At 43.5% G+C, this 144179-nt stretch overlaps 1 protein-coding gene and 1 long non-coding RNA gene across 2 annotated transcripts; one reads left to right on the top strand and one right to left on the bottom strand.

Moving 5' to 3' along the window:
- Positions 1 to 20075: 20075 nt before the first annotated feature.
- LOC118888705 lies at positions 20076 to 30744 on the top strand. Its single transcript, XR_005018349.1, has 4 exons — positions 20076 to 20531; positions 24807 to 24910; positions 28227 to 28273; positions 28732 to 30744. It is a non-coding gene; the product is annotated as an uncharacterized LOC118888705 (long non-coding RNA).
- Positions 30745 to 46883: 16139 nt separating this feature from the next.
- On the bottom strand, positions 46884 to 113555 carry MSN (moesin). The gene is made up of 13 exons (XM_036839566.1): positions 113355 to 113555; positions 71873 to 71956; positions 62728 to 62823; positions 61308 to 61582; positions 59879 to 59962; positions 59053 to 59199; positions 57647 to 57743; positions 55741 to 55904; positions 53149 to 53279; positions 52728 to 52888; positions 51396 to 51488; positions 49900 to 50124; positions 46884 to 49058 (listed from the first exon to the last, which is right to left on the bottom strand). The coding sequence occupies exons 1-13, from the start codon at positions 113364 to 113366 to the stop codon at positions 48894 to 48896; spliced, it is 1734 nt and encodes a 577-aa protein (XP_036695461.1). The 5' UTR covers positions 113367 to 113555; the 3' UTR covers positions 46884 to 48893.
- Positions 113556 to 144179: the final 30624 nt, after the last annotated feature.

Raw genomic sequence — 144179 nt, 5'->3', positions numbered from 1 at the left:
CATCCTGGAACAACCTGGGCTTCAGTGCTTCTCAGCAGTAGGCCAAAACAAGCTCCAGGACACCATGGGTTCCTCCACCAGCCATGTCAGGATCTGGCCTCACCCACCAGTAGGACAACACCAGCCTCAGGACCCCCTCCCAGGCCACTGTCCCACCCATCAGCAGGTGGGCATTAGCTCTGGGATCCACGGTCCTGCAGGCAGGAACTGCAGGGCTTAGTTCAACCCATCAGTGGGGCAGCACTACCCCCAGGTGGTCTCCTGCCCTGACCCTGCAACTTACAGACTAGTACCAGAACCAAGACTCCCATGGCCAGCTGTGCCAGGACACACTTCTGCCCACTAAGCGCAGGCAGCCTCTGCACAAGGCAAAGCCTGGCAACCAACTGAAAAGGGGACCAATCATGCCTACCAGTGTACCCACAGTACTCTGCCAACCACAAAAGAAGGACACATACAGCCCATATAGAGGATACCCCTAAAGCATATAGCTCTGGTGACCAGAGGGGAGTATGATACTAGATCCCATAGCATGTCACCTACATAAGGTCACTTCTCTAAGATTGGGAAACATAACCAACCTACCAAATACATAGAAATAAAAACAGTGAATTAGGCAAAATGCGGTAACAGAGGAATATGTTCAAAATGAAGGAACAACATAAAACCCCAGAAGAAGAACTAAGTCTGGTGATGGACAATCTACCTAAAAAAAGAGTTCAAGGTAATGATCATAGAGATGTTCAAAGAGGGATGCAGCAAAAGCAGTTCTAAGAGGGAAGTTTATAGGAATATAATCTTACAACAAGAAACCAGAAAAATCTTAAGTAAAAAACCTAAGCTTACACGTAAAGCAATTAGAGAAAGAAGAAGAAGAACAACAACAACAACAAAAAACCCAAAGTTAGCAAAAGGAAAGAAATCATAAAGATCAGATCAGAAATAAATGAAAAAGAAATGAAGGAAACAATAGAAAAGACCAATAAAACTAAATGCGGGTCTTTGAGAAGATAAACAATATTGATAAACCATTAGCCAGACTCATCAGGAAAAAAGGGGAGAAGATTCAAATCAACAGAATTAGAAATGAAAAAGGAGAAGTAAAAACTGACACTGCAGAAATACAAAGGATCATGAGAGACTACTACAAGCAACTATATGCCAATAAAATGGAAAACCTGGAAGAAATGGACAAATTCATAGAAAAGTACAACCTTCTAAGACTGAACCAGGAAGAAAGAGAAAATATGAACAGACCAATCACAAGCACTAAAATTGAAACTGTGATTAAAAATCTTCCAACAAGCAAAAGCCCAGGACAGATGGCTTCACAGGTGAAATCTATCAAACATTTAGAGAAGAGCTAACACCTATCCTTCTCAGACTCTTCCAAAATATAGCAGAGTGAGGAACACTTCCAAACTCGTTCTATGAGGCCACCATCACCCTGATACCAAAACCAAATAAAGATGTCACAAAAAAATAAAACTTCAGGCCAATATCACTGATGAACATAGATGCAAAAATCCTCAACAAAATACTAGCAAACAGAATCCAACAGCACATTAAAAGGATCATACACCATGATCAAGTGGGCTTTATCCCCGGAATGCAAGGATTCTTCAATATACACAAATCAATATGAACAAACTGAAGGATAAAAACTATATGATAATCTCAATAGATGCAGAAAAAGCTTACAACAAAATTCAACACCCACTTATGATTAAAAAAAAAATCTCCAGAAAGGAGGCATAGAGGGAACCTACCTCAACATAATGAAGGCCATACATGACAAACCCACAGCCAACATCATTCTCAATGGTGAAAAACTGAAAGCATTTCCTCTAAGATCAGGAACAAGACAAGGGTGCCCACTCTCACCACTATTACTCAACAGTTTTGGAAGTTTTAGCCACAGAAATCAGAGAAGAAAAATAAATAAAAGGAATCCAAATCGGAAAACAAGAAGTAAAACTGTCACTGTTTGCAGATGACATGACACTATACATAGAGAATCCTAAAGATGTTACCAGAAAACTACTAGAGCTAATTAATGAATCTGGTAAAGTAGCAGGATACAAAATTAATGCACAGAAGTCTCTTGCATTCCTATACATTAACAATGAAAAATCTGAAAAAGAAATTAAGGAAACATTCCCATTTACCATTGCAACAAAAAGAATAAAATACCTGAGAATAAACCTACCTAAAGAGACAAAAGACCTGTATGCAGAAAACTATAAGACACTGATGAAAGAAATTAAAGAGGATACAAACAGATGGAGAGATATACCATGTTCTTGGATTGGAAGAATCAACATTGTGAAAATGACTATACTACCCAAAGCAATCTACAGATTCGATGCAATCCCTATCAAACTACCAATGGCATTTTTCACAGAACTAGAAAAAAAATTTCATAATTTGTATGGAAACACAAAAGACCCTGAATAGCCAAAGCAATCTTGAAAAAGAAAAACGGAGCTGGAGGAATCAGGCTCCCTGACTTCAGATGATACTACAATGCTACAGTAAACAAGACAGTATGGTACTGGCACAAAAACAGAAATATAGATCAGTGAAACAGGATAGAAAGCCCAGAGATAAACCTACACACATATGGTCAACTTATCTTTGAGAAAGAAGGCAAGAATATACAATGGAGAAAAGACAGCCTCTTCAAAAAGTGGTACTGGGAAAACTGGACAGCTACATGTAAAAGAATGAAATTAAAACACTTCTTGACACCATACAAAAAAACACAGTCAAAATGGATTAAAGACCTAAATGTAAGGCCAGACACTATAAAACTCTTAGAGGAAAACATAGGCAGAACCCTGTATGACATAAATTACAGGCAAGATCCTTTTTTCCCCTAGAGTAATGGAAATAAAAACAAAAATAAACAAATGGGACCTAATGAAACTTAAAACCTTTTGCACAGCAAAGGAAACCATAAACAAGACAAAAAGACAACCCTCAGAGTGGGAGAAAATATTTGCAAATGAAGTAACTGACAAAAGATTAATCTCCAAAATATACAAGCAGCTCATGCAGCTCAATATAAAAAAAAAAGAGAGAAACAACCCAATCTAAAATGGGAAGAAAATCTAAATAGACATTTCTCCAAAGAAGATATACAGATAGCCAAAAAACGCTTGAAAAGATGCTCAACATCACTAATCAATCACTGGAGAAATGTAAATCAAAACCACAATGAGTTATCACCTCACACCAGTCAGAATGGCCATCATCAAATATCTACAAACAATAAATGCTGTAGAGAGTGTGGAGAAAAGGGAACGCTCTTGAACTATTGATGGGTATGTTAATTGATACAGCCACTATGGAGAACAGTCTGGAGGTTCCTTAAAAATCTAAAAATAGAACTGCCATATGACCCAGCAATCCCACTACTGGGCATGTACCCTGAGAAAGCCATAATTCAAGAAGAGTCATGTACCATAATGTTCATTGCAGCTCTATTTACAATACCCAGGACATGGAAGCAACCTAAATGCCCATCAATAGATGAATGGATAAAGAAGATGTGGCATATATATATATACAATGGAATAATTCTCAGCCATAAAAGAAGCAAAATTGAGTTATTTGTAGTGAGGTGAATGGACCTAGAGTCTGTCATATAGAATGAAGTAAGTCAGAAAACGAAAAACAAATACCGTATGCTAACACATATATATGGAAACTTAAAAAAAAAGGGTTCTCATGAACCTAGTGGCTGGACAGGAATAAAGATGCAGATGGAGAGAATAGACTTGAGGAAATGGGGTAAGGTTGGGGACGGGGAAGCTGGGACAAAGTGAGAGAGTAGCACTCACATATGTATACTACCAAATGTAAAATAGATAGCTAGTGGGAAGCAGCTACATAGCACAGGGAGATCAGCTTGGTTCTTTGTGACCACTTAGAGGGGTGGGATAGGGAGGGTGGGAGGGAGGCTGAAGAGGGAGGAGATATGGGGATATATGTATTCATATAGCTGATTCACTTTGTTATACAGCAGAAACTAACCCAACATTGTAAAGCAATTTTACTCCAGTAAAGTTGTGTAAAAAAAATAAAAAATAGCATTCAAAGAACTCAGGACAAGATTTAATGAACAGTGAGAAGTTAGAAGCTTTTAACAAAGAGTTAGAAAATATACAGAAGAACCAAACAAAGATGAATACAATAATTGAAATGAACAATACACTAGAAGGAATCAACAGTAGATTAAATGATGCAGAGGAATGGATCAGCATGCTAGAAGACAGAGTAGGGAAAATCACTGAAACTGAACAGAAAAAAGAAAACATAAGAATTGAAAGAAATGAGGACAGTTTAAGAGACCTCTGAGACAACATAAAGCGTACTAATATTCACATTATAGGGGCATCAGAAGGAGAAGAGAGAAAGGAAAAGGCAGAGAACATATTTGAAGATATAATAGCTGAAAACTTCCTTATCTGGGGGAACAACAACAATATCCAGGTCCAGGAAGCAAAGAATCCCGAACAGGATGAACCCAAAGATATCCACACAAAGACATTTTGTAAATAAAATGGCAAAAATGAAGGATAAAGACAGCAAGAGAAAAGCAACTCGTTACATACAAGGAATTCCCTTATGGAAAGCAGCAGACATTTCAGCAGAAACTTTGCAGGCCAGAAGGGAGTGGCATGATACATTCAAAATGATGAAAGGTAAAAAACCCCTACAAACAAGAATACTCTGCCCAACAAGGCTCTCATTCAGATTTGAAGGAGAAATAAAGAGTTTTACAGATAATCAAAAGTTAATGAGTTCAATAGCACTAAAATTGGCTTTACCATAAATGTTAAAGTGATTTCTCTAAGTGGAAAAGAAAAGACTACAACTAGATATATGATAATTATGACGAAAAATCTCACTGGTTAAGATAAATATTCAGAAAAAGTAGATTAACCCTTATAAAGCTAATGGGGGATTCCCTGGTGGCACAGTGGTTAAGAATCCGCCTGCCAATGCAGGGGACACAAGTTTGAGCCCTGGTCCAGGAGGATACCACATGCCACAAAGCAACTAAGCCCATGCATCACAACTACTGAGCCTGTGCTCTAGAGCCCGTGAGCCACAACTACTGAAGCCCGCACACCTAGAGCCCATGCTCCACAACAAGAGAAGCCACCACAATGAGAAGCCTGTGCACTGCAACAAAGAGTAGCCCCCACTCGCCACTACTAGAGAAAGCCCGTGCACAGCAACAAAGACTGAACACAGCCAAAAATAAATAAAATAAAATAAATAATTTTTTTAATAGAATAAAGCTAATAGGAAGGTTAAAAGGCAAAAGTAGTAAAATCAACTATATCCACAATAACTAGTTAAGGGATACACAAAAGAAAAAGATGTAACATATTATATCAAAAATTAAATGCAGGGGGGATAAAAATGCAGGGTTGTTAGAATGTGTGTGAAAGTAAGAAATCATCAACTTAAAATAATCATATATATATTCATATATAGTCATTATAGTTATACATAAACCTCATGGCAACAACAAACATGTATCTATAATAGATACACACAAAAAAGAAAGGAATCCCAACATAACACTAAAGATGTTCACCAAAATCACAAGGGAAGAAAGCAAAGGAAGAAGAAAGGAACAAAAAAGAACTACCAAAAAGCCCCCAAACAATTAATAAAATGGCAATAAATATATACCTATCAATAATTACTTAAAATGTAAATGGAATATGCTACTGAATAACCAATGGATCACTGTAGAAATTAAAGAGCAAATCAAAAAATACCTGGAGGCAAATAAAAATGGAAACACAGCAATCCAAATTCTATGGGACACAGCAAGAGCAGTACAAAAAGGAAAGTTTAGAGCAATACAAGCCTACATCAGGAAACAAGAAATATCTCAAATAAGTAATCTAACCTTACACCTGAAGGACTAGAAAAAGAAGAAAAAACAAAACCCAAATTTAGTAGAAAGAAATAAATAATAAAAACCAGAGCAGAAATAAATGAAATAGAGGATAAAAAATATATACAAAAGATCAATGTCATTAAAAGATGGTTCTAAGAAAAGATAAACAAATTTGAAAAATCTCTAGCCAGTATCTTCAAGAAAAAATGAGAGAGAGGCCAAATGAATAAAATCAGAAATGAAAAAGAGAAGTTACAACTGACACCACAGAAATACACAGTATCATAAGAGATTGCAACAAACATTTGTATACTAATAAAATGTACAACCTAGGAGAAATGGATAAATTCCTAGAAATATACAATCTCCCAAGGCTAAATCAAGATGAAATAAAAAACATGACCAGACTGAATACCAGTAATAAAATTGAATTAGTAATAAAAAAAAAATCCAAAAAACAAAGTCCAGGACCAGATCGTTTCACAGGTGAATTCTACCAAACACTTAAAGAAGAGTTAACACCTATCCTTCTCAAACCATTTCAAAAATTTAAAGTGAAAGGATTGCTTTTGAACTCATTGTAAAAGGCCAGAATCACCCTAATACTAAAACCATACACAGCACCAAGTCAAAAAAAAAAGGATAGTACTAAAATACTTGATAGAAATAGCATATACTTTAGGACTGGATGATTAAAGTATTCTAAAATCCTTTTATTGTTTAGGAGGAAGGTCAAAACATGAGCTAAAATTAGAATTTTGTTAGTTAAGTATGCATGTTAATACAACTAGAGTAAACACTAAAAGACTAAACAGAGCATATAACTTCCAAATGATAGAAGGAGAAAAATATAGAGTAAGGAGGAAAAGCTCTGATCATTCCAAAATATGGTAAAAACTTAGAGGGAAAAGGGGGGAAATAGAATACATGGGACAAATAATAAGTGCATACAAATAAACAAAAATTATCAGCAATCACAAAAAATTTACTATGTTAAATGACAGAGGTCATCAGAATATTTTTTAAATCCTGCTGTAAACAGTTCAAAAGAGATACACCTAAAACAGAATGGCACAGCAAGTGTGAATGTCAAAGTATGGAAAAATATATAACAGGCAAATACTAATAATGGAAAAAAGGTTGCTGTGGCTATGTTAATATCAGTCAAAATAGACCGTGAAGCAAAAAGCATTAGTAAAGATAAAGGTGGTCACTATACAGTGACAAAATGATCAATTAATCACTAAGATATAACAAATATAAATTTATATGTATCTAACAATTTAAGCTCAAAATTTATAAAGAAATAAAATAACAGCACAATAAGGAGAAACAGACACCTTATACCATCACCATGGGAAGTTTAACACATCTTTCTCAGTATTGATCAAGCGGACAGAGTCAGTAAAGTTATAGAAGACCTGAACAAAATAACAATCAAATTTGAACTGCTGGAGTTCAAAAAACTATATACAGAATTTCATACCCAGAATTTGGAGGATACATATTATTTTTAAGCATGCATGAACATTTGTGAAAATTGACCATGTGCTAGGCCGTAAGACTAACCTTAACAAATTTCAAACGATTGGCATCCTACAGCTCAAAAAAATGCAATCAATTTAGAAAACACTTATAAAAAGGTAATTAAAGATATATTTAGAAAAACACCCTACTAAACAACTCATGAATCAAAGAAGAAATCAATGGAAAATTTGAAAATACTTAGAACTGAAAAATAATGAAGATACTACATAGAAAAACTAAAGTGGTACTTGTAAGAACATATTTACCTATGAATATTTATATTAGAAAAGAAGAAAGGCTCAAAATTAATAATTTAAGCACTCAAGAATTTAGAAAAGGAAAAGTTGAATGAACCCAAAGAGAGTAGAAAGTAGGGATAACATGCATGTAATTTGATAAAGTATTGTCAGATTTTCCTTCAGTTTACACTCCCATCAGTAGTGCCTGAGTATTCCTATTTCCCATATGCTCATCAATACTTGATATTTTCCTCCTTACTAATTTTGTCACTTTTATCTGTATAAAGTGGCCGTTCATTATTTTATCTTTTCTCCAGATAAATTGAATATATATTCATATACTAATGAGCCGTTCAGGTTTGTCTTTTTGTGAATTATTTTATTCTATAATTTTCCATTTTTGCTCTTGGATTTTGAGAGATATTCAAGAGTTAGAACCACATGACTGATGACTGGATGTGGGACATTAGATAGAGGGAAGAGTCAGGGATAAGGATATCAATTTGGATTTCTCTAAGTTATCACTTCTCACCAAACAGCCCTGGTTCTAAAACCCTCCATGGATTATGATATCCAGCTCCTTCATAAATTGACTTTTTGTCTTCTGAAAAATTTCTGTCAATATTCTCCTAAAAGAGTTAGTACCAGAGCTGGACGAAGCCTTCTAGGTCACCTTCTCATTACAGACTTCTATAAATTCAGATTTGATATAGCCATACCATTAATTGTGCATTAATGAAGCAATTAGAACCCACCAGTACAATGATGAAATGACAGAACTTTCTGTATTTGGGGGTCTATAGTGTTCCTCTTTCCACCTTCCCTCACTACTTAAAACATATAGCCTCCTTAGCAGCTGTCCACTAATTCCACAGATTTTCCTGAAGCATATGGTCTGGATTAGGAGTAGAACACAGACAAGTGAGACCAGAGAATGGGTTATATTTCCCTAGGAAGCAGGTAGATCCCAACAGACAGAATTTGGTTCCCCAAACACAGACTGCTCTTCTTCTCTCCATTCATCTATTTCAAAGATGTTTGCCATCAGTCATAATGCACTGCCGCATATAAAGACCATTCCTCTTCCTTGGGATGAAAGTCAAATTATATGCTCTACCCATGGTGGGTCAAAAGAATCCTTCAAGGCAGACATCATAAAGTAGTAATTATGAGCATAGGTTCTGAAGTCAGACAGACATCTGTATTTGAATTTTGTTTCCACAACTCGCTGTCTGTGAAATCTTGGGCAAATTGTTTAACCTGTCTGAGCCTGTTTCCTCATCTGGGGAATAGCACATATCTCTCTGGAATGTTGTGAAGGTTAAGTGAGATAATGTGTGTACTAGGACCTTTGAACATAGTCCTTCATGAACGTTAATAGCTGTATACTATTGTTATTCAGTGATATAACAGTGCATGAGCATAAAGCAGAAGTAAATTCGATACTAAACATAATGAAGTGAAAAGAACACTGGTCTGGAGTTAGCAGAAGAAACTCCAATTATTAGCCAGATCCACTCATGCTGGTACAAATTTTTCAGACTAGATGAATCAAAAAATGCCCAGGTTATAATCTGTTCCCCCTAATCCTAGAAAAGAAGATCCTATCTCCCATTAATCTGCCCCTGGCTGCCTTGTCCTGGCCTGGGTTCTACCTGCCATCTATCTGAGCAGGTACCTCTATCTGACAAGGCCCAGGGAAGCTCATAAATAAGATCCTAGATTTTTAACATACTAATTACTTTTTATTTGGAAATAATTTCAAATGTATGAAAAGTTGCAAGAATAAGAATAGTACATGATATGTCAATTATTTCTCAATTAAATTGGAAAAAAGAACAATAATACATAGGATACCCCTGTACCCTCTAGACTTTTTCATACTGAAATGTTTGTTTCTGTTATCACAGTGTGGAGTTTATTCCTCCTGACTATTGCCACCTCCCTCTTCTCCACATAAAGAGTAACAGAGGAAGAAAGGGCAACCAAGAGGTATTCCCCAAGTGACAATGGGAAGTCCAACCCTGGGAAGTTGCCCAGAAAACTCCACTATCTTTCATTTTATTTAATGTAGTTTTTTAATAGGAAAAAACAAATTTTTATTTCTGTTACATTATGGACATTTTTATTCCTCAGGAGCTACCAGGGTCCCAAAGGGATCCAAGGAGATAGAAGAGTTACCCAAAGCAACCGATCCCCTCATTGGTTGCCAAGGAAACATCCTCTGTTGATAAAGGTCTCATGCAGTATCAACTTCATAGTTGAAGGAAGAGGGCCTTGCACAAAGCTGGCAGCTAGTCCCTAGGAGGCCAGGACTACTGGGGCTCAGGCCACAGTAACCATACTTTTTCCAGTTTCAGAGAAAAAAAAGGAATAAATAGCCAATTTTTCTCAGAAAGACAGAAAGACACCATGACTTTGGACACTTTGAGGCTCCTCCAGGCTAATTAGAGAGTCTTACCACATGATTGCTGCCCTTTCATTACCTGATTCACTCTCGCTACTCAATTCATAAGGCTTGGCTCCTGCTCTCAAAAGACTCTTAGAGCATAACTAGGTGCCATTTTGGGAACTGAACTTAATTTCAGAGAGGCACCATTGGCTTGTGGGAAGAATAGTTAACTATAGGAGTCAGTCATCTCAACTCTGATTTTGACAATTTGTAAGACTCTTGGTCCAGACTCTCTTTGAACCTGAGTCTTTCCATCTGACAAATGAGAGGAGAGAGAATTGAACCGGGCGATCCCTGAAGTCCCTTTGAACTCTGATGCTTTCTGAGTCAATACTGTCTCATTATTACTCCTCCACCCTGAGGTTAGCTTTGGTGTTCTAATAGCAATAAGAAAGGAGAACACCAAACCAGCCCCTCCCTCACATCGACAGTGTGGACATTTTCATCTCTGATATGCATCCCTATCCTTCAAACAAGTTGACATGCTGTTATTTGTATGGTCCATGGTGAATGAGAAGAGCAAAGGTAAATGACCCACAGAGGAGTTGAATTGGGCCTGTTGGCTTCAATAATGAGGTGTGCTAATTAACTGAGCTAATCTGCTATACACTAATAAAGCAGCTTAATGGCCTTATCTGAGCTTCCCAAGGGAAGATACCAGGAACAAAGAAGTTCCAAAATAGTTATTTTTCCCCTGAAAAAGGAAGGGTGGAAGGAAGGAAACTAGCACTTCATAAAAACCTATTATGTCAGCCCCTGTGTTTATTATACACCTTTTCATGCATTACCTCATTCTGCTATGAGGGGGGTTACAGATACATATTTGTCACCTTATTGACCTCCAACTTTGACTCCTCTTTAACCTTGTCATCCCCTGTGTGTCACTCTTCCTTGAAGAGGATGATTTACAAAGAAGAGGACCATTATTCGGCAAATGACTTAAGAGTAGCTGCTCCTGCTGGAATCTTTGTTATCATATTTAATCTTCTTATCAGCTTCATGAGGTCCTGATCTCTTGCCCCCAGGTAAGACAGATGATGAAATGTATGTTCCACAAACTGAAATGGCTTACCCAAGGACACACACTAGCAAGTGTCAGATTTGGAATTGGAACCTAAGACTCTGATACCATGTCCAGTCTTATCTATACTGTTCCTTATAGGTGTTACTTAGATCCCTCCATTCTTGGGGACTAGGAATAACAGACAGGGGTAAGCCTCAGGAACACGGAATGGGCAGCCCAGCAAAATTGGGAGCTCTGTTTCCCAGAAGATGCTTCAGATTGGGAGAGCCTCCCACGTTTACAGGCTGAAAAAAGTACCAAAATCAGCAAAGTAGCTTAGAGACCTGCTGAATTAATATTTCCATTTAAAGAAAACCACACTGTGAGACTAGTGAGACATCAGTACAGTCTGAGTTAGCTCTAGTCCACTCCGTCAGTCATCCCAATTTCTGTGTCATTAAAATGTTCTTGACTTCTCTGGCCCTTGCCTACTTCTTCTTGGAAGAGAAAGGAAACCAAGAAGTTCCCTGGAGCCCTCCAACCTGCCTCAGACTCCATGAGACAAAGTCCAGCTCCTGGGCCTTTGGCCAGTGGTATCTCAGTTTCATGAACTTACCCACAACAAAAAGCAAAAGGAAAGAGTGGGAAGGGCCCAGTAAGGTGGCAAGAGCTAAATTGTTTTTCCTCAAAATGAAATAAACTCATGGCAAAACAGGGCCCTCAGCAATTTTTTCCTCTGGCCCTGGTCAACTCATCTGACATAAGCCATAAAGCCTTCACTGACAAAGTCATGAACTACACAAACTTAATGCCTTCCATATGCACAGGCTTCCTACCTGGTACTAAATCTTATACCAGGTACAGTCAGAAACCTTATTGCATTAACTCTTCCAAACAACCCTAGAGAATGAGGGTAATAATAACTAATGTTCAATGAGTATTTGCTATGTTTCTAGCTCTGTTCTCTAAGCTTGGCATATATTAACTCATTTACTCCTCACAACAACAAATCTATGAGGAAAGTTCTACCATATTTCATCAAATTTTAGATGCACTTTAAAAAATTAATGTCAATAAAATTTGGATGTATTCAATATCTTGTTTCTTTAACATCTTGCTCTTCATCACAACACTCATCACAAATTATACATTTGCTTCTGATTACATCTCTCACTGAACTGTGAGCTTTTTGAGGGCAGAACACTTTGACATTTTTTGACCTTCTTTACTATCTTATCCCCAGCACTCAGCACAGAGCATAGTGCATAGTAAGTGCTCAGAAAATATTGAATAAATCAATCAAACCACTAAAAAGTAGACATTTCAAAATAGAAAAGTGACTGGAATCATGTAAACTACCCCTTTGCTTCTATGCAAAAATATTTGCAAAATTGACCCACATTAATAAAGCTTTCATGACATAAGTCACAGCAAGATCCTTTTTGACCACCCCCTAAAGAAATGGAAATAAAAACAAAAATAAACAACTGGGACCTAATGAAACTTAAAAGCTTTTGCACAGCAAAGGAAACCATAAACAAGACAAAAAGACAACACTCAGAATGGGAGAAAATATTTGCAATAGAAGCAACTGACAAAGGATCAATCTCCAAAATTTACAAGCAGCTCAGGCAACTCGATATCAAAAAAAAAAAAAACCCAATCCAAAAATGGGCAGAATACCTAAATAGACATTTCTCTAAAGAAGATATACAGATTGCCAACAAACACATGAAAGGATGCTCAACATCACTAATCATTAGAGAAATGAAAATCAAAACTACAATGAGATATCACCTCACACCAGTCAGAATGGCCATCATCAAAAAATCTACAAACAATAAATGCTGAAGAGGGTGTGGAGAAAAGGGAACCCTCTTGCACTCTTGGTGGGAATGTAAATTGATACAGCCACTATGGAGAACAGTATGGAGGTTCCTTAAAAAACTACAAATAGAACTACCATACGACCCAGCAAACCCACTACTGGGCATACACCCTGAGAAAACTATGATTCAAAAAGAGTCATGTACCACAATGTTCATTGCAGCTCTATTTACAATACCCAGGACATGGAAGCAACCTAAGTGTCCATTGACAAATGAATGGATAAAGAAGACGTGGCACATATATACAATGGAATATTACTCAGCCATAAAAAGAAACGAAATTGAGTTATTTGTAGTGAGATGGATGCGCCTAGAGTCTGTCATACAGAGTGAAGTAAGTCAGAAAGAGAAAAACAAATACCGTATGCTAGCACATATATATGGCATCTAAAAAAAAAAAATACAGTCATGAAGAACCTAGAGGCGATTGATTCAAGATGGTGGAGTAGAAGGATGTGCTCTCACTCCCTGTTGTGAGAACACTGGAATCACAACTAACTGCTGAACAATCATTGACAGGAAGACACTGGAACTTAACAAAAAAGATACCCCACATCCAAAGACAAAGGAGAAGCCACAATGAGACGGTAGGAGGGGCACAATCACGATAAAATCAAATCCCATAACTGTTGGGTGGGAGACCCACAAACTGGAGAACGTTTATACCATAGTAGTCCACCCACTGGAGTGAAAGTTCTGAGCCCCACGTCAGGCTTCCAACCTGGGGGTCCGGCAATGGGAGGAGGAATTCCTAGAGAATCAGACTTTGAAGGCTAGTGATATTTGATTGCAGGACTTTGACAGGACTGGGGGAAACAGAGACTCCACTCTTGGAGGGCACACAAAAACTAGTGTGGGCATCAGGACCCAGGAGAAGGAGCAGGGACCCCATAGAGACTGAACCAGACCTACCTCCTAGTGTTGGGTGTCTCCTGAAGAGGCGGGGGGTGTCTCTGTCTCACCGTGAGGACAAGGCAAGTGGCAGCAGAAGTTCTGGGAAGTACTCCTTGGCATGAGCCCTCCCAGAGTCTGCCATTAGCCCCACCAAAGAGCCTGGGTAGGCTCCAGTGCTGGGTGACCTCAGGCCAAACAACCAACAGGGAGGGGACCCAGCCTCACCCATCAGCAGGCAAGCAGGTTAAAGTTTTACTGAGCTCTGCCCACCAGAGCAACAGCCAACTCTACCCACCACCAGTCACTCCCATCAAGAAACTTGCACAAGCCTCTTAGGTAGCCTCATCCACCAGAGGGCAGACAGCAGAAGCAAGAGGAACTAGAATCCTGCAGCCTGTGGAACAGAAACCATGTTCATAGAAACATAGGCAAGATGAAAAGGCAGAGGGCTATGTAACAGATGAAGGAACAAGATAAAACCCCAGAAAAACAACTAAATGAAGTGGAGATAAGCAACCTTCCAGGAAAAGAATTCAGAATAATGATAGTGAAGATGATCCAGGACCTTGGAAAAAGAATGGAGGCAAATATCGAGAAGATGCAAGGAATGTTTAACAAAGATCTAGGAGAATTAAAGCACAAACAAACAGAGATGAACAATACAATAACTGAAATGAAAACTACACTAGAAGGAATCAATAGCAGAATAACTGAGGCAGAAGAGCTGATAAGTGACCTGGAAGACAGAATGGTGGAATTCACTGCTGCAGAACAGAATAAAGAAAAAAGAATGAAAAGAAATGAAGACAGCTGAAGAGACCTCTGGGACAACATTAAACGCACCAATGTTCGCATTATAGGGGTCCCAGAAGGAGAAGAGAGAGAGAAAGGACCAGAGAAAATATTTGAAGAGATTATACTCGAAAACTTCCCTAACATGGGAAGGGAAATAGCCACCCAAGTCCAGGAAGCGCAGAGAGTCCCATACAGGATAAACCCAAGGAGAAACACACCGAGACACATAGTAATCAAAGTGGCAAAAATTAAAGACAAAGAAAAATTACTGAAAGCAGCAAAGGAAAAACGACAAATAACATACAAGGGAACTCCCATAAGGTTAACAGCTGATTTCTCAGCACAAACTCTACAAGCCAGAAGGGAGTGGCATGATATACTTAAAGTGATGAAAGGGAAGAACCGACAACCAAGATTACTCTACCCAGCAAGGATCTCATTCAGAGTTGATGGAGAAATCAAAAGCTTTACAGACAAGCAAAAGCTAAGAGAATTCAGCACCACCAAACCAACTCTACAACAAATGCTAAAGGAACTTCTCTAAGTGGGAAACACAAGAGAAGAAAAGGACCTACAAAAACAAACCCAAAACAATTAAGAAAATGGTCATAGGAACATACATATCGATAATTACCTTAAACGTGAATGGATTAAATGCCCCAACCAAAAGACATAGACTGGCTGAATGGATACAAAAACAAGACCCATATATGTGCTGTCTACAAGAGACCCACTTCAGACCTAGGGACACATACAAACTGAACATGAGGGGATGGAAAAGGTATTCCATGCAAACGGAAATCAAAAGAAAGCTGGAATAGCAATACTCATATCAGATAAAATAGACTTTGAAATAAAGAATGTTACAAGAGACAAGGAAGGACTCTACATAATGATCAAGGGATCAATCCAAGAAGAAGATATAACAATTATAAATATAAATGCACCCAACATAGGTGCACCTCAACACATAAGGCAACTGCTAACAGCTATAAAAGAGGAAATTGACAGTAGCAAAATAACAGTGGGGGACTTTAGCACCTCACTTACACCAATGGACAGATCATCCAAAATGAAAATAAATAAGGAAACAGAAGCTTTAAATGACACAATAGACCAGATAGATTTAATTGATATTTATAGGACATTCCTTCCAAAACCGCAGTTTACACTTTCTTCTCAAGTGTGCATGGAACCTTCTCCAGGATAGATCACATCTTGGGTCACAAATCAAGCCTCAGTAAATTGAAAAAATTGAAATCATATCAAGCATCTTTTCTGACCACAACGCTATGAGATTAGAAATGAAGTACAGGGAAAGAAACGTAAAAAACAAAAACACATGGAGGCTAAACAATACATTACTTAATAACCAAGAGATCATTGAAGAAATCAAAGAAGAAATCAAAAAATACCTAGAAACTAATGAAAATGAAAACACAACAACCCAAAATCTATGGGATGCAGCAAAAGCAGTTCTAAGAGGAAGTTTATAGCTATAGAAGCCTACCTCAAGAAAAAAGAAAAATCTCAAATAAACAATGTAACCTTACACCTAAAGGAACTAGAGGAAGAACAAACAAAACCCAAAGTTAGCAGAAGGAAAGAAACTATAACGATCAGCGCAGAAATAAATGAAATAGAAACAAGGAAAACAACAGCAAAGATCAATAAAACTAAAAGCTGGTTCTTTGAGAAGATAAACAAAATTGATAAACCATTAGCCAGACTCATCAATAAAAAGAGGGAGAGGGCTCAAGTCAATAAAATTAAAAATGAAAAAGGAGAAGTTACAACAGACACCACAGAAATACAAAGCATCCTAAGAGATTACTACAAGCAACTCTATGCCAATAAAATGGAGAGCCTGGAAGAAATGGACAAATTCTTAGAAAGGTATAACCTCCCAAGACTAAACCAGGAAGAAATAGAAAATATGAACAGACCAATCACAAGTAATGAAATTGAAACTGTGATTGAAAATCTTCCAACAAATCTAAGAAAAAAAAAATAAAGGTCATGAAGTACCTAGGGGTAAGACGGGAATAAAGACACAGACCTACTAGAGCATGGACTTGAGGATATGGGGAGGGGGAAGGGTAAGCTGTGACAAAGTGAGAGAGTGGCATGGACATATATACACTACCAAATGTAAAATAGATAGCTAGTGGGAAGCAGCCGCATAGCACAGGCAGATCAGCTAGGTGGTTTGTGACCACCTAGATAGGTGGGATAGGGAGGGTGGGAGGGAGGGAGATGCAAAAGGGAAGAGATATGGGAACATATGTATATGTATAGCTGATTCACTTTGTTATAAAGCAGAAACTAACACACCATTGTAAAGCAATTTTACTCCAATAAAGATGTTAAAAAAAAAACAACTAAAAATAGAACTACCATATGACCCAGCAATCCCACTGCTGGGCATATACCCAGAGAAAACTATAATTCAAAAAGACACATGCACCTCAATGTTCATTGCACCACTATTTACAATAGCCAGGTCATGGAAGCAACCTAAATGTCCATTGACAGGTGAATGAATAAAGAAGATGTGGTACATATATACAATGGAATATTACTCAGCCATAAAAAGGAACGAGACTGGGTCATTTGTCACACAGTGCCAGTGTCAGAGCTTCCATAATTTCTATTTCAGTGCTCTTTCTACCATACCATTCTCTTTCAGAACCTGCTGAAGAAGAATAATGGCTGCAATTTATGGAGCACTTATTCTTTACCAATCTCTGAGCCAAGCAATTTATGTTTATTAGTTGAATTGAGAAGATGGTTGGTGGTATACACAGAATGAATTGAAGAAAAGATTGAGGGTGGAGGGCATCAGATAGAAGGCTATTGAAATAGGTTAGTTTGAATAAAACTCATACTAGGAAACTGGTGGTGGAAATGGAAAGGAAAGGAGAAGTGGGAGATACTTCCATTGGATTAGCTGGAAACAGCAGGATCCCAAGGACACTGGACACATGAGTTTTGATGTAGGAAAAGATAATCAAATGTGTCCTCTAAAGAAAGGTGCTGTCCAGATTGCTATCCAGCATCTGTGAAGCTAGCTAGTTTCTAGAAGAATCCCAGCCTATATATATATATATATCCCATATTCCTGTCTACTCCTCCCTCAATATGGAACTTCTCTCAAATGTGGCTATCCATTGGTAGCTCCAAATGCATCCATGTGCTTGCCATAAATCCTGCTCCACAGCCCCTCAAAATTCCATTAGCTTTCATTTGTGCAATGGGCACATCTGGGCAAAAGAGGAATTGGCAGGATCTCCTGCAGAATTTTGGTTCTGCATAATCTAAGTGAGGATGTTCCCTAGCATGTCCAGCTCCATCCTATCTTCTAAATACACACTTATACCCACAGCTCAAATTTAGCATGTTTAAAACCTGCCCTTGATTCAACCTCCTTGATTTTCTAGGTTCTATAGACAGTCTCTCCATTCTCCCATCCCTGCGAGTTAAGTCCTGGGATATCCCAGACTTCCTCCTCTCTCTGACCTCCCACATGAAATCAATCACAGAGCCCTAACAATTCTCCCACTGCAGCAAAGCTGACATCAGTGTGGGCCTTTTCTTCTGCACTGCCCAAATTAAAGCTCTCATTACCACTGATACAGATTATTGTAATATGTGTTATTCCTGCCTCCTCTTTCTTACTCCTGTGATATATACTGCACCAAACACCCACCTATTTACTGAGGTCTTATGATGGCCTCTACACTGAACTAGTTGTGGAGATACAGATAATAACAACATTGCCCTTAAGAACCTCACCATCTGGTTAAGGAATACAGGTGAAAAATCAATGCAAAAATATCTTTGCAAGTATTACATTGGAAGCATGAATGAAAATGCTATAGAAACTTTTGTGCTTGTTGGGTGAAAATATTTGAAAGGACAGCTTCACGGAGGGGGTGACACTTGAGTATGATCTTAAAGGTTAAATAGTCAACCTGGTGGAAAAGCAGGAGAAAAGCACTGTAAGCAGAGGAAGGACATGCATGATGATATAAGGTGGTTACACCAGGACTGTTGAACAGTCTGAATGGTTAAAACACAGAAGAAAACCAGTAAGGCAGGGGATAGGGCTCAGCCAAACCAGGCAGAAACCCATGCCCCTTTTGTAGGAAGTGGGGGTGGGGAGAAGACTGTACAGCTATCTCAGAAAGGATTCAGACTGGGCAGGGGAGCTGTCCAAATGAGGGCTTGTTTCTTGGCAACAGTATGATAGCCCAATAACTGTGTCCAGGGGTCTGTCAGAGCAAGACTATCATTCAGGAGCCAGCTCCTTCTGGCCCCACTTGAGCAGTCAGCCTAGCTCATGTGCCTTGCACTTTTCCCTAGGGGTACAGTCAGGGTTGGCTCCAGTCCTCGTCCCACCAAGCTCTACCCATCAGCTACCTCTGCCTACCTCCCCATCAGTATCTCCAGAACCTCCTCATCTCCACCCTGTGCTTCCCTGAAATTGCTTGTGCTTTTCCCAAGGAAACATCTGGTCCCTACACATTCTTTTCCAGGCCACATCAACATTTGGCACTGTACATATCCAGAGCCCCCCCAGATTCTTTGCTTTTACTCTCTCATCCCCAAATACTCTATTTTGGCTGAAGCCCCTCAGCCTTGCTGGCTCATACTCTAAGTGTGTGTGTGTGTGTGTATGTGTGTGTGTGTGGTGTGCTACTTCCACTAGCTCCCTCAGAACAAGGGAGGGAAGCACTCACCACAAGGTCTTGAAGATTGGAAAGATCCAGTGAGAGCAGGATTGAGCTCTAAACCCAAATCATTTCTTCTTGCCCTTTCCTATGTCCTTGGGGTATAATTCCTGTCACTACAAATTAGCCAGACATTCTCCCAAACATTCTCCTATGCCTTCATCTCTCAGTGCCCCCCTCCTTTCATTCCCCACTCCCTTCAGAATCACTCAGCTAGAGGTCTTTTCTTGCCTTGTACTTTCCTCTCTGCTCAGGATACCCAACCCCTGTCTTCCCTGGGGCACCTTAGCCCCTGCCTCTCTCTACAGTGGCCCCAATCCTGCCCTCTCTTTCCTGGCCTCCCGAAGCATAGGGGAGACATGGTCCGCTATACCCCCAGCCCCTTACTCTGAAGCCCTATTCTTATGGAGTCTTCTACAGCCCCCGCCCCAAACACTGCGCTGTGAGATCTGCACCAGATTCCCTCCCCTCCCCTTCGCAGCTCTCCAGTAGCCCCTCCCCAGGGCGGTCTTAAGGTCAGAGGCTCTTTCCAGCTCAATTCCGTCCAATCCGTCCCAGTCCAGTCCAACCCGCCCCCAGCCCCCGCCAGATGACTCACGTACGTATTTAACAAGCGAGGAGGGTGATCGGCGGCTGGCAGGCTACAGGGAGGTTCGGAAACCCTCCGGTGGGAACCAGGAGTTTCTGGTCAAAGGCTGTTCCGCGCCTTCAGGGTCAGTCCTCGCTGCATCCCTGTTCACCTTCTTCTCTCTCGGTCTCCAGGCACTTAGGGCAGCCTCACTCGCTAGCCCGCTGGGCGCCGCCACGGGTCTGGGGCACCAGGGCGGGGACGGGGAGAAGACAGCCGATTGTTGAAGAGAGCTTTACTCCTGCGGCAACCCCGCCACCATCCCGGCTACTGCTGCTGGTCCATGACAGCGCTGAGGGCTTCTGACAGGCTACCACTGCGACCTCGCGGAGCATGTCTCCCCTATCCTTTGGGTGAAATGCTGGACAAGCCCCGCCGATCGCTCTCCACTAGCCAGATCTGGCCAACTTCAGTGCCTGGCCCCCGTAAAGAAGATCAGAGCAAGGTATGTAGTTGGGGCAGCGGGGAAGGAACAGGAGGCAGTTGTGCTCTACAACGTGGCCAGCCTCCGCACGAGAAGAAGCACGTGGGAATACGAGTGGGGGGAATCAGGGCTGAGGGAGAGTCCTCCAACACCGACTCCACCTCCCGTAGCTTCAAAGCCCCCGTCAACACCCTGATCTCCCACCCCAAACTTGAAAGTATATATATGACCTCACTTCCGAGGTGCGAAAACCACTTCCTTCTTCCCTGACGTGCCTGGAGTGCGAGCTGGAGAGTCAGATCCTAGAGTGCCAGGGGCTCTGCAGGGCTGGGTTCTTCCCAGTCAGAGAAATGTAGCATAGGCAGAGGCAAGCCCCCTCCCCAGACTGGGCATGATGATTCCCCACTCCCACTCAGCATTCAGAGGGAGTGGGAGTTCCACTTTGCTCCATCCAGCCCCAGAAGCTTTTCTCCACTAAGCCACAGTTTATTCATCGGTTAAATGAGGCTACCGAAGTCCACTCAGAGGGCTGCTGTGAAGATTACTGGAGGTAATGTATGTGCACAGCTCTTGATACACAGGGGTCACTCACTTTTACTTTTCTTTGCTCTTGACCCTACAACCTTTGAATGATAGAAACCTGGAGCATTTCCTATGGGGTGATATTCTTGACCTCGCAGGCACAAATCATGCTGAATTAGCTACCTCAGGGACAGAGGCTCAAGAGACAAGTAGGGGTGGGCAGGAAAAGTCCAGAAGAAACGAGGAACCTGCTAATGAAAGGAGAAACTCTGGTGACTAAAGAATCCCAAGGAGAGGAAGAGCCCTGGGAAGTAGGAGGAGATGCCAGCAGGGAAGTAGAATCTGAGAAAGAGGTAGAGTCCCAGGGATTTGAACAGGGTCGCCCCAGGAGAAAAATTAAACCCCCAAAATAAAAAAGATTGAAGCCTCGGATTTAGAAAGGATACTGAAGAAAAAAAGGTGGTGCCACAGAGACATGGGGGACAGTGAATCCCATGAGACCTAGAAACCCAGGAGAAGAAGAAGATTGCAGAAAAGTGGTGGAGTCCCAAGGATGCCCAAAGGAAATAACAGGCTAGAGATGGGACTGCAGAAAATGAGTGGGGTCCCAGTGGTACAAGGAAGAGTCTCTAAAAAACAGTACTCCGGAAAAGGGGTGGAATCAGGAGGAGGGAGAGAAGGTTTCCTGAGAGAGATAAAAACTGCCCTGCCGGGCTTCCCTGGTGGCGCAGTGGTTGGGAGTCCGCCTGCCAATGCAGGGGACGTGGGTTCGAGCCCCGGTTGGGGAGGGTCCCACGTGCCGTGGAGCAACTAGGCCCGTGCACTACGGCCGCTGAGCCTGCGGGCCACAACTGCTGAGCCTTAGTGCCACAACTACTGAGCCCGTGTGCCACAACTACTGAAGCCCACGCTCCTAGAGCCAGTGCTCTGCAACAGGAGGGGCTGCCGCGGTGAGAAGCCTGTGCACCACAGCAAAGAGTGGCCCCCGCTCACCACAACTAGAGAAGGCCTGGGCAAGGCGGTGGGGACCCAAGGCAGCCGAAAATAAAAATAAATTAAAAAAAAAAAAAAAACTGCCCTGTAGTGCCAGGGATTTAGGGAGAAGAAAACAGAAAAAAGATAAGAGATGCAAGCATAGGGGGTCCCCAGGAAAGGTAAGATTCCAGAAAAAATGGTGAAGCCCCAGGGAAAGATGGAATGGGGGCCTAAATAAAATTTGGACCCAAAGAGGGGTAGGACTCTATATCTAAAGGGAGGGTATTTTAGAAATGAGATAGAACCTTTCAAAAGACTGGCCTGTATATTGGAGGGACATCAGAAAAGGGAAATAGGTCCAGGGATTTGGGGTAGTGATACCAGAAGAAAGAATGAAGAAAAGGGGTAGAATTGCAGAGATGCAGGAAAGGCACACCAGAAAAGTGGTATAGCCCTAAGATGTGGGGAGACCCTGAGAAATAAAAGGCCCCTAAAGGGAGTACAGCTTCAGAGATGTAAGGATGAGTCCCCAGGAGAGACATAAGACACTCCCTCAAAAAAGGCAAGGCCCAGAGACATAGAGAGTAAACCAAAGGAGAAAGTTAGGACTCTATGAAAAAGAAAGATGACTTCTAACAAATATGGGGTTTATTTTGGGGATGAAGAGAATGTTCTCCAACTAATTATTATGGTGATGGTTACACAATTCCGTGACTATAATAAAAAGTATTGAAGTGTACACTTTAAATGGTTGAATTATATGGTACCTGAATATCTATCTATTTAGATATATCTAGATATATAGATAGATAGATAGAGGGAGAGAGAGAGAAGGAAGGAAGGAGGAAAGGAAAGAAAGTAGGGAGGGAAGGAGAAAGGAAAGCTGACTTGCCGATATAGGAAGGAGAGCCCCAGAGAGAATTTGGACTCCCAAATGGATGGCCCTAGATATAGAGTGAGGAGACACCAGGAGCGATAGAGGACCCCAGAAAAAAGGTACCCTGCAAAATTGGTGGCATGCAAAAAAGGGGTAACTCCAGTAATTTGGGACAAGTAAGTTGAAGAAGAGACTTCAGAAAAGGGGTAAAGTCACAAAGATGTAAGGAGGGGCTTCTAGGCAAGAAATAAAACTGCCTAAGATGGGGGAGTCCCAGGGCTGCAAGGAGGGGACCCTAAGAGAGAGAGAATTTGCAATCCAAGTTGAAACCCCAGTGATTTGGGAATGGAACTCCAGGGGAGAGGCTGAACCCCAGAGACTTGAAGACCATGATTCTAAGATAGTTAAAGAACTTCAGAAAATGGCCACAGCATCAGAGATTGGTTAAATGTATTGTTAAAAAGGTGGGGGGGGTGGTAAGCCAAATAAAAGAGACTCAGGACAAGAAGGAGTACCTCATAAAATTTTAGACTATCAGGGATTTCAGGGAGTTGGGGAAGAAAAAATTTCAAGAAAGAGATCGATACCCAGAAAAAAGGCGAATCCCTGGGAGAGAAGAGCAATTCAGCAAGCCAGGTAAACACCCAGAATTTAAGGATGAAGACCCCAGGAGAACAGCGTGATCAATGAAGAAGGGGCTTTGGGGAAAGAGTTTTATCCCAGAAGAGGGCTGAAACCCCAGCCCGGTCACTATCTTTTACTTTTTTGTCCCCCCAGCCAGCTGGGCTGAGATGACTGTGGTTTAAAACTGTGATAGGTTAAGGAGATCCTCAAGGAGGGGATTGGACTAGGCCACAACCCCCAGCTTCAGGGTCTTAATTAAAACATTCCCTGCCCCTACCTCCTTTCTTTCCTTACCTCTGGCACCCATCCTGGCCTTAATCTTAAAGGGCTTATTGACCATTATATTTTAAGTGATATTTGAACAGAGGGGCCTTCTTGTCTTTTTCAGATTTCAGCTGCTTACCTACTTGCCTGAGGTTTTTTCCCCCCTCTTCTCATTTAATGCTCATTTTATTTCTGTTTTAGCTATTTCATTAATATATCATTATTATTATCATTACAATCACTGTTGTCAGAATAAAGCTAAAATATAAACCTACTAAGGAGAAGTGACATCATGTAATAAGACAAAGTCAAAAACACTGTATTACCTAGTTCTGTATTGAACTTGGGAGTGCTGGAGTAATTCACTTTTCCCAGCTGAGCCTCAGTTTCTTCATCTGAAATTCTCTATGTGATTCTGTGATTCTATAAACCAATTTCTGGACAGCACATTTACTAATCTACCTCAGGGTAGTCAGTTAAGGGAGTTGAGGCAATGGCTGGCACTCAGGGCAACCTATTCCCCCTAGTAGAGTCTCAAGAGCTCTCCAGGTAATCTCACTGCCAAATTATTCTAGTGGTCCTGGCTGGGCTACCAGGGGATCCTGGGAATCCAATTTTTGGTGCAGGTGCAGGAAGATTCTACTTCCATATCGGGCTTGGTGGTCTGACAATCACTGATGCTTCTACCCTGTCAGTGAGTGAGACAAGAGACTGATTGCTTATGCCTGCTGATCACCACTCAGAAGAAAGATTATTAGACTCTAAGGGGGCTGGGGCACCCTGTTATCTCCAATCCTGAGCTCATACCCAAGTGCCTTTAGGTGGGGCACCAGGAGAATCCCAAATGTCTTCAATCAACATATCAAGAAAAGATATCTGAAGGATTATACTGCTCCCACAGAGTGCAATGCCCTCTCAGTTGCTCCCATCCCACAGGAATCCTAATTTATTAAATCAGTCGGCTCAGTCTGAATTGTTTCCAGAGAATGCTGGTTAAATTCCTTTTCTCCTTGTTCTCTCTCTGCCCTACCCAGAACCTCTGCATTTGTTGGTAGCTGCCAAAGAGTAAGAACCTCTGTGGGGTACTGCATTGCTGCTGCTGCCACAAACCCAAGGAGAAAGACCCAGAAAGACCAAGGTTTGTTGATGGATTTTATTGGGGACCTAAAAGTCTAGGAATTATGTGGGTAATATTTTAAAACTAGCACTACTATTAAGCTTATGATAAGTACCCTGTGTCAATTATGAATATGCCGAGCTTGACTGGTCCCTGGGCATACTCTTTAGCCACTAATAACCAAGTATGCACACCCTGTCCCATGAACGTAACCTCTATGTCTTCTCAGCTCTAACCAGGGTCAAACACAAATGCCCTGTGTCCCAGGTATCTTTCTCCTTCCCATCCCCTCAGCTGAAATGAAGGGTGCCTGCTCTACCCAAAGATCCATGGGAGGGGAAAAAATAAACCATTCCTCTGCCCACCTTTCCCTCCCAAGGAAAACACTCCTAGGATAGAGCATACCCAGCCTTCCTGACTGGAAAGAATAATTAATATTTAGTCTTAAACCTCCCCTTACCTCATCCCCCTACCCACCTTACATTTAGCTAAAGTGAGTCCAGATACAACACTTTCATGTATGTCGAAGCTAGAAGGGAACCAGACTGTCCTCTTCACTTTACAGGTGGTAAACTGAGACCCAGAAAGAAGAGATTTTCTCAGTAACACTGTTAGTGGCAGAATAGGATATAAAACCTGCATTACCATTTCCCTCTCAGCACCACCCCTCCCACCCACTCTCACACACAACTCTGAGGCTTCTTCAGAACTGGACCTATGCATTTACAATGAAATGCTAGCCATCTAGTGTATTTCCCTTCCCAGGTGGATTATCCCGGAAAAGAGGACCTCAGGGCAGATTTACCCTTAACCAAATGAATGTCCTACCAGATACCTTCTAAAGTATCTGGTATCTGGTATCAATAATAGACTGAGAGAGATTGGAGTGGAGCAGGCTAGGAGGGGACCCAAGGAGAAGGAACGTGGACAATGTCTTCACTTTGACTTAGATTTATAAAGCCCACTCAGCTCATGCATGACCCCTCTCCATCACAGGCAGTTAACCCTGCACCCCCTACCCCACTCCCTTGCTAAACTGTTCTCCTGAAGCCAGCCCTAAGACAGGTATCTCAGACAGGAGTGAAAAGATAAAAGGCCAAGGTAAACACTCATACTGTTTTATTCCTTACCTACCACTCAGTGGCCCTAGACCAACCTTGGTTATCTGAAGTTTTGTTATGGGAAGTGGAGTTTTCAAGAAGCCCCCATATTATTACTTACCTTGGGCTCTGGACTGCATTTTTTTAATCCCTGAAAACCAATTCCTTTGCCTCTGGTATTATGATACCATGGGCTGCCCACATAGACTTCTTCATCAGATAAGGCTTAGTAGCTAGACAAAGAAATGAGCAATGAAGCTTTGAAATTTCTGGGGTTTTTTTAAGGGAAGAGAGGTGGTATGTGTGGAGGGGATCTATTTATAGATATTGGCTTTTCAAAGACTCCTCTAGGCCCAGAATTCTGGTCCATTTTACACGTCATCTTGGCAATCATCTACCCTGGGAACAGGAATAAGGGGATGAATACTTACTTTTCTTACTATAGTGTGACTTCTATGTAAATTATGTGAGTGAGTGGTGTTGTGTGTGTTCATGATTATATTTGTGAGTATGGTCGTTTGCACAGGTCAGTTTTACAAGTTTGTGTGTTCATATTTCAGCTAAAATTAATACAGTTAATATTGCTGGTTAACTTTGGCATGAATGAAAACAAACTTCCAAGCACTAAAATTATATGGAACAAAATCCATATATTCTAATTTCCCTAAATACTACAGAAGAGGCCTGTGTGCACATCAGTCTTGGCAGACACACACACACATCACTGGAGAGGATTATCCTTGTAGGGACACTATTGCTGTTTACTTGGCTCTTAGAGTAGAAACAAATTCTAATTTTAGAGACTATATCATTGAAAATGCCTGGGGCCGACTGGAAGCCTAGGAAGCTTAGTTCTTGCTTTGGTTCTTAGAAAAACTCACTATGTGACCTTGGGCAGGTCTCTTCAACTCTCCAGGTCTGTTTTCCTCAACTGTAAACTTGGGCTGATGACATTAGCCTTCCTTTTCTAACAGTTTTGGAAGTTGAGGAGGCAAAGTACCCAACACAATGCCTGACAGAGAGTAGGGCCTCACTAAATAGCAAAGGGCAAAGGCTATACTCTCTACTTCCTCCGCGTCCCTGTCCAGCTTTTTCCCTGGATGGGGGCCAACTCCTTGGCTTCAGGGAAGCATTTCTCAAAGTGATCAGGGTGAATGGTAGGTAAGTAGACTGCTTAGTAAAATCATTTTGAGCCCAGAAAGCCCTATCTTCACCAAGTTTAGAGCAGGAAGTACTGGCATCAGCCCATTTGCGCTTGGACCTCTGCCCAAGCGCAATGGAGTGGTGTTATTCCTTTCTGCTTGCTTCCTTATGGTGGTGAGGGCCCTTCTTCAGGACTATCCCTCCAGAACTTCTATTCCCTCCACCTTCTTCCAACCCTACCCATTCACCTGCTCACAGATTTTTTCTTTTTTTTTGGAGGCGTTGCAGCATCATGTGGGATCTTAGTTCCCCGACCAGGGATCAAACTCGCGCCCCCTGCATTGGAAGTGTGGAGTCTTAACCACTGGACCGCCAGGGAAGTCCCTCATAGATTTTTTAAAGTCATTTCACTGGATGTACAAAAGGGCCAATAGTAAACCCTCCATGGGAGTGGTCACTGCCCCTTTTCAGTTTCAGGGTTGCCAAGTAAGGTACTGTGACCTAAAAAATTATCCTCCTGGATACTGTTGCTATCTTAATCTTATGAGTCCTAGACACTTCAATGGAAATGACCTTGTTATGGGAGAAAAGAGCATGGCTATGCCCTTAGGCAGATTGCTTCTCCTCTCTCCCTTACTTTATTCATCTGCAAAATGGGGCTGATCAGTCCCACCTTGATTGTCTTACAAGGTCTCACAAGGATCCAACAAGACAAAGCATGGTCTTTGTGAACCAAAAAACACAGGCCAAATAATGTGGATACCAAAAAAACCAACCAAACAAACAAACAAAAAAACACCAGGCCAAATATCCATCAAATATTTATTCTCAAGTCTAAGAAATAAAAATAAATCAATACAAATGAGAGGCAGGGCTATGGACAAGGGCATAATTCAAATATAAATTTAGCCCAAGTACCATTTCTGTTGCCACTAAGAATAGCAAGAGGAGAGATGGAACAGAGGGATGGAAGTATGGATAGCAGTAGAAGATGTCTAACTTTCTCCCCTTAGTTTGATCACCACCTGAAGTTCAGCCACCTGCCCTGTTCTGCATATTTTGAATTTTCATTTTTGGTTTTCTTTTCTTTTCAGGTGATTTCCACATGGGAGATATGGGGACTAAGACAGTAGGGTAAGAGGTAAGGGTAGCTAGGGCAAGGCCCTAACAGATAGTGGGCAGTTCCTTTTTTCAACCCCAGTGTAAGGGCTGGCCCCCTTACATTTCTGGAGGAGACTTCTTTTGTGGTACAAGTGGTTTGAGGGCCTGCAACATTGCTAGCCCAGAATCATTCTGGCCTCTGACTCTGTGCCCATGGACAAGAGACTCCAAAATCACCCTCTTTGTCCAGGCCACAAAGCTGGAAGCTGGCCACACAGGCTGCTTGGCTGCTGTCTGTTTTGGCAAAAGCCATCCTACCTCCAGCAAGAAAGACCTAGATCCAGATGACTCCCCAGGGACCATGAGGCATTTGGGGGTAGTGAGGTAAAGGTACAGGTTGGAGAGACCCAGCGTTCTTTCTAGGGACATAGAACAGCTGGGGGTGGTTGTGAACCAGTTTGCCTCTAAGTCTGTCTAAAATTTCCCCATTCCCTTTAGGAGAAACACTGTCTCCTCCTTAGGGATAGATCTGAGAGCCAGCCAATGAGACTGAAAGGATCCATGAGATGCAAGTCCAATCCTCTCTGAGATGCTGCTCACAAGCCAAGTGACCAGAGTCCAGAGTCCACAGCTGGGTCCTGGGCTCCTTCAAACTACCTCACAGGGTTGTTGTGAGGATGTCACGAGATCATGTGCCCAACACAGTAAAGAGCTCGATAAATGTCTCTTGAACAGATCCATACATGTGATGGTGCTTTGCAAACTATAAAGCTCCATACCAAATGGTAGAGAGAGTCAGGACACTGTTTTGCAGTCACATAAAGGAAGTGATTTTTGCCACTCATTCTCACCCCTCACTTAAGACTGGGGCATGGGAAGGAAATGGAGAGGAGGGAGAAGTTTGAAATAGGAAATAAAGGAATAAGAGAACAACAAATAAAAGAAGAACCTAAAGGCAGATTATTCTCCAGGGACCAACTTGTATTTGAGAGTGGCAATGAGGATACAGACAGGAGGGACTTAGAACTCTTTCTAGGGACAGAAGAACAGAGTTCAAATGGATCTTAGATATTTACTTCAAGGCCCCAGCTCCTGTTTGCAACAACTCCAATGATGGGTAACTGTTTTCTCCCTGAGGCAGCTGGTTCTAATTATAACCAGTTCTAATGGTTAGAAAGTACTTCCTTGTATTAAGATGTTTCCTGCAGCTTTAAATTCTATCCCTTGGTGCCATATAGAAAAAAGCTAATGCCTTGACATCATGTGAGCATTCAATAAGTGTCTGTTGACTGACATATGGGCAGGTGCTAGGGAGGAGTAGATGATCTCCTTTTGTGTCTTCAGGAGCCAGTCAGCACAGCCTTATATTTTACTGAAGGTTCAATAAATATGTGTTGAATAAATGAATGAATGACCATCCCAGGGTAGGCATGACTGCTACAATCTCTTGAGTTGAAATGGTCCATTAAAAGTCATCCAAATCTATCAACCTACCTCTCAAAGAACTCTAAGCCATCCCATAAGATTCTGAGTCTTCAAAATAAGCACCTGGCTGTTCAGTGACTTTGGGCCAAACTGCAATCTTACAGTGAGAAAACTAATCTCTTATTGATCTACCCTCACCCTCTTCCACATCCCAAGGCTGATGGAAGGCAACATCTTAAGTGGAAAATGACTCTCAAAGCTAATGTGTGACAAATGCTCAAATAGAGGGTGCTATGGGAGCACAGGTGCAGGAGTACTTGAGTCCACCTGGCTAGGAGGGGCTGTGTGAGGACATTCTAGAGCTGAGTCTTGAAAGATAAAGAAGCTGCATGTATAAATGAGGTGGGAGGAGGGGGCAGGTAGCTCAGATAGAGGGAACTTCATGGAGTCCTGAACATGCATTCATGGGAAATAGCAGGAGTTTGCAAAATGGCTAAGGCTTCCTAAATGGGGTCCTGAAATTTGGATGGAGGGGTGGTGAGAGAGCAAATAACAACTTCTAATTCAATTTGATTCTGGAGGTGACCCAGAGTTTGGCAAGAAGCCGGGCCGTGATTAAATAATCACCATAGCTACTATGATCAGCACTGTTCATCTTCACCGCTCTCATCTCATGTGTCACCACTGGCATCATCACCGTTGTCAGGACTTTCATCGCTGCTACCCGAAGTGTCAACATAATTGTTACCATTCCAGCCCACTAGCATTCCAACTATTACTTCACCCATGCTCTTCACCACTGACATCCACCATCACTCTTGTCATGGCCCTCTGAGCCAGTGTTTCTCATATACTCCAGGAAGTTGGGGGGAATATTCTGTCCTTCTGGGGTGTGCTAGGGATGCAACCCAAAACAGCTAACTACAAGCCAAATTTTCTTTGAAATGTTATGTTGTGTATCAAATATTTATGCAAGTTTTGTTTTCTTTGATATAGCCATGTTTGTTTTAAGATAAAAGCAACACTATTTAAATTGTTTGCTCCCCCTCCCCCCGCCAAATCTATAAGTAAAACTGATGTTGCATGAAGGTGTTTTGTGTTTACTCTGCCACTTTGTGTATCCTTCGGTGCCTGAACTATTTCCTTGCTTCCATCCCATCATTTTCTGTCCCTGATTTTCAGAGGCAACAGAGCATAACAGTTAAGAGTATGCGTCCTGATGTCAAATAGCTTGGGTTTGAATCATATTATACTGTGGTATGTCCTTGGAAAAATTACGTAGCCTCTGTCATTCTGTTTTCACATCTCTAAAACAGAAGTAATAATGGTACTTACCCATAGGAATATTGTGTTTTCGCAATGAGTTAGTGCATGTAAAGTGCTTAACACAGTGCCTGGCACATAATCTGTGTCCAATAAATTTATTATACCATGGTTGAATCAATTCAGTCTTTACAGAGCACATACTCTATGGCAGACATAGTGATAGGCTATGCTGTTGGGGGAGAAAGAGTGGAGTCAGATATGGGACTAATCTTTAAATTGCTCACACTTGGTGGGGTAGGACATGAAGTGAGGAGTATGAAATAAAATGTATTTAATCAATACCATAAGAAAGAAAAAATCAAATTGTGCCATGGAAAATTTAGCATTTAATAAGGATCTTGAAAGATAGGTAGAATAAAGACACACAGAAATGTACCAGATTGAAGGAATCCCACGGGTGAAAGGGTAGAAATGGGAAAATAGAAGACACAATGAAGAAACGAGTGTTGCAGTTTGATTGGAACATGGGATTTTTGGAATAGGGAAATATAACATTGACCTGTGAAACAAAGACCTATATGTAGAAAAGAAATTACTGGAAAGAGAATCCAGCAATGTATTTACCTTGATTGTGTTTGAGAACTGGTATACTAAGTAATTTCCTTCTTTTTTGTATTTTTCAAAATAAGCATGCATCATTTTTATACCAAAGAAACAAAAAAGTTATATTTTATTTTTTCTTGAGGGAAGATGAATTGTGTCAGTTTATCCAGGTGGACTTGAAAGGACCTATAGGTTAGTATAGTGGAGGCCTGGGGTCTCCTAACCACCAACCCCCCAATTCTGCCACTGTGTGACTTTGGATAAATCTGTTTCAGTTGCCATATCTGTAAATTCATTAATTGATTTTAAAAATATTTACTGAACACCTACTATGAGCCAAGTTCTAGGTGCTGGGGATATAGCAGCAAACCAAACAGAGAAAAATTCCTGCTCTGTTTATTCTAAGCTTTAAAATAAAAGTCTTCTTATTTTCATCATGTGAAATCTTCAAAAGTATCCCCTACTTCCTCAGATTACATAAGGCCTTTTGGCACGCTTTATTCTCCATAGGCCCTATTGAGGAACCTACGTGTTGGTCCCTATGCCTCTCTGCAGACACCTAAACATTCCTATTAACACCTCCTCAGCTGCTCACACCTTCAGTGATACCACCTGTTTGTTCAGTGACTTTGGGCCACATCTTCAATGATTCTTTCTTCCCTCTAAGGTCACTTTCTAAACCAACCAACAAATATACCTTCATTTCCACAACTCCCAAGAGATCAGGCCATGGGAAAGAGGGTCCGAGGTCTACCTTCACCTACCATGGGCAAATGCCCCATTGTCCTTGGTGCCCTGTTCCAAATTCAGCTTGGTACTATTCAGCAGACTTAGGTGAACACCTGTGCCAGGCATGGTGTTGGACTGCCTGGTAAAATCTTTGCAAAGAGATAGAGTTTTAGATGGGCAGCTCTGCATTCTCTAGAGATCCCCAAGTTTCAGAGAAACAGGCTAATAACAAAGTATGTCTCTCTTTTCTTAAGGAGCCTCTGAAAGAAAGGCCTTGGTCCTAGTCTTAATTCTGTCACTGTTTCCTTACTTCAGAATGGGAAGTGCTGATGAGGGGCAGTATCTCATTTAAGGATAGGTTTCCTGGAAATATTCCAGGGTGCAAAGACTGAAGGTGGCCAGAGAACTCTAAGTCTACAGGGAGCATTCCTAGACTGGTATCTCCAAACCTAGAGCAGAGCTCAGTAGCCTTAAAACCCTATGATAATCTCAGATTCACCGTTATAGGGATGGTGGGTGATAGGGAGGGGTGTGGTCAGAGAAAGAACTATAGATGTAGCCCAATGTAGGGTTCTCCCTGCTATCAATGAGCACAATGCCCTAAGCCTAAGTGGCTTACTGAGAACAAGGAACTAATCATATCAACATTCAGCCAAGGTTTGCTTCCTTTCTCCCACATCATGCCCTTTCTTAGCCCTTTCTATAAGAATCTAGGACCAAGGCCAGTCCTACTTCCCTACACTCCACTCCAGCTACTTGACCTTTCTGTGATTCAGTGTCCTTAGCTGCAAAATGGAAATAATAATAATACAACTTCACAGGGCTGAGGAGAGGGTGACATGAGTTAATCTAAGTAAGTGCCTAGTGCATTTACTAGTGCATTATTACTATCATCAATATTATAACAAGTGGTATTTAAGGAGTCCAAGCTAAGTTTTGAGACTCAAGGGGTATCTGAGGATGGAATGTTACTTTAAGGAAGGTATACCCCTCAACCCAGGAGAAAGAGAAATTTTTCCAAGCCTTAGGAATGGCAAAATATCATCCCACAAGAAAAAATTCAATAGCCTCTTTTTGGAGTGTCTACCACCTTTCCTCAGGAGCAAATGACCCATACCTGCCTAGAAAGGGGAGGAGAGCAAAACGAAAATATCAAAACAAAACACAAAACAAAACAAACAAAAAAACGCCAGACTTGACCCTGATGCCACCCCTGATAAGGTGGGACCCTAATCTCTTTGGGCTTCAGTTTCCTCAGCTACCATATAGAATAATGATACTAACTGTATTGGGTTGTGGAGACTATCATGGCTATAATAGAGGTGAAAACAGTTTTCAACTATAATACATGCTCCAAACATAAGGTCTTAATGGGGACAGAAACTAACTGCTCCTGCCACAAGAAGAATTTAAGCCGTACTTAAGGAAGAACTTCCTGGTAACTCAGGGTTTTCTATTATTGCAATGGGTTAGGGAGAGGGAAAAAGAAAGAGACAGTGACATCCTGTATAATCAGAAGCCATCTGCTCTGCCTGGCTTGGCACTAGTATAATCTTTTCTCCCAACGGGAGAAAGGTCTAATTTCTGATGATCCCTTCCTCACTGAAGATCCCAGCTCTCTTTGGTTGCTGGACAGCCTAACACTGTGAGTATCATACCCAGCTTCTGTTTGCATTCAGTTTCCCCCTTTCCTTCCTTCCTATCTTCCATCTTCCTTCTTTCTTTCCTTCCTTCCATCTTTCTTCCTTTCTCCTTCCCTCTCTCCCTTCCTTTCTTTGTAAAAATTATTCCCTGACATACATCAACTACTGCAGTCCCCTGGGGGGAACTGTAATTGCCAATCACCTGTTCTCTTCCTTAGCCCCTCCTTCCTGCCCTGTCCCAACACTCCTTCCACAACCCTTCATCCCATTATCTAGGTCCCCGTCTTGGGAAGATGAATTAAACTGTGGTGGTAGTATCAGATTTGAAGTTTTACTGAATCTACCCAGGGGATAGGCGAACATCACTCTCAGCCCTCTAGCTCCAAACAGCTTGCTTGGGCTTCAGTAAGGCTGAAATTCTCAAATTTCAAAGGGCAAAGGGAGGAAAGTTGGGAATTTGAGTGTGAGAGGGACTAGGAAGGTGTGGGACTTTAGTGGCCATCACCATTAATGGTTTTTAATGGACATTCACCATCCTGTGTGTTTTAGGGAAGGGAAAGGGGACCAAAAAGAGTAATAATAATGCTTTTTGAGCACCTACTATATACTGGGTATTTCGTGTGGTTAGGATTATTATTGGTCCTCCATCTTACAGAGAAGGAAATGGAGGTTCTGAGAGATGAAGTAACCTCTCCAAGAGTACACAGTTAGTAGGTACAAGTGCTGGAATTGATACCCAGAACTGCCTGATTTTTCCAGCCCAAACAGGCAATGGTCAATTAGAAACTGGCATAAAAAGTGGACGCTCTGACCACTAGATGCAAGTATTTTTTTTTGGAGTATAGTTGATTTACAATGTTGTGTTAGTTTCTGGTGTAATTAAAGTGATTTAGTTACATATATATGTATACATATATATCTGTATACATATGTGTATATATATATATATATATTCTTTTTCATATTCATTTCCATTATAGTTTATTACAAGATATTTAATATAGTTCCCTGTGCTATACAGTAGGACCTTGTTGTTTATCTATTTTATATATAGTAGTTTTTATCTGCTAATCTCAAACTCCCAATTTATCCCTCCCCCACACTCTTTCCCCCTTGGTGCACCATAAATTTGTTTTCTGTGTCTGTGAGTCTGTTTCTATTTTGCAACTAAGTTCATTTGTATCATATTTTAGATTCCACATATAAGTGATATCACATGGTATTTGTCTTTCTCTGTCTGACTTACTTCACCAGCATGACGATCTCTAGGTCCTTCCATGTTGCAGCAAATGGCATTATTCCTTTTTTTGTTTATGGCTGAGTAGTATTCCATTTTGTGTGTTTGTGTGTGTGTGTGTGTATTATATATATATATCACATCTTCTTTATCCATTCATCTGCTGATGGACATTTAAGTTGCTTCCATGTCTTGGCTTTTGTAAATTGTGCTGCTATGAATATTGAGGTACATGTATCCTTTTGAATTAGAGTTTTCTCTGGATATATGCCCAGGAGTGGGATTGCTGGATCAAGGCAACTTTTCAGTGTTTTAAGGAACCTCCATACTGTTTTCCATAGTGGATGCACCAATTTACATTCCCACCAACAGTGTAGGAGGGCTCCCTTTTCTCCACACCCCCTCCAGAATTTATTATTTGTAGACTTTTTAATGATGGCCATTCTGACTGGTGTGAAGTGATACCTCATTGTAGTTTTGATTTTCGTTTCTCTAATAATTAGCGATGTTGAGTAGAAATAAGTAATTTAGGATGTGACTTTGGTCAAGTCACTTCTCCTCTCAGCTTCATCTTCCTCATCTGTATAATGGGGGTTGAGTTGGGTTGGGTTGGGGAAACTGGAAGCAAAGGTGTTGGACCACATGATATCAAAGATCTTGTAGACCACTGACATTTTCTACGTCTCAGGTGTTATGAATATATTCCTCATGGTCATGCTCCTTTGGGATGCTTGGTATTGAATGAGATAGGTAATAAAAAAGGTCATCTGCCAGAAAGACAGATGATTTCTTTCCCTCCAGACATACAGGCTGAGAGCAGGGCATCAGTGAGACCAGAGAGTGGATACGGGGCTCTGGGCTAGGTGCTGACTGGGGAACTGCACAATTTGGGACATAGATCACGGGGCAGACAACTTGTGTACATTTTCCCTATCAAAACGTCTTCTTTTAGGCATCATTTCCAAAACTTATCTAATACTTGCAATCACTTGGAGTGGGAGTTCTTTCAATTACAAATTGCCAGGCATCTCCCTTGAATATTCTGAACCAACATATTTGGGGTGGGATTGATTCCTCCAAAGTTGGATGGTCCCTCATATGTGGCACAGACCTTTTTCCAAAGGGTCCTCAGCTGAGACTAACATCCATCAAAAGTGATAGTAACAAATCCTAAAGAATAGAAAGGAAATAAGTACAGAAATCATGAATAGGAAATAAACAGCCAAGCTTCTTAAGTATAGTATACATTGATTGATTTGCGCATATTAAAGAATCCTTGCATCCCTCAGATAGTTCCCAGCTGATCATGGTGTATAATCCTTTTAATATGTTGTTGGATTTGGTTTGCTAGGATTTTTGCATCAATGTTCATCAGTGATATTGGCGTGTAATTTTCTTTTTTTGTGATATCTTTGGTTTTGGTATCAGGGTGATGGTGGCCTTGTATAATGACCTTGGGAGTGTTCCTTACTCTGCAATTTTTTAGAAGACTTTCAGAAGGATTCGGGTTAACCCTACTCTAAATGTTTGGTAGAATTCAACTGTGAAGCCATCTGGTCCTGGACTTTTGTTTGTTGGAAGATTTTTAATCACAGTTTCAATTTCAGTATATGTGATTGGTGTGTTCATATATTCAGTTTCTTCCTAGTTCAGTCTTGGAAGGTAGGACCTTTCTAATAATTTGTCCTTTCTTCTATGTTGTCCATTTTATTGTCATACAGTTGCTTGTAGTAGTCTCTCATGATCCTTTGTATTTCTGTGGTGACAGTTGTAACTTCTCCTTTTTCATTTCTAATTTTATTCATTTGAGTCCTCTCCCTTTTTTTCTTGATGAGTCTAGCTAAGGCTTATCAATTTTATTTATCATCACAAAGAACCACCTTTTAGTCATTGATCTTTGCTACTGTTTTCTTCATCTCTGTTTTGTTTATTTCTGCTCTGATCTTGATGATGTTTTTCTTCTACTAACTTTAGGTTTTGCTTGTTCTTCTTTCTCCAGTTGCTCTAGGTGTAAGGTTAACTTGTTTATTTTAGATTTTTCTTATTTCCTGAGGTAAGACTGTACTGCTATAAACTTCCCTCTTAGAACTGCTTTTGCTGTTACCCATACATTTTCATTCGTTGTGTTTTGGTTGTCATTTGTCTCTGGGTATTGTTTTTATTTCCTCTTTGATTCCTTCAGTGACCCATTAGTTGTTCAGTAACATATTATTTAGCCTCCATGTGTTTGTGTTTTTTACAATGTTTTTCCCTGTAATTGATTTCTAATCTCATAACATTGTAGTCAGAAAAGATGCTTGATATGATTTCAATTTTTTTAAATTTACTGAGACTCGATTTGTTACCCAATATGTGATCTATCCTGAAGAATGTTCTGTGTGCACTTGAGATGAAAGTGTATTCTGTGCTTTCGATGGAATGTGCTATAAATAGCAATTAAGTCTATCTGGTCTAATATGTCATTTAAGGCTTGTGTTTCCTCTTTAATTTTCAGTCTGGATGATCTGTCCATTTGTGTCAGTGGGGTGTTAAATTCCCCCACTATTATTGTGTTACTTTTGATTTCCCCTTTTATGGCTGTTAGCATTTGCCTTATATATTGAGGTGCTCCCATGTTGTGTACATATATATTTACAATTGTTATATCTTCTTCTTGGATTGACCCCTTGACCATTATGTAGTGTCCTTCCTTGTCTCTTGTAACAGTCTTTATTTTAAAGTTTATTTTGTCTAATATAAGTATTGCTACTCCAGCTTTCTTTTGACTTCTATTTGCATGGAATATCTTTTTTCATCCACTCACTTTCAGTCTGTATGTGTCCCTAGGTCTGATGCGGGTCTCTTGTAGACAGCATATATATGGGTCTTGTTTTTGTATCCATTCAACTAGTCTGTGTCTTTTGTTTGGAGCATTTAATCCATTTACATTTAAGGTAATTATCAATATGTATGTTCCTATTTCCATTTTCTAATTGTTTTGGCTTTGTTTTTGTAGGTCTTTTTTCTTCTCTTCCTCTTTTGTTCTCTTCTCTTGTGGTTTGACGACCATCTTTTTGTATTTGGGTTGCTTTTCCTTTTTTGTGTGTGTATCTATTGTAGTTTTTGGGTTGCATTTCCCATGAAGTTTTGATATAGCAGTCTATACATATACAAGGTTGTTTTAAGTTGCTGGTCTCTTAATTTCAAATGCAATTCCCATTTTCTGCATTTGTACTCACCTCTTCTCATGGTTGCTCATTTTGATATCATATTTGTGTATGGATGATTTCCTGCTTTTACTGTATGTTTGCTTTTACCAGTGAGCTTTCCCATTTGTGATTTTCTCATTTATAGTTGTGGCCTTTTTTTTTCCCCTTGCTAGAGAGGTTCCTTTAGCATTTGTTGTAAAGCTGGATTGGATGTGCAGAATTCTCTTAGCTTTTTTTTGTCTGTAAAGCTTTTGACTTCTCCATCGAATCTGATTGAGAGCCTTGCTGGGTAGAGTATTCTTGGTTGTACATTTTTCTCTTCCATCACTTTAAACATATCATGCCACTCCCTTCTGGTCTGCAGAGTTTCTGCTGAAAAATCAGCTGATAGCCTTATGGAGATTCCCTTATATTGTGTTTGTTGCTTTTCCCTTGTTGCTTTTAATATTTTTTCTTTGTATTTAATTTTTGTTTGTTTGATTAATATGTGTCTCAGCATGTTCCTCCTTGGGTTTATCCTGTATGGGACTCTCTGGGTTTCCTGGATCTGGGTGACTATTTCCATATTAGGGAAGTTTTAGACTACAATCTCTTCAAATATTTTCTCAGACACTTTCTCTTTCTCTTCTTCTGGGATCTCTATAATTCGAATGTTGGTGCGTTAAATGTTGTCCCAGAGGTCTCTGAGACTGTGCTCATTTCTTTTCATTCTTTTTTTTTTATTCTCTTCTGTGGCAGTGATTTCCACCATTCCATCTTCCAGCTCACTTATCTGTTCTTCTGCCTCAGTTATTCTGCTATTGATTCCTTCTAGTTTATTTTTCATTTCAGTTATTTTATTGTTCATCTCTGTTTGTTTGTTCTTCTAGGTCTTTGTTAAACATTTCTTGTATTATCTTCTTAATCTGTGCCTCCATTCTTTTTCTGAGATCTTGTATCATCTTTACTATCATTACTCTGAATTATTTTTCAGGTAGTTTGCCTATCTCCTCTTCATTTAGTTGTTCTTGTAGGTTTTTATCTTGCTCTTTCATCTGCAACATATTTCTCTGTCTTCTCATTTTGTCTAGCTTACTGTGTTTGTGGTCTCCTTTCCACAGGCTGCAGAATTGTAGTTCCTCTTTCTTCTGTCGTCTGCCCCCTGGTGGGTGAGATTTGTCTAGGGGCTTATGCAGGCTTCCTGGTGGGAGGGTCTGGTGCCTCCCCTCCTGTGAGTGGAGCTGGGTCTTGTCCCTGTGGTTGGCAGGGCAATGTCAAGTGTTGTGTTTTGGGGTGTCTGTGAGCTTAGTACAACTTTAGGCAACCTGTCTGCTGATGGGTGGGGCTGTGTTTCTGTCTTGCTGGTTGTTTGGCCTGAGACGTTCCACCACTGGAGCCTGCTGTCTGTTGTGTGGGGCCAGCTCTTGGTGTAGAGCTGGGTACCTCAGGGAGAGCTCACAGTGATTAATATTGCCTGGGGCCTCCACTACCTATCCCCTTGCCACCACAGTGAGCTACATCTAACCCCACCTCTCCAGGAGATGCTCCAAGACCCCTAGGTAGGTCTAGACCTGTGTTCCTATGGAAGTGCTGCTTTTTGCTGGGTTTCACTGTACGTGAAGCCTTGTGTGTGCTCTCCAAGAGGAAATGTCGCTGTGTAGCCTGCATATGCATGGGGTTAATTTTTTTTTTTTTTGTTCAAGGGCTCCTGTTAGTATGGATGACTGCCACCTCTTTCCTCAGTGTATGCTGGTCATTATTCCCTTGATAGGGTGTTTGACTGGTGTCTTGGTGACCAGAGCCTGCCCTGGATATTGAGCGGGGCCTCCCCTTTGCTGTGTGGTTGTCACTGCCCTGTCAGGGACAGTGTCTGCTCCTTAGTTTTTGGAGTAGTGGCCCCCAGTTCTGTTTCTTTACTGTATTTCTGATCTGCATTGCAAGGTAGGTGGGATTGGAGCACCCCCACTGGGAGAGAAGGCACTGAGAATTCTTCCTGTGGAGCTGTTCAACTGTGCATGTGCTCTGTTGTGTCCCCTTTCACCCATTGTGCTGGCTCACAAAGTACACTGTTGTCCGGACTGGTCTCAGTCCTTTCACCATAGGTATGTTGGCAATTGGCTCTGGTGTCTCTCAGGCACTCTTTCACCAGGCCACCAGTGCAGAATCACTGTGGTCAGGTCCCAGGACTTCAGTAATCATGTACCTGGACCTGCTATGGGAGCTATAGAAGTAGCTCAGATTCTGGCCTGGCCCAACCCCCATGTGTACATGCCCACAAATCCCACATCTGCTAAAGCCAGACCCATCTCAGCTGCAGGAGCACTTGTCTGTTCGGATGTTGTGCAGGTGCTGAATTTAGGAAGCCTTTAGCAGAGTTATAACTCCACCATTCACACTGGTGGGAGGAGAGATTTCAGCTCTCCTTCCTTAGTCACACCACCCCTGGGACTCAGCTGTGGTTTCAGTCTCACCTCTGCATGTGAGCCACCCACTGGCATCTGCTCCAAAGTCTTCCAGAGCACACAAGCCTGTCAGGTGGGAGGGAGCTGCGAAGGCGATGGGGCAAGCGGGCTGCCCAGGAAGGAGGGAGCAGAGGCAGAAATCGGGGCTAGCATGTTGCCCAGGTGGGGAGGGGCAGAGGAGGCGATGGCTGCGGTTGGTCGTGTAAGCCTACTCCGGCGGGACCCCTCCCTAGTGCCCATGGAGGCAGGGGTCGGCACCTGAGGGCAGAAGCTGCAATGGTGGCCCCACCCTTTGCACCTCACACAACAATGGTGCTTTGCTTCTATGGTGGTCTGGGCTTCCTCCATGAGCACTCCTGTTTGCAGATTTCCTTACTCCCATCCCCTCAGGCTGTCTCTTCACAGCCAACAGCAGTCCCCTCCCCACGTCTCCAAACCCCACGTTCCAGCACCCATCCCCCTTGTGCACTGGCAGACACCCATCTCAGCCTGAGCTGTGCAGAGCTGTGGCACAGACCATCTGTGTAGGTCTCACTCTGTCCTGCCTGCCACATACCGGTTGCTGTGCTCTCCTCCAAGCCCCCGAAGCTCCCCTTCTGTCCCAGCTGATCTCCTCACCAGTGAGGGGCCTTCCCCAGATGCGGAAACCTCTCCTCTTCTTTAGCTCTCCCCCAACCAGGGGTGCAGGTCCCGTCCCACTTCCTTTCCTCTTCCTTTTCCCTTCTTCTTTCTTTTGGCCTACCTGGTTATGTGGGGATATTTCTTGTCCTTTTAGGTGTCTGAGGTCCTCTGTTAGTGTTCAGCAGGTGCTCTGTGAGAATAGTTCCATTTGTAGATTTATTCTTGCGGCATTTGTGGGAAGAGATGAACTCCATATCCTCCTACTCCTCCACCATCTTGACCTCCCTCTTTGCCATTTTAATTACAATGTGTCTTGGTGTTGTCCTCTTTGGGTTGATCCTGTTTGGGACTCTGTGCTTTCTAGACCTGGGTGCCTGTTTCCTTTCCCAAGTTAGGTATGTTTTCAGCTATTATGTCTCCAATATGTTCCCTGTACATCTCTCTCTCTCTCTCTCTCTCTCTCTCTGTCTCTGTCTCTCTCTCTCTCTCTCTCTCTCTCTCCTCCTTCTGCGACCCCTATAATGCAAAAATTAGTATGCTTGATTTTGTCCTTGAGGTGTCTTAAACTATCCTAATTTTTTTTAATTCATTTTTCTTTTTTCTGTTCAGCTTTGGTAATTTCAACTACTTTGCCTTCCAGTTTGCTGATTCATTCTTCTGTATCCTCTAATCTACTGTTGATTCATTCTAGTGTAATTTTTATTTCAATTATTGTATTCTTCAGCTATGTTTGGTTCATTCTCTGTATTTTCTATTTGTTAAGATTCTCTGTCTGTTCATTCATTCTTCTCCCAAGTTCATTAAGCATTTATGATTGTTACCTTGAACTCCTTTTTGGGTAGGTTATTTATCTCCATTTATTTTCTTTTTCTGAGATTATGTCTTGTTCTTTCATTTGGAACATAGTACTCTGTCTCTTCATTTTGCCTAATTTTCTCTGTTTATTTCTATGTATTAGGTAGGTCTGTTACATATTCTGATCTTGGAGAAGTGGCCTTATGTAGGAGACATCCTATGAGGCCCAGAAGCATACTCTCCTCTGGTCACCAGAGCTATATGCTCTAGTGGTAACTTCCATGTTGGTTGCATGGGCCCTTCTCTGTGGCAAGGCTTACTACTGTGGTTGTGCTGGTAGGTGAAGATGGCCACCAGCCCAGTTGACTGCCAGGCCCTGTCTCATGTGATGGTCACTGGCCCACTGGCTCACTGGCAGGCAGGGCTGGTCCTGGTGCAGCTGGCTGCAGGGCCCAGGGGGCTCAGGGTTGGTGCTGGCCCACTGGTGGTGAGTAAGCCTCCGGCACTTGTAGGTTAGAGAGAGGACTCCAAAATAGTGCTTGCCAGCATGAGTGTCCTCACAGTAAAATGAGTTCCCCAAAATGGCTACCGCCAGCATCTCCATCCCCAGGGAGATTCTCAATTGCTGTCTCTCTCTCTGGGAGGCTCTCTAAGATCATCAGTGTGTCTGACCCAGGCTCCTTTCAAATTACTGCCTCTGCACTAGGGCTTGGAGCATGTAAAATTGTTAATAGCAGAGTCTCTGTTTCCTCTGGCTCTCCGATATGTAAGCCCTGCTGGCCTCAGAAGGCAGAGGAGGCGATGGCTGCGGTTAGTCGTGTAAGCCTACTCCGGCGGGACCCCTCCCTAGTGCCCATGGAGGCAGGGGAGGCTGCCTCTGTTCTGAAGGTTTGCTTTCCTGGGGCAAGACTCCTGGGCTGGGAAGCCTGATGTGGGGTTCAGACCCCTTGCTCCTTGGGGAGAACTATGCAATTGTCATTATCTTCCCATTTGTGGGTTGCACACCTGGAGGTGTGGGTCTTGACTATACCATGTCCCTGCCCCTCCCACTCATCTTGTTTTGGTTCCTTTTAAAAATCTTTAGTTGTGGAAAATCTTTTCTGCTAGTCTTCAGATCATTCTCATAGATAGTTGCTCTGTAAATAGTTTTGATTTTGGTGTGTCCATTGGAGGAGGTGAGCTCAGGGTCTTTCTAATCCACCATCTTGGCCACACCTTCTATAGCTGTTTAATTTCTCTGTGCCTTAGTTTCCTTCCTCATCTATAATGAGGTAATAAAAGTATTTACCTCATGGGAGCATAATGAGTATGATTTAATATATAGAGAGAGCTTAGAACAGTATCTGTCATATAAGAAGTCATATGTTTTATTTATTGTAGGTGTGTATGTGTTGGGAGTTGGGGACTAATTTAGATAGGGTAGGAAAGGAAGGACTCCATGAATTGGGACCTGAACAATTAGGAGCCAGCCATTGGAAGAGCATTGCAGATAGTGGGACAGTTAAAGGCCTTGATACTAGAATGAGCTTAGAATATAAAAGGAACAAAAATAAGGACCAGGACCAACCTGGTAGGAGAATCTGAGCAAAGAAGATGAGAAGGGTATAGGGGTTTCTAGCAGGTGGCTGGCAGCAGAGGGTAGAAAGGTAGACAGGAGATCTAGTGAGGAAGCCATGACAATCGTGCCAGCACCAGAGGAGGAGTAAGGAGATGCGGCATTAAAAGTTATTTAGGGAGCAGGATTAAAGGCAGGAGGGCTGGGAACAGGGACATGGTAAGACGAGAGGGAATTGTCAAGGAAAATATCCAGGTTCTTATTTTGGAAAAATGAGTAGATAGTGGTGCCACCAAGTGAGAGGGGAACAGATGAGGATAAGCAGAGTAGAGTGACAATATAGAGAATATATTTGCTTATTAGACATTCTGAATTTGAGGCTCCAAGAAATATTTAAATCTTGTCTCTGTCACTCCAAGCTGTGTGACCTTTGACAATTTATTTATCCTCTCTGTGCCTTAGTTTCCTCATCTGTAATAATTGGCCTTGACTCAGAGATGTGAAAATAACATGAAGAACTATAAAGCACATTGAAGAGTGTCCGACATACAGTAAGTGCTTAGTAAACATTAATTATAATTACAATTATTATTACAAAGCCATGAGCAAATCTGAGATGTTGAGAGGCTGGGAAGGATCTACTATGTCTAGAATGTAAAGTGCTGGGGGGAGATAGATGATGATGAATAGTGGAAGAAAAGACAAGTCAAATTCTGAAGAGTCATGAATGCTCCCTAAGCTAAGCAAGGTAATGGATGTTCTCAAAGAGCAACAGGCTTGGAGCCCTCCATTTCAGCTCTAGAAAAGGATCTAGAAGTAGTGTAGCCTATTTCCTTAAGATCTTGACTAAAGGCTTCAAGAAACATCACCTATGCACAGATATGTAAATGTGGGATGGGGAGATATCTTTAGGAAGAGGATTGGAAACAAAGCAGGTAAGACAAGTAAGGGTGCCCCATGGTAGACTGTGTACAGGTCTGGGGCAGATACAGGAGATAGTTCAAGGCTAAGTCCTGCTATTGGGACTGTGGACAAGTACCTTTGATCCTTGAGCTTCAGTTTCCCACTCTATAGAATGGGGAGAAAGGATTAGATCCAGGAATCTCTCTGGTCCCTTCCTGATCAGATATTATAATTAAGGGATATAGTGAAGCAAGCAATGGAGCACTACTCCTGGATGGCAGAGAAGGCCTGACCTAGGCCTTGAAGGCCCACCGAAGAGTCAGGAAGCAAGTTCTAGGCCCCTATTTGCCTGACTGCTTGTGTGACCTTAGACAAGTCTCTTATCTCTCAGGAAAGTATTTGTCTAGTCTGGACTCCAGTGGCTCTCAAAGCGTGGCCCCTGGAACAGCAGCATCAATGCAAATTCTCAGGTTCCACTTGAGACCCACTGAATCAGAGACTCTGGAGGTGGAGTCTAGTAATCTGTTTTAAGCAGCCCACAAAGTGATTCCAATAGGCAGTAAAATTTGAGAACCATTATTCTAGATATTTTCAAACTTTTGCAGCGAGGGAACCCCCCCTTTATCTTTTCTTTTTCATGGATTTGTAATTTACATACACCTTGATGAATTTTTACATGTTTATACCCTGTATCCACCACCCAAACCAATTGTATTTCCATGACTTCAGGTTTCCTTGTGCCACTTTCCAGTCAATCCCTCCCACCCCAGCTCCAGACAACCATGCCTGCTCTAGAGCTTGACATAAATGGAATTATATGTTCTCTTTTGTGTCTACTTTTTTTTCTGTACAAGATATTACCTGTGAGATTCATTCATATTGTTGTGTCAGTAGTTGTTTTTTCTTTAATTTCTACTGCTGAGCAATATACCATTGTATGAATATACTATAGTTTTGTCCATTCTCTAGTTGATGAATATTTGTGTTGTTTTCAGATTTGGAGCTATTGCAAATAGTACTGCTACGTCTTTTGGTGGACAGAAGCACTCATTACTCTTGGATATATACCCAGGAGTACCACCACCCCTTTTAAAAATTAAATCTTTTTCTTTTGAGATCACTGTAGATTCACATGCAGTTATAAGATAAATAATACAAAGAGATTTCATGTACACTTTATTCACTTTCCACCAGTGGTAATATCTTATAAACTATGGTATAACATCACAACCAAGATATTAATATTGACATAATCAAGATAGAGTATCACTGCAAGGATCTCTCATGTTACTCTCTTATATATCCAGATCTACTTCTCAGATGGCTTCCCCCCACTTCCTTAACTGCTGGAAACCTACACTTTGGAATCATTAAATACATTGATACCTGTGTCCCACTACTAGAGATTATAATTTGATCTGAGGATGTGGTCTAGGCTTTGGAATCTTTAAGATTCTAATATGCAGACAAGTTTGAGAGCCACTGCCTCAAAGGGTTGTCGTAAGGATTTAAAGCTCACAGAATACATACTTACTTTTCCTTGCAAGTATTGGCTCACCAAGAAGGGAGCTGGTAAGTGAGAGAGTATGCCAGGTCCAAGACGGCCTGGAAGGCTGATCTGGGTCTCAGGTTCCTCGTCTGTAAAACTGGGATAACCATATCTAGGCTACAAAATTGCCATGTTTTATAAACCATAAAGTACATCTTTTGTACATACATATACTAGTCTCCATTCTTACTTCATACTCCACTCCTTACTACCTTTTGCAACAGGGCTCAAGGTAATTTCTCTGACCTTCACTGGCACTGCAATAAGTGAGGATAATAGGAGGTGAGCAAGCCTGGAGGCCTTCCTGAAAAGAGGCAGGATAGGGCCTGACCACCCCAGGGGGAGTCCAGAGATATAAACCACCCCCCACAAGCAGCCCCAAAGCCCCAATGCCAAACAAGCCCAGGAGCATCATATGGTCAATACAGGGCCCATCTACACCAGAAAAAAATGGCCTAGGGCTATGGAAAGGACACAGGCTATTAAGTCATATAGTCCTGTGCCATTGGGCAGTTATTCTACTTTTTCAAGTCCATTTCCTCCTCTATAAAACGAGGATAGTCATATCCACTCTCCATAGGACTGAAGTGAGAATGAAATGAGACCAGGGATAGGAAAGTGGTCCACAGAGTGCAAATTACAGTGAAGTATCTTACAGCCACCCACTCATGCCACAAAGAAAGATCAAGTCACAGTGAAGTCTTCCTAGATTTTATTGGCACTGAAATAGAACATTGGTTAAGCATAAACCCCTCCGAAAACAAATTTTAAAAACCCCAAAAATACACACACAAAAAAACTGAATATAAAATCTAACCTTTTTCCCCAGCTTCCCTGGGGCGGGGGGTACTACCTTTAAGGCAGCTAGATTGCCCCACAATTCCAGGTTTGAATTTAGCCAATATAGGGCATATCACCAAGAGAGTGTCAATATAATTCACAGCAATGCACATAAGACTCCGCAAGGTCAAGCAGGAGGCAAGGGGAGGGAGGGATCAAAGCCATGGACTCTGGGCTAGGGGCACTGCATGGAAGGACAGTAGGGCCCCTTGGGGAATGAACGCTGAGGAGAAGGCAAAAAAAGGAACAATAAAACCAAATACCAAGAACCTTAAAAAAGGATTGTATGACCTACAGTGACAGGTGATATCACTAATACTGAAAGCTTCCTACATTAATTTTTCTGGCAAAATATTCTTTTACAATATAGTATATGCTTCCTAGGTGTAGGGGTGGCAAGGGAATGAGGCCAAAACGATCCTGTCCCAACACTAATATCTTCTAAGGGTGCATTAGCAAGAAACACAGAAATCAATATTGAGTTAGATGCCACTAAAATATATAATACTGGTGGAAAGAAAAAGAGCACACATGAGACAGAGAGGAGGAGGAGGCTGCTCCTGGGTTGAAAGAAAGAGGTGGGGGTGTGAAAAGGACCAGGCCAGAGCCCCTAACAGCTCTCTGGTTTACAGCTCCAAGGGATAGCACAGCTGGTGGCAAGACCTGGGTTAGAGGTTTATTAAACAGAGGCAGGACCCAATCACCACCTTGGAGAGGTGTAAACTGTAGGATCTGGGCCACAAGCTTCTCTCACCATACTCAGCTTCTTCCACCCACTCACCAATTGAGCCAACTGACATCAAGATCCAGGGCTCACCAAACCAAGGCCTTAATGGCCCTGAAACAGGAGCTGTGGTCCAAGTAACTCTGAAGGGAGAAGTGGTCTGGGACCCCTGGCAGGTAAAATACTGAAGCCACGTGTGAATATTTCCTCCCTTTAGCAAGAGTTCTGGATGGGGCTGGCTGGGTTTGGGGGTAACCATCCCTACTGTTCTACCTGGAGGGGGTTTGGGGATTGGAGTGGGGAGGGGCAGATCCCAAGAGGGGAAGAGGAACACAGAATAATAAGTAAGGGATATCTCTGCCCATAGAGCTCACTTGAAACAAGTCTAGGCTCCCATAAGGCATAGGGGCAGATCCTCTACCCAATCTTTTCTGAACAGAATGGCCAACGGCCTTCCAGGATGTTGGTGAAGCCTCTTGCAGGCACTGTCTCCCCCATATCACCCTGAAGAGAAACTGAGTCCCTGAACTCAGGGACAAGGTTTACTGGGACCGAGTTTGTAACAGGCCCAATCTGGGAGGTAGAGAGAAGAATGAGTGAACATCTTTTTAGCTTCCGATCATTACAAAGCCTAAACAACCCTAGAAGGAATGGACACTGGGAGGCCTAATCCTAGGGCAGTTGACATCCTAGAGCATACAGCCAAGGCTCCACCTCCTTCTCTAAACCCTGTGATGTTCCAATTCTGCAAATCACAGGACCATGAAGAGGAAGGCAGTGGTGGGGGCCAGTTTTCAACATACTACACTTGACTCCTGCAGAGCAACAGTAAATGTGGGGGTATTTCCCAAATCAAGTGGGAAGTGCCTCTGAGCTGAGAAAGTGATCTCTTCTAGCAAGCTAGATCACCTGGGATAGAGGAAAAAGAGGGTCCCATCATCACCACAGTGGGCCGTCTCTCTGCCTAGGGAAGTGAGTGAGGGCTGAGGGGCTAGGTTTGGTCCCATGGCTGTACTGAATGCTTGGCATGACTCCTGGGCTGCTCTAGTTAGTGGCTCCAGCACAGTGTGAGTTAGGCAAGAGTGTAGGAGTGTGGGGGCAAGGAAGAAGGGAGGAGGGGTCCCTAGAGGCTGGGTGCCCATTACATGGACTCAAACTCATCAATGCGCTGCTTAGTATTGCCCTGCCGGATCTGGCGCAGGGTCTTGTATTTGTCTCGACCCAGTCGCATGTTCTCAGCATGAATCATGTCATTAGCAGTCTTCTTGGACTCATCACGGGCATTGGCCAGCTCTGAAGTGAGGGCCTGTGAGGGTGCAAGGGGATAAGGGGTTAATGGCTTCCTCTCATTTTACCTCCCCTCGTTAATCAGATGTATTTCCTGATTTATTTCCTTCTTACCTTCCTCCCACCCTCTCCACCACCTTTCTCTCTCAACCCCCACCCCTGCCCCCCTCTTTATACACACAAACACAGACACACACATTTTTTGAGAGCCATTTCCAGCCCTGTTAGAACTGCAGTGGGGCAAGAATTTAAAAAAACAAAACAAAAAAACCAAAACACCAACTTAGCAGATCAACTGATGACAGAATCCTGAGAGTAGAACAATACACCAAAGATTCAAGTAGGAATTGTGACAACTAAGTATTTTCTGAATATGAGGTACATGGAATATGGGTGGAGGACGGTGCAAAAAAACAAAAAAAAAAAAAGGAAGAGGCGGTCCAGGCTCTGATTAATAAGTGAGAGGTGGGACTTCCCTGGTGGCACAGTGGTTAAGAATCCGCCTGACAATGCAGGGGACATGGGTTCGAGCCCTGGTCCGGGAAGATCCCACATGCCACGGAGCAACTAAGCCCATGTGCCACAACTACCGAGCCTGCGTGCCACAGCTAGAGAAAGCCCACGCGCAGCAATGAAGACCCAACACAGCCAAAGATAAATAAATAAACTTACAAAATAAATAAATAAATAAAAAATAAATAAGTGAGAGGTGCCCTCCCTGAAAGTTCTCACTGAGAAATGCTCAAGCTCCCACACAGCACTGAGACAGGCTCCTCTACTGCTCCCGTGCCCGGATGATCTAGGGAAGGCCATGGGCTACTAAGTCAATACACATGGTCTCCATGACCATGCCTCGATACCTTCAGGTGCTTCTGCACACGCTCATTCTTCTCTGCCTCAGTGGTACGTTCCTCCTCGCTGCGATCCTTGGCCATGGCATCAGCCCGCAGTTCGGCGCTGGCCTCTGCACCGTTCTCATCCTGCTCATCCTGCTCATTCTCGGCAGGCTCTGCCACATGAGGCGTGCTCATGGCAGTCTTCAGCTCTGCACGGGTCTTCTCCAAGTCTTCTTGTACCATCTGAGCCTGTCCAGTAACAGAGGAAGAGAAGGACTGGCAGTCAGACCAGGCTAACTTGCGGCATCCCTATGTGTGCCTAGAATGGCCCAGCAGAAAGCAGGCACCAGGTAGGCCAAGTCACTTTGTCTGACTGATCCTGAGTTCCTTCAGCTGTATAATAGGAGTAATTGTACCAAATTCCCTGGGGGTATTGGAGAATTCTGGGAAGTATTTGAGAAAGCCTTGAGCTCCTTCTCCCATGATACCCACTGTCAAGGAAGGATGGAAGCGTGAAGAAACCCAAATCCTCACATCGGTCAGAATGGCCACCATCAAAAAATCTGCAAACAATACATGTTGGAGAGGGTGTGGAGAAAAGGGAACACTCTTGCACTGTTGGTGGGAATGTAAATTGATACAGCCACTATGGAGAACAGTATGGAGGTTCCTTAAAAAACTAAATAGAACTACCATATGACCCAGCAATCCCACTACTGGGCATATGCCCTGAGAAAACCATAATTCAAAAAGAGACATGTACCACAATGTTCACTGCAGCACTATTTACAATAGCCAGGACATGGAAGCAACCTAAGTGTCCATCGACAGATGAATGGATAAAGAAGATGTGGCACATATACACAATGGAATATTACTCAGCCATAAAAAGAAATGAAATTGAGTTATTTGCAGTGAGATGGATGGACCTAGAGTCTGTCATACAGAGTGAAGTAAATCAGAAAGAGAAAAACAAATACCGTATGCTAACACATATATATGGAATCAAAAAAAAATGGTTCTGAAGAACCTAGGGGCAGAACAGGAATAAAGACACAGACGTAGAGAATGGACTTGAGGACACGGGGAGGGGGAAGGGTAAGCTGAGAAGAAGTGAGAGAGTGGCGTGGACATATATACACTACCAAATGTAAATAGATAGCTAGTGGGAAGCAGCCGCATAGCACAGGGAGATCAGCTCGGTGCTCTGTGACCACCTAGAGAGGTGGGATAGGGAGGGTGGGAGGGAGACGCAAGAGGGAGGAGATATGGGGATATATGTATATGTATAGCTGATTCACTTTGTTGTAGAGCAGAAACTAACACACCATTGTAAAGCAATTATACTCCAATGAAGATGTTAAAAAAATAATAATTTTTTTTAAATAAAAAATAAAATAAAAGATACTTCCAGGTATTATCTTTAAAAATAAATAAATAAATAAAAGAATCTAAGGAACTGAAGCCTATGCATATGATACCCCATCCCACACTGCTTTGTCCTGGGCACTGTATCTTACCTTCTGCTGCCATTCCACAGCCTCACTCTCCTTTTTCTGTCGGGCCATCTCCAGCTGGGAGATCCGAGCTGTCAGCTCTGCCATTTCCAAGGCCTGTGGATCAATTGGAAGCTTATGAGAGGTGGGCCTTCTGGTCCTCAGGCCCCAGGTGTCTTCAACCCCAGATCCCCTGAGAACTAACAGGGGACTTGCTGCTCCACTTGCTTGCTGCTCTGGAGGCTCTTTTTACCACACTTCCTCCAGGAAGCCCAGAGGAACACTCTTATTCTCAGATCTACTATAGCACCCTATTAACTCCAAACTATTTCCTTATAAGTCAGAGCTCCCTGCCTAGACTATAGACCTGAGGACAAACAATGTGTCATCTCTGGCTCTTCCTCATCTCTCTCTCTCCCTCTCTCCCTCTTGGTATTGCCAATTGCACAGTTAGGGCCTCAGTAAAGCTTTGGAGATCACTGTGTCACTGCCTGAAGTGGCAGACCCTTTCCTGTTATCCTACAATGCTCAGGGCTCCACTAAGACTCTTCCCAGGACAAGTATAGGAATGACACTCAAGTGTCACAAAGTGATCTGAAGAAGGGAATAAAGCTTATGTACGCCCTCACACTTTGGGCAAATCTCCCAGAGGACATTTCCCCCTGAGAATTAGGTTTTAGGTTCCTGCACTCCCACTCCAAACGGTACAGGGGGAGAGCATATGTCAAGGACTTTGGGACACAGGTTCTTAATTTCTGAGTCACAGAACCCTTGGAAATTGTGATGAAAGTATAGATGCTCACCCTTCTCCCCTAAAAAATGTATAGACACACAGTTTTACATGTGATTTTAGGGAGCAAACCTTTAAAAGAGAGGCAGAAATGACTTCTCATTCTTACTCAGTCACAACAGTGTGACCTCTGATGAGTCTCTTCAACCTCTCTGAGCCCTAATTTCCTTATCTGGGCATATTATCCCACAAGGATTAATCTCATAGGGTTATTAGGAAGAGGAAATAAGGAAGTAAGGAAAAGGGAAAAGTTGCTAGTATAGCTTGTAACACATGTAGCTAGTCAATCAAGTGTGAATCCCTTTACTTCTTTCCTCCCTCTCTCCTTTGTCAGGTCATCAGCTCAAATCCCCAATTGCTAAGAAAGAGAATAAAAGTAAGGGTTAGGGAAGAGTATTTGCAAAATGACTTCTCAGCTTGCTTCTGAAGGAGCTATCTGCTGGAAGCCTGCTGAGAGTTACCCTGCTGGAAAGAACCAGTCCTGCAAGCAGAGGTAGCTGTGAATAGGTAGGCAGACAGAAGAGAAAACTCAGGTCCCATAATCCCAGCCCATTTTGTAGCTTTACCAGTTGTTCCTGGGTCTTCTTCTGGTCCCGGGAGGCCTGCAACAGGGCCTCCTTGGCCTCTTCAGCTTCTTGACGCTCTTTGGCCAGTTTTTCAGCCTCGCTCTGGGCACGCTTCCGCTCCTGTTCAAGTTCCAGAGCCCTGCGGGTCTGTTCTTCCAGTTCTGGGAAGAGAAGGTAGGGGAAAGGTGGTGAAGAGTGCAGAGATCAAGAAGGGACGCCTAACTTCCTTCCTGGAAATGCTTCACCCCAGGACACAGCTGGCAGAAAGTTCTAGGCACTCTTCCTCTTGCCCCATCACTCCTCTATTCTTTAGCCATATCTGGAATATATGGCCTGAGTCTGCAGCTCAGACAGAAGGGTTTCCAGCTCATAGAGTCAGACTGTGGGAAAACCCAGTCTCCAAGGTGACTCCAAGCCTCACCTTGTTGAGCCTTCTTAGTCTGTTCCTCGATCTGCTTCAGCCTCTCCATCAGTTCCTCCTTTTCCCGTTCAATCTTCTCCTTCTCCTTTTCTGCCATCTCACGTTTCTTCTTCTCATTTTCCAGCAGAGCACTAGGAAAGGAGAAAGAAGGGATGGAACAGGATAGCAAGGCCACATGGAAGCCTTGGAATCCCCAAGGCTCCTTGGCCCTGGCCCCTCAGTCCCCACCCACCCAACACACTCAGGGCTTGTGAGGCAAGACCACTCTCCCTTCTCTCTACATTCTTGTCCTTACATCATAGCCCTACATGGGCCGGTATGCTCAGGGCCCTGTCAGTTTGTCTCAGAATCAGGAGATCCAACCTGGACTCTCAGCTTGTCCACTACCCAGTGGGTAATCAGTGGGTGACCTTAGCTACATCATTTCTTTGCTCTTGTGCTCAGTAACCTTATCTGTAAAATGGCCAAATAAGTCCTGCCCTATCTACCTTATAAAGTTACAGGGAGAAAAGTTTTGGATCTGTGCTGATATACTGTGGTTCAAATCTGGTGATCCCTATGGCTAGGGCATCAGTCCTCTGCCTGCCCCCTGAAGCTCAGCTCTAGGCTCCTTTTCCCCAGAATTTGTTGTAAATCTAAAATAAGTATTTGCTTTTTCTTGCCCCAGCGCCTCTTCCAGGAGGCCTTCTTTTCTCCCTTGGCTAGATGTCTTTTCTCTTTCTGACCCCTCAGAATACTTGGCCTATCCTTCTCCACATTCCTCCTCCCTGTTATTTTTCTCCATAGTACTTCTTATCATGTCACATACCATATAATATGCTTATTTGATCTGTCTGTCCTCTTCCCACTAGAATGACAGCTTCATGGGAGCAGAGCAGAGATTTTTGTCTTTTTTTTTTCACTGCTCAATAAATATATATTGCGTGAATGAATGACACAGAATTTGTACCTTGAACTGTTATATATATACTGTTTTTTCCCTTTCTTCTACTATACTGTGAGGTCCTTGAGGGCAGGTTCCTGCCAGATCCAGTTCTGTAAACTGCCCCTAATTTCATTTTTTCAGAATAAATGTGAACTTTGGTGTCTAACCTCTCATACACGGAGTCATTTTCCAGCCTACTAGATTAGAAGCCTCCTGAGGTTCCAAACTCTTTATGACAGAGTATCTACTAAAACAGTGCTCTCAAACATTAACATGCACAGGAATCACCAGGGATCTTATTTTTCAAATAACTTACTGAGGTGAAATTCACATAATATAAAATTAACCATTTTAAAGTGAATAATTCAGTGGCATTTAATACATTCACAATGTTGTATGACCACTACCTCTATTAGTTCCAAAACATTTCATCACTCCAAAGGAAAACCCATACCTGGTATTAAGCAGTTTCTCCACATCTCCCCTCCCTCCAGCCCCTGACAACCACCAATCTGCCTTCTGTTTATCTATTCTGGATATTTCATATAAATGGAATAATACAATATGTGACCTTTTGTGTCTGGTTTCTTTCACTTAGCATAATGTTTTACAGATTCATCTACATTGTAGTATGTATCAATACTTTGTTCTAAAATTTTTAATGGCTGAATAATATTTCATTGGATGGCTGTACAATTTGTTTATCCATTCATTCACTGATAGACATTTGGGCTGTTTCCAATTTTTGGTTATTGTGAATTGCACTGCTATGAACAGGTATGTGCATGTACATGTTTGAACACCTGTTTTCAATTTTTTTCAGTATATACCTAGGAGTGGAATTGTGGAATTGTATGGTAATTCTACATTTAACTTTTTGAGGAACCATCAAATTGTTTTCTACAGCAGCTGAACCATTTTACATTCCCACTAGCAATGAGCATGAGTTCCAATTTCTCCATACCCTTGCCAACAACTGTTATTTTCTGTTTTCATTTATTATATCCATATTAGTGAGTATGAGGTGGTACCTCACTGTGGTTTCGACTTGCATTTCCCTAATGACTAAGGGTGTTTTCATGTGCCTGCTGGCCATTTGCATATCTTCTTTGAAGAAATGTTCAACTAGGATCTTAAGTTGCAGATTTTGAATCAGCAGCTTTGGGGTAGGTCTCAGAATACTGCCTTTCTAAAAAGTTCCAAAGTTGATGCTGATGCTGCTGAGCTTTAATGCACTTTGAGTAGCAAGGGGCCGCAGTGCAAAAGGGCTTGGTAGGGAAAATTCTGGTGGCTCTGCCCAATTCCACTCAAAAAACCCTAGAGTCCAGGTTTAAATGTGCATGAAGCCTTCTGCTACTGCTGCGATACTGGTCAGATAGCCCAGAGCAACCCAGAGTCCACCTAGAAGAGCAATGGCATGAGGGTCATAGATAATGGGGAACTATGAAATGCCCCTCCCTCCTATGAGCCTCTGAAATCCTAGGGTTCTAAATGCCTGCCTCCTGGGGATGGGGATGCCTGAGACTTAATGGAAGGGGTGTATCCCTGTACAGCTCTCTCTCCCCCAGTACCAGGATGGCTTCATGCCTTGCCTTTAGCAGGCTTGGCACCTCTGAGAAGCTTCTTTGCCGCAGCCCCGGCCCCCACTTCAGTTCCATGTCACCTACCGCTCCATCTGTTTCTGGTGCTTCTCCTCCCGGGCCTGTGCCTTCATCTGCTGCACCTCGATTGTGTCGGGCTTACGGCGGCGCATGTATAGCTCATGGTTCCCCATACACAGAGCCAAGATCCGCTTGTTAATCCGCAGCCGAGGAGCATAGAAGACGAAGTCCTGGTGGAAAACCAGCAGTCAGAAAGAGTTTAGAGGGACAGATGAAGGTGGGCTTCTGCCTTCTGAAAAGCTAAGTCCAAAAGCACTGGAAAGATCATGTTACAGATGGGAAGACCAATTATCAGAGTGGGGAAGTGACTTGCCCAGGGTCAGATGGCAGGTTAGTGGCAGACCCAGGGCTAGAACCCAGGCTTCTTGACTCCGAAACCAGTGCTCTTTCCACCGAGCCACAATTTCTTTCAACCTTTGCTTATGAAAAGCATCCTAAAATACCCTCAATGCAACTGAAAGATAGAAACTGACTTTATCTGCTAATTAGATATCCTGCTGGGTCTCAGGGGCCTCTCTTAGAGGCCCAATAATCCCTGCATAATACCGTGGTGAGTGTAGTATGGGTGGGCTGGACTGGTTCTATAATCTCCTAAAAGCATATCCTAGACCCAGTCCCTTCAATCCTGTTTGGAATAAGGCAGTTTGTAAATACATACATGAATATATAAATCTCCTGAACATCGATTATCCTGGTTGTTGTTTTTTAAATATGCCCTTGATCTCAGCTGGCTTTGTTACTTACCTTTTTCTGATGAAAGTTGAGCACAGCAGCAGTATTAAAAAAACAAAACAAAACAAAACAAAAAAAAAAAAAAAAACAAAAAACACACACACACAAGAAAATCCAGTGAGTTTGAGTTTGTTACTACAAATACCACTGGACCAAGGTCACCAGCTGATGGGCTAACCACCAGCTCCTCTGCCACTGAACCCAAACTGCTACCGTCTCACATAGCTTAGGGTGCAGTAGAAGAAGCACAAGAACCAGAGGTCAAACAACCTAGGTGTAAATCCCAGCTCTATCATTTTTAGCTGTGTGATCTTGGGCAAATCACTCCATCCCTCTGAAACTCAATTTCATCACTTATAAAATAGGTATGCTACTACCTACCTGACAATGTCGTTGAGGGTTTAAAGAGACAACATATATAAAGTTCCTAGCAGGGCAAGTTCAGAGACCTCGGAGCTGGAGAAGAATGGCTGAGGCCTCATGAGAAAGGTCTGGTTCAGCATGGCCATTGGCCCTTGTTGGACATGAGGTACATCAAAAGAGGAGACTCATCTCAGTTTTCTATCCTATTCCCAAGCACCAGCTTTCCAGTCTTGTCAGCCACAGGCAACTGAGTAGGTGACAGGTGTGGCAAGCATGTTAGACAAATGACTGGACTGAAAGCACTTTCTTGATTTTGGATTGCTCTGGAGAGAAGTCTTGAGAGGACAGCAGCAAAGTTATAACAAAAAGAACACCTGGAGAATCATCTTTGGATCTGGACTTCTCCTGGCTCTGTCCTTTCTCCACAATTAAAGATAAATCAAGTACATGAACAGTTTCCACTTTCTAGGGCCTAGAGGCTTTAAAAGATAAGATGTACTCTCTGTTTCTACCCCAGAGCCTCAGGGAAGTAAAAGACAGTGGCTAAGAGGCAGTAATTAGACTGCCTGTGGCTCTCCATAATCCATGCTTCTCCTGAGACACAGGTAGCAGTGTGGCACCAGTTATAGGATGCCTCCTGACCATTTCTTGGCATCAGCATCCCCTTTCATTGCCAATCGCCTTTTGTGCCTCCTATTCCCACCCACATACACAAAAAAGCCAAAAAAGGGAGAGAAATATAGAATGACACAATTGCTTCTAGCATTATCCAGGCCTTGGCAAGTACCTGTGTTGGCCAGTGGGAGGAGTCACTTACCGGGGCTTTTTTGTCAATGGGCTTGATGACAAATTTCTTGTCATTGAAAGAGATGTTCCTGATTTCACTCCAGGGGAAGCCTATCTTAGGAGTCAGTCTGTAAAAATGGATGCCAAGAACATTAGGATAAAGGCAAGACAAGAAGGACTTAGAGGGTTGGTGCCTTGCCCTCCCCACCACCAACTTCTCCCTTAAGGAGGTAGATTCATTGCCAGCTCAGCCAGTGTCATCACATGCCACCACGTCAGCTGCCAGCATTGAGGGTGCACAAAGGACCTCCTGATACCACAATCAACATATCCCTTGTCCCAGTATCTGAGGTTTGTTTAATTTTATTTTTTGTTGAGGCATGGACCTTGTAACAATCTCTCACAAGAATCCCCAGCCCTACTTAACTGGAACTCTTCTACCCAAGGTTGTAAAAGTTGGGGAGAAGGTAAATAATGAGTTCCAAGACTCAGAAGTTACACAAAACAATAATATACTGATCTTCATCCTCATCAAGAGCAAGCCAAGAAGGGACTTCCCTAGTGGTCCAGTTGAGAACCCACCTTCCAATGCAGGGGACACGGGTTCGATCCCTGGTCAGGGAACTAAGATCCCACATGCTGCGGGGCAACTGAGCCCACGTGCCGCAACTACTGAGCCCATGTGCTCTGGAGCCTGTACGCCACAACTAGAGAGAAGCCCGTGCACCGCAACGAAGAGCCCATGTGCCGCAACTAAGACCCGACATGGCAATAAATAAATAAATAAATAAAATACTTTTTTTAAAAAAAAGAGCAATCCAAGGAAAAAAAATAAGCTAGTGAGATAAGGCTGTAGCAAGAGGGATTACAGGCCAAAAGGCACTTAATCATCATATGCAAAGGAGATTAATTACAAATCGTGACAAGGTAGGTTTTAGACCAGTGTTGTCCAACAGAAATATAATGAGAACCACACATGTAATTTTAAATTTTCTAACAGCCACATGAAAATAAGTAAAAGGAAATAGGTGGAATTAACTATAACAGCAGTTCATTTAACCCAGTATATGTAAAATACTATCATTTGAACATGTAAATCAATATTTTTAAAAATATTAGTGAGACATTTTGTATTCTGTTATTCACACTAAGTCTTCAAAGTCCAGTATGGAGTTTACACTTATAGCACATCTCAATTCAGAGCAGCCACATTTCAAGTGCTCAACAGCTATATGTGGCCAAAAGCTACCATAGTGGACAGTGCAAGTCTAGTCAATGCAAGATTTAGAGGCCTGAGGGAGGTTGTACAATCATCTGGACTGGTCTAAACTAGGTAGAAGAAGAATGATATAGGTGGGACCCAGGAAGTATAATCCTACTCTGTCAAATCCTAGGTGTCAAAGTGGTCCAAAAAACTAAGTAAGCTCTGAACTATACCTGTCATTCTGCTCATAGATGTTGAGACCCAGGGCATCCACTCCCAGCCACAGCTCTGAGCCTTTCTTGTTCTTGATGCTGAAGTAGTTCACACCATACATCTCCAGATCCTGGGCAATCTTCAGATACTCCAGGACAGCATCCTCCCTAAACAAGAGAGCAGGGTGGGGCGGGGGCAGGGAATATAGGGGAGCCTGTGAATCAGACCCGGGGAGACAGAAAGCCTACTTTTTCTGCACTTCTGACAAGAATCTTGCTATAAGGGGTGGGAAAGAGGATGGAAGGTGAACAGATGATGGCGAACAGAGCACAACATGACTTTTGCCAAAAAATGCTCACAAGAGCCTCAGGTCTGAGGTTCCCAAGGGGAATAAAGGCAGGCTGACCCTTGCTGGCCTCTGGCATGTTAGCTATCACAGAAGCCTCGTACGCAGGCACATTATTAGCAGAGCGCAAATGAGGTGGTGATGGCAAAATGGTAAGATTTGTTCTTCAACTAGACAACTCCAAAATGGTATGCCATGTTTATAGAGCTCCTTCTTCATTTCATTCTTGGGGAGGAGCCCCTGGTGGCGCAGAAGCTCCCTAGGGATCCTGAGATCCCCTTCATTTCTTTATGGTCAAAATTTTCTGGGCTATCAGTTGCCATCATTCACAAAAAGTACAGCTTTATAATGGCCCTGATTTGCCTTCCATTTCTAATTTCCTGTTTCTCTCTCTCCAACGTCCTCCAGTGTTCCTAGCCCTCTGCCTCTTCTCCCTCCAGAACCAACTCTCATTCTCCCTGCAGGGGCAGTAGAGCCCACAGTTGCTAGGGCCGGCTTACCTGAGCATGCCCCGGTGCTCTTCATGCCACACCTGGATCCGTTCCTCCCACTGGTCCTTGTTAAGTTTGTGCTGTTCCAGGACCCTGGAAAGACAATGCATGGTGAGTAGTTTAAAGCACAAAGTCCAAAAGCAGGGGTAAAGGGAAGTCTACTTAGCTCCCTAAGGGGTTGATGCAAAAAGAATGTGGGGTCATTACACCAGAAGCAGACTGAAATTACAGCAGGAGGTATTAATTAGACATAGGGAACTGCCTGAGGGGTATGAGAGATACAGAAGGGGTGACCAAGAAAGACAATAGGAACACCTTCCTTTGTACCTTTAACCAGAAAATTCAATATGTGCTGTGGTCTCTAAGCAGAGCAATAACATATCAACAGTCTGTGCTGGCTTGTGGGGCTAAGAGTAGGAACGGGCCCGTGGAGGCATGCATACGCTCTCCTAGATCTTTGTGGTACCAACAGTTTGCAATTGTGAGACTATTGCTCAGGGATAAGATTACAGCCTGTGGCTACAGAACAAAGAACTGAGCCCAAATGGCTCTGGGAGAAACTATTGATAATGGGCTCAACCTCCCAGATCTACTAGATCATAAACAAGGCTTGCTTTAAATATGCTATCTCAGACATTATGGCAGTGACTTAGGTAGAGTCCGAGGGCACAACCACTATCCCTAATACCTTCAGGTGAGTTGTACATTTGCCACAGCTCCACTGGGACTGAGGCTACCAGAATGAAGCAGAACTTTTCCTTCCAATCCAGAAGCCTATGAAAATAGCGAATGGATGCAGTGGGGTTAAAAAATTCAAGAGACTAGTGTTCTAGGTCACCTTAAATGAGCTGTGGGAGATTGAGCAGGTCAGAGTGAGCACCTCTGCACATCTATTTCCTGAGCCAATAAGGATTGTGCTGCCTTATTCATTTTGTGTGTTGTTGTGATGCTAAAACAAGAATAATGAGTGTTTGAGAATGTTCAATTTTGAAGTTTACAAAAGCAGAAATCTCTGTACACTGGTTATCAATATTAAAAGACTGTTTGAGCTCCCCACATCCTTGGCTTAAGTATTTCTCACTCCTATGAACCTCTGATATAAGAGGTCTAAATCAGTGAAAAGGATTGAGAAAATGGAACCGGGGCAAGGAGAATCAATCCATCTCTGGTTCTCTATATAAGCACCTGTTTACAGGGTAATGAAGTCCTGTAATTAGGCAAACAGAGGAGGAAAAAAAGCTTTTTATTTTGAGAACCAGAGAAATAACAACAGGGTATGGTGCCATATGCAAATGTGTCTGTCTGAGCAGCATAACACGGTCTTCAGACAGACCCTAGTGGAGAGGGACAGATCTGGCAACCCCTGTATAATAGGGATCAGTCAGCTTTGGGCTGCAGCCCACTCTGACCAGGGCAGATGGCCAGTACATCACCTCACCTCTGTGGCAGCAACTTGTCCCCGGCCAAGTAGCCAGACTTGTGGACTTCCTTATTGAAGTCACCATACTTGGACTGGACAGCATAGGAGGCCAGCAACACAGCAGTCTCAGGTGGGCAGTAAATATCATCATTGAGAATGCCCTCCTTCACTTGCAGGAAGAATAGTCGCTGTGTGATGTCCTGGATCAATTCCTCGGATACATCCTCAGGGTAGAACTTAGCCCGGAACTTGAAAAGCAGGGGGCTTTCCTTCCGCACATCCTGGGCAGTCACCTGGGAGCAGCAAGGGGTTATGGGCTCTCAAAAAATAGACTTTAGGGGTGGGGGAGTGGCTGTAGGGTGGGAAGAAGACACTGAAAAGTCATCAATTTGGATAATCCCAAAGAGCTGGGTGGCAATTCTCCTAGTAATTCAGAAAAGAGACACATTACTTTCATTGGGGACCCAATCCCATATCCATAATTGCTTCCTGTTGGGAATTTCTTCCTGAAATAACCTAACACCCACTGATAGTCATAAGCCCTTAAGCCATCATCATCTGACAATATATCCAGCTGCCCCCACGTTCTGAAAGTAGGCTTAAGAAACTCCTCTTTTAAGGCTCCCCCAACTCCATAAATCAGCAAAGTAAAGACTAGGATGTATGACTGAGGTCTGGGAATTGGCTATAGGCAAAAGCACAAATCAGACTGTCTTTTAAAGCCTGAAATTGGCTATTAGCGGCTCCACATTTTTCCAGCAGAAGTCTCCACTCTTTGTGAAAAGAAGACTCTGCCAGCAGAAGGTGGGGCACCCATCCCCTAGACACTGTCAGGAAAATAAGCCATAGGACAATATGGAGACCTCCAAGGACAAAGTCAGCCAGTTTGAAGATAATGAGATGGAGAACTGCCATGTTCCTGCAGAGATGCTGCTTGGAGGTGGAGAGTTTGAATGGACCTATACTTAAACCATCCCACTTGGAATTCAACTGAGATAGAAAATCAAGAAAGAAGGACACATCTGCATGGGGCTCAGGTATCAGTTGACAGGCAAGAAAAGGGACAAGATAAGATTATGAGACTTTCAAGATTCTTTCCAGTTTAATAGTCTATGACTCTCTGTTTAACAAATTTCCTAAAGCCCTTCAGTTTGGAAAGGAAAAAAGGATACCAATCCCCTCCTGAAGAACTACTAATGGCTATGGTCCATAAGTGGGTCCCATCCTCCTTGGACACTGGCCATTCTCGCTGTTAGGAGTCCAAGTGGAGACAGCAAGAGATCTGCCCTTATTCTGATCTAGTGGTCGATCAGAATTTTTCACTCATGAAAAACTGAGCCCTAGATGCCCTGCATTTGCCAGCGAACACATTTTACACCCCTGAGAAAGATCTGGTAGAGGAGTGAATTCCAAACCTGACAATGGGATAAGCAATTACCTTCTTATTGAGTTTTAGCCAAGTAGAGAAACCCTTAGTGTCCTGGTACTGCAGACCAAAAAACCAAACTTCCCTCAGGCCGATAGTTTTTACCACCTGAAAGACAAAACAGAAAACAACCACTAGTTGAATGCCTACCTTGTGCCAGGCACAGAGGACAGAAATGTGGAGCCCACATGGTCCCAGGGTCTGGCAAGAAAATATACTTGGGCAGGAGCTAAGAAACGATGTCAACATCTCTCTGAACAAAGTACTTTCACTGAGGTAGGGACTGGATCGATTACTTATAAGCACGACCACACACCAATAACTTGATATCCATTATCTCCTTGAATTTTCACAATAGCCCTATGATATAATTACAATTGGGCCCATTTTATAGATAATAAAAGTAAGGTTCAGAAGTGAAGGTTCAGTTAGTAAGTAGCAGAGTCAGGTCTGTTTGACTCCAAACCCATTCAAATCCAGTGCTTTCTGCCACCCCCCCCACCCCTCCTCAATTATGCCATGCAGCTTCACACACCCAGGATGGATTAAAAGCTGAAGGTAAAAACTGTTGGTTTAAATCCTGAATCTTGTTCTCCTGGATTACTTCTTTATGTTTAGCAACTAAGAATAATGCCCACACCCTTCAGAATGAATCCTATTTACAATGTCCAAATAAAGAATGTTTGAGGAGACAGAGCAGGGACTGGGGTATCTATACACCCCAAAGCTGTGCTGTGCCTAGGGGCTGAGATGCTTCTTTCCAGTCCTGATTAGAGTTCAGTCATGATTCCCCTTTACCACTCACACAGGTTGAGAGTGGGAATGAGGGTGGAAACAGGGTGAGTACCTCAGTGTAGTAGCTGAGGGGCCCCGTGGTGTTCTGGGCATCTTGGCTGAGCAGTGGGCAGGAAAGGGAGGCCAGCCAGGAGAAGACAGATGGGGTCTGTTTTCCAGTCCCCGACATTAGCATGTAAATAGTTCTGGCTGGTGGCTCAAACCCAGCATGCCCACCACTGGGGATAGAGGCAATAAAGCTGAGCCACATCCTAATGAGGTCACGCTGGCATCAGAGTCTTCTTTATATTTTCTTCTATTGTGGGGGGGTGGTGCTGGCGAGGGGTGGTTGAGGTGAAGAAATGTACCTGGACTTAGAAACAGGTAACAAGGACCCAGTGTTGCTTATGTCTTCCCTGTGAATAAATCAGTATATCCCCTCAAAACGCACACATGCACACTCACACACACACACACACACACACACACACACACACTGCACTGTATCCAAAGTCTGCACTACACATCCAAGGCCAGGCCCCGTAGTCACTCCCAGAGCTTACAATCTAGAGCTTCAGAGGTCCCAAGGAAAAAGTAGATCATGTTTATTAAAGTACCTGTTATGTGCCAGGTACCAAACACTGAACAACCATGAGATAGCTATTATCTCCATTTTATAAATGAGGAAAATAAGGCTTAGAGAGGCAACCTGTCTAAAACTGCAGAGCCTAGACTAGAATCCTAATTGTATGACTCCAAAACCTATACCCTTTTCTCTTGCATGATATCTCCTAATGCCAAGGGCTCAAAGGATCTTAGAAGCTCTGGGGTTCCCAAGTGACTAACTCCCTTGTCTCTCTTTTGGCCCAGATATCCCAGCCAGACAATGAACTTTGACTACCTCTGCATCTAGATATAGTTCCTGGCTTTCCCACTAGACTCAATCAACAACAGCTTTGGAGAGAAGCCATATCCCGAGGTCATTAACCTTCATTGCTCACCAGGGTATGCATGGTGATCGCCCTTCCCTTTCTAGCTTGAATCAGGTATCAGAAAACCTCAGTGGAAGTCTCAATTCTGTCTCCAACTTGCTGTGTGATCTTAAGGTACCATATTTCCCTATCTGGGCCTCAGCTTCCTCATCTATCCAGCTTCCCCATCTACTACGAATGGTGTGGCTTAAACGACCTCTTTCTGCTCTCAAGTTCTACCATTCTACTAATTAGGTTATTTGTAAATGACCAAGAAATACAACCCCATTTCCCACCTACCTCTTGCCAACTTGGGTAACTAGGAACATGCTTAGAAAAAATAAATGAAGGAAGGTGCATGGTATGAGGAAAGATCAAAAGACGTCCAGAATTCAATGGCAAGGTGAGTCCTTGAGTCTAAGTCAATAGGCAGTAGGAATTACCAGTTTTTAGATGACAACAAAGTAGTCATGTTGAAATGTGATTTTGGCTTTTTTTGCAGAGGATAGAGGGAGAGGATGTGAACAGGAAAGATTTTTTTAAAGCACCTCTTATCTCATCCTATATCTAAGATAGGGCCTAATTAACAATTCTAATGGTTTTTCACAAGGCTGCAAAATAATAATGTGCCAAGGTACAATTGGTGGAAAGAAATAAGTTCCAAGAAACAATTCAGCCCCAAGAGAGAAAGGGACCCACTGAAGATGTTGAAAATGGACCATTAGGGCCAGGATGCTAGGTCACGGCAGGGCAGACTGGGAACAGAACTAGTAGGGCAGCAACTGGTTTTTGCCTGTACCAATGGTACAGCTGTAGAGGCTCAGAGACCCCAGAACTAAAAGGGAGTGAGGAAGGCACGGACTACACAGCCAGTCCCATAGGTCCCAGGAGTAAGTTCCTTAGCCTCTTCTTGCACCATGTTGTCTGTTTCACTAGTGGGATGGGTAGGGGTTGATGAGAAGAGGATCATGGGAGCCAAAACAGTTCCAGGATCTAGAGTATCTCTGAGGATAAAGTAATAGCTAAAGCGATATCAAAAGAAAGATCAGCAAGGCATTTTAATCTCTCTGAGCACTGCCTCTTCCCTTATGAATACAGAGAAATCAGATGTATATAAATTTTCCACTTCCTTAGGCTGTAGGGCTTGGAGAGATGAGCAATGTCTCTTAGCCTCCACTGAAGTCCTAAAGTGAGGAAGTGAGGGTGTGGGGGGAAGGAAGTATGGTCTGAAGTCAGAATCAAGACTGAAAAAGAACAAAGGATAAAACAGATGACCCCTGGACCCCAGGCTATAAGGAAAACTCCAATTAAGGTCCACAGGGCGCTGGGAATCACTTGATCAGGCAACTCTTGGCCCCATTTCAAAGTCCTGAAATATGGAAATGAGGCCAAGCTTAGCTTGCTTCCAGCTTTGCCTCCAGCTGAGACCTTACTCCAGAGGAAACAGAAACCTCGTTTTCTAGTGGGAAAGAGTATCTAGGTCCCAGTTCCAGGAACATCTGTGGCTCCAGTGACGGGTCCTTACCATTCCACTCTGAGAAATGGCTGCATCCCTGAGAAAAAATGTCTTTCTTTGCTCCCTTTGATTCCAGAGAGCCAGCTCATCTGGCCTGAGCTAGTATTTCTCAAAGCTGCCGTGGAAGAAATCCTTAAGCAGCAGAAGATAATGAATGCATATACCCGGGGGACGGGGGTGGGGTGGGGTGGGGTGGGGTGGGGGTGGCAGCGTGAGATACAAGAAGATGGCTGCAAGCCACAATTTTTTTGAAGCCTGAAGCTTTAACCTTAATCATTTGTGCAAATTTTACTTCCTACTCCTTAAATATCCATGTTTTAATAATGAAATTGATATTATCTACAAGTAAAACTGATGTGCCAAGATACTAAATCACATCCATCCCACGGCTCTGTGTACCTCCTGGAACCTGCCACATTCACCTAGAGGGGCTAGGACTTCAGTTTGTAAGACACTGGCTGTGGATTCTATTCAGCCACACAATAGAAATCCCCCAAACAGACTGGAGCATTGCAGGATCCAAGCAGCATAAACTAGAAAACTGGGGTCCAGTGAGGGAAAGAGATTTGCCTCTGAGAAAATCCTCACTAATTACCAGGAGCATCTGGATGTAAGCAAGAACTCCCTTTCGCCTCTCTTTTGCATGTGAAAGCTACTTATGTCTGAGGTCTGGGGAGGGGAGGGGAGATTAGGTCAATTCTGGAAACCAAAGCCCCCCTCCTCATATCCTTTATGCATCTATCTGAGTAAACAAACTAGTGACATAAGCAGTCACTTCAGAAGCCCAGAGCAGGATTGGGAAGCAAGGTTTGAGCCTCAAGAGGAAAACTGCATGAGAAATTATGTGCAAAACTGCACCAAAGCCCAAACACCTGAGGCCCACTGAGATCCCATTACAGGCTTGGCAGCAGCTGCATCAGCCACCCACCTGAAAGCAAATCAGTACACAACTGGAAAATTCCAGGAGGGCTGCCACCATCGCTGCTTCTGCTACCCCACACTGCCTGTGCCCAAGTGGCCACCTGCTCTGTAACACAGAACCCATTCAGCTAGGGTTCTAAGTCTAGGGACCAAACTTTGTTCTTAGAATGGAAACAGGCAAATAAAGAGGAGGTCACAGAGGACACAGCTGACAAAAGGCACTGGGAAAATTGCAAATGCTATAAGCTTTGGTTCAAGCCACTATACTACTTCTTAGCTATCTGACCTTAAACAGGTCTTTTCCCCTCTCCAAGCCTCAGTTCATCATCTATAAGATGGGGATACTATTATTATAATAATAGATATTAGTTATTTTATAAAACAAAAATGGTAAAAAAGAGAAGAAGGGATTGCTGCCTTCAATGCAGAGTCGACAAATCCTAAGGCCTTCACTGAGCCAGAAAAGCATCCTGATTTCATGGCTCCCTTATCTGAACTCCCAGGGGAAATTCCACCCACTTATTTAGCCCTTAATAAGAATAAGCAACATTAGAATGCCTGCTATGCACCAGGCACTTTACTTACTCAAGGATTAAATAAGACTACAAAATCTCTAAGATTAGTGTGATTACTATTTTACTGAGGAAAGTAAAGTCCTAAGAGGCTAAACAAGCCATCCAAGGTCACACAGCTGAATATCAGGACAGAATTTGAACCCAAGGCTGACACCAAATCCCATGCTCTATATACCACCTCTATACACAACCTGAGCCTCAAGGGTGTTTGTTTCATTCAATGTGAGAGAAGAGTTGCATGTACTTTTCTCTGTTTCCATAGGTGAGTAACTCCAAGTTCCTTAAGGACAGAGGTGGTGTTTGATAGGTCTAGAGATTCTCCTAGAGACACAGTAGACCTTCAGTCAATACTGAATCAGTCAATGAACAGATGAATGAATGGATGGATGCTCTGAGATTTCACCTCTCTTCTAGAGCTCAAAACCTTAAGTGGAGGGGGCAGGTAGAGCTAGAATAGAGCTAGAGCTGGAGACCACGGCTGAGGAGAAGCCAGGCAGAGGGTTCTTAAAGTGGAACTTATTATGGCAGCACTGCCCCCTAGTGGCACCTAGGTAATCAAGAGCCCTCGGAAGAACCTCACGCTTTAGAAGTGGGGCTAAGTGACAAAATCGCTGTAACAAAATGTGTTCTCTCTCCTCCTTAGCTGTGAACACACTCACAAGAACGAACAAAGGCAAACGGGAAGAACTATGGGCCCCACTTCCCTTTCCCACCAGGCCTTGTAACTCCTCAAGCTATGACTTCCCATTGTTGCCTGTTATTTATCACTGGTGCCAAGGAGGGTGCTTCCTCTCCAGTCAGCTTCCTCTCTGGTCATCAGCCAGACAACTGCTGGATTCCAGGATGGCCCCAGAGCTTCTGTCAATTCCTCCCAAGGAGTCCAGCTCCTTCCTCCTAGGCCCCTGATCTCACTGAATGATGGATCTCAAAGGTCAGACAGAATGAACTTCCTTCCTTATGCCTCATCAACTTAGAGAGAGGGAAGAAGGGAAGAGATCAAATCCCCCAATGGCCTGTGAACACGCACCTCTGAGGATTTCCATCCAGACCGGCCTTGGCCCCGAGAGTGCCATATGCTCAATTCTGTGTCAGAGTTCAATTTTTTTTTCCTGTAGTTTTCACCTATGGGGTCCCAGCTCTGCTCCTTCTGACCTCACAGAACATGATTGCCCCCTCCTTCCTACAACAGCCCCTCAGTGATCTCAAGACAGAGAATACATCTTCTCTTGAGTCTTCTCCAAGCCAAACAGGCTCATTCACCCCAAACAGAGTAGCACAGTAGGGAAAAGTATAGTTTTACAGTCAGAGCTATATTTGAAACTCTGTATCACAATTTACTAACTACATAACCTAGAGTGTGTTTTTTCACCTCTCATAGGCAGGGTCACTACAAGGATTAAAACAAGGTTAGTCCATAGTAGGTGCTCACTAAATCATATTTCTCAAAACAACACTGATCTTCCTGGTCGGAAATCATGAACTTCCTGGTTTCCTCCCTTTCCTCTCCCCAACCAGTATGAAAGACTCAAGTCTCTCAAGGGCTTTTTTGGGGAAGCAGTAGCTTTCAGAACTAGCACACCAATCTGGCCAGGGCTCCCTACCAACTGGGCTTCCCTCAGAACCACACCCACAGTACACAAACCAAACCAACACTAACAAAGAACTATCTGGCCCTGTGGCTTTTCAAAGTTAATAAACCCCTTTGTTCAAGTATTTTTCTGCTCTAGGCTCTAAATTATGCCTTCCTCACCCTCCACAGCTACGCCCTCCAATGCAAATGGACAAAGCCCCCAGTGTTGAAGGCAGGGAACGGTGTCATTTGTTTGACAGAGGTGGGGTATAGAACCAGGGCTCTGGGAAGGCGTCTGGGTAGAGGCCAAGGGAGTCTCTGGTACCCAGCTGGACTATAAAATCCACATTGGCTGATACTCTCCTCTCTACAGCTGCTGCCCAGAATGATACTGCTGTCTGAAGCAAAGGGCCCAACAGCCTACGTATGGTATGGACACCTTCTCCCTTTTGTCCCAGAGACAGTAGAAGCCTACCTAGGAAGAGTTGTCCCCCCACCAGGTATCCTTCCCCTCCCCACGCCCTGGCATATGCCAATTGCAGATCATACTCAAGTGAAGCATTTCCCTCCTTTTTACAGAAAGGGGTCATCTGAAATCCAAATAGTGGGGTTAGAAATGGGAAAGAAAAGATATGGAATACAGAAATAAATGCCACAGATAAATTTCTGAGAGATAACCAAATTTGAGATATCAGTTAGACAGTGTACAGATGGGGAAACTGAGGCCCAAAGAGGGGAAAGTTTTGTGTAAGGTATCAGGAGAGTTAGTGGTAGAGCCAGGCCTAAGGCCCAAAATTTCCAACTTTCTATCCAGTGCCCTTTCAACTTCACCAGGCTGTCCCTTGAAAAGCTTTCCAATATAAAACCTGCATGCAAAGGGAGAATGCAAAACCTTAATGTAATCAAAATGCATTCAGTCATTCCAGACTAGCATTGTAATCACTTGTGAACTATGTGAATGTCAGCACATTAATTGTAGTAAATGTGTGTTTAAATGTTCCTCTGACTAATCTGTCTTTTGTAGATTAAATATCAATGACTACCTTTCACCATTCGATACAAAACAAACTCCAGAGAAGAAGCAAGTTCTAGCTAGATCCAAAGTTAGATATGCTGAGGATCTTCAAGCCCATCTCCCAACTCTAGCTGATTAATGAGACAAGAAGTGTCGCAGCATTTGGAAGCTATCATTTATTACATCTCTACTACATGCCAGATGCTTCACATAACACTCACTTCTCTATTTGTATTTTCTTATTGCCTTTCTCTCCTATTTCTAATTTATCCTTTTGTATCCTTATAAACCACCGTAACAAGTTTTCTGAGTAGCAAGTGAGATACAAATAACATACTCTTTCATAACCTCACAAAAAGCCTGTGAGGTAGGTATTAGACCCACTTTTGGGGGGCAGGGACAGGAGAGGAATGAGACTACCAACCCAGAAAGGTTCAATAATTTTCCCAAGGCCTAGCTACGAATATGAAGATTTTGTTTCCCCATCTGTAAAATGGGGCCAATACTAATTCCTGCATTCATTGGGCCTTGTGATAGTCAAATGATATGGTACACAAAATGTCTGTCACAGTACCTGACATACTGTAAGCCCTGGACAAATGTTAACTTTCATCTGTAATAGCCATAGACAACAATTTTCCCACTCTACCACATGACATCAGGGACTCAGGAGACATGCCCAAGCTGTCCTCACATTTCTAGGCATATTTTCCTTCTTTTTACATAGAGATCTGAATGGAAAACAGCCTTGCACCATCCCCATCTCCATCCTCTCCCCTCACCAGTCAGGAGTATTCATAGTAACAGAATGATCTCATTTGAATATAATCTCCTTCTTCCTTTCCCTTCCCAACTCTGGGTAAGCTCTCAGACAGCATAGGTACTCAGAGAGCAAAGGAGAAAGGGAAGCAAGAGGGCCTGGGAAATCTATTAAGGGGACATGCGGTCCCAACATCCAGGACAATGTTAGACTCCCACCTCACCAGAGGCGGGTGTGGAAATAGGATAATGGCCCACCTGGAGGGATTCCAATCTCTGGAAATGGGAACCCCATTTTTACTCCTAGAAGTCTGGTCACAGATGGCACACTCCTTTGGCCCCTGGAGGGTCTTTGAATGCTAATAGATTCTGTGGCCCCCACCTGGCTATTATATAGCACACCCCTTTTGACAAGGGTGACTCACAGCGAAGGAACACCCCTTGGATTGGAGATGGGAATGACCACTTCAGCATTATCTCCATGGCATGATTATAGGAGCTGAGGTATCCTCCTATTGCATTCATCACCCCCGGTGGTATCCTAAGTCCCAATATTCCTTGAGGGAAATGTACATAGAGCACACTACTTCAGGGAGAATATGTTGGTTTCTTTCTACTAGGAAGAAAAAACAATGTGACAGAGGCCATGTTGTACAGTGACAAGAACATGGGGTTCAAATACCAGCCAGATACCAGCTGAGTGCAATTAAGTTATTTAATTTCTGAGCATCATCATCAAAATAGAGATCACTTACATCTTTCAGAGTTGAGAGAAAGGCTCTGCATGCTGACATTTTAAAAGCATCTAGCACAGTCATATCCCACTCGCTTCTCTTTTCTCCCAGGTTCAGCACCAAGGATAGGATTAATCGGGGCCATCAAGGTGCAGGCTGCCAAAGTTAATCTTTGCCTCCTTCGTTATTAAGGCTGAGGCCAGACTTTGTTTTGACCTATCCTGGAGGAGTGAGTAGGAGAAGAGATTCCCCAAAAGTGGGCATTATGGTGGAAGCTATTGGGAGAAGTGGGGGGCTAAGGAGCAACAAGTCCCTCCCTTACCTGGTCAAACAGCTGCTTGCCAGTGGTGTTGGGCTGAATGGCAAATTCCAGCTCTGCGTCCATGGTGGTCACACGCACATTGATCTAGGATGAGATCAAAGGAGGCAAGTTAGTTGTCTGGCTCTATGCTCAGCAGAGCCTGGGACAAGTCTCTGTTCAACCACAGGAGAGGGAACTAAGATGCAAGAACCTAAGACATTTAGATACTGGTGTGAAGGAAGGGAGACTATTGAACAAACAATAACCTAGCCCTGCTCCCAACCAGTTTACTGAAGACAAAAAACCCCATAGCTACAGGGCAATGCTTACCAAGGGGCAAACAAATGAATGCAAATCAACCTACTATCAAGAGGAAACAAGTGTTGACTGTACTTCTTCCACCTACACCAGCCAGCTCCAAGCCCACAGCATTCTCTCCCCACCTCTGATCTATAGCCTGGATTATCTACAGCACTGATCTTTGCAGAGGCAAGTTAAGGGCAGGATAAAGAACACTGCATTCTAAGCCTAGCATCATAACTGGTTCACTCTACAACCTTGGATAAGTCTTATCCCCTTCCTGGGCCTTAGTTCTCCTCATCTGTGCAAGGGCAGGAGTGCAGGGGGTGGAGGTTGTCAATTACACTAGGCAATCTCCAACAACCATTTCAGTGCTGACGTCTATGGTTCTATATACTGACTTACATTGTTAACACTTCCTGTATTTATGTCTCACTGGTCTCCCTAGGCTCAAGAGAGGAAAGGGGCCTCAACAGAGATAGGTGCGGGCAGCACAGAGGTGCTTGACTTCCCAAAGCCAAGTCAGCAGAGGGAAAAGGAACAGGGACAGGCCCAGATGGAAACACACAGTATTTCACAGGCACTAGAAAAAGTACCCTCTACCTTTAAGAAGAGATCCCCTAGCCAAAGTCAATGATAGCTGAAATTTCATCAATAGAGATATGTTCCTTTGGCTGAAAGCTTGGTGGTAGCGGTAATAGTATTAATAGCAATAATAAGCAGCAGCTTTCATGTATGGAGACTTATTACTCACTAGGCACTTTATATGCACTACCCCATTTAATATCAACAATCACCCTGTGAAGTAGAGAGTATTATCTCCACAGTGGGGATGAAGACTTAGATATTTGCCTAAAGTCACATCACTAGTAAGTGGGGAAGACAGGGTTTGAATTCAGATCTAAGTCCAAGCCTCACAATTTAAACCAATACACCAAACTCCTCTTACACCAAAGTGTAAAATGTCTCCATTAAAAGAAATCAAAGATTAAGTGTTTTTTTCTGTTGTTGGACATTTTGCTTAAGTAACCTATATGGTATAGCCACAAGATGGCTTGTTACATGGTCATATAAAATATTCATAAAGATTATTTCATGTCCAAGGCAAATACTTCAGTAATATTAAGTAAGGAAGACTAAGCAACAAGATTTCATGAGCTCAACTTTGTAAAAAGTATGCATACAGAGGTTATTGGAACCATACCCAAGTGTTAGTCAGTCTTGGTTTTTGGGTAGTGATCTTATGAGTGCATTCTCCCTTCTTTAAATTAAAAAAAAAACTAATCTACATTTTCTAAGATGCTCACGTATTAGTTATACTATTGGGAGGGAACTAAAAATAGAATTGTCAAAGATGCAAATCCCCACGGAGTGGGTAAGAAATTAGGCCTTATCAGTCTTTGACACCTATGGGCCCTTCCTGAGCACAGGGGTCAGCTAGCAGGGAAGAGGGGGCCAGACAGCAATTTTGCCAGCTAAACAATTCTGATGAGGACCAGGCCTGGGGAACAATTTTGTAAATAAATCTCACCAGGGAGCCAAGGAGGAAATCTATTTCAGGATTGACAATGGGACAGGAAAGGCCATGAAGGCAGGAACAAGTAAGGCAAGTACCCCAGTGGGAGACAACGGGCAGGGTTAGCCACTTTGACTCAGTGTTACCTAGGCTTCCTGCCAATCCAGTGACCTCCATAGAATAGGCCCTCATAAGGTAGGGAGAATGAGGCCCAAAGGGCTGGAATTTGGCCTCAACATCTAGCCTTAAATCACCCTTAAGCTGAGTCAGGGGAGCCCTCAAAACACCAATGACTTGATAGGGATAGGAAAGAGTAGAAAAGGGACAGTGGCCCTTTTAGTACATTGAGAAATTTCATTCTCACCTCAAGGTTTCTGTCTTAATTAGAGTTACCTCTCTAGTATCCAAGACTCAGTGGGTACTCACAAGATATTGGCTAAATGAACAGTACTAAGCAAGGGGATATAAGAGATAAATATAGCATAGTATACAGAATCAGAGGTGGGAACATTTTACATCTTGACATTTTTGTGCCATGGACCTTTCCAAGCAGTTTAGCGCGGTCTGTGGACCTCCTTCTCAGAATATTTGTAAATGCATGAAATAAAGTAGATACAAAGAGACCAATTATATTGAAATAGTTATCAAAGTTTAATATGTACTTCTTTATTATATTATATAATTACCTAACACTGGGTCTTATTATTACTACTGTAATTTCAACTTCGTCTTCGGCATAAATGATATTTTGAGAAATCTATAATAAGTAAATCGTGGTACAAAAGTATCTTAGATTTCCACTGGTGACAAAGTCATAGTTACTAGCTTTTTTTTTTTTTTTGGCCTACATTCATAATTGAAAGAGGGGCTAAATTTCAGTGAGAGGTTAGTGAAAACAAATATGTAATTTTCCTCCATCCAACTTCATAGATCCTTCCCACTTCAAATTATACCTATGGACTTCACAGAGGCTCAAGGACTCCAGGTTAAGGAGCTTCCTATAAATTTATTTCAGTTTACCCAATATTAATGGAATACTATGTTTAAGGAACTATGGTTGCAGTAGAGCTATAGGACCAGTCCCTGACCCCAAGGTACTTACTGAATAACAGGAAAATTATAATATACAAGGGAAACCCTGAGAAGTGCCATACCAGAACAGAAGAAACCTTTTGTGGAAATATGGAACCACAGTTCAAAGTGGTATTTGCACTGGTCTCTAAGGATAACCTGGATTTTGAAAAAGGGAGAGTGTGGGAAATGGGGGGAAGAGCACACAAATGCCCTAGGTAGAGAAAGAAATACGTGCAACGGCCCAAAAGGAGACAGAGATAAAAGCATGCAGGTCTATACTGCTGAACTGAATGAATAAGCATTTTCAGAACGCTAATGGAAAACTGATTAATTCATAAAAGTGCTAACAAAAGATCAAGATGAAAAAAAAATTAATTACATGGGACTGAGTGAACTGATGAGGATGATTATAATTTTTGTGACTTTCTGTTTGAATAAAAAAAAACACATTTGTAATTAAAAAAAAACAAAAAAAGCATGCAGGTCTCCTCCAGGGTGAATGAGGCCTGCAAGGTGAAGAGTGGGCAGAGAGGCCAGGAAGGTAGGTGGAAGGCCTTGAAGAATATGCTAGAAAGCTGGGCCTTAATCCTGTTGAGAGTGGCCAGCCACCCTGAAGGTTCTGAGCAGGGTGGGGCAGAATCAGAACAGGGCTTTTTAGAAGAAAGCACCCAGGGAGGACACCGAGGAAAGGGGTGGGGTTCCAGGGAACATTCCACAGCTAGGAGTTCCCTTTATTTATTTTTTTAAAAGATTTATTTATTATTTATTTATTTATTTTATTTATTTTTGTCTGTGTTGGGTCTTAGTTGCGGCACTCGGGATCTTCGTTGGGGCATACGGGATCTTTCATTGCGGTGCATGGGCTTTTCTCTAGTTGTGGCGTGTGGATTTTCTATCTCTAGTTGTGGCACGCAGGCTCCAGGTCGCGTGGGCTCTGTAGTTGTGGCGTGTGGGTTCCAGAGTGCATGAGCTCTGTAGTTTGCAGCACACAGGCTCTCTAGTTGAGGTGAGGGAGCTCAGTAGTTGTGGCACACGGGCTTAGTTGCCCCGCGGCATGTGGGATCTTAGTTCCCTGACCAGGGATCGAACCCGTGTCCCCTGCATTGTAAGGTGGATTCTTTACCACTGGACCACCAAGGAATTCCCAGGAGTTCCCTTTAATTCACACTATTGGGAAGAATTTTCAAAGGAAATTCAGTGTCTCTTGCAGATCATGTCAGTCACAGGTCATACCAATCTATCATCTTCAGGGGCTGGCCCACAAGTCCAAATATTTAACTTAAATATTTGGTAAATAAATGTTTCTTAAATAAATCAACTGGTAGAAAAGAACTCAGCCTGGGTTAGGAATAAGCATGTCAGACAGGCTACTACTGTCCAGCTTCCTCCCTCCTAATAGAGCATCGCCCCAGAACAAGGGCTCTCCTCAAATCTGAAGCTGTCCAGCTGAAACCAAACTGGAACCTACTTCTCTAGAATCCCCGCTCAGAGTTTCTGTCATTCCACTGTGGCTGCTTCTCGAGGGAAAGCAGCCTGTGGTTTCCTGAACTTCACTGTGGAGACAAATAATCTTAGGTTTAAAAAAATTAGAAAGAAAAGCAAACACAAAGGGACTTCTCTTCTTGCTACTACTTAACTCAGAAGAAAATGTGAGTCATGAAGACAGGGTCATGGGTCTGTGTTCTTTTTTTCTGTGTGTCAGAGGTAGGGGGTAGTAAGGGTAATAGCATGACTGGGGCTGAAGGTGATAGGTATAGGGCAGGAGTGTTGATCAAAGAATATCCCTTGTTTTCCTTAAGAGTAATCTGAGACCCAAATGTGTACAAGGAGCTGCAGGCCCAGACCCACTGCCGCACAGGGCCCACTGGATGCTCACCCTAGTGGGCACCCACTGCCTTCCTTTTGGGCCTGGCCTCTTCAATCTCAATGAGGAGAAGAGGGCAGTCTAGTTTGAGAGGCAAGAACTTGAAAATAAAGCCTCCAAAGTCAGCAGAAAGTTCCCAGGCAGCCCCTCAGCTCAGCAGGAGTGGAGGAGCTGGCCTGGGTGGAGTAGCATTTCAAGATGTGGTCCCCAACAGAGAACTAACACCCTGTGTAAGCCTGTCCTTGAAAACAGTGTCTCTGGAGAACATTTAGAGTTTAAGGAACAAAAAAAGTCTGGGTGTGGTGGGGGGGTGTGACACCCTCTCATACACCCTAGCCCTCCCACCCCTAGCCCAAGAACAATAAATCCACTTTTATTGAACAATTGAACGCAGACACTTCCCACACCAAGCCTTTCACTGGACACTAACAAGCCCATCTCAGTGGTCTGTGATCCAAAGCCCTCAACAAACTGGGATCTCTCCTGTGTCCCCAGTTGGCTGGCCTAAGAAACAAAATAACCAGGCCAGATGCTACCTCTGCCTTGGCTGCAACAGCTGGGGTACTTTGCTCTCTGGACTTGGCCAGCTTCAAATAAGGGACCCTCTCTTTCCCTAGGGCCAGGAGTATCCAGATGAGCAGTAGCTGGGCCACAGTGAGATCAGGGCAAAGTTTCCTCTTACTCACCCATGTCACTCAACTACAAGATGGCTCTTTCCTAGAAAGGAATTTGGGGGAGATAGAGGACAAAGCAGAGAGAGTCGAATAATCACAAGTGGCTTGTCTGAAGCATGGACCTGAACACATAAGGCAAATGGCATTACCAGCCTCACGTCACGGATGAGGAAACTGACGAGCATAGAGGCAGGTAACAGAAGGATGGAAATGAACACTTACTGTATAGCAGCTATGTGCCAAGCCCCTTCACTCACAGTCTCACTTAACATCACTGAAACCACATTTACTCAGCCAGCAAGTGGTGAAGACAAGTCTTCTGGACGTTCCCAGAGCACCATCCTTGACTCCACCTACCTCTCCAGTGACTCTGATTTCACTGCTGACTTCAGATACCACCTTGGCAACTATTTTGGCTAAGGCCCAAACACTTTAGCATAGGAAGCCTGGGCACATCTGGGAAGCACTGCTTGGGAAGGCCCCCTTGCCAGGGCAGAGCTTATGAGTCAGTCCAGTTGAGGCTGAGCTCAATGACATCACCCCTCACCTGCCACCTCACCATTCTCTTCAAAGGCCCAACTCCTCTGGGCTTTCAGTGGCACCGCTGCTATGGAGAAGGCAAAGATAAGTGTAGGAGGGTGGCCAGAGGCAGGACAAGCCCTACCAGGGTAACCCCAGAACTTCAGTCTCTTCCCTGGACAGAGAGCAGTCACCACAGTGTCACTCAAATTGCCTATCCCCATTATTTAGGCTCTAGCACCCACCACTTCCTGCTGCCAGAACTGGGGCCAGGGCAGGGCAGGGCAGGGCAGGGCAGGGCAGGGCCTGGTCTGTCTTGCCTCTTGGGATGACAGCACTGCCTCAAGCAGCTGTTTTCCATAAGGGGTAAAACAAGGGTTGCTTTGAATCTCTAGCCTAGGAGGCATTCTCCCCCTCCCCCTTCCCCTCCTCCTCCTCCACTGACTCACTCACTTCCCGGCAACTCAGCCTCTTCCCTGTGGACTTGGAAGTGGTACCTGGTACAGTTATCTGTTCTGACCTCTTCCTGCCCATTTCCAGACCCTTAATACAGCTGGCAAGACCTGCCTAGGGTTAACCCTTCCTATGCCTGTGCTTTTTCCCAGTAGGTTCTAGAAAGGAGACCACACCCAACCCCATGCACACCCATACCTTTAATGGGTCAGCAATAATTCTTTAATCACTCCAACTGCTGCAAAGGGCATGGGAGACAAGGGTCCCCTTTCACTTGCTTTGGCCCAGTCCTGCCTTCCAAAAGCTCCCTGAGAAGCATTTCAACTGGGAGACAAGGGCATATTGGACACTGGGTGTTACTCCCCCAGTTATCATATACTTAGGGGAGTAACCCCAAACAAAACTAACCCCTCTTAGCAATGAGAATATAACTACATTGTCACTATAGGAGGAGAGCTCAGGACAGAGAACAAAGCTGAAAAGGTCAAAGGTCAGAAACAGTGAGGTTACCTTAGTAAGCTACAGCTTCCCCATTAATCCAGCCTTAATTGCACAGCCTTTTGCTCAAACTCAGACTGAGGTAGAGTCCCCCTCTTCTTCTCAACACATGAAGGTCAGGAAGGAAACTAGCTCCTCACCATTTATACCTAACTCCAGGACTTATTTTCAAAATCAGCTCAGCCAAACCATATCCCAGGAGCAAACACCACCCACTCCCCTACACCCCACCCCAGCTCATCTCTCCTTCCAAGGCACAGGGGGCTGCCCCACAAGCTCCTTAGCATAGCCATTCCTCCTCTTTAAATTTCCTCAAGATTTCAATCCACTCATCCTAGAATCTCATCTGGCACCTCCAGAATAAACCCTTCTGAACTTCTCATCCCTATTCTCCAAAAGAATAAATAATCCAGAATCCCCAACTATCAGACCTGAAAGGAACCTTAGAGATCACTTGATTCAAACTCTGCAATATACAGCTGGGGAAACTGAGGTCCAAGGAAGGGGAAGCACTGGCCCAGGGTCACACAACTGCTGGATAGTGTGAGAACAAGGATTAAAAATCTGGCTCTTGAACCAGTGGCCATAATAAGCAATAGAAACATCCTAGCACTTGGAAAACAGTAGACACGTCAGGCTGTTGAGCTGGAAAGACTATGTGGAGGAGGCAGGACCAGCTTGCTTCCATGAAAAACTCCAAGCTGACACTGAATAGAAATCTAGTTTATGACAGGGGGCAAGCCTAACTTTCAGGCTCTGATACATTCACCATCACCCATTCTAGGGAGACTAAACCTTTTATAACAGCATGGAAGGAAACTCAAAGATCCCTTGTTTCTAGGACAGTTTCTTTTGCAAAAACTTGGTTAGCAACTGATTGGGAAGGTCCCTGGCAGCAGTCACAGCCAAGACCCAAGCTGGAGGTTGGGACAGGGCGGGGAGGTACAGAGAGGGTGGAGACGACACAGCAGGGAAAGAGGCAGGGAATTTGAGGAACGGATTTATATCTAGATAGCCAAGAACAACAGATTCTTCAATTCTCATAAAACTTTGAAGCTGCCGAAATAAAAGGAAAGAGGGCCCATCATTAATAAAATAAGTCTCTCAAATGGGTTAAGCCCCTCTCTGGGGCCCCACCCAGCTGGGCTTCAGTCTCTAGCATCAGTTTCCTGCTTGACCCAGCTTCCTGCCTACAAGTTTCACAGGAAGTATTTATAGACTGGAAACACAGACCGTTTGCAGCTGCCTGGAGACACCAGTTTTGCCCAGAGCACCAGAAGAGGGCTCTACTTTCTGTGCTCAAGAACACATCACAGCGACCTCCAGCACCCCAGCTCTGAAAGGCACTGGAGCTGATCTAAGCCTCAGCTTGGGTTCCATCCATTATTCATGGGATTTCTGCCCTGTCCTGTGCTCCTCGGTATTAAAATTGCTGAAGCCAGGATCAGTCAACTATGCAGGAGCAAGGGGAGGCTTCCAGGGTAAATCAAAAAGCTGTTTTCTAAACTTATGGTTACCAGCGGGGAAAGGGAGGAAGGGATAAATTGGGAGATTGGGATTGGCATATATACACTACTACATATAAAATAGATAACAAATAAGGACCTACTGTATAGCACAGGGAACTCTACTCAATACTCTGTAGTGACCTATATGGGAAAAGAATCTAAAAAAGAGTGGATATATGTATATGTATAACTGATTCACTTTGCTGTACACCTGAAACTAACATAACATTGTAAATCAACTATACTCCAATAAAAATTGAAAAAAAAAAAGCAGTTCTGTTTTCAACCCCAGAGCTAAGCTAAGGTCAGCTTCCTGCCAACGTTGCTGGTAAGCCAACAGCCAAACCTGGTATCTGGGGAACTCACAAAATTGCAGCCCTCGTCCCAGAAATAATGGTCTCACTTCTTTGAGGAACAAATCATGTTATAGCAGAAAGAGGCTTTGGAGTCTCTCCGACCTTCCTCTTTCTGAAACTCAGTTTTCTAATCTATAAAATGGGTCTAATAACATCAACCTCACAACAGGGTTACTGGGAGATTTAAGTTAAAATAACAGACATGAAAGTACTTGGTATATCATAAGTAGAATGTGATGATTACTAACCCCTCCTTTTTTAGCCATATTATTACAAATATTCTACCTCTCTGAAATGATTTAAAACAAAAATCTGTTTGACTGCACCTAAGGGCTATGGATTGCCCAAGAAGACCTCCAGAGAGCCCTTCTAGCATAAAGGACTCTTTGACTGTGGGGGCAAACTCTAAAAACGTGATTAGATTTCTACTTGGTTAGACAGTTTGAAGCCATGCACATCAGGTGCACACACACATCCTTGCATTATTTTAAATGTTTTCTCTCTTGGGAGGGATGGGGATTTCCCCCAAGAAGCAGAGCCCTGAGGGGAGGCAGAATACAACAGAGCGCCTGTGCTACCTTGTTCTTTTAAAGGCTGCCTGATCTTCTTTCCTCGTTCTAGGCTCTGCCTTGCCATTTTCTCCAAACATGTCCCATCAATATATACAAGTTCCCAACCCTTCAACACAACACACTAAGATGTCCAAACTCCTTCAGCTGTTATCCAGAAAAATCACAAACTTTTTAAAATACAGATTCCCTGGCTTCACCCACAGAGATCATGATTTATTATTATGTAAGAAGCAGGGCCTGGGCATCAGAAATTAAGAGCTTCAGATGATTCCAAGGCCCAGCCAGGTTTGGGAACCTCTGGCATGGAATACAGCCTCTCATGTGCTGGTGTTAACACGGCCAGAGGGATGCTTGATGGAAGGGAAACAAAGCCAAGTAGAGAGCAGTAACTACAGGGACACCTAGGCCGGTGAGCCTAGTGAATGGCTCTCCAGAGTTGAATGCAGCTCACCTCCACAAAAGATCAGGAATGCAGTCAGTCCTGCTACTGCCCCCAAAGCCCTCTGCAACGTGGTCTCTTTATTTGTAAAGTAGGGCAGGAATTATCCTTGCCCCTCCCTACCTAGTATCATCACTTCCCACCACCACAGACACTACTATGTACTAAAGCAATTTCTCTCTTGTAGGAGGAACATAGCTTTATACTCTAAAAACCTGAGGGCAGCATCCAGCTTTGCCAATAACAAGCCATGATCTCTCAATCATCCTATCTGTAAAATGGGCATAATGACATCCACCTGGCAGATGGTTGTGCAGTGGTAATGTGGTGTTTCCCAAATCATTTGGGACACTAGTTTAAAAACCCAGATTCCTGGACTCCACTCTAAGCTTACTGAAACAGACTCTCCAGAGAAGGAGCTTGGGAAGCAGTAGCTTTGTCCCAAGTGATTCTTACCCTCTGGGAAGTTTAAAAAAACATCACCTGGCACAGATGCTGTTGAGATAAAATGAGAGGTCAGACCAGAGCTCCGGTCCTCCAAAATGCTTCCTGGCCCAGAGATCCTCATAGCAGGAACCTTTAGGTTAGAACCCAGCAGAGGACGCTCTGCAGGCAGAAGAGGGAGGAGAAGGCTTTGGAATTCCAATCAGAAAGCTAAGTGAAGGACTTCCCTGGTGGTCCAGTGGTTAAAAATCCGCTTTCCAATGCAGGGGACGCGGGGTTCCATTCCTGGTCGGGGAACTGAGATCCCACATGCCCCCGGGCAACTAAACCCGTAGGCTGCAACTACAGAAAAGCCCGCTTCGAAGACCCAGCGCAGCCAAAAAAAAGGAAGAAAGCTAAGTGCTTTCTGGAATGACCATACCCTCAGGCCACTGTCCAGAGCCTTCCACTATCTTCCCATCTAGTTAGGAATTAGACAGTGGGAGGAAACAACTGGTGCAAATACCTCAGCAGCCAAAACACATTGATCAAAATACTCTAATTAGGGCCCCAATCAAAATCTTGTCAAGTTCTCTGCCCCTTAAACACTTTCTCTTGGGAGAACTTTCAGGCAAGGAGCAGACCTTAAATGATACTCTCCCTTTCCTGGATGCTCTGGGAACTTGGGGAACAGAAAAGACATGGTGAGAGGGTCTTGCATTGGCATACAGATGTGAACAGATTGAGGGTGGGAGTGAGCCTGGGACTCTAAGATAGGTGTGATTAATAACAGTGCACTGGAACCAGCTCGTACTAGAACTGATCATGTGCCACTCTACAACTCCTCCTTCAAAGACCTTGTATTGGTAGTTTGAAATTGGCCATGGTGAGAGTATTTACACCACAGGGATTAGTAAACAGTTCAAATCATGGCTTCACCAGAGTTTGTTGTGAAACATTTACCAGCACATGAAATACACGTGAAGTAAGCCACCTTTAGGCCCATTTTACAAATGAGGAAACTGAGTCTCAATGAAGGGAACCAACTGCCATCTTTTAGTTGCATGATCTTGGCCAAGAGCCAGGTCTGTCCAACTAGCAACAAATCCCAGGCTCTTCCTACCAGCACCCCAGGGCAGTAGGAAGCCCTTGTCAACAAAAAGGGAGCTGACCCAAAGGGCTCCTCCATCAACTAACAGCCAAAGGGCACCTAAGTGCACCTGGTGTACCAAGGAAATCAAGAGGTAAAGATCCCAGGACTGAGACATGAAGGCAATAAGAGACAGTTTCATCCCCACCAGAGGAGAGAGGCTGGAGTGGAGCAGGGAATGGGTTGGAAAGCCCCAAAGGAAACCACAGCACTTTCTTAAGGTCTCTTTACAAATACATAACGGAGAGTGTGGGTTCTGGAAGGAAGCCCTGGGGGCACTGCAAGTCCCTAGATCTCTTGAAGCATCAGTTTTCCTGCAAGTAAAATGGGAGTAACAATGCCTACCTCACAGATTGTTGTGAGGACAGCATTATCTCCTTTACTCATAGGAAAGGACCTGGCTTGGCACCTAGCATGTATTAGATGTTTGATACCTTTTAGTTCCTTTCTCCTGCAAACTCATTATCCAATCCAGGACCTCTGGCTCACCCTTATACAATAAAAATCCTAACACCATGTGCACAGTGCTTTACACTTTAAAAGACACTGTCCACATGCATTCTCTCACTGAACTCAACTCTGTATGAAAGGCAGAGCAGAGATGAGCACCATTTTATAGACAGGTAAAACGGAAGCTCAGTGAGGTAAATGGCAATTTGCTCAAGTGTGAAGGAGACAGGACTAGAACCCAGGTCTCCTCAACTACTAGCAAGTACAGTGTTCTTTGCCCTTCCAAGTTTCTCTTATTTAAGGTTGCAAGAGAGTCCTTCCAAAGGCTTACTTGCTATCATTTATTTCATCCAAGAAATCTAGTGGCCTCTGGCCTCTAGCTCTGTCTCAGGGTGCTACAAGAGGGGCTCTCCTTGGGATGGGAGAAGATCAAGGCAGCACAGGGTGGGAACAGTCTTTCTGGTAGTAGAGGGAGCCACACTATTAGTTGGAAGCAACCAGCCAAAAACAGTGGACCAGTAACCTTGAGATAGTCCCTTCCCCCTCTAGGTTGGAGTGTCCCTAACTGTACTGGGTAGGTCTTGATCAGTGGTTTTCAGTTTTATTACTTTTTTTAGCAGCTTCCTGCCTCTTCATTCTCCCAAACAGAAAATCTCAGAAATTTCAGGATATAAAGTACATAAAAGTAGAATTGTTCTGGTCGAAGGATGGCTACAGCTCCCCAGGCAGCTTGGCCAAATACAGTTTGCAAACCACTGGACTAGCAGCTTGGGGGAAGGGAGGGAGCTCCAGTTCTAACCTTGTAAAATTCTACTCATCTTAACTCTGCTGATTCCTTAGAGGACTTAAAGACTCCCTGGGGCTCAGTTTACCCATCTATGGTATGAGGTGGTTGGACCAGTTAGTCTCTAAAAGCCCTTTTTTGCCTTGTGATTCTAGGAAAAGGGAGCCCAGCAATCCCCGTGGTGGAGAACTGTGATGAGAGACCAACAAGAGCAAAGCCTCATCCCTACGCCCAGAAAGCCCCTCTGCCTCTGATGACTCTGAACTTAACTCTACAGTCAGTTCCTCAAGCGCTGGCAGCTGGGCGGGTGGGCAGACAGGCAGGAAGGCGGGCGCCCCACCCTCCCTTGCACAGGAAGCTAGCTACATCCTCTTTTCCCCACCCCAGGCAGCACATCTCCAAAGGTCCCCAGAAGAAGTAGTGGGGGCGGGGAAAAGAAGAGGATGGGGCCTGAAAGGAAACTGAACATGCAAATCACCTTCGTGTTCTAGGCAGCCATCTGTTCAGAGGGGAGTGACTGGGGCCTGGGGAAAAGCAACAAAGCAACCCCATTCTCTACTGGGGTACAGCTCCCCGGACAAAACCTTGCCAAAATGGCCTATGGCTGCAGGAGTCACAAGGCATGGGCTGATACAGTGGGCAGCCTGGGCCCACCCACTCCTTGCCACTGAGTTTCTCCAGCCTGAAGAGCTGGGCTTCATTCACAGGTGTTTACAGTTCTTTCTTAGAGTAAGAACACAGACATGCCATGGGTGGGTGGGTGTACACGAGTTAACACTAGAGAATAGAGGGGCTCTTCATGCCTCTCAAAGCCAAGGAGGCAGGCACCAACCCACATGGCCACACTACCAGCCCACTTTCCCGCGCCCGCCCCCATACCCTGTGACTGGGCCCCAGCCCTCCCCACATCCTGTTCTCAGAGAACACGTGGCTGCCTGGGGAAAGATAATGTCATTACCACACTTCCCCTCCCTGGAGGAGGCTTTGGTTGACTGGGGAGGGAGCTGGAGTAACCTGCTTGATCAAGCTGAAAAATCTGCAGTATTCTCCCAGTTTCACAGACAGGGACAGGAAGGGTGACCAGCTAACCATGGGAGCACCTTCCACACTGGAGGACCCATGCGTAGAGAAAGATGGTGATGGTCCAAAGTACTTCTGAAAAAATGAATTTTCTGAGAAAACACAAATTGGCAACTTCTCCTATATTTGGAAACTGAAAGAAAACATGCCAATGCTCTTCCTTGATTAATGAACCAGGAGATGCAAAAATACAGCAAGCGTATTTTTTTAAAGCCTCCCAAACATCACTGAAGTCTCACTACACATGGGTTTTAGATGCCAGTATCAGCATTTCTGCTAAAGCAACATGATTTGCACAGGGTCTTAATGGGCCTAGAGTGGCTTTGGCCACTGGATAAAAGAAAATGACTTCAGACCAATAAGAACAGCTCCCCCAACAAGATCAGAGGAAGGGATGGTGAGGAGGTACCACAGTCTGAGCCCACTCATTGTTCAACTTCCCTTCACTCCTCTCTGACCAGCTGACGCCCTGGATCCCCCCTTGTCTTCCCTTCCCAGACTATAAGTAGCAAAGAATGCGGTTGAACATTCCATCTGAATATTCAGGGAGGGCCTCCTCATTCATCCAGGGTGAGAAATCAGAAGGCAGATGCCATTCCATAGCACTGCCTCACTAAGTGCAGACCTTCAGTGCAGCATAATCCCAGGCTAGATTTATATGGGAGACCTTGGCTGACTACCCCTAAACAAGTCGTCCCCAGTCCCAACCAGCCTGCTGCTCTCCGACACCGAATCTTGCAGCCCAATCTAACTCTTGCCCCCATCAAGGAACAAGGTTTGTCATATAGGCCTTAAGCAAATACCAACTCTTAGCACCTGCCTCCAGTGGATGTGCTGAAGGCTGAAGAGTGGCGTCTGGCATCACACCTGCCCTAGGTATCTCTGTTTGTAGCCACAGTCTTCATTTTTGTCATGGTCACCTTCCTGGAAGCAGAGGTATAGAGAGCCCAAATAATGCCCTTGAGCTCTGTGGATCTATGATTGTTTTGGAAAAGTCCTAGGGCAGGGTGAGGGGGGCAGTCAGTAAGAGAACAGGGACATGACATCCAGCTTATTAATTTTGGTCCCTATGTAGATTAACATAACTTCTTTAAATGCTGGCTCTGTATTTTTTGAGTTGATAAAGCCACATCTTGCCCTCCAAACCACAAGCTCAGCTACTAATTTACTGAGACCGGTAAAAACTGTTTAACCTATCCAACCAACAATACGAGGGTTTTTAGCACCCCTACCACCAGAAACTTACAATCTTTGTATCCCCTAATGCTAAGGTTGAGCATGCATGAAACCACTCACTCCCAACACATACGCACATTAGAGTTCTTCGGGTAGGTTAAGAAGCACCCACACCCTAACTTTGGTTTAGTTTCTTTCCATAGCAGCAGGAAAGAGGCCCACCAGAATCTCTATAGAAATTACCCAGCAGCCTCTCTTATGGCCCAGGCAATAGATATTGTTCCACAATCCAAAGTGAGTCCTAAAATTGTACCTACAATTCTAATAAGACCTAGAAAAGCAAACAGGGCCACCTCTTACCTACCTCAGGTGTTTCAGAAAGGACCTCTACCCCTGACTCAGTCACATATATACACATGCTTGCTTCACACACCACTATGGACCAGGCCTTGAGATGATTCTAATGCTTGCAGATGTGCATTGTGAAAGTGAGTGAGCAAGCGTGTGAGAGTGTTTTTGTTGGGGAGGGGTTGCAAGTTCATGGGGAATTACCGTGCTGTACAGCAAGAGCAATGATAGAGGTAATCAGAGGGAACTGTGGAAACATAAAGGGGCACCCAGGCCATAATGGAGAAGGCAGGAGGGCAGGTTTCTAGAGAAAGAGCAGACCTGTCCTGAATGACAAATAATATTTTCACAGGAAAAAGATGTTAAAGGGAAAGGGAAGCTCATGGTATTCCAGGTAGACAAATAGCCTGTACAGGGACACAGAGTGTAGGCCCTTCAAATGCCACAGGAAAATATACAATATGTGAAATTCCTCCCAAAAGTACAAAGTTAAGTATCAAGTCCTCCTTTCCCAGCTCTCTGACCCTCTTGCCAGAAACTATCAGAAGAAAATACATTAGAGAGCTTTCCACCACCACAGTATTAAACACCAGCTCATCAGATGTGGGGGAGAGGCGTGCCACAGGCAGAGACAGAAATCCCTGAAGACAAAGCCAGACAAGGTGGCCTAGTATACAAGATATAGGTAGGAAGCTGGTTCTATTCCGCACAGCCTCACTGAGGTACCAGCTTAGCTTAATGAGCACTCCCTACCCTAGCTTCCACAAACCTTGGGGGAACCACTCTCCAGATCTTGAGGGATCCTGCTACAACCCACTTTCAGTCCATATGGAAAACCTGTCTACCCACAGATAGACCTGGAAGGGTGACAAGACTAAGATCCCCCTGCACCCTACCACACACACACACACACACACACACACACAGGAAGTGAAAGCTACCAGCACAGCAAGGGCTTGGGGTGGGCCTCAGCTATGGCTGCCTAGCTTCTGCAAAGGGGTGGGGACCCAATGATTTCACAAACTGTTTTGCCTTCTTGACTAAAGGTTCCTCTAACCATTGTCTCCTCTGCACATTCTCTCTTCTTCCCATCCCAAAACCATCCTGTCTAACCTGGGTCTCATAATACCTAACTCCCTCATCTTGGGACTTTCACGGCTCCCCAGAGCTGGGGTTCTTCTTCACAGAGCAACAGATTCACCCACACAAATTCTTGGACTGTTTCCCCTCAAAGGGCTGCAGTGGAAGGTAGTGCAGTGCAGGGAGCACATTTACAAATTAGAGGAAAAGCCTAACTAGGGTTCTAAAATTCTTTGATCTCAAATACTTAAAGAGGGCAAAATACAATGAAAGAAATTAAGAGAAAAGGGGCTTTTATCAAGCATCTTCAATATGCCAGGCACCCTTCTAGGTATACTTTCATGCTCATGTGCTCTTTTCTCTCTCATAAATTCCAAGGAAGTGGGTGTCATTTTTTATCTCCATTTTAAAGATGGAAAACTAAGATTCAGAAGGTTAAATACCTTACCCAAGGTCATGCAGCTATAAATAATGGTTGAAAATAATTCTACAGGGGCTTCCCTGGTGGCACAGTGGTTAAGAATCCGCCTGCCAATACAGGGGACACAGGTTCAAGCCCTGGTCCAGGAAGATCCCACATGCCGCGGAGCAACTAAGCCCGTGCGTCACAACTACTGAGCCTGCACTCTACAGCCCGCAAGCCACAACTACTGAGCCCACATGCCACAACTACTGAGCCTGCATGCCACAACTACTGAAGCCCGCGCGCCTAAAGCCTGTGCTCCGCAACAAGAGAAGCCACCGCAATGAGAAGCCCACGCACCACAACAAAGAGTAGCACCCGCTCGCCACAACTAGAGAAAGCCCACGTGCAGCAACGAAGACCCAACGCAGCCAAAGATAAATAAATTTTTTTAAAAAAGAAAATAATTCTACATAATTGGCCCACTTAATTTATCTTATGGCTACCATCTTCTTTTCTCTCAAGTCACCTTGAACAATTCCGACCACACACCCGCCCAAAGAAGTCAGGAGAAACACCTGAGGCAACTCTACTTGGAATGCTCACCATTAATTGTCACCTTAAAACCATTTAAGCTAGCCTCACTCACTGACTATTCACAAACATGCTTCAGTCCCTAAGGGTCGGAACATCTTTACACATTCCACAAGTCTTCTATACTGTTGGGTGTAGAGGTATAGGGCTTTGGGGACAGAAAGGAAGGGGAGACGAGGAGCAGCCCTGGTCACCCCTCAGGAAGCTCAGTGGTTGAGTCTCCCAGGCCTAGTAGCCTAGAGTTGGGTGGGTATCTACAATCCTAGGTGTGTTTGGGGAAGTGTGGGGACAGCAGAGGAGAAAAGAGAAAGCATTCCAAAGCAGATCTGGTACAACACCTCTTATAATCCTGGCTTTTCCAGGAGAATGACTCAGCCTTGGCACCGTACTCTCTCCATTACAGCATTCCCAGGAACTCGGCAAGAATGGGCATGGGTGACCAAATAGGCATATACCCACATAAACACACAACAGTTAACAAAATGCAAACCTCCAGAACACTGGATGTAAGGGCTCCAGATAGAGCTGGGAATGCCTCCCTGTCTGGGTAAAAGCTACGCTCTAATATCACCCCTACAACAAACAGTCTCAGTATCTTACTCCAAAAGTACCCAGGATTCCTTCTGTTCAAGCATAGTCTGGAAAGAACACAAAGGAGGCACCTTCTCAAAAAGCCAGAATTGATTTTTAGGAGGCTCAGCAAAGCCAGGGATGAAGTGTGCGGGGAGGAGCAGGAAGAGTTAGCCCCTGCTCCAGAATCCCCTGTTGAACACAGCTTTGGACTTTTGTGATTTTGTTTTCAAATCTCCCTAATTACCATCAACAGGAGCTGCTTACTTATCAGATTTGGGGCCATCTGAGATGAAAAGTTAAGTCTTACACAGGAACAGTGAGCTGGAGGAAAGCATCATCTATCGGGTTCTTTCCCCTCCAAGAAGGATACAATTCTAATTCTAACCCCCAATGACTATGACACCAAGTATACACCAGAAGGAGACAGAGTGGTTTGGTTAGTTAGTAACCAACACAGAAGGGACTAGCTACAAACATCCCAATCATAAATCAGGAGTCAAAGGCCTACCATGTGCCTGGCTCAGGAAAGAGGAACCATGAGTTTATAAGAAATTGGTATATAATAGGGACTTTCCTGGTGGTCCAGTGGTTAAGAATCCACCTTCCAATGTAGGGGACGCAGGTTCAGTCCCTGGTCAGGGAACTAAGATCCCACATGCCGCAGGGCAACTAAGCCTGCGCGCTCAAGAGCCCATGTGCCACAACTAGAGAAGCCCATGCGCCGCAACAAAGAGCCCACATGCCACAATGAAAGATCCTGCATGCCACAACGAAGATCCCGCATGCCTCAACTAAGACCCAACACAGCCAAATAAATAAATAAATTTTTTTTAAAAAGGATTTGGGAATCTTAAAAAAAAAGAAATTGGTATATAATAACTTGGTAGTGTAAAGCATAGATTACCAGGGGTTGGCAAACTGTTTCTATTGGCCACATATGGTCTCTGTTGCATATTCCTCTTTTTTCTTTTTAACAATGCTTTTAAAATATGAAACCTATTCTTACAATACATACAAAATCAGGTCTCACGGGCAAGTTTGCTAATTGCTAGACTAGGCTAGTAACTCCATTCACTATCTGCAAGGTCTCAAACCTGGACCAATAGCACTCTTCACATTCTACTTTCCATAGAAGATGGGCAGCAAGAGTCTTATCTGAAAGTTAACCAAAGAAAACTGGACCAGACCATCATACACAGTAGCCTATTCCCTTCCTAAGTAAAGGCAGTGGGGGAAAAAAAGGTAATAAGCTTAGACCACTAACCATCTATTCCCCAAAGGCTCATTCAGATACCAGAAAGGCCCTGGGCCAAGCTGACCCCCCTCAATAGCAGGCCCCAGACCAGGGGCTGAATCAAGGATTGCCTGGCCCCTAGGCCTCTGGCTCAAACCTCTGGCCTTGAAGAGCAAGAGGCATGCATGAAGAAGAAAGAAGAAGGGGACCTTCCTAGCCAGCCTATTAAGGGCTAAAGAAACAAAGGGCCATATGTGGCTTGTTTCCCTTCCTATCCCCTTAGAAAACGTTTGGAGAATAAAAGGAAATCAAGTTGGAGATGCCAAACTCAGCGGGAGGGACAGCTAAGAATGAAACTAATGCCAACCACAAAGCTCCAAGGCTAAAGACCTCCATTAGTGGCCAACACTGCACACAAGCCTTTCTCCTCTGGACAAGGATCTAGGATCTAGGATCTTCAAGGGTCCAGTTAGCACTTCTCTCACAAGCAAGTGGTGAAAAGAAACAACCATTCAGGAGTGCCCACCTTCTAACCTCCCACTTCATGCCCTCATACTTGCCCCTCCTGTAGAAAAAAAAAAAAAAACAAAAACAAAAACATATGTGTGAAAGTATGTGTACTCTAAAAGTCAACTACTACTATGAACTGTGGGCTTCTGGATACAAGGGATACACCAAAAGCTAATGCTAAAAAAAAAAAAAAAAAAAAAAAAAAAGCTAATGCTCAGATGCAGCCCTTTCCTCCTCCCTAGCTTCCAGATTCTTCCCCCAGGAGACAGAAGGCTTCTAGGGAGTCTAGCCTGACTCAAGTGAGGGAACAGGAGAAGAGATGCCTTCAAATCAATTCAGCAGCTATTGAGTACCTGCAAAGTGTGGGGCAGGGTGCTGGGCACTGAGAATACAGAGATTATGACAAGCCCCTACTTCAAAGCGTTCCCCATCTAGTAGTGAAAAAATGTAATTATTGGATCCGAAAGAACGCAGTGTGTGCTATATCCACCCTGAAGCTCCCAGTCACCTTTCTCTTCAAATAAAAAGTTCCTTTGGAGGCTGGTAGGAGAAAAGAAACCAAAATAACCTCTTAGCACTGCCTGGTTCTCCACACTAAGCACCTTCTTGTGCTCCTGGGAAGACTGGGAGCAAAGCCCTCTTTCCAATCATAAAAGGAATTTATTCTCTAATTGGGGTGCCACATACAAAACATTGGGAAATAATATAAGACCACACTGTGATATGGTGCCAGGGCTTATGAGAGAGCTTGGTGTACTCTGAAAGTATAGGAGCAGCAAGGGCTGGGACCTAGTCAGATGTAAAGGCCATCCAGCTGAAGCAGGAAGTGGAGAATCAGCAGTCTTCAGTTCCAAAGCACCTTGCCTTGGACACAAGGCAGGGTCCCAGCCCAGCACTTCTATATGGCACTGAGGAATGAAGTCACCAGGTCCTTGGGCTCTTACTCACCAACTCCCTGTAATGTTCCCACTAACTAAATGCCTTGGTGTCCACAGCATTACTCACTTTCCATTCTGTCCTATCCTTTCTCTCCCACCACCACTGGTATGCACATGCCTAGCCAGTGAACTCAAGCTCTAAAGAGAGCTGCTTACCTCCCTGGGGTCCAGTTAGTTTCTTTGAACCTCACCCCTTCCTCTAGTACTTGAGATGGTGAGTGGTGCATAACTCCCATCTCATCCAGGCCCAATAACCAAGTTTAGAGAATGCCCAATTGAGCTGTCTGGGCCACCTTTACTTCCAGCTATGAATGGAGTGGAAACAGCCCTAGACAAAGTCTCAGCTCAGCTTAGCTATATTCATGCTGTATTGGCATGGGCATGGGCCTCCATTTCTTAGGCTCAGTTTTCTCAGATGTAACATGGAGAGGCTTCAGTTAAGGATGTACTTATCAACCCTGGCCCAAAATTAGAATATCCTATGGGAGCTCTTAAAAATACTGATGCCCAAAGCCCTAAGCCAAAACATGAATCAGAGTCTACAACATGCTTCCACAAGCTGGCCAAGACCAACTAACTGTATAGGCAAGCTGGACTTCCCCAATGGATCAGAAGGCTGTTCCCATGCAGAACTCAACACCCTACTATAAGAAGGGCAGCCCTAACAGTTAAACTCCACCTTCATTCTAGCCCTTAGGGCCACTAGGGTCATGAGTTCAAATTTCCCCCTTTTCCCAACCTTGCTTCAAATCCACAAGAATTCAAATGCATCAGCACTAGTAAATTCAACCTCACATGCTTTGACATTAAGCAAGCATTATGATTTTTTCTTCTTCTAAAAGACCAGGCCTATCTGCCATTACAAACTGGGTTTCTCCATTGCCACATCTGGTCTCCATGGCCCAACTTTAAGGACCTCACACTCTACACAACGGGGATGGTGACAAGGGAGAGCTGTTCCTCCTGCTTCCACAGCCTTTGACTGCTCTAGTGACACATTGCTTAGTGACAGTGTCACATTCCTGAGGGCTTACCAACTACTTGTGACCAGGAACTATCTGGCCAGGGACTACACTAAACTGTCTACACCTCATGATGTCATCCTATTGCCTGTTTCTGGGGGGCTGCCCAAGTACTACCTTTCCAGAGCACCTCTTCCTTCCTTACCCAGATCAGGCCAGGTCTGATTCTTGCCACCCCTGCCTGCCCAACCCTCTACCCAATTATGCTCCATAACATTCCCAAGGCCTTTCTATGAAGGGTTCTCTTCTAAGGCCAGGTGTAGCTGATCACTCCCAACCTCTCAGAGCTGGTAGAGTTGCCATTTGGCCCAGTATCCCACAGAATGAGAACATTTCTGAGATGTGTGCCACAATCCCCCTACCCAACGTGGGGCAGACCACCCTCCATTGTTGAGGGAATGTAACATCTCTGAATAAATCACAGACTTGAGGAGCAGGAATGGCGCTCAGAGATTAGCCAAACCAACTCCTCGTAGAACAGACTGTGGTCCCAAAAGGGGCAAGGGCCTGGTCAAGATTGCCCTGGGAAGCTAGCAGCAGAGCTCAGACTAAACTCCAGCTCTTCAACTCCAGAAGAGTGCTCTTTCCACAATTCCCCAGTACCTCTTCCACTAACGCTCCCGCCAAGGTCCAAACAAGACTCTACATTAGCTAGGCTGAAGCAATCCCCAAACAATTCTCACTTCCTAACAAGTAACATCTATGTATCCAAGAGCAAGGTAAAGCCAAGTAAGTTATTGGCCCAACCAGGTAGAAAGCTCAACCAGCCTTGAAGGCAGTGGTCTGACATTAGCAAGAAGGGTAACATACGAAGCCAGCTACAAGTGTCAGGCCAGGCCCCAAGCAGGCAGAACACAAACATGACAGGTGGACATCCACACACAGATCCCAACTACTACAATTCTCTCTAAACTTTATTGTTCACTCATGATATTTTAGGAGAGACTAAAGGGAAGTTGAGCAACTATTAGAACAGGGGAAGGACCTGATGTTTAAAGCTGAAACTTCTTTTCTAGCCTCAAAACTCTGGCCTAATCATGACTAGAGCTTAAGTCCAGGCCTTTATGAAACAACACTCATCTCCCCTTTCTACACCCCTACCCCATGCAAAGTCTAAAACCAAAGTCTAATGTTTCCCACTGAACTCTTGTGTTCCTTATTCATTAGCTGAGTGATTTCTGCAGTCATTTAACCTCTCTGAGCCTCAGTTTCCCCATATGAAAAAGCGGGGTTAATAATTCCTAACCTGCCAACTGGAGAGAGTTAATGACTATCAAATGACATAATAATAATAGTGGTAAAAAGGGTTTTGACAACTACAATGCATATCGCAAATGTAAAGATTATCAGTATTTGTGCTGGGGACTTTTTTTTGGTCCAGACATGGGGTGAGTACAGCTAGGAACACTGGAAAATAATTGCAGGGCAATGCCAGCCAACCTATAAAGGGATTCCTTCAATTCACATCTGACAGGGCCATTTTAAACAGGGAACTACTTGGACAACAGGCAGCTACCCCCTAAACTTATAACTCCCTCCCAGATTCCTAACCAAAAAATTCCCTTTTCTGGGCTACTCAACAGCTAGAGGTTCCAGCGGAACTTGCCCAGAGAGGTCTCTAGTAGTTCTTTCAAGATTTCTTCAGTCTTGCCTCTTTCTGACAAAGGCTAGATCCCAGCACGGGGGGCGGGGTTGAGAACTGTTCCAATCCTCCCTGGAATAACAGTCCATATAGGGCAATCTCACACATGGTCTTTCCTAGCTCCATCCTTTGAATGGTTGCCTCTCTCCCAATCCCAGTCTTATAAATTTGTCACACCCACCTGAGTTCATAGGCTGGAGGGATGGTCACAGAGGGCATAAATGATCTGCGAAGTAGAAGCCCATCACTTTCCTTGCTCCAGAAGCCAAAGTTCACCATTATTCTTTTGGTTAAGGTCAGTTATCCACATCAACGTAAGAATAATACCCTGTGCATAACTCAGCAGTAGCAATCTAACCACTTTACTTTGGGTTTTTTTTGGAAATATTTATGTAACTAACTATGTCTTGTTTGGACTATCAGAAGGGCCAAGGGAGTTTGCATTCCCTGGGCTCATATGGCTTAGGACAGGCAGTCCACACATAGCTAGGAGAAGAATGTTTTGTTATGGATAGTTGAGAGCCGATTATATTTCAATGCATCATTCGTCCCAAATGGTCTATAAATGATCCGTTCCACAGAAGTGAACTTTTCCTGATAACTGAGGCTTACCCTTTTAAGGATCATAACCATTCTTAATGGTGAGGTGAAAGCCTTTCATCCACTGAACACATTTTACTGCTTTTGTCAACAGAGGGTGTGAAAATATGATTTACGCTTCTCTAAGCACCTGAATCCTATATGCTTGATTTTCTATAGAACTAACACTCGAGGGCTTTTTTAATGTTATCTTATCCAAGTTTCCCACCAGCACTGAGGATTATCATCCCCACTTTACTGATGAAGAATGGGAGGTTAAGGGACTTCCAAAAGGTCACACAGCTAATATGTGTTGAAACACATATCTTCCTACAAGCCTGACCTACAATAAATTCCTGAAGATACTTTGGATCCAAGCCTTCTCAAGTAGCGCAAGAAATTCTTCAAAATGTCATTCCCTTTCCCTTTTTAGAGTCTGACCTCAGAGCCTTGCTCTCCCTGCCCCACAAGGATTCAGAAAGCTCCAATCACTCAATTTGCAGGCAGCTTCCTGTTTGTCTAAAGGGGAAGGAATAATGCCTGCAGTGGCCTGTAGTAGGCCTGGCCTAATCAAGGTCAACCTCTGGTGGCAGAGGCTCTAGGATTAAAGGCTGGGCAAGCATAAGCTCTGCTCCACCCACTGTGAAAGTCTGGGAACTAAGAAGACAAGAGAAGGGTGGGGCATGCCATGAGTGAGCAGAAGAGAGCCTGCATTTCTGGTAATCCTGCTTCTCCTTGCCTGGCCTGGCTTCTTCAACGTGATCAGTACCCTCAAGCTAGCAAGCTTCTAAGAGCAGGAGTGGCCACTGGGCTAGATTTTTTTTAATATACTGTGTACAGCTGACCCTTGAACAACATGGCTTTCAACTGTGCTGGTCCACTTATAAGCGAGTATTTTTCAATAAAAACGCACCACAGTACCACACAATCTGCAGGTGGTTGAATATGTGGTTGGTTGGTTGAATATGTGGATGTAGAACCAGGGATATGGAAGGCCAACTGTAAAGTTATATGCAATTTCGACTGGCAGAACACAGTGGTGGTGGGGAGCCCATGACCTCCCTACTGTTCAAGGGTCACCTGTATTTATTTGCATTTCAAAAATCACTATCTTTCTCAGTTCTTCAACTGGATGCCTCAGCTATAGCTGAGCACTCTGCAAAATTCCACTTTTCTGCCACTTGGACAAGATCCCTGGTAAGTACGGGGTGAGGGGATTCTAATCCAGCTTCACTGCTCTTCTCTGGGGAAAACTGGAAAGGCATGTGCACACCAACAAAACACACACACACACACAGCTTCTTTCCTCAATCTCAGACAGCTATAGCAGCCAGAGGTCTTCTGAGGAACAGGGTTCTCAGTCAGGTACTGTTTGGAATCAAACTACCCCAAACTGGCAAAACCACAGAAGAGGGAGAGGGCCACGTTAAGCACAGAAAAGTGGTTTACCCTACCACCAATCACTCCACTCAGATCACTTAGGCATGGGTGAAATCACAGCAATCTCTAAAAGTGGGGCCTACTGAGCTTGAAAAGGGGAACAGCTTTCATCACCCTATCCTTCATCCCAACAGAAGGGTCCACAACTCCCTCCTTCTCCAGAAAGCCTTCTCTCTCAGGCAGGCAAGCCCTTACAATGTTCTCTTTATTTTCTATTCAATGAAGAATATGAGCCCTTTTCATTTGTGAAACGCTTTTAAGTGCTTTTAAGTGTTCCACCCACTTGATAATTTGATTATTAATGAGCCCATACAGATGTTAAAATCTGATTTGATATGAAAAGATGGCCACCACATAGTAAGTTTAAAAAAACAAGTTGCAGAACAGTATGGATTTGTATTATGTGTGTATTTAAAGTTATATGTGTATAAATGCATTTAAAAAGGAGTCTAAGTTCATATAACTAACTAGGTCACATAAATGTTGGTTCTCTCTGGAGAATAGAGTCAGGGCAGAAAACAGGGGATTTTGTATTTTTCAGTGTTGTTTTATTTCTCACAGCAAATACGTATTAGTTTCACAATGAAAAAACACAAATCAAAAATTGTAAAGTAAATAAAGTCTGGTTTTATTTAAGTCTGCCCTACCAAAAAGCACAGACTATGTCTGTTTCTATTCTTCGTATGGTGTCTAGCTCAGCACTATAAGAACAGATGGAAAAAGTCCTTTAAAGACTAGATAACCTTCAGAGGCTCTTGCTATTTTAGGCCACCCAACCCTATCTAGTAAGCCTAAACCTATACCTCCCAAATGCTGGCCACACCCCTCTCTCAGGGAATGTGTGGGAGGAAGAATACCTCCTATTGCTCCCCAAATTAGCCTACCTTGACTAAAACAGGGCCAAATCTGCAAAGATACACAGTCTGGGACCTAAGGCAGCCTGGGTGATGGTGGTGGCAGTGGTGGTGACAACAGCAGCAACAGCAGAACACGGCTGCTGGGTGCCCCAACATGATGATCTACAGCATTTCCCTGCTGTCCTTCCTGATCTGTGTCTGGCCCTACCCATCTCTAAGCAGAGGAGCTAACTCAATCCTTAAACCTTGGGAGCACAAACCTCTCAGGATTAGATTACACAATGCAGTCCTGCAATGCTGGCCATGCCACAATGAGCAGCACACATACAAAAAAGTAAAAATTTTTAAAAGCTGGGTAGTGCTTCAAATATGTACTCTAGGGCCAAACTCTGGGTTGCTTCACAAACGCAAATAGAAATGCTTGCACGGCTACCTGTTAAAATCCACTAAAAACTCTGATTTGAATATTCTCCCTTGGTGTGAACACTACTGCATTGTGTGAAGACATGGGAAAAGGGAATGGAAATTAGCTATGAACAAGCTGGTCACTCACACACAGGTAAACAGGTTCTTCAAGGTGCACAAGAGGGAAAACTCCTCCCCATTTCTTGGCACTACTTAGCTCCACTCTTCCAGGGCCCAGCTGGGTCCACATTAGGTAATTTCCAGTGGGCCCCTGAAATTGTTGTTTGGCCTTCTAGTAGACCTAGCCAAAGGAGTCTGTGCAAGACAATTCCAACTTGACAATAGTAGCTATTAATGTATTTATTCAACAAATATTTGTCGAGCACCTCCTCTATGCCAAGCACTTGTGCTAGGTACTGGGGATACAATGGGAAACTGTCCCTGTTCTCAAGAAGCTTACATTCTCAGTGGGCTAAGCTGATAGAATGAAAACAACACACTCCTGAGAGTCTTGGCTTAAAGACTTGCTTCTGCCCCTGACTGTCTACATGACCTTGAGCAAGTCTCTTCCCCTTGTTGTGTTTTATAGTTGACAAACAGATCTTCCATAGATTCAGGTAATTTGCTTCCTTTGTAAAACATAAAATTCTGGGGTAGATTCGGGGTTTTCAAATGGCCAGGACAGCAGCAAGAAGCCATGGGTAGTATGTGGAGAAAATAAAAGTCACACTAGATGGAGGAGAATCTCTATCCAAAGACCTTGAATGTTCCCCATGAGCTATTTGCCCAAGACAGGTGGGATGGGCAGGCCTTTGAAGAGCATATAGTCAGTGACAGACACAGAGTCCTGTCCTTCTAACAGTACATGGCTGGTTTGAGGCCAGAAGGCCTGAAAGGTGCCCAGTTTCACTGCAGCTTCTATAAATACTTCCACCTCCAGCTGAAGAGATGTTAGGAAACCCTCTACTCTAGTACCACTCATTTGTTGCTAAAGAGCTGAAGAGAAGGTGGTATCTCCCTCCCCAGCCACCTGTGGCCACTTTTTAGTAGGGCTGTGCTGGGGCCAGTTGGAGCCATGCTGCCCAGGTAAGTGGGGAGATGGGGACTTCCCTGCATACCTCCCACCAAAAGCATCAGGTTGTGGGGCACCTATGGGAATGCTTGCTCGGGGAAACTGTAGCATCTGACGTTATGGGCTCAGAAGCTTGATGAGCAACACACATAGAGCAGAACTTTAAAAGGCCAACTGGAACAAAAATTACGGGGTGTCATGGACCTACCCTCCCTCCCCTGTGCCCCACACCTCACAGAGCACTTCCAGGTGCATTAGTGCCCGAATCTTCACCATAACCCTAAGAAGTAGGGTGCTATTACTCTTTCCATTTTACAGATGGGAAATCGAGATCTGGAATAGTTTGAGAAGTCTGCTCTGGTGTGTCAAGGCCAGCAAGACTCTCTCTCAGGGCTCTCCACCCTATAGGTGCTAATGCATCTTCCCTTCTCCAATGTGTATTTTCTCTATTATCAGTACCTAGTATGTCCTACCAGGTGCTCATCCAACACTGTTGGATCCCTTGCATACATTACTGCTGCTTCCCCTTCTCCATGTCTGTCACTGACTATATGCTCTTCAAAGGCCTGCCCATCCCTAACCATCTCCACCTGAACAACAGCCCCTTCTTGAGGCAGGAGGAGTTAGAAACGTTCAAATCCACAAGTTTACTAAAGGAGAAAGCATGGGAGCCCAGGTGGCTTCAATACCACATGGTAAGTATCATAACAGAAATCCTCACAAGGTACAGTGGGCACACAGAAGATAGTACAACTAATACTACCTGGGAGTATTAAAGAAAGTATCCAGTGGAGGTGTCATGGAGTGGGGGGAGGTGAGGAAGAGACACTTGACATTTCAAGTTGAAAGAAAAAACATATGCTAAAGGTGAAAGATATAAGAGGTAAGGCTTACTTGGGGAAACTTAATCCCACAAAGCTACAGCATAGCGTACATGTGGGGCCAAGTGGGACCTGAGTCTGGAGAGAGAGCTAGGATGGAGCCAGGTATCAAAGGGCTCTCCATATATACCATGCTAAGGGGTTTAGATTTTCTCTTTTTCACATTCACTGCAGTGTTATAAATACTGGCAAATGCTGGGAGTAATCTAAATGACCGGCAAAAGGGGCATGGTTAGTAAATTATGACATAGTCATTGGATGGAATTTTGTAAAGGCATTAAAATGTTCATTTTTAAAAACTAAATAGCATTTACCTAAGTTTTTAGTGATATGTTAAATAGGGATAAAGAAGTAAGATTTTTTTTATGTACAATACGATTATACCATGGAAAACTAAGGTACATATATGAGATGTGATGAGAAATACACATAAACAATAACTGCTATGTTAAAATGGTGGACTTATGGAAGATGTCTCCCTCTATTTGCTAAACTCTGTCATATGCCATGTTGGGTTTTATAAAAAGGGGAAGTATAAAAATAACCACTCTTCTTCTATTTGACTCCTCTTTCCTTCTCCCCTTCTCTCTCCTCTACTGGTTTCCCTACTCTCCCTCACCAATAGCATTTCTAATCTACCACCTGTGACTGGAATCCTTAACAACACATGTGAGGCCCCTAGGAAGGAAAGGCTGCCAGGAAGGTGGCTACTCCAAGCAGCAAGCTCCTGCATGGTCCAGAGGCCATTCCAGCTCAATGCTGGAGAAGAATCTTCCACCCAAAAGCATTGTCCAGCTTTACCCAACTAAGTCTTCTCTGATTAAACTGCCCTAGGAACTTATTCCCAAAGGAAAGAAGACAGACGCCAAGAAGACTTCTATCTTGCCCTCACTCCAGGAGGCTCAGGGCAGGTGAAGATCATGTTCATGGCCAACTCCTAGGTGGTTGATATACAGCCTGGGATCCTTGATTTCCAAGCAAGCACTGTACAAAATGTCAGTGAGGAGGAAGAAGAAGGGTGAAAACAGATCCAGCCAAGGGCACACCATCTCCAGGAACTAGCTTATGCCTCATCAGCCTATCACTCCCTCATGGGAAATTCAGAAATCCCTCCCCTTTCATCTACAGGTCTAACACCACAGGAAGCCATATTCACAAAATGCAGGATAAGTTGAAGGCTGAACACTAGGCCTATGGCAATCTCCCTCACTAGAAATTTCTCCCCTTCACTCCACCCAAGACCACATCACCTAGCTCTCCCAATCCAGGGGCAACAAAGACAGCGGTGACTCCGACAGAAGAAGGGGAAGGGGAGCTTAGCAATTTAAGACTCAGCCAAAAGCAATTTCATAACCCTAAGGAGAGGTATGTTGTGGGGGAAGGGAGTAGAGGAAGTCAAATATCATTTGCATTTCAGTTTTGGTTTGTTTCTTGGTCTTCTCCTTCCCTACTGGAACAATGACCAATTCAAGGGTCTTCTATTCTTCCTGGAGTCACCAATGACCCAAAATAGCCAGCAACTGTACTCTGCAGGCTGAATTCCAAGGCCCCACCCCCAAGGCGCTCAGTTAACAGTTGTCTCTCCAAGCCAGGATACCCATGGCAAGCTCTGTGGTAGGTGGATCTAATATGCCTAAGGAGAACTCACTGAAATAGAGAGGGCTACTTACACATTGATAGCTGGGGGAGGAAATGACACTCCCAATACCATTCTAAAGAGGAAAGAGCAACTTCTCCAAATAGTCACTGTTATCTGTTCTGTTACACTCTTTCCAAGAACCTCTTACTATCTTCTTAAAGACTAGGCACAAATAATCAGAATGTCAGAAAAAGCCAGTGTTCTCATTTTACAGGTATGAAAACTAAGGCCCATAAAAGTGACCTGCCCAAGGTCACACAGGCAGAGACTAAAAACCAAATATCCTGATTCAGTCTGTTATTCTTTTTGTTGTACCATTTCTACTCAAAAGCATTTTTAAAAAAAATTCCAGACAAGTGCTCCAAGCTGTGTCAAAAGCTGAGCTCTTCTAAGCTAGGGCTAGACAGCTCAGGACTGGAGATAAGAGGCAGAGGGACGCTGGACGCAGCCCGCTCTGGAAAGTCAAGTGAGAAGCCTAGGCATATGAAAGGCACAAGTAAAGAACTCAGCAACTGGAAGGCTTTACTTACTCCAAAGGAGTAGTTTCAGATGCTGAGAGCCCAACCACGCCCCACCCCACCCCCACGCTCTGAGCCTTTCCAGGCCAAGCAAGACTACTCTTAGGCTATCAGAGATCTAAGTAAGAAGCTAGAGGGAGGTGACCAGGCAGGGTAAGGAGGGCAATGAGAGATAAGAAAGCAGGGTGGAGAAATCACAGTCATTCCAAAGCTCTCTCATCTTCCTCTCTCCTTTCTCACTGGCCCCCACCCTGGCCCCAACAAAGAGCCTCACCTCCTGCTCCAAACAAGCCTTAAAAAAGGAGAAAATAGAAGTTTGCAGATGGCACTATATAAACATGAGGAAGGTGTTCCCTGTACCAAAGAAGAACAAGGCACTAGTTGAGGTGGCAAAGGCATTTGAGGGGGGAAAATATAGCCAAATAAGGCATACTTGACTGGTAAGGAATCATCAGGAAAGGTTCCAGAAGCTGACGTCGCAGGGAGGAAGCCTTTAGTCATTGGTTTCCTCTGGCAACTGGCCTAAGGCCAGGCGGCAAACTCCCAACCTTAGGAAAATGCCCAGGCTATGGTAGAAAGAAAGGCAACTAAGGCTAAATTTTCCCCAGGCCCTCTTCAGGTCCTGCTGGAGCACCCCTCCAAGTACCAGCAGAGAGGTGTAGTATAACCCTGGAAGCAAAGTGGCAGATGTCCTCACCAAGCATATGCTAGATCGGCCAAGGCCCAGGTGCCAAGAAGAGTTAAGGAACCTGAGGAAAAGGGCTCTACTCCAGTTATATATTTCTGATATTGTTGATATATTTTCAAGTTAGAGAAAAGAAAAATTCAAACACAAAATGTTAAATGACTTTTGCTCTCAACAAGGGAACTTCTATGGGTTAGTCAATCTCCCAGGAGTTAGTCAATCTGCAAGGATAATTGGAGAGAGGTTTAGCTCACTTAAAACCCTTGAAGATAGCAAACATTTGTACACCTTAACTAAAGACCCCCAAATTGGCTATTACCTTGACCCCCACCCTCCAACTGCATACCACAGATTAGTCAACCCCAGTTAAAGATTACAACAGGTATACAACAGGTATACAGGTATACTCTTGGTATACTTCATCTAACCTTCAGGCTGAGATTTCTGATAAAGGACAGGGGTGTGGGAAGGGTGAGGGGCAGATTAGACCAAGACAGTGAGATCAGGAACCTTATCTAAATGTACTTCAGTGGAGAAAAATGAGCCTTGACCTTTCCCAGGTATTTAAGGGAGGCCAGGACTAAAGATAGGGAAGGAAATGCTGACCAAGCCCAATAGGTATGCCTTATTCCCCCTCCTATCTGCCAAATAAATATCCAGGAAAGGATTTCTCAGGATTATACTTTGTTACGTATGACCAAATGCCCACATCTCAACTTTTCTCTCATTAGACCTGAATTGATACCCTGGCCACACAAAATATCTACCAAATTCCCACAGAGAAGGGTCACCAGGGACAGGAAGAAACTTCAACCTTTGAAGTCACCTATCACAGGAGCTACCTGGCAAAGCATTACTACTAAGCAAACACAGTGGTAGGTCACCATACCAGTGGCCTAGGAGCTAACTCAACACTTACCTTATGCCACAACAAGCCCACTGAAAGGAGCATCACATCTGGTTCTGTCATCAGGCACAGCCGAAGAGCTGTGCTTTGAAAGTTACCCAAAAGTTCTTTCTTCAAGTTTAAGGCCCAGATGCTCCAGCTGGGTCCTGGCCAGAAAATGCCACATTCTTCAACCTATCACAATCACACACGAAGAAATCCTCCCCTCATTTCCATCCTTTCTCAAATACCTATCTCATAGCAAAGCCACTGAGAGAACTAAAAGCTGGTTTTAGGCTGCTGACCTAAAGAGAGTAATCACTAAGCTCTATTCCTTGGTTTAGCTCACATGGAAACATGAAGGAAGGAGCTGCTCACATACCCACTTGGGCAACAAAGACAACAAAATTTGTTTTAGTTAATTCACTGGATTCTGGAAAACCCAAGGTAGAGTCTCCCCCAACAAACCCCTTCAGAAGGGGTTTGCCAGTTGAGACAGGACTGTTGGCTCCAACTGACCCTATAAAAAGCAACTTGGTCTATGCTGACATGTACTCTGTGGCTTGTACAATCCACAATCCCTTGAAACAATCAGCACATCAAGCCTTCCTTCATTTCAGACAAACTCATTTCAAGAGAACACTGGCCTAGGGCCACTTGGTTTACACCCACATACCAAAACTACATCACTGTCCCACCCAGAAAAGCCACTGCCCCCAAGTGTACACATCCTCTAAAGCCCTGTTCATGTCCCAATAAACTCCCTTCTTCTCAAAATCTATAGAAAATGTCATGTACACACTTTTGTCAAACTGTTTTTAAGTGAGTTAGCCCTAAATCTCCAGTTAAATAGGAGATCTACGAAGGCAGCAATTGTACCCTCCATTCATATATTTGTATCCCTTATAGTAAATAGTACCTAGTAACCACTCAAATAACAGTGAGAATGCAGCTGCCTGCCTTCATTCTTACCATCCTACCTAGCACAGGGTTGGGCATATAGTAGTTCCATAAATAATAATAACTAACATTTGCATAGCACTGATTAGATAAATGTTAGGCACAGTTCTAAGCACTTTATAGGAATTGCCCTGTTTAATCCTTACAACAACCCTACGAGATAGGTACTACCATTATCTTCACTTTACAGTTGAGGAAAATGAAGCACATAAGTTAAGTAACTTGCCCAAGGCTACAAAACTAGTTGGTCATAGAGCTGGAATTTGAATCCAAGCAGTCTGGTTCTAGAGTTTGTGCTTTTCACCAGTACTCTATGTTCCCTTTCTATAAAGGCCTAAAAAGTCCTTTTTTTGGCTAGCTATCTTCATCGGCCTTGGCCTACAAAATCTAAAGGTGAGTAGTGAGGGTTGAGGCCAGGACACTCCAGTCTGTATTCAAATGGTTGCAAAGCAGAAAATATTGTCGCCAAAGTGTAAGAAAGTACCATAATATTCTCCTAACTCAAGGAACAAGACAAGCTGGAGCACTGAGTCAGAATACAAAGAGGTCAGAGCTCAAAATTTTAAATGGCAAAGAGAAAGTGGGGAACTTGGGTGAGGGGCAGGCAGGAAGAGAAAAAAGTCATTTTGAGGCCCCAGAAGAAGTGAGTCACCCACTGACTGAAACTAGCTACAGCAGAAGCTATTTAGGGGAACTCCACTGTGGCCATATTGTTAATGTAATCACCACAGAGCCAATTCTCTGGACGTCTGTGTCCCATGGGTGAAAAGAGTCATCCTTCCAAGTCAGGCAAGTCCAGTGAGAGACTACTAACTTGGGAATCAGGAAAGCCAAGTTCTCCTTTCAAAACTGTTACCAAGGGACTTCCCTGGTGGCACAGTGGTTAAGAATCCACCTGCCAATGCAGGGCACATGGGTTCGAGCCCTGGTCCGGGAAGATCCCACATGCCATGGAGCAACTAAGCCCGTGTGCCACAACTACTGAGCCTGCGCTCTAGAGCCCGTGAGCCACAACTACTGAGCACGCGTGCCACAACTACTGAAGCCCACGTGCCTAGAGCCCATGCTCCGCAACAAGAGAAGCCACCGCAATGAGAAGCCCGCGCACTGCAATGAAGAGTAGCCCCCGCTCACCGCAACTAGAGAAAGCCCGTGCGCAGCAACAAAGACCCAACACAGCCATAAATTAATTAATTAATTGATAAGGATAATCATAGCTATCATTAAAAAAAAAACAACTGTTACCAACTTCATGTGATCCTGAACAAGCTGGCTAACCTTTCCAGGTATGAATATGGAAAAGAAATAACTCTACTCAATAAAGACTCTTACTGGGACTTCCCTGGTGGTCCAGTGGTTAAGAATCTGCCTTCCAATGCAGGGAACGTGTGTTTGATCCCTGGTCGGGGAATTAAGATGCCACATGCTGCAGGGCAACTAAGCCCGCACACTGCAACTACTGAGCCTGCGCACTCTGGAGCCCATGTGCCACAACTAGAGAGAAGCCCACGCTCTGCAACAAAGAGCTCACGCGCTGCAACAAAAGATCCTGCATGCCGCAACTAAGAGCCGACGCAGCCAATAAATAAATAAATATATATATATATATATATTTTTTTTTTAAATACTCTTAAAACTGTGAAGTCTAGCCTCAAGCAGGAAAACATAGCTAGTCTCCTCTCCTTACCTCCCTTCAGTGCACATATCTACTTTCCACCACACTTTACAGCCAAAGCAAAACACTTACCTTCCTGGGAAGTGCTACAAAGAATCCCAAAAGCAAGGTCAGAGCCTGAACCATCTCAATTATCTCCATACAAAGTAACTTTTGAGATGAGCTCTACATACTCAAAACCACTGCTCTTCCCAGAACCATTTTAACACTATGGTCAAGTCACCCACAGCACAAAGGGAGAAAACACTGAGCACACTGCAGCAAGTGCCATTTAAAAGGCAGGCATTCGGGGCTTCCCTGGTGGCGCAGTGGTTGAGAATCCGCCTGCTAATGCAGGGGACATGGGTTCGAGCCCTGGTCTGGGAGGATCCCACATGCCGCGGAGCAACTACTGAGCCCCTGAGCCACAACTACTGAGCCTGCGCGTCTGGAGCCTGTGCTCCCCAATGGGAGAGGCCGCGACAGTGAGAGGCCCACGCACCGCGATGAAGAGTGGCCCCCGCTCGCCACAACTGGAGAAAGCCCTCGCACAGAAGCGAAGACCCAACACAGCCAAAAATAAATTAATTAATTAATTAAAAAAAAAAAAAAGGCAGGCATTCAAAATTCCTCCCCTAATCTGGGATCAGGCAAGTTGGATTTTAGTCATAGCCTTATTACCAGTTCATTCAAATCACTTCTGTTTCTTGGGCTTTGGTATCCCCAACTAAAATATAAACTAAACTTAAACTACAAAGTTTAAGGCCAGCTCGTTTGTTCTGTGATTCAAAACACTCCTGTGAGAAACCCAGACCACTCAGAACAATCAGCTAAAAGGGAAGCTTAAGGCCAAGGAAGCTCTTGGTCATCGTAAATACAGATGCATTTGAAATGCTGCACCCCACAACAGCCAGCCTTCAGCTCATTGGTGATAGATACCTTAGGAGGTCGGTTTATGCCCACCAGCTCCTCACTGTCTACCAGTGTATCTAACTACCACACTCAACAGGTTAAAAGTAAACTTGAAATATAACTCAGTAGCTTCCTGGCCTCTCAGCAGAACTACAGGAGGCAGGGGGTGGGGGCGGGCCTATGCTACAGACAGGCAAGGAGAAGAAAGGGGGGGAAACCCATGAGGTTTTCTGAGTGTTTGTCTGAGGCTCTTCAGTCAACCCACAGCCTTCACAATATAGTCTCAGTTGGTTTCTTTCTTGTTCCTCATACATAGCCCATAGACGTAGGCCATAGTCCGTAGCCTCAAGAGGAAACGGCCAAGAACACTCATGCCAGTGTTCCTGCCAGAGCTACTAATGAGACAAACCAATTCCCAAGCTAGAAACTCTCTATTCTGAACCCAGTACCCAGGAAGAAACAGCACTCCAGAGGTGTAGGGGGACAAGAAGATACATTTTAGCAAGTGCTGTTGAACTTTGTATTCTCAGCATAGCCTAGCACACTGCCTGGTACAAAGAAGGCACTCAAATGTTAAGGGAAGGATGTCTGAAGGAACAGACGTACAAATGGGAGGCTTCGGGCTGTACCATCAAGGCTTTCAAGAACATCAGTACTGGAAGGGTCCCTAGAATGTACCTATTACTACTACAGTTCTCTCATGACAAGCTGGAGAGATTGAGGGCCTGAAGAAAGACCTTGCCTAAAGGCCCACTTCATTTGGATCACTTTACTGAGGACAGGGAAGATGTTCTTCTTACATGGAAAGACGAGAAGAAAAATTATCAGATCAGTGTTACCTGCCATTTCCCAACACCCACCTACCAAATCAATGGAGTCCTGAGCTAACCCTCCAAGTGACTGCTCCTGCACCACAAATCAGAACCTGGAATTGAAAAGTTTTTCAGCTCTATCAAGCATTAAATAGGAGGAGGGATGAACAGCAAAACCAGTCAATCATGACAAGACCACCTCCTTCACTTGACCAACAGACTGCCCCAAAAGAAATTACCTTTGTACCATTTTTTCTTTGGGGGAAGAAGAGTAGAGTGGGGTAGCAGGGAGAAAATATCATGAGTTAGGAAAGATATACATGATAAACTCAGTTCTTTCTTTGAAAGATCAGAAGCAGACTGTTCCCAACCTGTAATGATGCCAATTTTCAGTAACTCTAGCCATGAAAGACCCAATCCTAGTAGTGTTGGTAGCCAGATATTCTCCCTTCTGGGGACCTTGAGTTTTGAAATTCCAGTGACGGGGATTCCCAGGAAGATACAAAGGGACCTAGATATCCTGTTGCCAAGTAACACTGTTAGAAAAGATTTCAGAATAAATATAGCTGTCAACTCATCTTATCCCTCTAGACAGAATTGGAATTGGAGTCAGGGAAATAGACCAGATGACCTCTAAATGTCCCTTCCAGCTCCACCATTCAGTAAAGCAATCTCCTGAGAGAAGGAAGAAAGAGAAAAGTAAGAAGAACACCTTCAAGGGCTTCCCTGGTGGCACAGTGGTTGGTAGTCCGCCTGCCAATGCAGGGGACACGGGTTTGAGCCCTGGTCCGGGAAGATCCCACATGCCGCGGAGCAACTAAGCCTATGGGCCACAACTACTGAGCCTGCGCTCTAGAGCCCATGAGCCACAACTACTGGACCCACGCACCACAACTACTAAAGCCCGTGAGCCTAGAGCCCGTGCTCTGCAACAAGAGAAGACCCCAAATGAGAAGCTCGCACACCGCAACAAAGAATAGCCCCCGCTCGCCGCAACTAGAGAAAGCCTGCATGCAGCAACGAACACCCAACGCAGCCAAAAATAAATAAATAAAATAAATAAAATTTTTTTAAAAGTTTAAAAAAAAAAAGAACACCCTTAAAACAAGCTATTGTTACAGGCAGCTAGATAATAATGAAGAGTTAGCAGACTTGTGATCAATACCATCTCCGTCACCCACTCACAGAGCAACCTTCCCTTCTCCAAGCCTAACATGATAGAGTATAGATTAGTTGGTACCTTCGAGGGTCCCACAAAGGCTCTCTTGCCACACTAGCCCCTCTCTGCCTAGAGAGCTATTCAAGGAGAAGCCTAAAGGAAATCCCCAAGATGGTTCCTGCTCTATCATCTAAACTTTCACAGAGGGCCAAGTGAACTGGAGAACCGAAGAAGTGGACAAATGCAGGATCCAAAGAGTCAGTCTCTCTCACATAACCTCCATTCCTGATCCTTTGTCCTCCCCTGAAGTCTACAGGCAGGGAAGGGTTAAGAGACTGATATTCTGCCTCCTATTCAGCAAGTACCACTTTAGTGCCACTCGAGTGGCTCAAGTAATGCTAGGAATGGCAGGAGAATAAACAGTCCACACAGCCCCTGTTAAAGTTTAGCTGAATGCAGACCCAGAAGCCTTCAAATACTTCAAGGAGCTGGACTCCTTACATCTGCTCACATGGATGGTCCCATCAATGACCATTTGATCACCTTTCCCCTGACCTGTTGAGCTAGAGCTAAAAACTCAGCAAACTGAAGAGGTTTTACCAAGACTGATCCTCTAACTAAGTCCCAGATTCAAATCCTAGCTTCACTACTGACTTGCTGCATCATTCTAGGTCAGTCCCTCCTATCTGTGGGTCTCAGTTTCGCCATCTATACAATGAGAACAATTGGACTTGACAATTGTGAAGAGCCTTTTCGACTCTAGTAAACCAAAAACTCAAGAACACCTTGAAAATTCAAAACAATCACTTTTCAGGGAATCCAAGAGTCCCAAAGACTTTGTGATCTAAAAAAGTTAAAGAGGGTAGGGAGGGGAAAAAACTTTTTTTTTTTTTTTTTACAACTGTCTTATCATCACCACAAAGTATAGACAGTAGTTAATAAACTTCTTCATTCTGGCTACTAAAGCAGACTCAGGAAACTGGCAAGTAGAAGCACAGAATCCAAGAATTGGTTGGGGGGACAGGTGTGTAGAGGGGCATGTTTTAACAGATTTAAAGGGAGCTGGGTGACTAAGGGAGAAAATTGGCTGTAAAAGTGAAACTAACCCTAGACAGACTGTAGACATTGTTCATATGAATGAATGGATTTGATTTTTCCACTACCTTCCCTATCTGTCATACTCCAGAAATAGCCTAAAGCACACTAGTGAAGAAGGAATGGAGAATAAGGAATTTTTTCCCTTCATTAAAGTTACTAGCTGGTATGCAGTGAACTAGAGTGTGCCCCTGGATGCCTCAGCATTGGGATAAGGAATGAGAAAAGTAACATGAGGCACTCTGTGACACCTCGAACTCTCACCAGGAGACCAAACAAATGCCAACCTTGGTTACTTTGCCCAAATCATCCACTTCCTTTTATCTGAGGACCAGAAAGTCCTGAGAATAGGGGGCAATTTGCTTTGAGCAAGAGAGGGGTCTCAACTTCAAAAATCCTTCACTGAGTGAGAACAGAGGGTCAATGGGATGAGCATCAAAAAGCACGGACCTCGATCTTGGTTCTGTCACCATGTGCCCTTAGGTGGTAAGTCCTTTCCTGTTAGGCCTAAATATCCTCATTAGTTGAGAGAGAGAGAGAGAGAGAGATACTAGATAGTGTCTGAGATTCCTTTCAGGTTAAGATTCTATGGTCTTAACAGGCATGATATAGTTGTTTCTCCTAAAAGTTGACCATTTCTTATTTGGGACAGGTCCCATTGCCCAGGTGGGCGTCGCCCAGGTGGGCTCAGGAATTTTGTAACCATCCCAACATGGTGGGGAGGGCGATTAAGAGTCGGGTAGGGGGTGTAACGCTGAAACTTTTTCAGGCAGGGTCGTCCTTTGTCCTTGAAGCACCATTGTCCTTGGAGCACCACAATTCCTTGAGCCAAACAGCATAGGAAATTCTCCAAAGCTGCCAGTCTATCAAAATTCAGCCCTCTCCTTCCAACATGATTCAAGTTTCAGTCAATCTGCATAAAACTACTTTCAGTATTCAGGTACTTTCAGTACCCTAGGCCTGACCTCAAACAGCTCATACTCCAATCTCTCCACAGCAGGAAAAAGATCACCATGCTGTCTTCTTTGCCACTTTTGACTGAGATAGGATGGTTTAGATAACTTTGAAATAATTTCCAGGCCCATTAAGTTGCATTTAAATGAGAGATATCTCAGGATTGAGGATGAGAGATGTCACTAAAGAAAAGCGGTTGTGGGGCACAGTCTATTCCCAGAGATCCACCCACCTATTTAGGCAAAGCCACATCTGAAGAGAAGTCGAAGAGTCAACCACAGAGAGATAAAACCAAAGAGAGGCTCCTGGAAGGATTTTTATAATCCTCTGTGATAGCGAAGACTGCCCTCCCCCCTTTTCAAAACCATTCTGTCTCACTTTGTGTGTATGTGGGGCGGGGGGGGGGGGATGTGTGTGGGGGGGAGTGTGGAAAAGCCCCATGTCATAAAACCATTAGCAACTGAAAAGAGAGAGATGGTAGAAGTACACACTTGTTGAAAACTTGGTGTTTTTGAAGGACAGGTTCTGGAAAGGCAACAATGACTTCGCAATGAGGCTGGAACACAGCAACGTGGCAACTAAATCTCAGCACACACCAAAAGAACTGGGCCCCCCACTCCTCTCTTTCAGGGACCCTCAGTCCTTCTCAAGGCTACTAGTCACTATCTCAGCTCTACAAGGCTCAGGCAGTCCTAGGGAGAGGGGTCTGGGATAACTGCATAGCCTAAGCCAGTGCAACAAGTTGCCTGGCCTAAGGGACTCAAGCCAGGGTGGTCACCCAGCCTTCCTGAGCAAGGGAAGGGCCTCAGCAGCCATTTGGCATGACTTGCACAAAAGCAAGCAGGGCTCATTATTCAGGCACACCCCTCCCCCCTCCCTCCTGGGCATCCGGCCCCCCCTAGGCCCCACTCCCAAGAGGCTTCTTCTCTTCTCAAAACAGCCAGTAGGGTGGAGACCAGATCCTTAGAAGCTACCACCACCCTAGAAAGGTGTGGCCCCACAGGCGAGTCCACACCTCACAGAATAGTACGGAGTGGATAGGAGGAAATAGAGAGCCAGTAAGTAATGGGAAAGGCAGGGATTTGGCGAGTGGAGAGGAGGAAGAAACCAGTCTTCTTCTCCCCGACCCGCCCCCCAACCGCGCGCGTCCAGCCGCCCCCCACCGCGCGCGTCCAGCCGCCCCGCCCGCAAAGTCTTCTTGCCTCCCTTCAGACTGGTGCCTAGTGAAGTGTTAGCGCTCCCGGGTAAGAGCAAGCGGCCCCGATGAGTCTGTCGACAACTCTCTCCTCCCCTCCTAGTGGGAAACAGCTGAAGCCGCCTGGGGAGGCTGTGGGAAAGGTGAGTGGGGGTACGGGATCCGCCCTGAGCAGCTCCCACCCTCCTCCTTGCTTCTCGGTTCCCATGGCCCCTCCTGGTCAGTGGCAGCCTCGCCCCATAAAAGCGCCAATTCCTGGACTGGGGTAAGTGTCCTCCTCCGAACCAGAGTCCTCTCCCCTGCGCCCAGGGCCCGTCAGGGGTAAAAGGAGACCTTGGGCCCCCAAGGAAGCCTTCCCTACTGTGGCAATCCAAACACAAGGAACTAGAATCTGCGAAAGAAACCGGCCAGCCCGGCCCACACTTCTATCCCTGGACCCCTTTACCCGCGAGAGCGCGCCAGACCCGGACTCCACTGCCGCCCCTCCCCACGCCTGGCCTCGGCGGAAGGCGCGGCATCGCGAGCGGACGCGCGGCTGCCCAAGCCCCCGGCCATCGGCGAGGGGCTACGAGGGTCCGCAAGAACCCCGGGGGTCGGAAGCGCCCATCCCCGGCACTCACCGTCTTGGGCATGGTGGCGGAAAAGGCGGCGGAGTTGGTGAAGTTTGGCTGGGAGCTGTCGGACGGCGCTGAGAACGCAGTACACACGGCTCGCACTCCGGAGACTGGGGGTTCGGATTGGGTCTCTCGCCAGCGTCGGGGCGACTGCTCCGCTTCCTGCTAACGGGCCACGACTTCACAAACCCCACCCAGGAAAGAGCCGCCCCCGTCGCACCGCCCGCTCCTTTATGTGACCCGGCTTCCGCACCGCTCCCCGCCCTCGCGCCCGCCTTCTAGCCTGCCGCCGGCCTCGCCCCGCCCAGCCCATCCCTGCCCTGCCCTGCCCTGCCCTGCCTGGCCACACCAGCTAATTGGGGGCCAGGCTGGGCCTGGGCGCCCCGGTGGGGGCTCCCACCCCTCACCTGGGCCTGCCCGCCCCTCTCCCACCCCCTTCACGGCCCCTGGCCCTCAGCATCCGGGCCATTCGGCCCCACCCCCAAGTAGGGCTGGGCCCTAGGCCGCACCCTGGAAAGAGGCTTACAGCCCTGACTGCAACTTTCCACTAATGGGGAGCTCACTATCTGTCAAAACTCTCCGTTCCTACTCAAGACGGCTCTGACTCTCAGAAAGTTCTTCCCGTGTGTGTCTGAACTCCTCTGTGGCTCCGCCTATGGATCTCAGTTCTGCTCCCTGAGACAACACAAATCCCCTGCTGTCCCTAACTCCTCAGAAGTCTGAAGATCCCATATCCCCCTGAAACTTCTTTTCTCTTGGCTAAACTGCCTCAGCTTCTACAACACTTCATCGATTCTCTTCTGTAGGATTCTATATCGCTTTTCCCATCATATTTCATCCCCATCCTTGCTCAATCCTCATTTTTATCAGAATTGGGCTCCTTTTTCCCATATCTGTCTCTATTCACTTTCCTTCCTACCAATCCCAGTCTCCACCTTATTCAAATCCTGATCCTATAGCCCCTCCAACACATTCAGTGATACCTGATTCACTGTCTGATAATTCCCCCAGGTTAGATGCACCCCCAGTCCACTCCTTTGAGATATGTCTGCCAGCACCCTTTCTGCTTCTTGTCAAGGTCACAGAATCCCAGGATAGAGGTGCTCTAGACTGTAACAGTCATCTAGTTAAGTCTGAGCTTTAGTTTGAAAGTGACGGACCATAGTTCTTTTTTCTACTATCCACTGGTAATTGTGCGGAGGCATGGTCTGAGTATTCTTTGTGAGGTAGGGTAACACATACCTCAGGGATGATGAGCCAGCTTGGGGCAGTGAAAAGGATATTTGAGAGGGATGGTCGGGACACCTGGACTTTAGTCATAGCTTTGCCATTAACTCACTCTCTGATCACTGTGTAGCCTTGGGTAAGTCCCTTCCCCACTCTGGGCTTGAGTTTCCCCTTCTGTAACAAGAAAGGGCTGAACTCCTGGGCTTCCAAGGTCCTTTCCCACTCTGACATTATAAAAGGATAACAAAGGAAGTAGACTTCCTAGGACAATAGATGAGTCTAGCAGGGTTGCATAAAGACTGGCCTTGCATTTGCTCTCAGGAATCAGCAGTCCTATTCTCTACTCCTCTGCTTTCCCAGCTCAACAGGGTCCACGCATCAATGTGCCTCAGCTTCTCTCACTGCTGTCAAAATCCATTGATATGTGCTAGGGAAAACAAAGTTCCCTGCCCAGACCATTTTCTGGAGCTGAGCAGTTGACCCAAGAAAGAGCAGCACTCCCCAGAAAGCCTCAGCAGCATGGGTAGCAATGGCATCAATCACATTCCTTGACATTGTCACTGCCCTTTTCTCCCAGGAGTTCAAGGAACTCACTGATTCCCTCATTCATATTCTAGAGCTCACAGGGGCCTGGAACTAGGCGAAGTGCCTAAAGCCGGAGGAGAAATTGATTGGAAACTCCAACTTTCATTATCCATCCTGGAAAGTGGAAACCCCCTGTGTGTCATTCCCCACATCCCATGCCAACACACCCCCTGCTCCAAACACACACACATAAGAGACCTGATTAGGGAGTGTCAAGCATCTGAACACAGTATTAAAAGGGAAAAGAGACACAGGAGTTCAAGTGAGGGAAGGGAAGTCAAAGGGTAGGGAAGAAAGGAGATTGATGGAAAGAGGGGCTGAGAGAGGAGGTGGTTAGCCCCCTGGGGAGAAGGGTGGGGAAATGGGAGGAGACTGTTTAGTCTAGCCCCCATTCAGGTCAAGGGAACTGAGGATCCAAAAGAGGGAAGAACTTACTCAAGATCGGGCAACTAGTGTGGAGAATGGATTCAGGGGTAATAAAGAAGACAGAGCTCAGTTAAGCTGTTTCTGTAATACAAGCAAGAATTTTTGAAGGCTAGAATCAGAGGAGTAGTGCTGCCGCCACTTCACCAGACTGAAGTTTGTTATGGTGATTATAGTCAAGCAGCTGGACATTGCTTGAAGGTTAGACTTGAAACCTCCTGGCTAGGAGGGACCCATATTTGATATCTCCATGTCTCCAAAGCAGAGCAGAGTCAGCTGAGGTGCTCTCTTGTTCTTCAAGATGGCCAGGGAAACACACCTTTGTTTTTACCTCTTTGTAAAATATTTCATGCCTATATGGCCAGAACTAATCTCCCCCACCCACCCCACACCCTACCATGATCCCATGTGAATTGAGTTAGCTCAATCTTCTTGGGGCCAGAGTAATCCCGATACTTAGCTTTAGATATGATGAGGTTTATGCCAGTGTTTGTAGAGAGAAGACATGGGAGTAAGGGCTAAACATCCCCACATATGTTGGCTGGGTGAGGGAAGTAAGAGGTATGAAGATACTTGCGTTTTTAGAAGAGCTGAATTCAAAGTTCAAGGAGGAACAGGCAAGTATTTTTCAAGCAGTAAATCTAGGTGAGGGGCAGTGCAAGGACATTCTGAAGCTGGAGTCCAAAGAAGCTGGGGTGGAGGTGGGGATCTGAATCCGGGGGTAGGAGATACAAAAGGAGAAATCTGACCTGTGCTTTAGGGCCATACATGGGGTCAAGTGGAAAGGCTCAGGATTCCTCGGAGGCTGGGACTGTTCCAGAGCTGCCCCAAGTCTGGATGTCAGAGTCAAGGAAATGGCAAGCAGGAACTGCGTAAGGCTGATTTATGTGAAAGCCTATGCCAAGCTCAAGAGAGAAATGAGATTGGACTTGTAATCACCTCCCACTCAAGATATAAGCTCACTGCAGTAAAGAAGCTTCTGCATTCTAAATGGTATTCCTCTTTCAGAGGACACAATAGTGCAGGAGAGGCAATATCAGAGAGGAACCGGGTAGGGTGCAGTCCTGAATCCCAGGAATACTTTGACTAAAGAAGCATTCCTCCCCAATCCATTGGATGGTAACAGTTAAAAGTTCCCCTTCACTCAGAACTTTCTGAGGGCTGCTTTTCATTTTCATCATTGTTAGAAAGTCCTTCTATACATCTAAATTAGATCTCTTCTGCTTCACTCCACACAATTGCTCTTGGCTGATGCTTGGGTAAGGAACTAACTAAGCCTCTAAGTTGCTCTTCTCCTTCATTCATAGAAGAGAAATGTAGCAGAGAGGTGAGGAGAAACATAAGCTTAAGGCTATGCACTCAGAGTCCTTCTCTCTCTCTCTTAATTTCCCTGGATCAGTAGCCCAAGCACTAGTCTAGCTGTGCTCTTTACACAAACAAGAAAATAAGCAGAAGAATATACTCGTGTCTCCCCAAAGGGAAGAGGTCCTCTTGGTATAATATGGCTGAGAGTAAAAACTGCAGCAGTAGAGAAGTCTTGCTTTTAACCATCCTCAATCTTCTACCTACTTCTTGGAAACAAAAGCTAGGGTTTGGTTTAAAGAAGAGAAGATAACATTAATGAGGCACTTATCGTGTGCTGAGCAGTGGGGAGGCCATTTCAATACCTAACAAGAACCTTTAAGGGTAGAAATGAGGAAATTGAGAGTCTAAGGAGTTATCTAAAAGTCACACAATTTGTTGATGGTGGGACTGGGATTTGGGCCCAGGTCCTGTGAGTCCAAGGTCCACCTTCTTTCTACCAGCCTGACCTGTGACCTTCTCAGTCCCTAGCTGTGACCAGGCAAACCCGAGGAAGGAGATGGATTTTAAGATTCATATCACCCCTGCACCTCAGTGGTCAGACTAGACAGCTTGAGAGAGCGGGTGGGTAATAATAAACAGTGGTAATATGGCATCTTGCCAATATAAAGTGCCTGGGAATATCTATTATTAATCATACAAATGGACCACGGTGAGAGGGAAGAGAGTTTCTCTCTGGCTTTTCCTCTTAGTAGTAAGGCTGGAAGCTTTTTGAGAGCTTCCCCCAGCCAGCCAATATCAATTCAGTTTGAGCCAGTGCCATCTTGGAATATGAAATTAGCCCTGCAGAGAGGGTCTCCCAGTGGAGTCACTAGCTCCCAGCCCTACCCCCAGCAGCCAGTGACCAGCAACCACAGCTATGTGTCCGGTCTGCCTATGGGGCCCAGAGAGAAAACAGCCCGCTGAGCACATGGCCCTTCCTTCTGTGAACAACCCACAATTCAAACTCGATACACTTAGAAGGAAACTATCCATCTGTCCATCCTACCCATGCCTCCAGCAGTGACCAGGTGCCTGCTGAGTGCCCGGTTCTATGTGAGGCTCTGCAAGGGGTACTCACCCTCTTCCTCCCCAGGAGCTCTCCTTCCCAACCGCTCTGTGTTTGTTGGTGGTTTTGCTGTTAGCGCCGTCCTTTGTGTGCACGATGTCATCATCTTTTTTTTTTATTTTTATTAATTAATTTATTTATTTATTTTTGGCTGTGTTGGGTCCTCGCTTCTGTGCGAGGGCTTTCTCCAGCCGCGACAAGCGGGGGCCACTCTTCATCGCGGTGCGCGGGCCTCTCACTATCGTGGCCTCTCTTGTTGCGGAGCACAGGCTCCAGACGCGCAGGCTCAGTAGTTGTGGCTCACGGGCCCAGTTGCTCCGCGGCATGTGGGATCCCCCCAGACCAGGGCTCGAACCCGTGTCCCCCGCACCGGCAGGCGGACTCTCAACCACTGCGCCACCAGGGAAGCCCGATGTCATCATCTTTAACTCTCCTCTGCCTTCCCCCTACCATCTGATCACCAAGCCCTGCTCTCTGTCTGTCTGTCCTTCACAGCTTCTCTCCCTCCCATCTCTGCTGCCAGTGCCCTAGGTCAGCCCTCACCGACTCTCCCTGGTCTCCCTGACTCTAGGCTGCCCCACCCAGGCCATCCTCCACATGGTCACCATGGTGATCTTCAGACATGCAGCCTTCACCTGTGCTCAAACACGTCAGATGACCCCCTCCACCCAACACACACACACTTAACCTTTGCAGGCTTCTCTTGCTCCCACAGCTCCTCAGCACAGCCCTTCCCCTCGAGCCAGGCTACTCTCACCGCATGCACACAGCCTGGTGTGCTCGCTCTTGTCTCTGCACAAAGCCTTCCCTTGATCTCTCCTGCCCTCCTTGTGCTCTCTGCCTCCCCCCAGCTCCTGTAGTGCCCAGGTCTGCAGTGCTCATCTGGCCTCCCTCCCACATTCTGCTTTGTCTTGTCAGCTGCTGCTTTTTTTTATCTTTTCCTCCATTCCAGGCTGGGCTGTAGTTGCCCCCCAAAAGGGATCACACTTTGTGTTCCATGCAGAAGGAGCACAGCACACTTCCAGGCATATCTTTGGAGCTCAGGATAGATTGCTCAGCTAAAGAGAGGGATCTGCTATTCTCATGTCCAACCCTAGAGACCTATCAACTGGTATTATGTCCAGATTCTCTGAAGGCCCAAGTTCCCCCTTACACTGCCTCAAATTCTCCTGTTAGGAGACAAGACCAATGAATAGAGTCTTCTATTCCTATCTCATTACTCCTCCCCCCATTCACAGCTCTATTTGTGGGGGTGGGTTGGGGGGGGTGCGTGTGCATGCGCCATCTCTACTACCAGTCTATCTTAAGGAAACACTCTATTGTTCACAAAGAGGCATCTACAAGGACATTTATTGCAATACTATAATAATAAAAAGAAACAACCTAAATGTCCATCACTATGGGACTGATTATATACATGGTATAGCCATACAACAGGATGTTATTCAGCCTTTTAAAAGTATGAACTACTATGAAAAGACGTTTTTTTAATCTACTCTGAAATCACAGAACAGTATGAATAGTATGATACCATTTATGAATTAAAATATCTATGTTTTTATAAATATGTTTGTAAGTCCCCAGAAAAGGGGAAAGATGCACATGAGATTGATACTAGTTGTTACCTCTGGAATGGGGACTGGGATTTTAGAGGAGAGTAAAGGGAGAATTTTTCCTTCTTAATGTATATATTTCTATACTGTTTGATTTTTTTCAATGAGCCTGAAAGAAAGAAAGAAAGAAAGAAAGAAAGAAAGAAAGAAAGAAAGAAAGAAAGAAAGAAAAAGAAAGAAAGAAAGAAAGAAAGGTGAGTAGGAGGAGGAAGAAGAGAAGGAAAAAAAAATCTGGGAGGGAATGTGGATAGGTTGGGCAACAGAGTCAGGATCCAAAAAGTTTATGACAAGCCCGAGTGATGGTAAAGCTTAAAAGGATAACAGATGTAAAGGTTGTGCTTGGGTCCAAATAATCAACCTTGTGAGGAAAAGATGGGAAAGATGTGACTTAGCAGCAGTATGGCTAAAAAAACCTCTGAGGTTTTACTTGTTAATAAACTACGTGAACGTTAGCAGTGAGCTGTGGCTGCCAGGAGAGTTAATTCAAACTCAGAAGGCTAATGTTTAGGGGGAAGGGGACAGTCCTGCCTTTTGCTTCCCTGGTCTGAGCCCATCTGACGACTGTATCCTGCTGTGCACCCCTCTTTAAGGGAGAGACACACACACTGGTGTATATGTCCATGTGAGCTAGCTGGGGAGGGAGCTGAGCCCAGGACACATGAATAGTTGGAGGGTCTGAGGTTGTTTGACCTTGGGAAGATTCAAGGGGATGTTGTCTATGTCTTTGGACTGCTAAATGCCTACCTTAAGAAAGAAGGAACAGACGGGCTCCATATGACCCCAAAGGGCAGAGCTCAGAGAAAGCTATGATGGATGCAAGGAAGAAGGTCCTTATGGTCATATCTGTCTAAAACTGGAAATGGCCACTCAGTGAATACTGAAGTCATAATTGGAAGTGTGTGAGCAAAGGTTGGATGAGTACACAATGTAGGTGGTTGAAGAGGAGATTGCTGTACTCTGAGAGTCTATGAAACCAGCATGTTAAAAACCCTCAAGTGAAAACAGGGCTATTTTCAAATCATTATTTCATTTACACCTAAGAAAAACTTAGGTAGACTTAGGTAGACAAATTAGGTATCAATCCTTATTTGACAGATAAGGTAACTGAAATTCAAAAAGGTTAGGGCACTTGGCCATGATCACACTACAAGTAAGGACTTGAAATTAAGCCATTTGACTTTATTATTCATCCATTCATTTTTAAAATTCATTCAGAAAATGAGTGTGTGTGTGTATGTGTGTGTGTGTGTGTGTGTGTTTGTGCTTACTATACATAAGGCACTGTACTAAGCCCCAGGGATATATACATGAAAGACGGAAGAAGTCCCCACTCTCACAGAGCTCATTGCCCGGTGGGAGAGACAGAGAAGAAACATAGAAATAATGTGTTCTTTCCACTACTCCCCACATCCTAAGTGTTGAGGTATGGAGATCAAAGGTTTCATCTCAGCAGGGCCAATTGAAATTATTGGCCCGTCATGGAAAGCTCCTATGCTCTGTAAAAGGAGCCCATAGGTGAGTGGAAAAGGAACAGAAGGAAGGATAACTCGTGGGTTTGAACAGACTCTTCCCCTCATTACTGAGGCCTCTATAACAGTGCTGCTCAGCACCTTCTGCTGGTGGCTTTATGCATTTATATATGTATTAAGCCATTTGATGTTATTATTCATCCATCCATTTTATTCATTCAGAAAATGTGAATGCATATTTGTAGCATATAGAGATAGGCATATATGCAGCAAGATAGCAGCATGAATTTTTGTATGTGTATGGGAGAGAGAAAGAAAGTGCCACTTAGAATGCAGCATGAGGTGGTATAAAAGAGCACTGAATTTGAAGCCAGAAGACCTGGTTTTAGCCTCAGTTTTGCCATTTACTAGTTCGATAAATTTAGGCAAATCAATTGATTAACCCCAAGCCTCAGTTTCCTCATCTGTAAAAATTGAGGTAATAATAATTGATACCTTCCAGGATTGTTGTCAAGAAGATATATAAGGTTGAACATGAGAAGTATTTTGCAAACCATAAGGTACTTGCATGTGGAAAAAGGATGATCGTAGCTGTGTTTACTTGGGGTAGAAATGCATGTTCCAGGGTTTTCCTGGGTCCAGGTGTGCCTCTGTTTGGTCATATGTGTATTGTCTATATGCTCCCATACTTGCCTGTTTATGCATTTGCATGTATGTGTGTGTATTTCCAAGTTAGTGACATGTAGGTTCATCCTCCTGAAATACTTTTTCTTTCCTTAATCCCTAGTCTCAGACCAGAAAACATTCTAACATTCTTTTACCTGAGAAATGTAGGTCTCAAACATCCCTAACTATATTTCGAGAGCCCTTCCCCTTCTTCCCACCGCCTCCCAATGCACTGGGTATGTTCAACCCAGCCATGTGTATACATGCACATGAGAACCCATATGTGGATGTTTCTCAATGGGGAAAATGCAGGGCCTTCCACTGGGTTGGACATGCCTTTCAGAACCAGACACATCATGTGCTCCTGAACCTCCCCAGTGGCTCCAGATGATGTGCTGCTGGTGGATGTAATGCCTCAGGGGAAAAAGAGGAGCTGTTCTCCACTTCCCCTCACACAAATGTCACTCCCCAACCCTTTCAGCCTCCCCTTCTCCAAGGCTTTGGGATTGGGGGCTTGAGAAGTCTAGCTCTACTTTCCTCAGATCAACAAAGCCTCAAATGTACTGCCAGATGTCCCAAGACCTCTGGTCAATTATTCTGAGTGTCAGAATGTTTGGGAGAAGAGAGAGAGCCCTATGTTTAACTCATAGAAACACTGAATCTTAGAACTGGCCCGGTCCTTCATCACTTCCTAATCCCACCTCTCTCACATCCTTGTGAAAGGATGAAAACAGAAATCAGAATCCTGAAATATCACACCTTTAACATCATCTAGGGTACATGTCCCCATTTTATATGTGAGGACATATAGACCAAGAAAAGCAAATGAACTTGCCCAGGGAAAAACTTAGCTCTCCTGAGTCCCAGGCCAGTGTTCTTTCTGCTGGATCTCCAAACTCAAGAGCAATAAGGATCAAGCAAGTTAGGAAAAAAGAGGAATGGTCCTACAGTCCTGTTGCTTTGGGGATATCTCCTGGAAATAGAAGCTGAGTGGTTCTTGGGGAGGGGAATAAAGGTACAGAAGCAGGCTGGTGAGTCTCTCTGCCGAGAACAAACCTGGACAAATTACCTACCATGGCTCAGCAGAGTATCTGACACCCAGGAAAAATGTGGGCTCTCTTGTCTAGCAGCTGATCTGGAAACTGATAGGTCTTATTCCTCCTGTGACATGAATTCCAGATCTCCAGCCAAAGCTCCTGAAGTCAAGGATTGTGGCTTGCATTCTCTCCTCATCTCCCAGAAACTTGCCCAACTCCAGGCCTCCTGATTGATGATGCTTGCCATAGAGATGAGATCATCCTGGCTTCCTGGGCAAAAGCCTCTGTCTTGATCTACCCACTGGCTGGATGTGTCCTTGAGCTGCAAGTACACCAGCCCTTTGGTGCTCCACATTCTGATTGTCCCCATCTTCTAGGGAGTTGAATCAGCACAGTACACTGCAGGGCTCATGGGGTTGCCTGCTGGTCTAGGGGGGCTGCTTCTCATCCCTATGGCTCTGACCTCATAGACTACATGGAGAATGGAGGTGGAGGTAATGAAACCCCTTCACCTCATCGCATTTATTTCATTTACTTCTGTGAGGTATTCTGCTCCTACTTGAGCTCTCCCACTCTTTAGGAAAGGCTGGACTTGGGCTACTTCCACTTACCATTCAGTGTCATACTTTTTCAACTTTGGGGTCTTTGCAGATGCCTTTCCTTCTGCCTGATACACTCTTCCTGGAACACTCTTCCTCTAGCTATCTGCATAGCTGGCTCCTTCCTTTCCTTTAGGTCTCAGCTTAAATATAATTCCTTTCTTTGTCCATCCTTTCTAAAGTAGAATGCCTTCTGTCCCCACCTCCCCCCAAAAAACCCTTTATTCTCAGAGATTTGTTTCCTCAGCACTTACTATAGTTTGCAATAATGTGTTTTATCTATGTATTTACTTATTTAATGTCTACCTCTCTGCAGCAGGCAGAATAACAGAATAATGCCCCCCAAAAGATGTCCACATCCCAATCACCAGAACCTGTGAATATGTTATATTTTATGACAAAGAGGAATTAAGGTTGCAGATAGAATTAAGGCTGCTAATCAGCTGACATTGAGATGGGGAGATTATCCTGGATTATCCAGGTGAGCCCAATGTCATCACAAGGGTCCTTAAAAGTGGAAGAGTGGGAGAGGAAGGCATGAGAAGATGTCAGAGTGATGTGATGAGGATTCAACCTGCCATTGCTGACTTTGAAGATGGAGGAAGGGATCACAAGTCAAGGAATGCAGACAGTCTCAAGAAACTGGAAAAGGCAAGAAAACAGATTCTCCTCCAGAGTCTCAGAAAGGAATGTAGCCCTGCTGACCCATTTTAGATTTCTGACCTCCAGACTGTAAGAGAATAAGCTAATGTTGCTTTAAGTCTTTAAGTTTGTACTAATTTGTTATAGTAGCCATAGAAAACTATTACACTCCCCGTTAGACCATAATTTTTTTTAACATCTTTATTGTAGTATAATTGCTTTACAATGGTGTGTTAGTTTCTGCTTTATAACAAAGTGAATCAGTTATACATATACATATGTTCCCATATCTCTTCCCTCTTGCATCTCCCTCCCTCCCACCCTCCCTCCATATCCCACCCCTCTAGGTGGTCACAAAGCACCGAGCTGATCTCCCTGTGCTATGCGGCTGCTTCCCACTAGCTATCTATTTTACGTTTGGTAGTGTATATATGTCCGTTCTGCTTACCATCGTAGCCCCAGCATGCAGTATAGTGCCTGGCACAGAGTAGGATCTCAATTAATATTGGTTGGTTTTGATAATGAATGGAGCCTGGGCATGCCTTATGCCCTACAAACCCTCCCTCCATAATGCCCCTCAGTGTGGGGTGGCCTTCTATTCAAGGGGCTGAGCCCAAGGGAGACCAATAACTTCCCAGCCAGTGTTTGGTAGGAGAAAGAAGCTAGAAGCCTGGAAACACATCTTTTATTTCTCAGATAAAGAAGCCTGTGAACTCTATGTCAGCCACCTGTCTATCCACACAGGAATGTACAGATGTTCTTTTTCACACTTTCTTATATACAGATGCTGATTTTCATCCACGAACCTTTTCTGGAGCTCCTGCTATCTGCCATGTGCAATGTTAGCAAGATGCTCATATGTTATTTGTGGATGGTGGTGGTTATAGTCTGTTTTCCCACATGTTAATCTTATTATCTCATTTATTCCTTGTTTTGGCAAGGTAGAGATTCCCAGCCCTACTATGAAAGGGCTCAGAGAAGGTATGAGCCCTGCTCAAAACCACACAGCCAGAGTATAAGAGCTGAAACTAGAGTCCAGCTCACCAGACACTAGACCCAGTAATAATTTTATTTTTTTTACTACTGCCTACCTCCACCATTCCTTTGTACACAATATCCCATATGCTGGACCTGCCTTTTTTCTTCCCCTAGACTACATCCTGAACATTTCACCATCTCCCTGCTGAAGTGATACACCCTGCCTTTTAGCAAGCACTTTTTCTTCATTTTCCCTCTAGTGAAAGAAAACAGTAAGTTGAGTAGAAAGGTCATAGGATTTGGCATCCTGGCCTAGGTGTGAGTGCTCCTTTGGTGACTTATGAACAGTGTGATTTTTGGCACTTTCTCTCTGTCCACAGCCAGGCCCTATACCTTTCATTTCCAGACTTATCTCTCCCTTTAAATGCAGGTGGATTTCTCTATCAGGCTGGTGTCTTCTTTGCCCATGCCCACCCCAACCCCCACTACACACACACACACACACACACACACACACAAATGCCCAACAACAATAAATACAATCTTAATTGAGTGTTTATTATGTATCAGACATCTTGCTAAGTACTAGATATGCATTATTATCTCATTTAATCCTCACAACCACCTCAAATCATTAGTATTATTATCTTTGTGTTATAGATGAGGAAGCTGAAGCTGAGAGAGATTTAAATAAGTTGCCCAAGGTCATTGGCACCTGAAGATGAGAGGATATAAGCCCAGATGCTCTGACGCAGGACACACACTTTTAACTACTGCGCTCACTTGGTTATACTATATTCACACACACATACACACCCTGTACATTCACACCTTAGAGACATTCTTCTAGCTACTACTTCCTCCTGGAAAGTGGGGATGGGGTGGGGGAAGTAATGAAAGTAGTGCATCAGACAGAAGGAACAGGATCTATAAAGTGAAGAAAGCAAGAGAGATCACAGAAATTTAGAAACCTGCAAGCAGATTGATAAGGCTGGAGCACTAGGTCATATGGCAAAGAGGCTCCACATTACAGATTCCTCTAACTTAACACTTCCAAAACTTGGATTCCTCTTATCTTCCCTCTCAAACCTGTCCTCCTTCAGAAACCTAAGAGTCATTCTTAACATCTCTTTCTTCTTCACCCCTACCATTTCAGTCCATTGACAAGTCCTATCAATGGGCCTCATAAATAGCTCTCAAATCTGTCCACTTCTCCCCATCTCTACTGTTACTACCCTGGTCCCAGCTGAGTCAAATGGACAACTGTAGCAGGTTCGTAACTGATCTCCCCACATCCTTTCTGGCTCTCCTCCAATCTATTCTCCACAAAGCAGTCAGAGGAAACTTTTCAATATGCAAATCGGATCCTGTCGCTCTCTAGTTTAAAAACCTTCAGTGGCTTCTTCCCTTAGCTCTTATGATGAAGAACAGAATCTTTGTCATGGCCTTTAAAAGCCCTTTATGGTCTGGCTCCTGCCTACCTCTACAGCCTCTCAACCAACTCTCTCTGTTGCTACTTGCATCCCAGTTACACTGGCGTTCTTTCTGTTTCTAAAATGTATCATGCTTCCTCCAATCTATCCCCTACAAAGACCTTTGCATACTATTTGTTCTGCAGGGGGCACATACTTCCCCACACCCACAATTTACCTAGTTAACACCAACCTATTCCTTCTTTTAGACCAAATACCACTTCTTGTGGAACTTTCTAAAACTTAGGCCCCCTGCCATATGTCCTCAGAGAACTAGCCACCCTTCGTCCAGAGAACCGACCACAGTTTGTAAGCATACATTCGAGTCTTGAGTTGATTAATGTCTGTCTCCCCAAATAGACTGTAAGTTCCATGAGGGCAAGAACAGTACATATTTTTGATCACTATTGAATGCCAGTGCCTAGAACAGTATTTAGCACATAGTATAATTGGTACTCATATAAGTACAAATAAATGAAAGGTGATAAGTTTCCAAAGGGGCTTGCAACTCACGCTAAAGGTCTTTAATGTTATCCTCAGGACAATGAGGAACTGCTGATGTTTTGTTTTTTTTTTTTTTATAGCTACTTTATTTATTTATTTTTGGCTGTGTTGGGTCTTCGGTTCGTGCGAGGGCTTTCTCCAGTTGCGGCAAGCGGGGGCCACTCTTCATCGCGGTGCGCGGGCCTTTCACTATCGCGGCCCCTCCCGTTGCGGGGCACAGGCTCCAGACGCGCAGGCTCAGTAGTTGTGGCTCACGGGCCCAGCCACTCCGTGGCATGTGGGATCTTCCCAGACCAGGGCTCGAACCCGTGTCCTCTGCATTAGCAGGCAGACTCAACCACTGCGCCACCAGGGAAGCCCTGCTGATGGTTTTAAAGCAGGGGGATGACTTGATCAGGATTTGCTTTTAGAAAGAATAATGTTGCAGGCCAGAGGAAGACAGATTGGAGGGGATGAGATAGATAGGGTTGTGAGATATAGAACTCAGTTTGGAAGCCATTGTAATAGTTCAGGTGAAAATAATGAGGATCTGAAATATTTTATCTCCTGTGGGCCAACCATCTGTCAACTCATCCAGTTCTCAATTTGTTCCATAAATGATCTGAGGTAACTCACCACAGAAATGCAATAGAATTATAAAATAAATAAATATAATTTTTAAATCAGGATGACAGACATTAGAATCAGAAGACAAAATTGAGGAACCTTGTTGATGGTGAGAGAGGAGGATAAATTAGTAAGAATAGAGGACAGATATGGAAGCCACTAGGGCTGACACAGTTGAGCTGTGAATTTGGCTCTGAGCATCCTGTACTCCATATGAAAAGGGAGACATGATCAGTCACATAATTTTCTTTGTAGAATGGGAAAAGTCATATTCATTCTTCAGTACTGGACTAGGATGGTAGTTTTAGGAACAGAGAGAAGAGGATACATTACAGAGAAATTAAAGAGGTAGAGTTACTAGGACTCAGTGATTAGAAGCTCTAGAAGAGGACCAATTTGTGGGGCAAGAAGATGAAGTTTTTGGACATGGTGAGTTTGAGGTATCCATGAACCATCAAGTGGAGAGGCCCAGGAGGAAGCTGAGCAGTCTTATCTCAACATTTCCTCCAGCATTCCCTGTCCTCCCTAACCCCACCATGCATCTCCTCTATGCTGGAACCGCACCTAATCATCCCTAGGTCAGTTCAAAGCTCTGTTCCTTCAAGCCTATTGTTCCCTCAGTTTTATAATCCTTCTCCCCCTGACCAACCCCTATCAATCTTTACATCTCAAGCCATATGTCATTTTCCCTGGGAAGCTGCCCACCCCCACCACAGGCACTGCCTTCCTTCTCTGTGTTACCACTATGCTTTGGACACCCAGCTCTCCCACTGTCCTATAATTACTTTTGTCTGCCTTCCTCATTAGACTGTCAGTGAATGAACATGCTTCAGGAAAACTCCATGGGGGAGAAAGAAAGAGAACCTTGTGCTATAGGGAACTGAATTGAAAGGGTCATTACATGAAGCCCAGAATACAGATGGGGAACACTCCCCCAGTGCAGATTGGAACAAGAACCGGAGCAGAGATCTTGGGGGATGCATTGCCAGGGAACAGAACTGTCAGTGGTAGAGAGGTCCGGGGCCCCTGGGCCCCTTGTCCCGGAGCAACCTAGGAAGCACACTCTTTGAGAGACAGCCTGAAGGCCAGCCAGCTTGGGCCCAGAGTCTATCTGGCTCAGCCTAGACTCAGCCCAGACAGGGGAGGGTGAGGCTGAACCTCCACACAGGAGCTGGGCCTCCTCCCAGTCCAGTATCCCAGGGATGAGTCAGGGCTAGGCGTCATTCCATTACTCAGCAACTTGGGCCAGGAAAGTGAGTGTCTTGTTCTGAGATTGAGGATAATGCTAACTCTCACATTGTTTTTGTTAATCCCTCTCTATTTGCCCTGGAGTTAAAAGTGGTTAAAGAGAGCTAAATATCTGACCCAAGCTTAAAACCCTTCAATGGTGTTCTGACATCTACAGGCTAAAGTTCAAACTCCTTAGTAGGAATTTATATGACCAGCCTCATCTGTCCAGCTACCAATCACCCTGCTTTCTAGTCACACCAACCACTAGACTGGACTGAAGAACCATGTTTTCTGACTCTTCTGGGCCATTGGGTCTGCTTTTCCCACTGCCTAAAATGCCCTTTCCCTGCTGGCTTCCCCCCCGCCCCCCGCCACACACACACCCCTGTTTACCTGAAGAACTATTACTTTTCTTCTAGTCTCAGCTCATCTCATCTGAGAGGCCCTTCCTGACCATAGCCACTTCCCCAAGATGAATTTGGTTCCCATGCCTTGAACTCCCATAGTCCCTTGAGCTTCCTTTTCTCTTTGTACTCAGACAATGTTTATGGGAAAAATTAAATACAGTGCCCTCATAAAGGACATATGGGCTTATGGGAGTCAGGGAGGTGGTTGGACAGTGTTATGTAACTCTGGAATGAAGAGGCTGGGCATCAAGATGTGCTGAGTTTGAATCCCAGCTCTGGCATTAATGAGCTGTATGATCTTGATCAACAGTTACTTTACCTCCTAGGCCTCTGTCTCTCCATCTGTTTAATGGTGGGATAGGACTGAAAGGTGTCAGTGGTCCTTTCCAACTCTGATATCCTAGAATTTTTTAAATGTTGAAAGAAGAGGTAAAGAAAACCATGGGAGAGAAGAAAAGGATAAATGGGAGCCAGCCAATCACCACAATGGACATTACAGATTTGACAGGCAAGAATCCTATGACCTTTACAGCCTGGCAGGTAGTGCTTATTATTTATAACATTCCGTCCAGTACTGTATGCAGTGCTTTACAGATCACTGAGCCCTTTCACTAATGTTATTCCATTTTATAGTAGCCAGTGAGAGAGTCAGCATAAACATTCAAAGGCTATTCCTGTTTCACAGAAGAGAAAACTGAGGGAGAAAAAGAAGTGGTTGTCCCAATCTGTGCTCAAATAAATGACTGAAGGTTTAAATACTTGCAGTCACACTGTGGTGGCCACCCTTTCTGATTTGCTGGGGATGTGGGAAATCAGAAAAGTTTTAAAATCAGAAAAGTCCCAGGAAAACCAGAAAGTTTGGTCATCTACACAAGTAACTAGCCCTCCTGCCTTTAATCACCCTTGAGGCAAGGGGCTGTAGCTGGGGGGGCAGAGGGGTAGTACTGTCCCTTCCACATGATTCTGCACTACTGAGAACCAGAAGGCTGATCTAGCCCTGTTTGTTCTCCCCCAAACTAGATTATATCTGACTGGGCTTCTCTTAACTTGGTTCACAGCCCTGGCTGCATATTAGAATCACTTGGGAAGACTTGCAAAAATAACTATGCTTGAACCCCACCCTAGACCAATTAAATCAGAATCTTCTGGCTTGAGTGAAATCTGGGCATCAGTATTTTGAAAAACCCTCTGGGTGATTCTAATGCGCAGCCAGACCTAGGAGCTACTGAGTCTAGCTGTTCTAAGCTTTATCTGCACTGTAGATTGGGCCCCTGGATAGAAAAATTCCTCCCCAAAGGCCTCCTCCCCTCTTCTGCCTTACTTAGCTTCCCAGCATACAAAACTTCTCTAGATACTCTCAGAAGAGGCTTTCTGCAGAATGCAGAAGCCCTTCCCTACCCCTCCCCTTTTCCTGGCAGCTTAAGGTGATCCCCTTCCCGGAATTATTGGCATTTTTGCAAAGGAACTTTGGAAAGCATTCAAGATTCAAAGGACAAAGCACTATGGTGAAAAATCAGACATTGGGGAGGTCCCTTAAAACAAGGGGATCCGCCTAGTGCCCTTGGATTCACACCACCTAGGTAACCGCCTACCTATTCAGCCTAACAATGGAACCAATTTAAACTCTCTGACCCAGAAGGAGGGAAGGGCTGTAGGAGTTCCAATCTCCTTGCTGGAAGCCCTGCAGTCCCCACAGGTCAGATGCTGTAGGAGAAGGAAAGGGCTAGTGGGGAAGAGAGGCCAGGAGAGGTAAGGAGAGATCTCTCCAAGGGACTGGGGGTGGGAAGCCAGGCTGACTGTGGTCTTTGCTCTAACTCAACGCAGGTCCCACCAGGCTTTATTCCCAGGGGCTCCTGCCCTTGCCTTTCCCATCCGTCCCAGGCAGGCAATGCAGGTCCACATTTGTCAAGTGTGAGACTCAAAAACTAGAGGGGAACTGACTTGGAAGCCATCTAACTGACTCCCTGACCCTCTTCTTACTTACCTCCAGTGGTGAGAAGCTCACTTCCCATATCTAGCTAGACAGCTTACTCAATCACAAGAGAACTAGAGCATTTGAAGAGTTTCTTTTATTTAAGCCAGAATCAGTTTCCCTGGAATTTTTATCCTCTCTGGCTCCAGCACCTTCACCTATTTCCCTGAGTTGGGTCCCTTCTAGCCTACTTACTTCCCTCTGGATAGACCCCAATTTGTCATTTGTCATTTGTCTGTGTGCCTGTTAACACACCATGCCCAAAGCTGGACCCTGGAGGACTCTGCCCAAGGTATAGCTGAACTTTTCTAGAAATGATATTTCTCTTAATATAGTCCAGGATATATATATATTTGTATTGTCTTGCACAATGGTCAGAAGGCTCATGTATTTCTGAAGAAGGAAATAAACTACTTTTAAAGCTAATATGTGTGTGTGTGTTTGTGTGTGTACACAACCATAATTTACACTCTCTACATGATGATTTATAATTTGCTTTTTTTCACTCAGAAGTATTTCATGGGCATCCTTTTATGTCAACTAATATAAATCTATTTCACCATTTTAAGTGGCTGCATAGTGTTTCATTGCATGGATGTACCATAGTTTATTTAAGCATTCTGCTACCTAAGGACACTTGGGTTATTTTTAATTTTGTATTATCAAACAACATTGTAATGGATAACCTTATGCATATATCTCTACACACTGGTCCACATTTATTTCTCAGTGAGTCAAAGGGTAAGCAAATTTTAAATTTTGATACATGTTGCCAAATAATCTTCAGAGAGATTGTTCTAACTTTCATTTCCATGAGCAGTGCATGCAAGTACTTTTATCCTCACATGCCCACCAACACTGGGTATCAATCATTTTAATCTTTGCCAATATGCTAGACAAAAAAAAAATTTCCTTCATCTTTATCTTCATTTATATAATTACTAGTGAGGTTGAGCATCTTTTCATGTTAAGTTAGTCATATATTTCTTATTTTGTGAATTGACTCATATCCTTTGTTCAATTTTTCCTGAGGTGTTCTCTTTTTATCATTGATTTAGAAAATTTCCTTATAATTAAGGCTATCACCCCCTTATATGTCAAATATCTTGCAAATATGTCGTCAGTTTTTCCTTTGTCTTTTGACTTTAATTTTTCACAATGCAAATTTTATTTTCTGTTGTCAACCTTATCAATATTTGTTTTGTTATTTCTGTCTTGTCCTGCCAAGGTTATAAAAATATTAATCCATATTTACTTCCAATACATTTAAGCCCTCATTCTGGCTGCTATACCGTTCTTCTGCCTTCCATCAGAACTCAGCATCCGGCACCTGCTTTCCTTTGCCTCCTGCTAGAGATTAAAGCTAGTAAACTGAGAAGTGCTAATAGCCGCCTATGTGTTCTCAGGCTCCCAGGTATACTGTCCTAACGTGTTGATAGGGAATTCTTGGAAGCAAGTGCTACCCCACAAGAGTACCATTCTAATGGAGTAATTTTGAGAACTAAGATAGGTGAAGGAAATGATTTGGAGGCAGCAGGTTCAGGGAGGTAGGTAGTGGAAATAGTGGAAATAGTACCAAGTTTAAAGTTAGACAAATCTGCATTTGGGATCTCAGCACTAGCTGTGTGTTGTGGCCAAATCATATTCTCTCTCTGAGACCCAGTTTCCTCATCCATAAAATTAGAAGACTACCATGTGTTCTTTATGTTTATCGCCTGTTTGCCCTCTGTGTCCTCCCCCTCTGGTCTCATTCACTGTATACTCCCAGCACCCAGCACAGTACCTGACAGATAGTAGATGCTCAATAAGCTGTTTTAATTTCTACCTGTAGGCATGTGTTAATGGTTTTTTTTTGGGGGGGGACAGGTGTTGGGAGAGGGGAAAGAGAGAATGTCAGGTTGGGAGAATATGGAGAGTGGCAGGGAGTTTGAACATTCCAAAGGGAAACATGGCAAGTAAGAGAATAATTTAGAAAGGTAAGTGGGGACTAACAAACAGGCTTCTTAGGCTTACATGTCAAGCTAAGGGATTTTGGATTTTATCCAATAGGTACTGGGGAGCTAGTGAAGGCTTTAAGCAGGTGTGACACACTCCTGCAATCCCACCCCAACCCCAAATTACGATAGGTTTCTCTGGCCAGTATGGAGGCTAGATTGCCCACAGAGAGTCTAGAAGCCAAAAAAACAAGCTATTGCAACAATCCATGACAGATATAGTAAACTAGGGCAGAGGTGATGGAAATGGATCTAAGAGATTTTTTCTCCCTTCCTTTTTGAGAAATATCAATAGTGCCCTCTCCAGTCTTCCCCATATATACATATTGAGGGAGCAAGACCAGCTGACTTCTAGGATACCTTCCAGATAGGATACTTTGGCATCTTGGGGTTTGAGGTACTTTATACACCTCCACTGTGCTCCCTGAGTGTCTCATCATGTGTTGCGACTACTCCTCTCTCTCTCCATGACACTCCACTCTGGGGCAGTGTTACTATTGTTTTCTCAGGCCTGGTGGGAGCTCAGGAAGGATAGAAGGCAGGCCATAGTTCTTCTATCATCAATGAATCCTCTGACAACCCAGGCTGAATGGAGGGGGTAGGAGTCTTCTGGGATATTTTGAAAGCTTCCAAAAATAGCTTCAAGGCCTCAGTTAGAGAGCACAGGGCCAGGACACTGACTGAACATTGGAACTCACAGTTTTTGCCAAGTTCCCACCCCGGCCTCCATCCTATTACTGAGTAAGCCAGTTTTCCCTCCTGCTTTAGTTTTCTCCTTGGAGGACCCCACCCAAGCCTGAAAAGTTCAAATTTAGCCTTAAGTCTCCATCCCTAACTCCTCTGGAGAAAAAGCCCAGGATATAGCAACTTAACCTCTTTAAAAGTTCCTGTGGGCTCTGTGATGGGAAAAAAAATAAGACAAAGATAGGGAGATGATGAGACCAAGACACATATCCACAGAGGTCAAGAAGCAAAGGAAGAAACACTGGAATATGAGGAAAATAGAGAAGGAAAGACAGAATGACAAGGAGAGAAATAGAAAGGATAAAATAAAGGAGAAACTGAGTCTGAGAGACTAGGGCAAAGAAAGAGAAAGACTCAGAGATATAACTGAATAGAGAGGGCAAGAAAAAAGCAAAGAGAAAGAGGGAAAAAGGTATATATAGTCAGAGACAGGCAGAGAAAAAGGGAGAGTGGGAGCCAGAGAAAAGAGGGAGCCTCAGTTCCTTGTCCTGTCCTAAACTCCTTCATCAAGCCAACAACTAGTAGCTAGAGGCCTGAACTGAGCCCTGGAGGCAGTCCCTGCAAAACCCAGTTCCTCAGGGGTGGGAGCTGACAGGGCCCCCCAGAGACCATGACAGACAGAGAGACCAAGACAAGCGTGACTGTCAGCCCAAGCAGCCCTCATCAGGCACTCACACCCACCATGTACTGCAGATGGGCCAATAAATAGTCACCCTCAAAGCCAGTGCACAAAAAAATGACCTCTAAAGTGAGAACACTTTCCTATTTGATATTTAAAAACACTTCAAATTAGTTATCATGAGATATCAGAATATTAATGAACTTCTTTACACTGATTTCAATGGCTTATTGTTTTTATTTTGAATTATGTATTGGCAGGGCCACCACAATCTGTTCATCATCTGGGACCTTTAAAGGTTTTCACTTGATGTGCCACCATGGTTCTGGGTGTTAGTGTACAGTGATGAAAGGACGTGTTTCCCTTCTGGACCTGTTTGGATGCCTCTCTGACTGCCCCTTCTCAGTCATTTTTTCAGAGTCCTTGGGTAAGAAGTAGAAACTTTCAAGCCAAAACCTGTCCTTTGGGGGTTGTAAGGATCAGTGGGGAGAAAGCAAAGAGATTTGGCCAAGAAGGTGAAGAAGCGGTGTCTAATCTAGTAAGGCATTGGACCACATAGGTTTAAGGCCCAACTCTGTCCCAGAAACACTGTGTAAACTTGGGCATGTGACTTCATCCTTCTGAAATTCAACCTCCTTTTTAATAAAACAGAATACCTATCTTGCCAGAGTTCTCATGAGGTTAACAAGAGAATAAGCTATTAGAAACTACAAGTGTGAGAAGAGTTCCTATTATTACAAATAGCTTTAAGGAATGTCAGACCATTAAAGCAAACACACTTCCTGGTAGAGATGAGGCAACCCAGGCTCTCTGAATTTCACTAGGGCAGGAACAGGAAGAGAAAACAAGAAAGCCTGAAAGAGGCCTGGGGGAAAACAGGGGAAACAGGAGCAGGGGGTTAAAAAATGGAAATCTGAGTTTACTGTCTTAATAAGAACTGAGATGTGATTAATTACATGTCTATGGCCATGTTTGGGCTTTGTTTGGTGATGGGCTAGGGAGGAATTATAAATATGTCTAATATGTAGAGAGCTTTTTATAACAAACCATTGAAAAGGGAGCATGGCCAGCCCATCGGAGACCCAGAAAGTAGCCACCTCCTTGACATCAGGAGTCTGAGCAAGAAGCCTCAGGAGATAAGGGGCACCATAAAAGTCTCCAACCTGGCCAAATGTCACTCCTAGAGATTTCATGGCTCCCCAGTACCTATGAGGTTAATTCTAAACTCCATTTTGTAGTAAGTCCCTGCTTGATCCCTCACTGCCTCCTCCCCAACCTCATCTCTGGCTTTTCTCCACCCCAATCTCCCTCTGGCCACCATACCCTATATGTACTCTCTGTCTGAAATGCATCCATGTCACTCCTCCCTTTGCTTAGCTAAACTAACTTGTTCTTCAAAGCTTAGCTAAAAATCACCTTTCCTAGGAAATCTTGCGCAACCACCTTCCATCCCCAGTCTGAGATCTCTTAATTTCTGGTTCATGCCTCCTCCATTTAGCAATCTGGGTTGACATTATTTGTTTCCATGTCGTTTTCTTCCATAATATAATGACTATTTTGAAGGTGGGGACTATATCAATGACATTTTTGTAATAATAATTATAGCTAGCATTTACCTAGCTATGCCAGACACTTAACACATGTGAACTCTCACATGAACCCCATTGAGGTGGACACTATAAAATAGCTCAGGTCATACAATGAGATATCACTATAAACCCATCAAAATGTCTAAAATAAAGGAAAGTGACACCACCAAATGCTGATAATGATATGAAGAAACTGATTCACTCATACATTGCTGTTGGGAATGCAAAATGGTGTAGCTCTGAAATACAGTTTGGCAGTTTCTTTTCTTTTTTAAATTAATTAATTAATTAATTTTTAAATTTATTTTTGGCTGCGTTGGGTCTTCATTGCTGCATGCAGGCTTTCTGTAGTTGTGGTGAGTGGGGGTTACTCTTCATTGTGGTGCATGGGTTTCTCATTGTGGTGGCTTCTCTTTGTTGTGGACCATGGGCTCTAGGCATGTGGCTTCAGTAGTTGTGGCACATGGGCTCAGTAGTTGTGGCTCGTGGGCTCTAGAGCTCAGGGTCAGTAGTTGTGGCGCACAGGCTTAGTTGCTCCATGGCATGTGGGATCTTCCTGGACCAGGAATCGAACCCATGTCCCCTGCATTGGCAGGCAGATTCTTAACCACTGCACCACTAAGGGAGTCCTGGAAGTTTCTTTTTCTTTTTTTTTTTTTTTTGAATTTTTTTTAATTTAATTTTATTTATTTTTTATACAGCAGGTTCTTATTAGTTATCTATTTTCTACATATTAGTGTATATATGTCAATCCCAATCTCCCAATTCATCCCACCACCACCCCCCCAACCACTTTCCCCCCCTTGGTGTCCATATATTTGTTCTCTACATCTGTGTCTCTATTTCTGCCTTGCAAACCAGTTCATCTGTACCATTTTTCTAGATTCCACATATATGTGTTAATACACGATATTTGTTTTTCTCTTTCTGACTTACTTCACTCTGTATGACAGTCTCTAGGTCCATCCACATCTCTACAGATGACCTAATTTCTGGCAGTTTCTTATAAAACTAAAAATATAACTACCATAAGACCCAGCAATTGCACTCTTAGGCATTTATCCCAGATAAGTGAGAATTTCTGTTCACACAAAAACCTGCACATGAAAGTTCATAACAGCTTTATTCATAATAACCCCAAATTGGAAACTACCTAAATGTCCTTCAGTGGGTGAATGTTTGAACAAACTGTGGTACATCCATAACATGGAATACCACTCAGCAATAAAAAGGGAATAAACGATTAAAGCATACAGCAATATGTATGGACCTCAAAAGAGTGAAAAAAGTCAATTCCCAAAGCTACATATTGTAAAATTATAGTCACTTAACATTCCTGAAATGACAAAAATTATATATATGGAAAACAGATAAGAGACTGCCAGGGATAAAGAAGAGGGTGGAGGTAGGAGAGTGGTGAATGTGGCTATAATAGGAAAACATGAGGGATCCTTGTAGTAATGGAAATGTTCTGTATTTTGACTGTTTCAATGTCAACATCCTGGTTGTGATATTGTACTATAGTTGTCAGTAACTGGGAAAAAACTGCAGAGGATCCCCCTGTCTTACTTCCTACAACTGCATGTGAATCTACTACTATCTCAAAATTAAGAGTTAATTTTTTAGAAAAGGAATAGAGTACTGATACATGTCATGACATGGATGAACTATGTAAAAATTATACTAAGTGAAAGCAGTCAGTAACAAAAGACCACATAATGCATGGTTCTATTTATATGAAATATTAAGAAAAGACAAATCCCTAGAGACCGAAATTGGACTAGTGGTTGCCTAGAGCTGGAGGAGGGGGAAAATGGGAAGTGACTGATAAAGTCACTTTTTATGGTGATGAGAATGTTCAAAATTAAGATAATGGTGATGTTTGCAAAACTCTGTGATTACTAAAGCCCACTGAATTGTACACTTTAAAAGGTAAAGTTTATGATATATGAATTATATCTCAATAAAGCTATTGTTTAAAAAATTATAGATCATGTAGCAAAATAGCAAAGTAGAAAATTCCAAGCTCTCATTTCTCCACAGAGATATCAAAAAACAAGCAGAAACTGTTAGACCAACTTTGTTAGAACTCTGAAAAACAGTCAAATGTTTCTAGCAATCAAGTGAACACTAAATCAAGAAAAAGACAACTGGAAATGGTAGAAGAGCTTTGTGGTGCATTTGCATGCCCTTGCTTCACCCCTTCCTCGGTATGGTAGCAGTCTTAACGTGGTAAAAGCCCATGCTTCCAGTGTGGGACCCTGGTCCCTGGTTCCAGAGGGAGCAGAGAAGACCTTATTTGCAAAGTATTGTATATGTCTGTTCTAAGTTTTCTGTGGTCTACTTGAAGTACTAATGCAAGGAACTTGTCTCTACTTTGCCTAACTTAGAATTCAGACCACACTAACTTTCACCCCAGCTCAGTGCAAACCTAAGTGTTAGATTGCCCCAGCACAGAACCAGTCTCTAAAGACTGGGAGAGGTGTTTCAGGTTTTTCTGAGGGAGGGTGCTTTTATTTTATTGTTGTTATTTGATTTTGTTTTTAGCTCCTGGTATTCAGGGAAATCTCTATCAAAACACTAGCCAAACGTGAGCTAAAGGAATAGAGACTTCAGAGACCATTCATGACAAGGAATACAATCTTTTCAAAAATAGTTTGGAGTGCTCACTAAACATACAGACTACTCCAGCCTTTCAACAATCAACAAAACAGCAAACCCTGGGAAAGGAGGAGAATCTGATTTCCAGAGTTATAACATTATAATATTCAAATGTCCAGTTTTCAACAAAAAAAATCACAAGATATGCAAAGAAATTGGAAAGTGTGGCCCATTCAAAAGGAATAAAATTAATGGACAGAAACTATCCCTAATGAAGTTCAGACATAAGACTTACTAGACAAAGACTTCAAAACAACTGTATTAAATATGTTCAAAGTGCTAAAGGAAAACATGAAGAAAAAAACTAAAGAAAATCAGAAGGAAGATGTATCAAAAAGTTTTGAACATCAATAAAGAGATAGAAATTATAAAAAAGAACCAAATGGAAATTCTGGGGCTAAAAAGTATAGTAACTGAAAAAATTCAACAGAGGGATTTATCAGCATATTTAATCAGGGAGAAATAAGAATCAGTGAACTTGAAGGTAGGCCAATTGAAATTTATGAAGTGTGAAATTTATCAAGTAGAAAGAAAAAAGAATAATGAAAAGTGAATAGAACCTAAGGGACCTGAAGTAAATCAAGTGGAGCAACATACATATTATGGGAATCTCAGAGGGAGAAATGAGAGACAAAGGGGAAGAAAGAATCCTGGAAGAAATAATGTTCAAAAACTTCCCAAAACTAATGCAAGACATGAATTTACAAATCAAGAACCTTAACAAATTCCAACTAGAGTAAATTCAAAGATATCCACACAGAGACACATGATCAAACTGTCAAAAGACAGTATCTTGAAAGTAGTAAGAGAGAAAAGTGATTCATCATGTAAATAAATACAAGAGATTCTGAAGAAGATTAACAGCCGATTTGTCATCAAAAACCATTGAGGGTAGAAGATATTGTGATGATATATTTAGAATGCTGAAAGGAAAAAAACCCTCTCAACCAAGAATTCTGTACCTGGCAAAACTCTTCTTCAAAAACAAGGGCAAAATTGAGGCATTTCTAGATAAACAATAGCTGAGGAAATTTGTTAACACTGTACCTGCCTTACAAGAAAAATGCTAAAGCAAGTCTCTTAGGTTGAAATGAAAGGACACTAGACAGTAACTAGAAGTCATATGAAGAAATAAAGATCTCTGATAAAGGTCCATAGATAGATAAACATCAAGGCTAATACTTTTAACTCCAATTTTTATTTCCTACATTATTTAAAAGACATATAAAAAATAATTATAATATGGTATTGAGCACAAAACATATAAAGTTGTAATTTGTGAAACAGTAACACAAAATGACTGAGCTGTATAGTAGCAGAGTTTTTGTATGCTATTGAAGTTAAGCTGTTAATAATTCAATTTAGATTGTTATAAACACATAATATGTTATTAACATATAAATATGTTAAACATAATCCCTATGGTAACCACAAAAAAATCTAAAGTATACACATAGAAGGAAAAGAGAAGGGACTCAAAATGGTTCCCCATAAAAAAAAAAACACAAAAGTAGACAGTAATGGAGAAAATGAGGGACAAAAAAGAATAAAAAATACAAATAGCAAAAGGGTAAGTAAGTCCTTATCAGTAATTTTCTTAAATGTAAATGGATTAAACTAACTAATCAAGAGGCAGAGATTGATGAAGTGGTTAAACTTGACCCAACTATATACTGTCTACAAGAGACTCACTTTGTATCCAAAAAGTACAAATAGATTGAAAGTGAAAGGATGGAAAAATATTATCCATTGCAAATAGTAACCAAAAGTAGCTGGGTGGCTATATAAATATCAGATAAAATAAAATTTAAGTCACAATATTACCAGACACAAAAAAGGAAATTATATATTGGTAAAGTGTCAATGCAACCAGAATATATAATCATTAGAAACATATATGCACCAAACAATTGAGTCCCCAAAACATAAAGCAAATATTGACAAAATTGAAGGAGAAATAGATAATTGTACAAAAATAGTGGAAAACTCAATAACCCACTTTCAATAATAAATAGAACATCTAGACAGAAGATAAACAAGAAAACAGAGGACTTAAGTAGCACTGTTAACCAACTAGACCTAACAGACATATGTAGAACACTACGCAACAATGGCTGAATGCATTCTTTTCAACTGCATGGTGATGCATTCTCCAGGATAAACCATATGTTAAGTCACAAAACAAGTCCCATTAAATTAAAAAAAAATTTGAAATCATACAAAGTGTCTTCTCCAACCACAATGGAATGAAGCTAGAAGTCAATAACAAAAGGAAAATGGAAATGATATAAATATATGGAAATTAAACATCATACTCTTAAATGACAAATGGATCAAAGAATAAATCACAGGGAAAATTAGAACCTACTTAAATATAAATTAAAATAAAAGCACAACATACCAAAATTATTGAGATGAAGTGAAGACAATTATCAGAAGGAAATTTATAGTTGTCAATACCTACATTAAAAAGAAGAGAAATCTATAATCAATACCCTAACTTTACACCTTGAGGAACTATAAAAAAACCCAAAGGTAGCAGAAGGAAGGAACAAGAAAGATTAGAATCGAGACAAGAAAAATAGAGAAAAGAAAACCAATAGAGGGCTTCCCTGGCAGCACAGTGGTTAAGAATCCGCCTGCCAATGCAGGGGACACGGGTTCGAGCCCTGGTCCAGGAAGATCCCACATGCCATGGAGCAACTAAGCCCGTGTGCCACAACTACTGAGACTGCACGCCTAGAGCCCGTGCTCTGCAACAAGAGAAGCCACAACAATGAGAAGCCCCCACTCTCCACAATTAGAGAAAAGCCTGCGCTTAACAATGAAGACCCAATGCAGCCAAAAATAAATAAATAAAATAAATAAATTTATTAAAAACAAAAAGAAAACCAATAGAGAGAATTACTGAAACCAGAAGTTGGTTCTTTGAAAAGATCAACAAAACTGACAAACCTTAACTAGAATGACAAAGAAAAAGAGAGAGAATGCACATGAAACTAAAGACAGAAATGACAGTGGGGACATTGCTACCGACCTTACAGAAATAAAAAGGATTATAAGAGAATATTATGAAAAACTATATAACAACAAATTAGATAACTTAGATGAATTGGAAAAATTCCTAGAAACATACAAATTACCTGACTCAAGAAGAAATAGAAAACCTTAACAGACTTATAACAAGTAAAGAGATTAAATCAGTAGTCAAAAACCTCCCAAAGGAAAATCCAGGACCAGGTAGCTTCATTGATGAATTCTACCAAATAGTTAAAGAAGAATTACCACCATTGGCATTCTTAGATATGACACCAAAAACAAAAAGAGAAAAAAATAGATAATTTGGACTTAATGAAAATTAAAAACTTTTGTGTATCAAAAGACATTATCTATAAACTGAAAAGACAACCTACATAATGAGAGAAAACATTTGCAAATCATATATGTGTTAAGGGCTTAATATCCAGAATATATCAAAAACTCATACAAGTCAACAACAAAAATACAAAAAGTCCAATTTTAAAAATAAGCAAAAGATTTGAATAGAGACAAAGGACATTACATAAAGATCAAGGGATCAATCCAAGAAAATATAATAATTATATGTATATATATATATATATATATATATGTATCTACATACACACACCCAACATAGGACCACCTAAATACACAAAGCATGTATTAAGAGACATGAAGGGGAAATTGACATTAACACAATAATAGTAGGGAACTTTAACATCCCACTTAAATCAATGGATGGATCATCCAGACAGAAAATCAATAAGGAAAAACTGACCTTAAATGACACATTAGACCAGATGCACTTAATAGTTATATATAGAACATTCCATCCAAAAGCAGCAGAATACATATTCTTTTCAAGCATACATGGAACATTCTCCAGGATAGATCACATGCTAGGCAACAAAACAAGCCTCAGTATATTTAAGAAAATTGAATACATATGAAGCATCTTTTCTGACTGCAACACTATGAGACTAGAAATCAACTACAAGAAAAAAAACACAAAAAACAAACACATGGATGCTAAACAAGATACTGCTTTAAACAACCAGTGGGTCACTAAAGAAATTAAAAAAAAAATACCTGGGGACAAATGAAAAAGAAAAACACAATGATCCAAAATCTATGGGATGCAGGAAAAGCAGTTCTAAGAGGGAAGATTACAGTGATACAAGCTTACCTCAGGAGACAAGAAAAATCTCAAATAAACAACATAACCTTATATCTAAAGGAACTAGAAGAACAAACAAAACCTAAAGTTTTAGAAGGAAAGAAATCATAAAGGTCAGAGTATAAATAAATGAATTAGAGACTATAAAAACAATAGAAAAAAATCAATGAAACTTAAAATGGATTGAAGACTTAAGTGTAAGACCAGAAGCCATAAAACTCCTAGAAGAAAACATAGACAGAACATTCTTTGACATAAATTGTAGTAATTTGGGGGGAGCTATCTCTTAAGGTAAAGGATGCAAATGCAAAAATAAACAAATGGAACCTAATTAAACTTAAAAGCTTTTGCACAGCAAAGGAAACCATCAACAAAACGAAAAGACAACCCACAGAATGGGAGAAAATATTTACAAATGTTACGACCAATAAGGGGTTGATATCCAAAATAAATATACAGCTAATACAATACTCAATGTCAAAAAAACCCTGATTAAAAAATGGGCAGAAGACCAGAATAGACAATTTTCTTTTTAAAAAATTTTTATTGAAATATAGTTGATTTACAATGTTGTGTTAGTGATTCACTTATACATATATATATAATATATATATTCTTTTTTTACTTTCTTTTCCATTATAGGGTATTATAAGATATTGAGTATAGTTCCTTGTGTTATATAGTAGGTCCTTGTTGATTATGTATTTTACATATAGTAGTATGAATATTTTAATCCCAAACTCCTAATTTATCCCCCCCCACTCTCTTTTGGTAACCATGTTTGTTTTCTATGTCTGTGAGTCTATTTCTGTTTTTTATATAAGTTCATTTGTATCATTTTTTTAGATTCCACATATAAGCAAAATCATACGATATTTGTTTTTCTCTGTCTGGTTTACTTCACTAAGTATGATAATCTCTAGGTCCATCCATGTTGCTGTAAATGGCATTATTTCATTTTTTTTAATGGCTGAGTAATATTGCATTATATATATATATATATATATATATATATATATGTATGCCACATTTTCTTTATCCATTCATCTGTCAATAGACACTTAGGCTGCTTCCATGTCTAGGCTATTGTAAATTGTGCTGCTATGAACACTGGGCTGCATATAACTTTTGAATTATGTTTTTCTCCAGATATATGCCCAGGAGTGGGATTGCAGGATCATATGTT

This window comes from Balaenoptera musculus, chromosome X (genome assembly GCF_009873245.2).
Source record: "Balaenoptera musculus isolate JJ_BM4_2016_0621 chromosome X, mBalMus1.pri.v3, whole genome shotgun sequence".
NCBI classification, from domain to species: Eukaryota; Metazoa; Chordata; class Mammalia; order Artiodactyla; family Balaenopteridae; genus Balaenoptera; species Balaenoptera musculus.
This window is presented reverse-complemented; position numbering and strand designations above follow the sequence as displayed.

Coding starts and splice junctions, on each gene's coding strand:
- MSN (XM_036839566.1), bottom strand. Junction 57,744..59,052: donor ATCTATGAGCAGAATGACAG/GTATAGTTCAGA, acceptor CCATTTTTACAG/ACTGACTCCTAAGATAGGCT. Junction 51,489..52,727: donor AGAAGACCCAGGAACAACTG/GTAAAGCTACAA, acceptor ATTGATCCACAG/GCCTTGGAAATGGCAGAGCT.